This window comes from Protopterus annectens, chromosome 1.part1, assembly GCF_019279795.1.
Source record: "Protopterus annectens isolate FY-2018-M chromosome 1.part1, PAN1.0, whole genome shotgun sequence".
NCBI lineage: Eukaryota > Metazoa > Chordata > Ceratodontiformes > Protopteridae > Protopterus > Protopterus annectens.
Window position 1 is genome coordinate 1,805,572,086 of NC_056726.1, and position 144,179 is coordinate 1,805,716,264.

Here is a 144,179-nt window from a genome sequence, read left to right on the forward strand (position 1 = left end):
TCCAGAATAAGACATATGTTGGAGACCCTTGATTCTCTTGGTGAGGTACTTTGTGGTCTCTCCAGCTGTTGCAAATGCCGGGTGAGGTACATACCAAATGGGGCATTGTACTCAATCATGGGTCTGATGAGGGAGGAGTATAGGGGTACAATGACATCCTTGGATCTGGATGTGAATCCCTTCATGATAAGGTGTGCAAGGTAGAATGTTTTTCTAACCACTTTGGCGACGTGGGTGTCAAATGAGAGGTCGCTGTTGACTTGGGTCCCTAGGTCTCTGATTACTTTTTCTTTACTCAGTGGGTTGCTGTCTATGTGATAATTTGTGGGTACTTTGTTTTTCCCAAAGGGGATGACTATACATTTTTTGAAATTTAGTTTAAGGCCGTGACTCTGGCACCAGTTGTCCATTTCTGTGAGGCCTTTTTGTAGGATGTATGTGTCCGCTGGTGTATCGACTATGGTGCCTAGTTTGCAGTCATCTGCGAACTTTGTCAGCAACAACCCTCCCATGTTTGCTTTAACATTTGAGAAATAAATGCCGAACAAGAGGGGTCCCAGGACAGATCCCTGTGGGACACCACTTGTGACTGGCTTTGAGTCTGACATTGCTCCAGTGATTTTAACTTTATGGGTTCTGTCCTTTAGCCAGTTTGCAACCCATCTAGTGACCCATCTAGTGACATAAGGGTTTATGTTTAAGCTGTTGAGCTTATCTATGATGCCTGAGTGGGGTATTGTGTCGAAGGCCTTAGCCAGGTCCAGGTAGGCTGTATGGACTGCTTTGCCCTCATCAATGGCTCTAGTGACTGTTTCGAAAAAGTCAACCAGGTTCAAAAGGCAGGATCTGCCTTTTACAAAGCCGAACTGGGTGGGGTCAAGTGTCTGTAGGTCCCCTATGTCTCTGTTTATGAGTTCCATAATGATTCTTTCCATAGCTTTGCAGACCAGGCTAGTTAAGCTTATGGGGCGGTAGTTCCCAGGGTCTGTAGAGGTACCCCCTTTGTGGAGTGGGACCACTGTTGCTGTACGCTAGTGTTCAGGTACATATCCTGTAGTAAGGCTAAGGTTAAATAGCATTTTTATGTGCGGGTTTAGCTCCTCTTGGAGTTCACGTAGCATGCAACTCGGGATACCGTGTTTCTAGCTTTGCTGAGGGTGGCTCTCACCTGGACATCTGAGATGACAGGGAGATTACATTCAGCTGGGATAAGTATTTCTTCTTTTGGGGGTGAGGGAGGGGAGAAATTTGCACTGAACCTGTCAGCCAGAATGTTGGCAATATCTGTGGGTTCAGTGTATTTTTTGTTGTTGTGAACTAACTCTGAGCATATCTGAGGGTTTCCGCCCAGGTTTCTAACATAGCTGAAGAAGGCTTTGTGGTTATCTTTAGTGTCCTTAGCGATTTTTCTCTCAAAGTTGGCCTTGGATGTTTTTATGAGAGAACGTAGTTTTCTGCTAATGTTGATCAGAGATGTCTTCCCTTTATGGGATTTTGCTCTGTTGTGCAGTAGCTTCCTTCTTTTGTTGTACAATTTGTTAATGGCTGAGGTCCACCAGACAGGACGCTTGCCTTTGGTGGAGAGGGACTTGGATTTATTTGGGATTGCATGATCCATGCATTCTTGGAGATGTCCATAGAAAGCATTTGTGAAGGATTCGGCATTGTGGGATGTGGTATCCACTGGCCCAGTGAGCTTAAAGGATACCATCTCAGTCTTAAGAAGAGTGAAGTCTGCTTTTGAGAAGTTTTTCACTGTGGTCTTTTGTGCTGGGGGTGGAGGTGGGATATGTATATTAAGGGTGATTAGTTTGTGGTCAGATCTCACTAGTGAGGGGTATACCTCCGGTGTGGAGCATTTTGTCCCCATGTTTGTGATGATCAGGTCTAGTATATTATCTCCCCTAGTGGGAGAGATGACTAGTTGTTCCAGTGCATTTGAATTTATGAATTCCAGGAACCTTTGGGCTAGGGTGTTAGGGCTAGAATAATGTACCCAATCTATGTTTGGGTAGTTGAAGTCTCCCAGTATGATGGTATTTTGTGATACATTCATATCCTCCAATGTCTTCAGGAAGGCTGAGTGGGGTTCCTGAGATTGGGAGGGTGGTCTGTAACATGCTACCAGTTGTATAGCAGTTTTGCCTATGGTTAATTGCACCTGTATGGTCTCTGATGCTTCATGTGTTGCTACTAACCTGGAGGTGTTTGTGTCCTTGATGAATATGGACACTCCCCCTCCCTTTGTGGTTCGGCCCGGGTTTTGGGGCCGAAAAGCATGATACGAGGTATGGCCTGGTAGTGCTGGGGTGCTCTCAGGAGCCTTGAACCAGGTTTCAGTTACTGCCCAGATGTCGATGTTCTCCATACTGAGGAGTGCATTGAGTGCCTGCATCTTGAGATTTAGACTTCTGGCATTGAGCAGCATTACCCTTAGTTTTTTTTTCCATTTTTGTTTTCTAAGGAGGTGGGTTTGTATTTTGAGCCTTGCCTAAAAAGGCACTATGGGGGTGGCAAGAGCCTTAGCCAATATCCGGATGCCCAGTGGTGACAGGTGCAAGCCATCCCTTGTGAAGCAGCGTGGCTTGTCCAACATGTCATCCCAGGCAGACAGACATTGGATCCCCTTAGAATGACACCAGTACTTGAGCCAATTATTAAAGCTGATCATCTTGTCTTTGTATTGTGGCATCATTCTTGGTGAGGGCAAGATGCTGCTCAGGGTCAGGGTCATACCAGCCTGGGCTACATAATCAGAGAGCTCCTCTATGTCTCTTTTCATGTAGTCCAGGGAGGTACGTCTCAGGTCATTCACACCAGCATGGACAATGACTTGCTTTGGAGTGACCTGAGTGCGTGTGTTATGTGGCGGATCCTAGCTTTCGATAGGCAGCTCACAGTCACCCTCTCCTTGTTCAGCCTGGTAAGCGGGACATCAGTGTGTCTGACTATAGAGTCACCTATTACTAGTGTATTCGGCATGGTGTTTGGCCTTAAGGGCTGTGATTGGTTGACACACTGATTTATTGAAGTATGTGTTGCATGTGTTTTGTTTTGAGGTGGTGGATTTTTGGATGTCTGCTTTGGGAGCCTCTGTTATTTTGGTAAGTTTTTTTATTAGAGCCTCCGAGTATGTCTTTGTGTTTTTATGTGTTTGGTTTGCAGTTGTGGTAGGTCTATGTGGGACTGGGTTTGTTGTGTGTGTGGTTACCATCTCCTCCTGTCTGGTCATGCCAGCCCTGAGATGAGAGAGTTCAGCCTCCACTTTGGCTATATAGTTGCATCTCTCACATGAATTTGTGTTTGTTGGGAGGAGGAGAGGGTTGTCTGTGTACATGAGACAATTGTAGCATTGTCTCAAGATACCCAGATTAACCAGCTGAACTGGAGAGGACGCCAGTAATCTACCACTCGACATGCTAGAACAGTATAAGGGAGTGCTGTGCCTTTAAGGGAAGTGGATATTTACAGGGGTGGTAGGTGGATGTAGTGCTTACTTAGTACGAGAGTGCTTACTTAGTAGAGAAGTTTTGAGAACAAGTGCTAGGCTTATAATATAGCGAGTAGTCTGATTATACTAAGAGTAGAGCTTCCTTAAGGGAAAATTTGAAGAGCAGACTTGGCGGAGCCAGAAGAAGTTTAACCGGCGCACAACTGCGCAAAGCCGTGCAAACGTAGATTTTAAACAGGGAACTACAAAAGAGCTAGAAATGGTCCAAAACAACCAATTACTACAGCTCTTGTGCTGAGGTCACTTCCTACAGGGACAGGTAGGCTGCACAAGGCTCCCCACTCCCACTGGTGAGCAAAGAAACTTCCTTCTATCCAAGTAAGGTAATGGACAACACATGAACTACACCACAGCCCAGAATACATCAATGCCTGTAAACTGGTCTAAACTAGTCGAGGAGAGGCGGGAAAACAAGGATTATTTTTTTGTTTTTTTTGTTTTTAGATAGAAACATACAGAAAATGCAGAAACAGTGATAAATCAGTTACACAGGCTAGCTCACTTTAGTGGGCAGCCTCAACAGTTAAATTAAACAAACAAACTTTCGATGAAATTCGACTAAAAGTAACTTTAAGTGCAGATTTTAAAATAATGCAGCAAACAGCTAAAAAACAGTTTAAGCTTGTTTAGGGTAAGCTAGAGAAGCTATTCCAAGTAAAAAATCAGCAAAGATACTTAAATCCAGAAAGTAGTCGCTTTTCTGAGTTCTCTGTAGCTAGGACCACTCTGCAGGACCACGAGGAGCTTGTCTGAGTAGTATAGCCAGAAAAAAAACGCCCAGAGGCGGATTTTAAACAGGGAACTACAAAAGAGCTAGAAATGGTCCAAAACAACCAATTACTACAGCTGTTGTGCTGAGGTCACTTCCTACAGGCCCAAAAACAACAAGCTCCAAAAAGCAAAACTGGAATACTAGAACACAACACAAGCAGCACACACTGTTTGAATGTCTTTTAATTCTGGTACCTCGGCCTTTGCCTTCTCATGGAATACATTTTTTAATTCAAACACCCCTTTTATAACACATCTATATCATTTACATAACTAATTAATTCAATAAAACTGTTAAACATTTAACCAAAATGCTTCAATGCCATTTTCACTATGATGTTTCTAACTTCACCTTTATAATCTCATACTTCTTATCAAGTATAAGATGTGGTGCATTAAACATACACAAATTTAAATTTCAAATTTTCTTCCATGAACAAGAAATTTTTTCATTGTAAAACATTAAATATAATAAATGCACTCCATCTCATATGTATTTCAAACATGCCCTTACTTTAAATGCATATAATAATTGATTACAAATATAAAACTTGTATATAAAATTTTTTCTGTGAAAATGTATTTTATATTTCCATATTCATACCATTTGGGAAAAGAGTTTTGTAATTTAGAATGAACCTAGATTCCATTTCCAATAACCTATTGTAAAAGACTGCGTCATCACCAAAACTCCTAGGTTTCCCCAGAACACAAAAAATAAATCCTTCAGGAACCCCCTTGTGCTGTTCGCAAAAGTGCTTGGCCACCGGACTGTCCAATCTTTTGTGCCTAATGTCACCCAAATGTTCAAGAATTCTGAGTTTGACTTTTCTACTAGTTTGACCAATGTACCATTTTGGTTTGGCACAACCACACCCTATAACATAAACTACCCCAGTAGAATTGCAATCAAAATATTCCTGAGCCCTATAAAATACATTGTTAATTTTTGTTCCATCTAGACTTCTAACTCTGGAACATACTTTACAATTCCCACATCTAAAGGTCCCTTTCTTAATACTATCTTTACGTGTTTTTCTGATATTCAATATTTCTTTTAAATTAGAATATCTGCCATAAGAAAAGGTTACTTTAGTTGGAAATCATTTTCCCACCTTGTCATCTCCAGTGACAATAGGCCATAATTTCGAGACTGTCTCTCTCATAATACAAGAAAAATGTGAATATTTGGTGACAAAGAATATCTTTTCTTTTAACTGTTCCCCCTCGAATCTTTCCATCTGTGCATTTGGACATCCATTTCTATGCCATCGGCCCTTCCTAATGGTCTTCCTTAAACCCAATTCCTGTTCTACTTTGATTCTAGCTGCTTTGATTTTTTTCTTTAGAATAACTTCTTTCACTAAGTTTTCTCTCAATATTATCAAATTCCTTATCAATCTTTTCAAGTTCAGATGTATTAGAACCAATGCGTTTGAATTCCCCTAATGGTAAGGAATCTATAAGATAATCACTATGCATGCTGGAAGCATGTAAAAAATTGTCTGCTGCTGTGGCCTTGTGAAAGGGTTGATGTTGTACTCTGTTATCAGAACCTACATATATTTCATTGTCCAAATACTGGATATTCTTTCCACCAACCACATAAGTAAAATCCAAGCCACATGGATTTTCTCTCATCTCCAAAACGAATCTCTCAAACTCTTCAGGATCACCTCTGCACAAAAACAAGAGATCATCTATGAATCTCTTGTATTTTACTACCTTATTTTTGAAAAATTCCCTAGGATAAATAAAGGAATTTTCAAAATGGGCCATAAATAGGATTGCATATGAGGGCGCGAATGGTGCCCCCATAGCCGTGCCTTCCTTTTGCAGGAAAAATCTCCCTTCAAACTCAAAACAATTGTGTGTTAAACAAAACTCCAAAAGACTTAGAATATAACTAGTCCTAGGCCCTTCACCCAACATTTTGCCAACAGCTTCCAGTCCCCATTGTTTATTGATGCTAGTGTACAAAGATTTTACATCAACACTGGCCCAGTAGAAGTCTTGTTCCCAACTAATGTTCTTTATTTCCTTACAAATTTCCCTTGTGTTCTTTATATGAGACTGTACCCTATGTAAGTGACATTTCAACATAGAGTCTAGAAATATCCCAATGTTCTGCAAGTAGCCCCCCTTGCCCGAAACAATGGGACGACCTGGTGGGTTCGTGATGTCCTTATGAACCTTCGGGATGATGAAAAATCTAGCATTTCTTGGATTTTTAATGTGTAATCTTTTTATATCAGCCGACGTAAAGAAGCCCAACCGTTCACCTCTCTCTAATAGTTCCAACAGTAAAGAATTATATTCTTTACAATTATTGGAAACTAGTTCAGCATATATGTTAACATCATTTAATAATCCCAAAGCAATCAAATTGTATTTTTCCCTGGGTAAAATTACCCAATTGCCTCCTTTGTCTGCTTGGGTGAATGCATATTGCTCATTAGATTCCTTTAAGTCGGTTAAAGCTTTCCATTCTCCCTTACTTAAATTATAACTTCTCTTACCCCTGCTAAACTTTTCATATTCCTCTTCCAATTGTTTCAACAAAGTTTTCTCAAAAACACAAATGGCTACATTTTTTTTAGGTGGAATTAAAAGACATTCAAACAGTGTGTGCTGCTTGTGTTTTGTTCCAGTATTCCAGTCACTTCCTACAGGGACAGGTAGGCTGCTCAAGGCTCCCCACTCCCACTGGTGAGCAAAGAAACTTCCTTCTATCCAAGTAAGGTAATGGACAACACAGGAACTACACCACAGCCCAGAATACAGCAATGCCTGTAAGCTGGTCTAACCTAGTCGAGGAGAGGCGGGAAAACAAGGATTATTTTTTTGTTTTTTTTGTTTTTAGATAGAAACACAGAAAATGCAGAAACAGTGATAAATCAGTTACACAGGCTAGCACACTTTAGTGGGCAGCCTCAACAGTTAAATTAAACAAACAAACAAATAAACTTTCGATCAAATTCGACTAAAAAGTAACTTTAAGTGCAGATTTTAAAATAATGCAGCAAACAGCTAAAAAACAGTTTAAGCTTGTTTAGGGTAAGCTAGAGAAGCTATTCCAAGTAAAAAAACAGCAAAGATACTTAAATCCAGAAAGTAGTCACTTTTCTGAGTTCTCTGTAGCTAGGACCACTCTGCAGGACCACGAGGAGCTTGTCTGAGTAGTATAGCCAGAAAGAAATGCCCAGAGGTGGATTTTAAACAGGGAACTACAAAAGAGCTAGAAATGGTCCAAAACAACCAATTACTACAGCTCTTGTGCTGAGGTCACTTCTTACAGGGACAGGTAGGCTGCTCAAGGCTCCCCACTCCCACTGGTGAGCAAAGAAACTTCCTTCTATCCAAGTAAGTTAATGGGCAACACAGGAACTACACCACAGCCCAGAATACAGCAATGCCTGTAAACTGGTCTAACCTAGTCAAGGAGAGGCCGGAAAACAAGGATTATTTTTTTGTTTTTTTTGTTTTTTGATAGAAACACACAGAAAATGCAGAAACGGTGATAAATCAGTTACACAGGCTAGCACACTTTAGTGGGCAGCCTCAACAGTTAAATTAAACAAACAAACAAACAAACTTTCGATCAAATTCGACTAAAAAGTAACTTTAAGTGCAGATTTTAAAATAATGCAGCAAACAGCTAAAATGGTACTCAACAGCATCCACTGCAGCTATACTCAATCCCTGTTACCAACATTATACATCTCTGTGATGCATGAGTTGTGTTAGTAGGTGATGCCCCTTCCTCTGGAACACACTGCATCCATGTATATAGTATTGCTGTACACCTGTTCAGCACCCTGGCATGTACTGTGCACCACATATCACGAGTGTACACACTATTGCAGAATGTGTATATGTTTGGCAGTTATGTGTGCTCTGTTGCTCACAGCTCCTATGTGTTTGTCTGACACATACCTGGGATAATATGAGGACAGATGTCAATAGTGAATGACTGACCTCTGATTTGCAGATCTCATCATCACCAGTGCATGTATGAGCAATAAAATCCAATTACACTGACAACCTTCGAAGCTTATTGTGGCTATGAGGAGTGTACACACCCTTATTGACATGCCAGCCTCTTCCCTGATATGCAGTGGGGCCACAATACTGCATATGTTAACATTACACACACCTGATATGTGACATATGACCTGTACAATCAAATGCAGTATCAAACAAATGTGTTAGTTGTACAGATGCTGATTAAGATGCATTCAATATGTGGGTTGCATAAGTGTGCACACCCTTAACATGATGGTTTGTTGCAGCACCTAAGTGAACTACAGCAGTCACTATTATTGGAAGGGGTATACTAGCATGGCCCATCTTCACTTGCCATTATTTGGTCACTCTGCCCTACAAGTGTCCCCCAACTCTGCCGGATTGCAAGGTCAGTTCATGTGCACAGCCCTTGGAGGTCACACAGTGCCTTCACTATTGCTGTGGCATCAGGGTTATGTCTGGCACAATTCATGACCTTGACTGTGTTCAGATACAGCCATTCTTAGCAAGCTTTGGATGTATGCTTCAGTTCACTGTTGTGTTTCAGGATGACACCCCTCCCCATCCTCAGCCTTTTTGCAGATGCTTGACAACTATGGGCCACACATGAGTGTCATTTTTCAGTGTCCCAAATTCAGAACACCATGTCTGCCGGCCAAGTTCCTGCTAATGAACAGCATAACATCAAGTACGACTCAATCATTGTCCACGCTGGTGTTAACGACCTGAGACGTACCTCCTTGGACTACATGAAAAGAGACATAGAGGAGCTCTCTGATTATGTAGCCCAAGCAGGTATGACCCTGACCTTGAGCAGTATCCTACCTTCACCAAGAATGATGCCACAATACAGAGATAAGATGATCAGCTTTAACAATTGGCTTAAACTCTGGTGTCATTCAAAGGGGATCCAATGTCTGTCTGTCTGGGATGACATGCTGGACAAGCCACGCTGCTTTGCAAGGGATGGCTTGCACTTGTCACCCCTGGGATTCCGGATTTTGGCAAAGGCTCTTGCCACCCCCATAGTGCCTTTTTTAGGCAAGGCTCAAATTCTAAACCTACCACCCTAGAACACAACAAAGAAAAAAAACTAAGGGTAATGCTGCTCAATGCCAGAAGTCTCAACCTCAAGATGCATGCACTCGAGGCCCTTCTCAGTATGGAGAACATCGATGTCTCTGCTGTGACAGAAACCTGGTTCAAGGCTCCTGAGGGCACCCCAGCACTATCAGGTTTTACCTCATATCATGCGTTCCGGCCCCAAAACCCGGACAATACCAAGAAAGGAGGAGGGGTATCCATATTCATCAAGGACACCCACACCTCAAGTTTGGTGGCAACGCACGATGCATCGGAAACCATCCAGGTGCAATTAACCATAGGCAAGACTGCTCTGCAATTTGTAGCATGTTACAGGCCACCCTCGCAAACTCAGGAACCTCACATGACCTTCCTGAAAACACTGGAGGGGATAAATGTATCTCCGAACACCATCATACTAGGTGACTTCAACTACCCTAATATAGACTGGGAACACTACTCAAGCCCAAACACTCTAGCCCAAAAGTTCCTGGAATTCATAAACTCAAATGCCATGGAACAACTAGTCACCATCCCCACAAGAGGAGAAAACATACTTGATCTCATCATCACAAACATGGGAGCACAATGTTCAACGCCGGAAGTATACCCCTCACTGGTGAGATCAGATCACAAACTAATCTCGCTGGAGGTCCTCATCCTGCCCCCACCCGAAATGAAAAAGACCACAGTAAAGAACTTTTCGAAAGCCGACTTCACACTTCTAAAGACTAGTGTGGTCTCCTTTAAGGCCCCTGAGCTGGCGGTAAACATTACTCAAACCGCTGAATCACTTACAAATGCCTTCTACCAGCACCTGCAGGGCTGCATGGATCAGGCAATCCCAAGCAAAACAAAGACTCTTTGTACCAAAGGCAAGCGTCCAGTCTGGTGGACCCCAGCCATAAACAAACTCTACAACAAAAGGAGAAAGCTACTACAAGATAGAGCAAAATCCTTAAAAGGTAAGACACCGCTGATCACTATAAGTAAAAAGCTAAGAGCTCTCATAAAATCATCCAAAGCTAATTTTGAGAAAAAAATAGCTAAGGACTCTAAAGACAACCATAAGGCATTCTTTAGCTATGTCAGAAACCTAGGAGGAAACTCCCAGATATGCTCAGAATTAGTTCAAAATGATGTGAAGATTACTGATCCTACAGACATTGCCAACATACTGGCTGACAGGTTCAGTGCAAACTTCTCCCCCCCCTAAAGGAGAGATATCTATACCAAATGATTGTAGCCCCCCAAACATCTCTAACGCCCAGGTGAGAACTGCTCTCTCCAAAGCAAAGAACACAGCATCCATGGGACCTGATGGTGTCCCCGGCTGTGTGCTCCATGAACTCAACAAGGAATTAAACCCACAGTTAGGACAGCTGTTTAATCTTAGTCTCACCTCCGGATACGTACCCAGGGAGTGGCGCACAGCGAATGTGGTCCCACTCCACAAAGGCGGTGCCTCCACCGACCCTGGAAATTACCGTCCCATTAGCTTGACAAGCCTTATCTGCAAAGCCATGGAGAGCATCATAATGGATCTCATAAATAAAGACATAGGGAATTTGCAGACTTTGGATCCAACCCAGTTTGGCTTTGTCAAAGGCAGATCATACCTTTTAAACTTGGTTGACTTTTTCAAAACAGTCACCAAGGCCATTGACGAGGGAAAGGCAGTCCATACAGCCTACCTAGACCTGGCGAAGGCTTTTGATACAATACCCCACTCGGGTATCATTGAAAAACTCATCAACTTAAATGTAAACCCATACATTACAAGATGGGTTGCAAACTGGCTGAGTGACAGAACCCACAGGGTCAGAGTTGCTGGCGCCATGTCAGACTCAAAGCCTGTCACAAGTGGTGTCCCACAGGGCTCAGTCCTGGGCCCACTCTTGTTTGGCATCTACTTTTCTGAAGTACAAGCAAACACTGGAGGGTTATGGCTGACAAAGTTTGCAGATGACTGCAAACTGGGCGCCGTAGTTGAAAACACATCCGACACAGATATCCTTCAGAAGGGTCTCACAGAAACGGATAACTGGTGCCAGAGACATGGCCTAAAGTTAAATGCCAAGAAATGCATAGTCATACCCTTCGGGAAAAATAAGGTTACCCCTAGCTACCATATAGGTGGCAATCCCCTGATCACAGAAGAAGTTATCAGGGACCTGGGAACTCAGGTTGACAGTAGCCTTTCATTCGACACTCATATTGCTAAAGTAGTTAGGAAGACCTTCTACATTGCCCACCTTATCATGAAGGGATTCACATCTAGGTCAAGGGAGGTCATAGTCTCCCTGTACTCATCACTCATCAGACCAATGATTGAGTACAATGCCCCATTCGGAATGTATCTGACCCGACACTTGCAGCAGCTGGAGAGGCCACAAAAGTTCCTCACCAAAAGGATAAAGGGTCTCAAAAATCTGTCTTATGCTGCCCGACTGAAATAACTCCAGTTATATTCAGTTGCTTACCGCTTGCTCAGAGGTGACCTGTGCCTGACATACAAGGCCATGTCAAACCCAGATTTGATGAACATGCTTCATCTCAAAAAATCTAGATCCCTCAGAGCCACAAGGGCGGGAGACTTAAACCTCAACACGGTTATTAATAGGACATGCTGGAGGGATAGATTCATCACCCAAAAACTCCCTATGCTGTGGAACAAAATCCCAGTTTATGTGAGGCAGAGCACCTCGCTGGCCTTGTTCAAGAGGAATCTTGACCAATGGATGGGAGATCGCAGATACACCCCAGGGGTTACCTCAGTGTCACTGCTCAACAGAGGTACAGCAAAATAATGGGCATAGTTTCTCCAAACTAAAGGGGTGGCGTAAGTCACAAAACTATGGGCTAGGCTTATAAATGCCCTCCGGCAGATAGCCTAGTATGAACCTATGAACCTAAACCTAAAGGTGTACACTGGCACCAGCAAGGTACAGATGGGGATGGTGAGTCTGAAGTGTCGTGAGGTGTTGCTTGTGCACCACATGCATCTTTATGAATACTGTCTGTAGGGTTCAGTCTTGGTCTCGGTACATCATTACACATTGCAACACATGCCTTTGGGAGACTTGATGTTATGCTTATGCTACCTGTACAGAGCCCTGGATGATGTTTCCTGTGGAACAACTCTTCCATCTGATTACCCTAACCCATAGGCCACACTTATGCAAAGTCCAGGCAATTGTCGACACAGGTTCTGCACAGGCAGTACTTGGTAGACATTCCTGCAAGCCCCTCAGTGTTGCTGCATGTGTCTGGGCAGCCTCGGTGACCAGTTTGCAACATTTGTTGTCATCTGTCTTGGATGGACATATGTTTATTTTTACGTTAATGTCCCATAATTCATAGTCACATACATGACTGTCTGCACTGTTTGCCATGGTATATGCAATGGTGAGGTAAGGCTACGTCTCCCACTCCTGAGTGCTACCTTTAGGATATAGGATCCATTCCATGGTTTGTAAGATGTGTGCAAGCCACCGCTGCCTCTGTTGTAGGTGAGTGCGTAAATGTCATGGACATACTTCTTGGACAGCAGACCATCACTTGGTGTGACATTGAGGCCCTGTACTTGATGGAAGGTGCGTACTCAAGAAGAGTGAATGCTGTCAGTACCTCAAAAGCTGCTTCCACAATATGTTATTTGGAGTGTTTGCACACATATGCTTCCAGTGTTTTTTAAGGTATGTATTCCCCATATTTGTTGTCCTAACATAGCATTCCATATTACAGATTCATTGCTCATGTTAGGATCACATTACAGGTTGTAAAAGGTGTGGAATGTGATATTATGATATGCCAGTGTGTAGATCTGTAACAGTTGCCATTGTAATAGTGATTATACACTGTTGTAGCCACTGTATAAGGATAATGTTTCAGACATGTCCCTACTGTAGGCCATTTGTCCCACCATTATGTTCATCTCTGTCCACACATCTTGTACTGACAGGTTGTTAGGTAAACTGCAGGACTCTTACATGCCCTTCAGATCTGCCACCATGGTGACCACTGTGATGCAGTGCAGTTAACAGCAACAATAAGTGAACATGTACAGCATGCATTATGGGTAGTTGTGTTAAATATGTGCATGGCAAATACCATGGCCATAACATGGCTGGTGTATTGCAAACCTGAACAAAAAACTCCATACTCACCAGCTACAGGCTGTTGCCCCAGGTGTATACCAGAGGGACCTACATAATTGTGTGAGAGTTGTAATGTCAGTAGCCACACCTGTGGCATTAGTACAGGGTGGGAGCAGCATTTCAGTACATCAACAGTACAAACCCACAATACAAGATATTATGCACATCTGTTCATTAATACACTGCAGCAACAGACTATGTTATCTGACATATGCATGAAGATACTTTACAGATGAAGATGGATAAGCAACAGTGGTCTACTAATGTGCCCTGGGACCTTTCCTGCATGTTCCTCATCCAATGTGTGGGTAGCACCCACCTCCACAAAGCTATTGTCATGTTCCTGGCTTGGCTGGTGGACGGGTGCCCCAAGGCTGGTGAGGAGCTCTTCAGCATGTGTCAGCGGGGGCTGGATGGCATGACCCCCACCTGTGGCTAGCTGGTCCCTCCTAACTGCAGCAGCACGCTGATGGGCGTGGTGGATGAGATCATTTTAACAATGTCACACCTGCTCACAACTGCAGTTAAGCAGGCTGATATTGTTTACCCTGTGGATGAGCTCGTTCTACAGGGCAGTCCTCTCCTCCAGATCATGGCCCATACACCCAAAGAGGGTTCTGTGGTGATGCACAAGGTAGTTGATTATTATTTCATTCTCATGTGGAGTATAAGCAGGAGGATGCCCCCAGGACATGGTACCTGGAAGACATAAACAGGAAAAAAGGACTGAGGACCTCATACTGCAAGGATATAATAGTTGTTAATTGACATCTCCCCTCCCAACCATATCTGCAACAGTAACTTGAACACACAAGTCAATGGGTATGTTTACACCAAACCTACTGTTGGGACATATATCCTATTCTGCAACAAATATTGAAATGTGTTTCTATTCATGTTCCATGTTGAAAGACTATCATTGGTGGCCTAATGCTAACAAAGTAACCTGCATGCCATTGTAGTAGCCACATTCCATATATGCATGTGTTCTGTTTGCTATGCAACTGTTCCAAATCTGGTGTTTTGGGTTAATGAGAATATCTATGCATGCTGTTATAACTAATCCTGGATTGTGTTGACTATTACTACCCACATATGTTCTAAAACTGCAACACAATAGCATGTTTGGGAAGGCTGTTCCCAGCAGAACCACCTCTCCCACCATATCTGGCTGTGGCACCAGGCCACAGCATGTCAGAGACTCACTCCAGGATCTCCTCATCTGCCAGTCCTGCATTACCTTCAGGTGGAGCCACCTCAGGGGATGGTGCTCGTCCCCCACCCGGGAGCACGCTAAGACAGGATCCTGTCACCTAAAGTCAGGTCCAGGGTCTGATGCATAGGGAGCTCCATAGAAAATTGGGGGATCTGCTACTCCAGCTTGAGGCCCTCATGGCACAATTAGATGGTCACCATGCCCCTCCTGCTCAGCCCCCAGCACAGCCACCTTCAGGGACAGGTGACTGTCCATGGGTGGGGACCTCAGTCCCACTGTTTCCATTTGGGGGCTCATGGGCTTCCAATTTCCAAACACCCCTCCCCATCCAAGGTATTTACCCACCACGTGTCATATACGGCCTCTGTATGCTTTCTTGTCTGTCTTCCGACCCAGCCTACATCCTCAAATATACCTACTGTCCTTCCCCAACATCCCACTCTCACCTTAACAAAAAAGGGCAATCTGTTCCCAACACGAATTTCACACCATGCATAACTTTCCATTTTGCACCCGCTTACAACTGCTTACAGGTGCCTTAATCACTCTGTATCCAACAGCCCTTGTTCTGGCCAGCAAATAAATTATCAGCCCTTGCAAGTGTCTAACCCAGGACCCTACACACCATAGCCACAGCAATTTACCAGTAAGTGACCTGAGCTGCAGGTATGTGTGATGTTTTCTCAAACATATGCAGAACACACACACACACACACACTCACAGATATATATATATATATATATATATATATATATATATATATATATATATATATATATATATATATATACACATACATACATGTGTGTTTGTATATATGTAGACATGTATATATATATATATATATATATATATATATATATATATATATATATATATATATATATATGTATCTGTATATATGTAGACATACATGTCTATATATATGTATGGAGTGCATTCAGACATCGGATCCACACTCTGAAACTCCTTCCTCCACAGCTGCACTGTTCTGCCTTGCTACTTAACAGAGTGTCATATGTGGACCCAGCCTAAAATTAGGGGGAGATATATAGGGACAGATCGTAGATATGCCTATTACAAACCTGTGAAGTTTGTGCACGATACATTTCACATTACCATGACTGTTCTGAAGGTGGTGGGGTCTGAAACTTATGTGTCTATCATGACTTCATTAAGTCCACCTTCAGCTATTTGCCAGACTAATATACATGTTTGGAGGAACATAAACACTATGATGGCTTAAATCTTGTCATTCTGTGCAGATCTGCACAGTTGACAGGTATGGCCCACTGCCCACAGGGCCAGATGCTATGTCCATAGCAGTTGTTCAGCAAGAAATCATTACAGCAAGTTTTGATGGCACATATAAATCTTTCAACATCATATATTCCATTATTACAGACCAAGTACTACATTCAATTACATGCTGACATGTTTCACCTATCTGTTTTATTATTGTGCTCTCTTCTGTGTACCACTTGGATGTCTTCCTTGTTTTTTTTTTTTTTGTAGTACTTTTTTATTTCTCTCTCTCTCTCTCACTCTATTTCTCTGACTCTCTCTCCACTACAGGAATCAAGCTGGTTTGCATAGGTTGCAGTATGGCTTTTGTAGGTGATGCTCATGATCAGGTGATGGCCTCTGCTCCAATTGGTGTTCCTCACTTGCTAATTGCATGCATCCAACTGTGTAGTACTTCCAATAGCCAATGTCATAGCAACCCACTGCTATAAATGACTACATCATGTGGGCATTGTCCTGTTACCTTTCCTGTATGGAAGACATCCTTCCAGTGTGTGTGGGCAGCAGTGTTACAGACAACAGGTAGCAGTACCTCTTACAACAGGATTTGTGGACACAGGTCAACTACATGTTTGTATAAGGTTCCAGACCTAGGGACAGTGTGTGAGTATTGCTGTTATATGCATTGAATACTGCTAGTTTTACAGGGTTTGCGTGTACATGCTAGTTTTGCATGGAATGCAGTCTGTCTGTGTAGCTCTCAACTGTGGGCCTAGCCACATGGTACACATGATATGATCCACATTAAAGGGACAGGTTCAGCACTGCTTACCAGTGGGCAAATCCTCTTAACTGGGCTACTCATTGCTTAGCAGTCATATTTACACAATGCTTACACATGGTAAGCAGAGCTGTGCAATGCTTAGCATTGCTTATTTTTCATTTTATAGGCTATCTGCTGTATGGCATTGATTCATCATTCATTACATATTATAAATTTGTTTACTATCCCTGACATCCCCCAATATGCTTTCATTACATTTATTCATGTGTGACTATACTGTATGGTGCACTTGTGTTTATATGGAGATTTCACAACTTTATTAAACTGACACTTCACAGCTAGACTTAATGCAGTACTCTGGTTAACAAATATATGTTATTTATTAGGTAATACTACAAAAATGTTGAGCTAAGGGACTCTCTGCTTTCTTTATCCTGATGTCTCTCAAATGCTCCAATAATCTTATTTTAAACATTCTCTTTGTTTGTCCAATGTAAATCTTATTACATCCACATTTAATAGCATAAATAACTCTCTCTGTTCTACAATTATACAAACCATTAGGTCTAAAACAAACATTATTCATATGTGCAAAGAACACTCTGACCACTACCCTATTGCAATACTGCTTATGTTGGATGTCTCTTGCTATTTAACTTCTTGTGCTGTTTAAGCTGGCCTAAGCATAGCTAAGCAACGTACACACCCACAAAGCTATGGTTAAACTTTATCGTATTTATAAAAAAAAAAAAAACATTTTGTTGTGTTATTTTATCTATACCCTTCAGAATATCCCTGCTAATGCTAAACCTGTTATTTTATCAACTTTCTGCTTTGTGGAAAAATTGTCCCTTTTGGCTTTGTCCATGTTCTTTACTCTGACAGGTTGGGAGGTGCGTGTTATGTGCTTATGCTACCTGTGTTATCCTAATAACGTTTGGCTTGGTAGCATACCTCTCAACCTCTTAGAGCAAAATATCTGGACAAAGCTTAAAATGATGAGGGGACAAATAGGGACAGATTTTAAATATTGCTCTTACAAACTTAAAAAGTTGATAGAATAATAGGTTTTATATTAGCATGAATTTTCTGAAGGATGTGTGGAGTCTTAAACTCAAATGTTTTGTCATTATTTAATGACTTCAATCCTCAGCTATTTGCCAGAAAGGTACACATTTTAGGGGGAACACACCAAAAATATGAGGCAGAAATCTGGGCATTCTGCAAAAATCTGTACAGTTGGGAGGTATGCTTGGTAGAGACAACTGTCCCTTATGACTTTGACCACATATTTTTTGCTTTGCTGATGGGTTGAGGGTGTTACGAGCATTCCTGCTCATTTTTAATTGCTGAAAGGCAATTCTGGAGTGCAGGGGGTGTGTGTATTGTGAGATCTCTGCTCTCAGACACCCCCCCCTGCACTCGTACATAGGCTCATGTCTGTTTTAGAGCATGGCAGCGTACCTTCGTAAATATACATGCCGCACTGCCGTGCTGAGCAGGAATGGTCCCTGCCATGCAGGAATAACTTATTCCTGCATGGCTGCTTGCTGCATCCCAGGGATTGTTACAACTGTCCTGTGAGTAGGGTCTTTAGCAATAATCTGTCCCAGTACAAACATAGTCATAGTTCGGACTGAACCCTTGACCACTGTGTAATCTTTAGCAGGTCACTTTTCTTGTGTTCATAATAGGTTCCCAGTGTAAAGTGCTTATAATCAAGTTTTGTGCTGTAAAGTGTTGTAGTGCAGATGCATTATAATGTAGCTGAAGGTCTTCTTGTGTTGATTTATTAGTTCAGCTTATCTTGTGATAATCTACAGTGTGCATTGCAGAGAGATACATGTGCTCTCTTAAACATATTTGCCTGTCAGTGGGAACTAAGGTATAATTTAACTGTCCAAGCCAGCTATGTTTGATGGTCTACTAGTGCCCATTTCCCTCTTCGACTGGATATAAGATGATGCTAGCCAGAAGACTTTCTCCTTTGTAAAGAAGAAACACTATGTACCTGTATATGGGCTAATGTGGGGTGATCATTCACCCCATACTGCCTGGGATTAATAGCTCAAAAGTGTGTGGGGAGACTTCATGATCGAAAGCTAGTAATACTGTACAAAACAAAGTAGATATTTTTGTTTGTCTTTAACTCAGTGTGTTCTAATTTTGCCACATTATATCATTTCTGTACATTCTTTTCTTTTGTACATTATACCTTTTTATATTCCTGCTTGGTTGTCTGGGGACTGGAATATTCATTCACGATGTAATGCAAGGATTTAAAATAGTACTCAGGTCTTCTAACAGAATACTTACCTCATCAATCACTAAACAGAAGGTGTAAGATAAAACCAGTGATAGCCAACTTAATTTCAAGAAAGCCTTCTACAGCAAGTGGTAATTCTGTCCAGAGCTATCTTGGGTACTTAATAAAAAAAAAGGTTTCTGCTTTTACAGCATCATAACAGTTTTAAGTTGTGCAGAAAGTTATTGCACTACAGTTACTGGGCAAGCTCACCCCAATGGTCCCAAGTCCTTCACCCCCACCTTACCAAAGATCCATATGCAAGAAAACAGTAAACTACAAGAATGTAAAATTACAACCTTCTTCAACTTGAAAAGGAATTCCAGCACTGCTTATTGTGACAACATGATTCAGCCCTATGTAATAGGGGTGAAAGGTTGGAATTAAATACCCACTGCAGAGGGACACTTTGAAAAGCAATTGGGTTTGACAAGCAGTCAGATTTGTCCTTCAGCTTACTGCTAGTTGGTCTTCTGTAGTGGCGGCAACACACAGGATTTGAAGCAGAATCCCTAATGTTCATACATTGGGGTAAATCTGTCATGCAAAAAAAGGATGACAACACAAAATGTGAGGTAAACTATCTTCCTAAAAGATGCTTTGCTTCTTGTACAGAAGTTAGTGTTCTATTATTTTATGCAACTGTGTGCAAATGAGCAAGTGGCCATTGTACGGATTTTTGCCACAAACATATTCCTGAATTTGACACCAGAAGCAACCCCCACCCAAGTTGAATATGTTATAACTACACTTAAGGATTGAATAATTTTTTAGTGTAAAATAAGTGAGAGAGAGAGTGTGTGTGCTCACCCCTTGAGGTCACAATTGCATCTGTTTAGCTTCTCTTCCAGAAACACAAGTGATAAAACTGCTTTGTTTTCTTTTACTCATTAATCCAAACTATGGTAAAATTGTGAGTGAAACAGAACATCCAAGCTATGGAGAGCATCTAGTCCCCTATACTTAGCCACAAGAAGGAAGACAGGAAAATGAACAAACTGGCTTAGCAAACTGTGAGATGCAGCTTTGGAAGGAAATGTAAGTGGCAGTCATGAGTAAAAGCTATATGTTCTGAATTATAGAATGCAGTTATTTAAACATCAGAATCTATAGCTCAGAAATGTGGTCACAACCAAAAGGTGTGCCATCACTTTGAAGTCCACAGAATCAGGCAATTTAGAAGGCAGACAATCAGCTTATCAGTTACAAAGCACAGGTTGCAAGGAGAAGGTAGATTTTTCAGATGGGGGCTTGTGTTGAAAAACTAATTTAAAACTTAGAGCACAAATGGGAACAGAGATATTTATATCAGGTTACTGCATATTAACCAGGAACTGCAACTGACCACACACATTGCATGAGGAGGAGCTACATGTGAGCAAGGAGGGATGTATCGTCTTTACAGAGGGCAATACTTTGTTTACAAATTTCAAATTGATGTACAGGAGGTGCCATAAGATAAGAGCTGTACCCTTCAAGGAAAGGAGGACTGGAGAAAGGAATAATACTTTGACTACAGAATGCTTTGATCATTCAGATAATCACAAAAAGTCTGTTAGAAGATGTAACCGCTTATGCCATTTATTCTTACTACATTGTACATGTTAAATAGCTAAGCACATTTGAAACAAAATATTTCTGCCTTTACAGATGTGAACACTCAAAGCAACTAAAACATTTGCTCCCAGTAAGACTAGACAGTTTTTACCCAAACCAAACCAGATGCACTAACAGTGGTTATGTTAACCAGTGTGCAGCAGGTCAATTTTCCAGTCATGAGTCACTGCCCACCAGTAAATATTTTATAAATCCATGAATTCATAATTGAGGGTCAGTAATATTGCAAGAGTACAGTAGTATTAAAGGAAAACATTAAAGGTTTTTAATGTTTTCTATTCAACCTCTGATTGAAATATTATGTCAGCATTTTGTGCATGTTTTTTTTACTGGTTTGGAGTTTCGTAGTACAGTACTATAGGATACTGTTTGATTCCTCAAGTGTTTCATCAGAAATGTATTTCTGTGTCCATTTTAATGACCTGTTGTGTTGCAGTCTTTGTGTGTAGCAAGAAGTGACCAGAACGATGTCTTCAGCATTCATCAAGCAGAGCCACTTAAGTAGCAAAGGACCTACAGAAGTCTGTATTGTTTGCCAGAAATAGTTGCTCCAGCTACTAGTATCCACAGTATATAGGCCTAGATGGCAACAAATCAACCCAATTAGGTACCTACAGCTGATGTATTATCTAACTCCATTAGTAAACACTTTCCAGTTTGGTGCATCTGGAGAGTTCAGCCACCAAGAGTTCTGTTTTCTTTTAGTGCATCTATCATATTAGCAACAAATACCACTGGGCTTCTCATACGCACCCATATAGATTGGATGCTGGTACTGGCAAGGCACTTTCCTACTTCTTGTCATTCCTGGACAATTATGCCACTTTTACAAAACTTAGACCTTATGGGTATTCAGCAGCTTGGCTGCCTCCTAAAATCAATGACCTGATCTTGAAATGAGATATGGCTTAAATAGTCCACTAGAACACTTGGGGAAACACTCCCTAGCTGTTTACAAGGCTCCCAGCAATAAGTGCAAAGCTTTGAACAGAACTTCTAAAGGTAGCTCCATCCAAGGTTTATAAGAAAGAATTCTTTCCATCAGTAAATAGCTTTACAAAGAATGAAACATACTTCCAAAAGTGTAATCTAGTAGGAATATAGATCCCTCTTGCACATGCTTCAGTGATGACTTTGTCATCTTCTTTGCAACCAAGTAAACACTATCCTACTTTCCAAATACCCTCACTGCAGTTGGATCTTGAACCGGGTTACTCAATAACTTTTTCCTTCATGTAATATATAGTCTTGAAACTGTTGTTGACCATGAATGGACATGCAGCAACTTATGCCCTCCTTGATTGCTAAAGATGGTTGTCCAGCAAATTTCAGCTTAAGTGCAAATGCTCTAGATATGTTGATTTCTTTATACATGCATACATACATTTGTTAACCAGGTATGTGCAGTGGTCAAAATACTCTTTTCCCGCATGACCTGGGTCAAAAGGCAAATGTAGAACATTGAATTCACTATTCCACAGCTGTGGAAAATAAGTCAAGTCATATATTGGCAAAAAAAACTCATCTACACCCATAATGCTTTTTTGGGCAATGTCAGGCTTCCAAAGCTTCCATCATAATGAAACAGAATCTGGATAAAGTAAAGGTTTTGTTTCTTAATGCTAGAAGCTTTAACAAAAAAAAACCTCTGCTCCCTACAAGCACTCCTTACCCTGGAAGATATTGATATATGCATCATTACAGAAACCAGGTTCAAGACCAATGAGAACATTCCATCACTGCAAGATTTCACTGCCTTCCACATGTTCAGGCCCACTGCAGTAAATAAAGGCACTAAAGGTGGTGGTGTATCTGTAACCTTAAAAAAAATCACCTCCAGACTCATAAGCAAGAACAAGATAACAACCTGGAGTTTCTCCACATCCAACTTAATTTTAACAAAACCATCTATCATAGCATAGCTAAATACTGGACCCCCTGTATGCCCCCTCAGTCCTTACCTCCTACCCAACCAGAATGAAATCCCTCTACATTAAGCCAAATGCCCCTTTCATTGAATGAGAGACTTATGCATCCTCAGACATCTATGCCAAATAAAATCTAGACTTCCATCAGTACAAATTCTCTGGACGAGTTAGTCTGCACCCTATTCAAAAGCAATAAAATCCTGGACCTGGTCCTATTCAATATGGACCAGCTTTGCTTCCCACCAATTGTAACTTCCACCCTGGTCAAATTGGATTGCATTGAAGTTGGATGCATCTGCCAGTACATTGGCATTCAGAGATTATGCAGACTAGTCTTCTAAAACTGGATGATGATCTGGTTGAATTCAGTAGATGTTCTTCGTGTTTCACTGTTGCAGTCATCACATTTGGGTTATCCTGCCAGGGGTAGCCCTCAGTCGGCCCAAATACCAGAGACTTAGTATTTCTGCGTCAGTTGCTGTTGCTCCAGGACTGACATCAGGTCATCAGTGGTATAAAAACAGGCAACCGATGCCATTACATCAGTCTTTCTTGCTGAGGAGCCCGAAGCAGAAGCAGTTCAAACGATTGTCGGTCGGCCGCTACCTGAGTTTTCATTTTCTGAATTTAAATTGAAGTCTTCTGAAGCTAAGTACCCCATTGAGGATCCTTTTTTCTTGCTCTAATCAATGTCAGAAAAAGTTAACAATTGTCTCGCCTGTGAAAAGCAAATACCACACTGAGACTTTCATTCTTACTGTGTCACCTGTTTAAGCCCAGACTACAATGTCCCTCGTTGTCACTTTTGTGCTTTGTTCAACGCCAGAACTATACATCTTCGGGCCCTTATTGTAGTTAGATATTTTGGCTCTCAGTCCTCGAATTCCGATATGGCTTCGGTAACTATCCGACTGCCGTTCTTCCAAAAAAAGTAAGGATAAAGACAGAGACAGACTGCACAGGTCCAAAACAGCTGCTGATGCTTCTGTTAAGCTAGTCGTCAGTTCTCCAGTCCTCAGTAAGGCTCTTGCAGCCCCTGAAGCCTGCTTCTGTGGATTCACAGGTTGCTACTGAGACTCTTTCGGTGTCTGGTTTGCCGCGAGACTCTTCTTCAACTAAGGATCCCACAGATGTCTTTATCTTGGATCGGTCTGGAGCCGCGGAGCAGGCACTGGCTTCTGAGGAATTACTTTGCACTACTGATACTCGACACAGACTGATGACTTCTTTCGCATCTTTTTTTTTTCAAAACAGGTTTATTGTTTTAACATACAAGAGAAATATCATAACAATTTTATACAAGTAATTAAAAATAGATATGATTATAACATTCAACAAAACAACTAAAGTATTTACAAAGACATCCACTACAATCAGATCAATTAATTAAACTAAAATACCATGCTATTGAAATTAGGATTTTTTAACAAATTTTGTAAATTATCCCATACAATATAATAAGATGTTTTTCTAGTTGTTCTTGACCTAATTGTGTTTATTTCCATATGGCACACTATATTCATAACATTTTAAATTCATTGAACGAAGGAGGTGTATCTGAAATCCAATTTCTGGTTATTATTTTCCTAGCCACTGCTAGACTAGACCATAACAAGGGAAGCTTAACCTTTTTAACACTTTGAGGTACAGGTGTGTTGAATAATATAAGAGATTTAGAAATAATGAAATTATCTGTAAAAGAGCCTGCAAAATTCATTAACTGACTTCCAGTATTCTTTCAATTTTATACAGTCATAAAACATATGAGCCCAGTCAGCATTAATTTCTACATTACATCTCTTACATAGATTATCTTTATTATTTATTTTATTCATCATCAAAGGTGTATAAAAAGATCTATGTAAAAATTTCCATGTATAAAGTCTCCAGACAATGGAAGACATAGTTCTATAGGCAGATTTCAATATATATTGTTTATCTTGTTGATTTGGTGGGTCCCCATTAATAGAAGTGAAATAATTCCAGTATGAATCTACACTGTAAAACATTTCTTGTCTGATAATTTTATGTATGTATGAAAGTTTACCTTTATCAGAAACTTTATGTTGCAAATTTAATATCAAGTAATCAATCAGTGTTGGAATAGATTCTTTAACTGTTATAGACATTAGATCTATTTTATTAATGAGATGTTGTCTAAAGGTCTGAACCTCTAACCAGCAAGTTTCTCTTAGATCAAATTCTTGTTTTAAGAAATCTAGATTTTTAACTTTATTATCAGATATCAACCGATACCAGTACTTTAGATCATTATCTATAGCTAAATGAGTTCCTTCAGAAGTAGATGACAAAAGCATACCCTGAGTATACATTATAGGGAATATAATAAAATTCCATTCCCTATACTTAGGGTGCATGAATATAAAGTTACGATAGCTAATAATAATATTTAATGGGTAACAAACCATATGTTTAGGTGTAATAGGTGAAGTACAAAATTCCTTTAGTAACCATAACATGGAGTTATTTACAATCATATTTTTATGCGTTAAGGAGATTTTCATGAAGTGCATACTAATTAGCTCCCAATAATCTTTCCATTTTGCAACATATGATCTATTAATAGAGTAATAACTTTTACATTATGATCTATTAATAAAGTAATAACTTTTACAATAGAAGAGATAGTATATAAATTAAAGTCTGGAAAAGAAATACCCCCTTGAGACCAGCTATTAGTATGTTTCTTTAATGCAATCCTAGGTCTATTAGGTGCCCATAGGAAATTTAACATTAGTGTATTCAGTTTCTTGATAATTATTTTTGTAGGTGGAAGTATTATTGATTGTATTAAGATATATTATGCATTGTATTAAGTATAAAATCTTGGGGAATATTATCATTTTAATAATTGTAAGTCTCTCCTCCATAGTAAAAAACATATTATTCCAGGTATTAAAAAGGTTTTGTATATTAAGAAAACAGGTATTATAATTATTATATATAATAGATTTAATATCTTTAGATAGTATTATACCTAAATAAGTTATCTGACCTGAATTGGGTACATATTTAGTAAAATCACTAATGAGAATATTTTTTCGTGTATATATAGGTAGTATTTTAGTTTTTTCTTCACTGAATATTAAACCAGAAATACTTTTAAAATTCATCATTTTATCAAATAGAGACTGCATAGAAGAATTAGATCCTGATGATGTAATTAGAACATAATCTGCAAAAAGTTGAATTTTGGATGTTGTATTTTCATCTATTTCAAAACCCTCTATGTCAGTACTGTTTCTGATCAAATTAGCCCAAGGCTCCATTAGAACATAATCTGCAAAAAGTTGAATTTTGGATGTTGTATTTTCATCTATTTCAAAACCCTCTATGTCAGTACTGTTTCTGATCAAATTAGCCCAAGGCTCCATTACTAAAGTGAATAATAGTGGAGAAAGTGGACATCCTTGTTTTGTACCTTTAAAAATGGGTATTTTTTGTGAAACATATGTTCCTACCTTAATATAAGCCAATGTTCCTTTGTATAAATGCTCAATTAGATTTACAAATGCATCTGAGAAATTTGTGCACTTCAGTAAGGTAAACAGATAGTCCCAACTTACTGAATCAAATGCTGAACTTATATCAAGACTAATAAGTGTTAAATCTTTCTTTTTCCTATTTGCAAAATCAATTAATGTTAAAGTTCTTCTTATATTATCAAAAGTATTTCTATTTACAATGAAGCCTATCTGATCTATATCTATAATGCCGGGGATGATTGTCTTCAATCTATCAGCAAAAATACTCATAAACATTTTATAATCAACATTAAGTAATGAGATGGGCCGATATGAAGTACATCTAGTTGGATCTTTATTAGGTTTTAAAATTGGCGAAATAAATGTATATTGCCAAGATGGGGGGGTTATTAACTCAGTATGGGCAAAAATAAAAACCTTATGTATTAATGAATATGTACTTTTAGAAAGGATTTTATATATCTCTGGTATAATACCATCATTACCCGGTGCTTTGTTTGATTTAAGCTTATTTATTTGTGTAATAACCTCTGTATATGAAATACTCTTGTCCAATAGTTTAATCTGTTGTTTATTAAGCTTTTTATTCATGTTTGTGGTTATAAACTCCTTTATTTTATCTTTAGGTTCCATGTTAATGTTATTATGGTTAATTTTGTGAAAGTGATTTCTAAATTCATCTAGTATTTCTGGTATACTAGAAACATTCTTCTTTTTCCTTAGAGAAAAGATTTCTTTGATATGGTTTTGTTTATTCAACCTTTTGTTTTATTTTTAAGTCTATGTAAGTATTTGGGGCTTATTGAATAAAACAAAAACTTGTATTTCTCTAAAGTTATTTTAACTTTATGAGTTAAAATTTCTTTGTATTTCTCATTTAGTTTGTTTATTTCTTCAATAACTTTCTTGTCCATAATATTTTCTTTATTATTATGTTTATAAGAGTCTAATTTACTTTGAATATCTAACAATTCCTTATCCCAAGATTTCCTTTTATTATTATACCATCTGATACTTTGTCCATATAGATATGATTTTAAGGCATCCCAAACATAGACAATGGAGACTTCAGGAGTATTATTTATGTCTAAAAATGTTTTACTTCTGAAAGTATATATTCTTTATAGTCTTTTAGTTGAGTTAAGTATGCTGGTATCCTTTTGATCTGAACATTATGAGTATTTTTATCATGAATTCAAAAACAATTGAATTATGATCAGATATAGGACATGAAATGATTTTGGAATTAATTAAATCTGTTACCATCTGGTTAGAAATAAAGACCCTATCTATTTTTGAATAAGTTTTGTATCTGTTAGAAAAAAAGGTGTATGGTAATGATTTTGAATCTATCTGATTATTAATATCATTCAAATGATAAGAATTAGAAAAATCATTTAAATGTTTTGCATTAGATGTAATTCTTCTTTTCCTATAGTGGTAGTATCACTTTCATGTAGTATACAATTAAAGTCACCAGCTAAAATAATATCTCCTATAGAGAATGATATGATCTTATCAAGATGATGTTTCACTGTATTAATACCAATTCCAGGTATCCAATATACATTAATTAAAGTGTAAGTCTTCCCATTAATTTGTATTGTAACCATACAAAACATTCCTTTGTCATCCTGATAAGACTTAATGGTTTTAGGAATGGGCATACTTTTATTCCATAAAATAGCCACTCCTCTTTTTCTGAGTGTGCTCTGAACTAACCAATACTGTATATTTGTTTGTGGCTAGTTTATCAATATCTTTTTCAAGAGATGGGTTTCTTGCAGGAAGACTAAGTTGGCCTTATGTAAATTAATGTATCTTATTAGGCTTGCCCTTTTACACGGATTATTCAATCCATTAATGTTTAAAGAAATTCCTTTTAAAGATGTCATTTGGCATTTCTAAAACTTAAGAATCTTATGATCAAAATAACAAATAACAACATAAGTAATGTTACATCTCCTCCTTTAGGTGTACCTTTAAATATAGCTGTATTTATTGAATCTCTTATGGGATTTTGTATAGGATTCAATTTTGTTTGTAGTGACAATGAGTGTACAAAATATATTGTGGATGTCAAAACTATATACATATAACAATGAACAAGTGAAAATAATGTAAGGATTAAACCTTGCATCCAGCCTGGAGTTAAAACTCCAACTTAGAGTAGTATTTACCACTCAAGTTAACCCCTACCCTAAGCAGCAGTACCTCAGCTACCACCTTATCAATTTAATACTGGTTATATTTAACTTAAATTAACAGCTTTCAATTCAATTATCTAGCAAGACAAGACTACACATTTGGTAAAACAGCATCATATAAACTAAAATAAACTTTTTTTTTTTTTTTAAACTATTCATACTACTATATACATCTATGTAATACAATACACTTGTATTCAAATAGCATTCAAATAATCTTGATATTAGGAACCAAGAGGAGAGAGAGAAATAAAAGACGTGAAAGAGGGGGAGAGAGTGAAAGAAAGAGAGAGAAAAAAAAAAGGAAGGCATATTTACATATTAATTTATTCAAAGTATGTAAAAATAAGTTCTAACATTCATTTAAATCAAAAACTTTGGCTAATATAGTTCAGACATTACATATATTAAGATGCATCTATTTTCTGTCATGTAAATGCAGTCAACAGCTTCCAAAAAAACCCTTGAATTGCTTGTATATGAGCATTTTACTCATACTCATTATTGTCAATAGAATAAAATATTATATTTATAGAAATTGTTATAAATCATACTGCATAGTTATGCAAATTCTCAGAAACACTTGCATTATTGTAAAAAAGCCATCTGTATTTTGTATGTCTATATTACTGCTTTAAAATATATCACATGACAATTTCTTCCAGAATAGAGTTATAAAGTTATTTATGCTTGTCAATCAGATGAATTAAATGAGTTATAGTAATGTATATGTTTGGAACATAAGTTTTAACACAGATTAGTATGCTGCAGTCAAGTAGATTTTCAAAAACACTTGAATAAATGTTTCATTTTCTATGCCTTCTAAAATAAGACATTTACTTACTACAAGAAACTGCATCATTTAAAATCATTATAACTGACATATTTTATGAATTATAACATAGATATTTAAGTAATTATATAAAATAACTCACATTTAGATGTTAAAGAGTTCATTTTCCTTCACATAGTCGCATTTGCATCAGTTCTACTTCCTGGTAGAGTGTTCTTCCTGAATCTGCAATGTGTCAGTGTGATATCTGGGTCAAAGGTCAGATTGACTGCTTTCAGCTTCTCTGTGAGAATTCTGAGAGTTGAAGCTTTTAAAACAACTCGAGGACACTGTTCATGAGGTAGCCCACATCCCAGATTGTCTCCCTTAACATTTTGTCGGCAGACTTGTTAAAAACTAGTGACAAACATTCATTTAGCAGTGTAAATGTATCTAAACATGACAAAACCTTTGCGATGTATTTTACAGGTTATTACAGCCTCTATGTAAGTGAAATTAAGCCCAAAGTTATTAATAAGTAATAAAACTCAATATTTTTGTCCCAACTCAATTTTTATGCAAATCGTATTATTTACTGTGTCTATATGATCAAAAGCATTTCTATATATTAATATGAAAAAAAAAAATAAAGAGAAAGAATAAAGAAAAGAAAAGAGAGTAGAAAATAAAAGAGTGTAAGGCAGAAATAAAAAAAATGTAAGAGAAAGCTATAAGAAGTATATACAATGGAATATTACTTACTGTTTATATTAATAAAGTTAAAAATAAAACATATTATTTACTATTATTTAGTTCTAATTATTATTAGTTAAAGCATGACAGATTATTTACAAACAAGCATAAGCAGTATAATCAAGAAAGTATAATTAGGAATAGCATTTGAAGAATATATAAACTTTTTACAAGGAGTAAATATGTTATTATTCTATTAATCATATTTTCATTACTCTTCTCTCCCTGCCCTCCCCCACCCTTTACCCACTACATAATCTAAATAGAATGTCATTGTTTAAACAAAGAAAAGAAGAAAAGGAGAAAAAAAAGAGAGAAAAAAAAATGTATCAAATTACTGACCTTACTTCTCTTTTTCAGAAAGAGAAACAAATTGAATAATAGCTTGTTATTAGTTCCTCAGATATTTTGACTGGTTATGAAACAAAACATTTCTTTGCACACAGAGAATAACTTTGATTAAATCTTTTTCAGAATATTTGTGGCTTTCTGGAAATGCAGGAACTATATTTAAAAAGATTAATAATGAAGTAAAATGATGAGAGAAAAAAAGAAAAAAAAACATAGAACAAATCATTTGTTTTTTAGTCTCTTCTTCTTCTCCTCTGAAGTCTTCCACGAAGTTTCAGTTGCCAGTCTCTTTAATGAAGGACTAGCCCATTCCATTTCCTCTATTTTATCCAAAATCTTATTTTTTTTGATAAACAGTAAAGCAGAGTCTAAGTCATCAAAAATTTTAGGACCATCAGGAAGGAAGATTTTTAGCTTGGCAGGAAACAGAAGGTATGTTTTAAACTGTGCTTTTTTAAGCTCCCTTATTAGTGGCAGAAAAACTTTTCTTTTAGCTATTACCAAGGAAGAATAGTCATTGTCAAAATGCACAGTTGTCTCATTAATCTTGACAGGAGCTTTAGCCCAAGCAGATTTAAGAACCATCTCTTTATCAAAAGATGATAGAAATCTAACTATAACTGATCTAGGATAGTTTTTGTTAGAGTTAGTATTAGCTATAGATCTATGTGCTCTTTCAATACCAAAAGAGAATGCTTCTGGTAAGTCTAAAGTTTTAGGGAGCCATGTTGTTAAAAAAGAAGTAATATTGTTACCTTCAATATTTTCTGGCAGTCCAAAAATCCTAATGTTATTGCACCTAGATCTATTTTCCAGGTCATCCAGCTTTGTTTGTAAATCTGTATTTTGTTTCAGCAGAAACTCAATGTTGATTTCCTCTTCTTGGATTCTATTTTCCATGTCATTCACAGCTTCTTCTATGCCTGTCATCTGGACCTTCTGTTGTTGCAGGTCTATATGTAACAAGTCTATTTGTTTTGTAGTTTTTTCTATGAAGGTATCTATTTTAGTATCCATTTTATCCATCTTAGCAGTAAGTTGCTGGATTATAGTTATCAGAGACTGAAGTTCTTTCTTGATGCTGGAGTCTTGAGAATTTGTCTTACTGGAACTCATTTCAGACTGATAAACTGACAGGAAAATTTCCAAAGTGATTTCTGACAGGAATATTGTTAAAATTTCCTTTCTTTTTTAGATATAGTTCAAGAACTATATAAAACAAACATATTTAGAAAGAAAATTACTTCAAAAATTAATTTTTTAAGTAATTAATTCCTGTCAGTGTAATGAAATTGGTGGAGCTGAAGAAATCTGCTGCTATCCTGTGTTCATCCTTGGCCACGCCCCCACTTCTTTCGCATCTTGAGTTCTAAGGCTACTGAGTTTCTAAGGCCCAGGGTACGAACCATCCCCAAAAAGCCGACGACCAAAGCTCAGGAACCTGCTTCCTTGCCCCAGTCTTAAATGCTTAAAATGGCACAAGACCTTATTATGCTTATTAGGGGAAGCAAGGCTACCCCTTCCCAAACAAAAGAGACTTGTCCCCAGTAGTTTTGTCTGAACAAGAGTCTGATGACTCTGATGCATCTGAATATGAAGACATGCAACCCCTCTCTGCTTATGAAGATTCTGATGCAGAGGAATCCATTCCTTCTGCCTCTCCACCCAAAGAATTTTATTTTGGGGAAACTGTACATACTTTAAGGGAGCATTTCCAATGGGAATGTCAGGACTACCCTCAGTCAAAAAAAGAGACTTAGGGAATTCTTAGATCTTCCACAGCACAGACCTTTGGCCATTTCTCCTATCCTGGATGTTGTGGATGATGTTTTTATGGAATCTAGTCTGACTCCTGACACCCTTCCTCCTGCTCCCAGGAAACCTGACAGGTATTACAGAGTCCTTGACTCTCACAAATTTCTTTTCAAAAATCCTACTGCTCACCCCAAGGTCATTTCTCAAGGACCTAAGGGAATCAAAGCAACTTCAGCTTTGAATCCCACCCCCTCCAATAGGGATTCCCTAGCATTAGACAGATGGGGTAAAAAAGTATACACCTCTGCTACTCTTGCTATTAGAGCATTAAGTTGTGAGTTCCACATGCTGAAATATCAGCAACATACCATGGAACTCCTCAAACAAAAACTATTTTCTTTTCCTGCTTGTGCAGAAAATAAAGAATTATAAGAGTTAATGCATTCTGCAAGTCAAGTAACTAAGCACACCTTACAATGTGGTTTTGATGCCCAAGAAGCATCTTGCAGGGCAGCAGTCACTGGTTCTGTCCTTAGAAGGCATGCTTGGCTTAAGGAGCAGACCTTGCCAGACCATGTCAAATCCAAATTACTGGACGCCCCCTTGAACAAAGGCAACTTATTTGGCACCAAAGCAGAAGAGGTCTTAAAAATAGATGGAAGAAAAAGCTAAATCTATGCAGACAGTTAAAGACTTCTTACAGGTCCAGCTACCAAGGTTCAGTAGGCATTACCCCTCCAAGCATTGGTCCTTTCCTGCCCCCTCCAGGCCAGCTCAGCCCAGATCTATGGGAAGCAGAGCCCCAAGACAACAGCCCCAGGGAATGCAGATAGCTAAGCAATGGAGTTCCTCCTCTTCAAAAATAGGGACTGCAAAACCACCCCCTTAAGGTAAGAACTCACAATGACTTTACACTTCCACCCCCTACCTCTGCCCACCTGCTTGTGCCTCTAGGAGGAAAACTCTCCTTCCACGCAAGCAACTGGGCCACCATTACCAATGACCGATGGGTCCTCAACACAGTGTCCCAGGGATTCAAATTTTACTTCTACACTCTACCAACCCCAAAAGGGTTCCCAGATCTTCCTCCAAACCAGTGGGCAGAGGCCAAAAAGCAAGTCCTTTCCCTGCTCTCTTTGAGGGCAATAGAGCACGTTCATGTAGAAAAGATAGGCCAAGGTTTCTACTCCAGACTCTTCTTGGTTCCCAGAAAAGAGGGCACATGGCACCCCATCCTTGATCTATCCATTCTAAACACTTTTCTGGATATATCAAAATTCAAAATGCTCACCCTCCAGCAGCTTTTACCAATGCTTTCCAAGGATGCTTGGTTAGCCACCTAGACCTAAAAGAGGCCTACCTACATATCCCGATCAGGGAGTCATGCAGAAAATACCTATGTTTCAGGGCAGGATCTATGCAGTTTCAGTTCTCTGTGCTTCCCTTTGGCTTATCCACTGCTCCCAGAGTTTTCACAAAATGTCTGGCTCCAGCCATTGCTTTTTGCAGACAAAGAAATATTCAAATTTACCCATACTTAGATGACTGCCTGATTCAGGCAAACAGTCAGGAAGCTGCTACAGCACCTGACTTTTGTAAAGGACCTACCGACCTCCCTGGGGCATACTATCAATGAAAAGAAATCAAAACTAGTCCCCACACAAAAAAATGTATTCCTGGGAGCAAGCCTGAACACAGCATCCCAGATGGCATTCCTTACTCCAGAAAAACAAGCCTACCTGACTGTCTAATTCTCTCAACTAGCCACCAGAACCCAGTTATCCACAAGGAAAATCCTGCAAGCTCTAGGGTTCATGGCCTCCTGCATTCTACTCATTCCATATGCCAGACTGCATATGAGGAAACAATGAAATATAAAAAGTCTTTGGTGTCAACTTTCTCAAGACCTGGAAACTCTCATTCCAATTATACCTTGTCTAAGAAAAGATTTTCTTTGGTGGGCAGCAGCATGCAACCACAACAAGGGACTTCCTTCTCACAACCCCATGCCACCCAGACCCTCACCACAGATGCATCAGACTATGCCTGGGGTGCACACCTGGATGGCAGGTGCATTCAGGGCCATTGGAGCCAAAATCAAATACATCTGCACATCGACCAAAAAGAGATGCTAGCTGTTCAGTATACCCTGACAGCTTTCAAACCCCTACTCTCCTCAGAGCCTCTACTGATCAAAACATACAACACCACAGTGATGTGGTATATCAACAAGCAGGGAAGGTCTCACTCTTATCCTCTCTGCAGGCTCGACCTGACCCTTTGGCACACGGCCTCAGCCATGCAATTATACCTGATAGCACAATTCCTACCAAACTCCCTCAACTCTCTGGCAGACAACTTAAGCTGAAACCTGCTAGACCCACATGAGTGGCAGCTAGACCACAGAACCTTCACCCTTGTAACCCAGAAATGGGGTAACCTGAAGGTGGACCTCTTTGCCTCCCACTCCAATCATCAGCTCATCAATGTCTGCACCAGGGAACATCACAGCAAGGCCTGGAAAGTGGATGCTCTATCCTTCCTGTGGGTGAACCTCTCTGTCAATGGATTTCCCCCTCTACCACTCATTTCGAGGGTACTGCTAAAAATAATGGAGGAAAAACCAAGGGCAATCCTGATTGCCCCAGACTGGCCACTCCAGCACTGGTATACACTACTGCACAGCCTGTCACCTCTGCCACCATGGCACCTGTCTCAGATCCCAACACTCCTGACCCAGAGGAATGGAGAATTCATGCATCCCCAATTGCAGACCCTCAACCTGGCAGCCTGGCTTATTCCTTGACCTCTCCTCAAGCTGCCAGCCTAAGCAAACAAGTCCTAGATGTTATGCATGAGGCAAGACACCCCAGCACTAGAAAATCCTATGTGGACAAGTAGAAAAGGTATTGCACCTGGATCCAGGCTAAGGGAGTCAGAACAGCACAGCCCTCCCTACTTCTCATCCTGGATTACCTAGCAGACCTACTACACAGGGGTCTATCCTTCTCTTCTATTAAAATTCATGCCTCTGCCATCTCTGCTCATTGTAGCACAGAGCCACCTCTCTTCTCACACCCTCTCATCAAACAGTTCCTAAGAGGGGCTAACAACTTAAGGCCACCCAGAAGAGCTCCTACCCCAGCTTGGGACCTTAACTTTGTGTTGGAAAAGCTCACCCTACCCCCTTTGAACCTGTAGCTTCAGCAGAGTTAAAAATCCTCTCTTGGAAGACAGCCTTGCTTTTGGCCATCACTTCAGCTAGAAGAGCATCAGAGCTACAAGCACTCATGGCTGTAGAGCCATTCATCATTTTCCATGCTGACAGGGTCTCCCTCAGGACTAACCAATCCTTCATGCCTAAAGTGGTGTCCAGTGTGGCTCTCAACCAATCCATTCACTTGCCCACCTTTTTCCCTAACCCACAAACCAAGTGGGAAAGGATTCTGCACTCTCTAGATGTGCACAGACAGCTTAGATTCTATCTGGACAGGACTAAATCTTTTAGAAAAAAAATGATCAATTGCTTGTCAGCTTCACAGCAGGGGGAGAGGGCAAGGCCATATCCAAACAACAATCTCCAAATGGATAGCACACTGCATCCATTAATGCTATAAACAGCACAGGAAACCGCCCCTAAAGGGGTTAGGACACGTTCCACCAGGGCAACCTCCACATGTGCTGCTTTTCTCAGAGGGATCCCCACCAGGGACATCCTGGAAGCTACAACATGGACATCTGTTCATACCTTCACCAAGCATTACCACCTGCCTATCTTCTCCAAATCCAGGGCAGGCTTTGCAACCACAGACTTTCAGGGCATCCTAGCCAGCCCCCAGTCTTCTTGACTGCCTCCGCCCTTTTCTTCAGTTTTGGAATCAACCCAAATGTGATGACTGCAACAGTGAAACATGAAGAACATAGTACAGTTGTGTACACTTACCATAAATGTAGATGTTTGAGTGTATTCACTGTTGCATTCCTGGTTTCCCTCCCTTCCATCCCCCTTGTCTCTCTGTCTCTCTCTTCCTCTCTCTCCTTACAGGGAATTTTTGGTATTTACTTTCTACTGGTGGTGTTTTTCCACCATAACCTAGCTCCCTATTTGGGGGCTCCTGACAGTTAGGGCAAGAAAAACTGATGAAATAGCATTGGCTGCCTGTTCTTATGCCACTGATGACCTGATGTCAGTCCTGCAGGGACAGCAACCAATGCAGAAATACTAAGTCTCTGGTATTTGGGCCGACTGAGGGCTACCCCTGGCAGGATAACCCAAATGTGATGACTGCAACAGTAAATAAACTTGAATATCTACATTTATGGTAAGTGTACACAGCTGTACTTTCCTTTAATCTTGATCCCACTGCTTATTCAGAATATTTGACTACCAAATTCTATGCACTTGTAAATAGTTGTATGTCTGTCCTCCTCAGAAGTAAATACAAAGCAAAAATAAAAAGAAAACCTCTGTGGTGGAATCCTAATACAACATGCTGTATATAAAAGAAAAAAAAACTCACTGCATACAAATATAAATTTTACTATCAATATGCCAAGAACAAGCCATCAAGGCACTATCCAAGGCAAAGAATATTTCTGTTGAACCAGACAACCTGCCAGCCTACCTATTCAGTATTGTAATAAAACCACAAAATAAAAGGCCACCAGTCTTCATACAAGAAAAAGTTTATTCACTTCTCTCTCTCTATGCCTTGGCAGAAAGAGAAGTGAATAAACTTTTTTCTGTTTGAAGACTGTCGGCCTTTCCTTTTGTGGTTTTATTATATTTTGCCTGGCTTTCTTATAGAGGTTACTTACCTATTCAGTAATGGCCTCCAAACTGGCTTCTTGCTGGATGAATAGAGGATAGCAAAAGCAGTCATTCCCTTGCAAAAATGTGAGGTATCAGGGAACCTGAGTAATTATAGACCCATAAGCCTGAACAGCACAAGCTATAAGGCTGTGAAAAGGACCATTATGGAATTAATAAATAAGGATATAGGTAACCTATAAACACTCAACCCAAGCCAGTTTGGACTCATCAAGGGCAGATCCTGCCTACTAAACCTGGTCACTTTCTTTGAGAAGGTTATTGAAGCAATGGATGAAAGCAAATCAATGCACACCTGATACCTAGGCCTAGCAAAGTCATTCAGCAACATCTCACATTTGGGCATTGTAGATTAATGTTTGCAGTTAAATGTAAATTGTTATGTAACTCATTGTATAGCAAATTGTCTCATAAATGGAACCTGGGAAATTAAGGTGGATGGATCCACCTCCTCTAGAAGACCTACCACTAGTGGTGTACCCCCTTATTGGCATTTGTTTCTGGGAAGGAAAAGCAAATATTAAAGATTTATGAAAGACTGTGTTTTCAAATGATTGTAAACTTGGTGCTATCATAAATTCCTGTATAATCATATCGTTTAGCACGCATGACTTTCCTTGTATCTATGACATTGACAACACAACTCTGAAAGCTGATCCCGCAATTAAGGATCTGGGAACCTATTTTGAGAATGAACTCTCTTTTGATTACCACATATCCACTTTTGTAAGGAAGCCCTTTTTTCCATTGCACAGTTTATATGTAAAGGTATCATGCCCAGGTACAGGGATGTAATCAATCCACTGTACTCAGTTCTCATCAGGATGAGCATTAAATATAATGACTCATTTGGCTTTTGCCTGTCCAAACATTTGTACAACTGGTGCAATCACAACACTTTCTCACTAAAAATGTCTAGGAGCTAAGTCACAAAAATTATGCAGACCATCTCAAAACTTTGTCCCCTCTACCTGGTGTCATACAGGCTACTAAGAGGCACCCACTGCCTCATGTAACGTAACTCATTACAACCTAGTGACATATACATGCATTTCTGCAGTCACATCTTACTGGCACCTCTAAGCATGAAATATTGTTTTTTTCATATTTAGGTTCATAGGTTCATAGGTTCATACTAGGCTATCTGCCCTAGGGCATTTATAAGCCTAGCCAGAGTGTGTGTGGCTTTCACCACCCCTTAGGATGAGAATACTATACCCATTAGTTTGCTGTGCCTCTGTCCAGCAGTGATACAGAGATGATTCCTGGGGTAAACCTACGATCTCCCATCCACTCGTCAAGATTTCTCTTGAACAGAGTCAGTGAGGGGCTCTGCCTCACATGGACTGGGATTCTGTTCCATAGTGTAGGGAGTCTCTGGGTGATGAATCTGTCCCTCCAGCACGTCCTATTTATATCCGTGTTGAGGTTTAAGTCTCTTGCTCTCGTGGCTCTGGTGGATTTGGATTTTTGAGGTGGAGCATGTCCATTAATTCCGGGTTGGACATGGCCTTGTATGTCAGGCACAGATCACCTCTGAGCAGGCGGTATGCACTGAATAGAGCTGGAGTTTCTTCAGTCGGGCATCGTATGGCATATGTTTGAGCCCCTTTATCCTTTTGGTGAGGAACTTTTGGGGTCTTTCCAACTGCTGCAGGTGTCGGGTAAGGTACATTCGAATGGGGCGTTGTACTCAATCATTGGTCTGATAAGTGAAGAGTACAGGGTACAATGACCTCTCCTGATCTGGATGTGAATCCCTTCATGATCAGGTGGGCAATGTAGAAGGTCTTCCTAACCACTTTGGCAATGTGAGTGTCAAAGAGAGGTTACTGTCAACTTGGGTCCCCAGGTCCCTGATAACTTCTTCCGTGTTTAATGGATTACCACCTATGTGGTAATTAGGGTTACCTTGTTTTTCCCAAAGGGTATGACTATACATTTTTGGCATTTAGCTTAAGGCCATGGCTCTGGCACCAGTTATCCATTTCTATGAGACCTTTCTGGAGGATGTCTGTGTCTGATGGAGTGTCAATTATGGTGCCCAGTTTGCAGTCATCTGCAAATTTTGTCAGCCACCATCCCCCTATGTTTGCCTGCACTTCAGAAAAATAAATGCCGAACAAGAGGGGGCCCAGGACTGAGCCCTGTGGGACACCACTCGTGACCGGCTTAGAGTCTGACATGGCACCAGCAACTCTAACCCTGTGTGTTCTGTCCTTGAGCCAGTTTGCAACCCATCTTGTGACATATGGGTTTACATCTAAGCTGGTGAGCTTTTCTATGATGCCCGAGTGGGGTATTGTGTCGAAAGCTTTTGCTAGGTCAAGGTAGGCTGTGTGAACTGCCTTACCCTCATCAATGGCCTTAGTGACTGTTTCGAAAAAGTCGACCAAGTTCAAGAGGCAGGATCTGCCCTTGACAAAGCCAAATTGGGTAGGATCCAGTGTCTGTAGGTCCCCAATGTCTTTATTTATGAGTTCCATTATGATCCTCTCCATAGCTTTGCAGACAAGGCTCGTCAACCTTATGGGGCGGTAATTTCCAGGGTCCGTAGAAGCACCGCCTTTGTGGAGTGGGAACACAGTTGCCGTACGCCATTCTTTGGGTACGTATCCTGTAGTAAGGCTAAGATTAAACAGCAGCCTTATGTGTGGGTTTAGTTCCTCATTGAGTTCGTGTAGCACACAGCCGGGGACACCGTCCGGTCCCATTGAGCTCTCACCTGGGCATCTGAGATGTTTGGGAGGCTAGACTCTGGTGGGATAGATATTTCTCCTTTTGGAGAAATTTGCACTGAACCTGTCTGCCAGTATGTTGGCAATGTCTGTGGGTTCAGTGATTTTTTTATCATTTTGGACTAATTCTGAGCATATCTGGGAGTTTCCACCCAGGTTTCTAACATAGCTAAAGAAGGCTTTATGATTGTCTTTTGTGTCATTAGCGATTTTTCTCTCAAAGTTGGCCTTGGATGATTTTATGAGTGATCGTAGTTTTTTGCTAGTATTGATCAGAGATGCCTTCCCATTTAGGGATTTTGCTCTGTCATGTAGTATTGCATTAGTAATTGCAAAACCATGCTACATACAAGGTATTCAAAGATTTCATCTTTCCCAGGCTGTAACTGCAAATGGTCCATCGACATCAGTACCTTCCCCTGGTAAACAAATAGAAATAAATAAATAAATCTTAAAGCTTACACAATGACAAATGCAGCTGCATTGATATTTGACTTCTATCTAGTGTGCATGTCACCTCAAAGCACTTTACTCAGTATATTACAGATTTATGAGAGGTGATCTTTGCCTGGCATACAAGACACCACTGGACCCTGCTTTGATTAACCTTCTGTGCATCTGCAAAACAAACAGCATCAGAGCTACTAGACTAAAAGACCTCAATTTTGCTTGCAACATAAATAAGACATGTTGGAGAGATAGATATGTCTCTTAGAGAATTCCCATTGTCTGGAACAGACTCCAAATCCACGTGAAGCAGAGTTCCTCTCTATCCCTATGTGAGCGCAACTTGGACCGATGGATGGGTAATCAGAAATTCACCCCTGGTGTGGCACCTATGTCACTGGGGTCTATATTATAACATCGAATCTTACAAAGATTGAATGTTATAATATCGAACCTGTAATGTTGAATGCTGAAAACAGCGAAGGTACAGGACACCAAATTCTTTCCCAGGGAAAGAATTTGGTGGGCTGTTGCTGTGGCTTCGTTGTTTTCAGCGTTCAATATGTTGGAGCATTACGGGTCGGGTTCAGATAAGTGTGCGATTGTGTGCAGGTTAGGGGGTGGGTTAGGTGAGTTAAGGTTAGGGAGCGGGTCAGGTAAGTGTGCAGTTGTGTGGACGTTAGTGTTAGGGCGTGGGTCAGGTAAGTGTGCGATTGTGTGTAGGTTAGGGTTAGGGGGCAGATTAGGTGAGTTAGGGTTAGGGTGTGGATCAGGTACGTGTGTGGTTGTGTGTAGGTTAGGGTTAGGGGGCAGGTTAGTTGAGTTAGGGTTAGGGCGCGGGTGAGGTGAGTGTGTGATAGTGATGGACCTTAAGGTTAGGGTCGGGTTAAGGTAAGTGGATAGCTAGTAGTGCATGTAAAGTTTAGTTTAGGTTTAGGGGTAGGATTTTAAGTGTATGTGTGTGGATTGCTGTTTTTTTGTGTGTGTTTGTGTTGTGTGTATGTTTCTCGGAATAGTGATTTTTTTCCCTGGGAAAAAAATCGCTATTCTGACTGTTCGATGTTTACGGATTTCAGTGTTTAGGGTTCGATATTATAACATTCGATCTTTGTAGATTTCAATGTTATAATATAGACCCTGTCTATGATGGACAGAGGCATTTAGTAAATCACCCCATATATAAATCAAATTTGTGGGTCACATTTGGGTTGCATGGCTAGGCTTATAAGGCACTAGTGGTCATTAGTCTAGTATATATCTATGAACCTTAGCAGCAACTAGACTAAAAACTTCTTTGAGGCCAATTATATCCTCTTATGTGATAGCATAAATAGCTTCATAGCCCCCCCACTGATTAAACAGACACCTATGCTGAGTTATACACCGTTGCTTTATATGAGCACTTGTACAATTGTTATTGACTCTGCTGTAGCTGAAAGAAACCAAAACAAGATCTTCAAGAAAAACAAACCTGCCTGGTGGACAACTGCTATTAATAGGCTGTACAACAGGAGAAAGAAATTGCTGTCTAAGAATAGGAAGAAACGGTCTCAAAACTGGAAACACTCCCTCCCCAACTTAAACAAGCAAATAAGACTCTTAGTGAAGTCCTCCTAAGCTAACTATGAATCCAAATTGTCTTCCCTAACTAAGGCTAACCACAAGGTGTCCTTTAGGTACATCCGTAACCTCACAGGTAAGGCCCAGATTTGTGCTGAACTCGTTAATGGTACTACACACACAGAACCTGTGGATGTAGCAAACCTGCTGGCAGGTTCAGTGAAAACGTCACTCGCCTGTCCCCACCACATATACCGCAAAGCATCTCTAACACCTGCTCCCCACCTAGTATCTCTGAGGAGCAGGTCTTAAATGCTCTTTCCAAGACCAAAAGGGCAGCGTCTATGGGACCAGACAACATCCCAGGCTGTGCTCTACATGTGCTAAAACTGGAATTAGCATCACCATTAGGCACGCTTTTCAATCACAGCCTAAGAACTGGCCTCATCCCAGTGGAATGGAAACCAACTACTTGTCATCCCTTTGCACAAAGAGAGTTTATCCATGGACCCTGGAAACTATAGACCCATTAGCCTGACCCATGTTATGTGCAAGGCCATGGAATGAGTCATCATCGACCTTACTAACAAAGATATAGGAAATCTCCAAATGCTTGACACCACTGAGCATGGCTTTGTCAAGGGGAGGTCATACCTGTTGAATGGGTCTATATCACATCTTCAAACTATTTAGCGAGTACCTATTTGTCAAACTCTATTTGTCGAAAACTGTACCCATTGAACAATGTTTTAACCAAAAGTTTTCCCAGGGAAAATAACCAGTAGACCAAACACCTATCACCACAAAAATAACCAATTTTAAAAACCCACTCAGGTGGGGGGCTATGCTCCCACATCCCTAATGTGGGAGGCTGTGCCCTCACATCCCCCTAACTAAACATACCAACTCCAAGATTGCACTACAGTGGGAAAAAGGGCAAATTCCCAATGATGGCCCACTATTTTTTCCCCATAGGAAATAATTGACTAAAGCAACCATTTGTTGGATAGAGCTTTCAACAAATAGAGTTCGATGAGTAGTTATTCACTAAATAGTTAATTCAACAATGTAATATAGACCCCTATTAAAGTTGGTGGACTTCTTCAAGGCAGTCACCAAAACCCTAGATGAGGGCAAATCTGTACATATGGCCTACCAAGATTTAGCCAAGGCCTTTGACACACTCTACCACACAGGCATCATTGATAAACTCACCCAGCTGGGCATCAACCCATATATTGTCAGGTGGGTTGCAAACTGGCTCACTGATAGAATTTATACAGTCAAAATAGGGGACTCCACCTCCTTCAGCAGACCTGTAGTTAGTGGTGTTCTACAGGGATCAGTTCTGTGACCCCTACTGTTCGAAATCTACTTCTCCAAAGTACAGGCAGAAACTAAAGGACTGTAGCTGACAATGTTTACTGATTACTGCACATTGGGAGTGACCATTGAAACCCCTTGCAATGTCAACATCCTGCAAGAAGGTCTTATGCAGACTAATAACGGGTGCCAAAGTCATGGTCTTAAATTTAATGCAGAAAAATACATTATTATCCCCTTTGGGTGATGTTCCTGCAAACTGCCACATCAATAGCAATTCCCTAAGCACACGGTCAGTGGTGAGAGATCTGGACACACAGGTCTCACCATGTCTCCAAAGTAGTAAGAAGTGCATTTTATATTAATAAGTAAGGGGAAATTGCCTTCAGAAAAAAAGATGTTATAACTTTCCTGTCTGTACTCTCCCCTCATCAGGCCAATAATGGAGTACATTATAAACACCTGCAGCAGCTGGAGAGATCACAAAGGTTCCTTACAAAGAAAATTCAGGGTCTTCAAGATCAGTCTTATGTCGACAGACCAAAATCATTTGTCACTTTACTCTGTATTGTACAAACTGCTCAGAGGTGACTAGTGCCTTGCATATAGAGAAATCTCTGACCCATCTTTAATGGAAATGCTGCACATTCACAAGTCAAATGGCACACGGATCACTCACTCAAAAGACCATAAGCTGGTATGTGACATCAGTAGAACCTGCTTGAGAGACAGATTTATCTCACAGAGGTTTCTCCACTTTTGGAACAGGCTTCCTATTCCTGTTAAATAAAGCCCCTCATTGGCCCTATTTAAGCATAGTTTGGACGATTGGATGGGTAAGCGAAAATTCTTCCCAGGGGTTCCACCTGTGGCCCTCTTTGACAGGATCAATAGGTGCTGCTTTTAGTGTCTAGCTCTTGGGAACATGGGTTGAACTTGGCTAGGCTTGTAAGGGCCCTAGTGTCATTGGCCTAGTAACTTCCTATGATCCTATGATGAGTGAACCTCTATAAAGAGATATTTAATATTATTTGTAGGCTATTCATTTGTATTGTAATTGTGTACATATTTCTCTATGCATCTCTGTATTCAAGTGCCACAGACAGAATGGCTTAGCTTTATAATGATAGCTCATAGATGTGTGAAGCAAATGTTGTTGCCAGTATGTGTATTGTTGAATGGCTACTGAAATATTTAAGCTGTTTATCTAACGTTACATAATTCATATTTACTGTGGTTGTTATGACTTCTAAAATCCATTGTAAGACCGAGCATTTCATTAAAGCTACCACTATAAAAGCTACTTTGTGCTGAATAATTTGCTATTTACAATTTTCTAGTAACACTTATGGTTCTAGAGATATGAACATTTGTTTGAACTGTGAGACAATAACTTCATTTTTTGAAAAGGCTGAGGCCACGCCAACTGGGAGTTAAGAGTTGAAACTCAAAAGAGCTCCAGTGGAAGGAATGAGTTAACAGACCCTATCATGTCAGCCCTACTGCACATTCATAAGTCCAGTGATAACATGAACACAAGCTCAAGGGATCTCAATTTCTTTTACAACATAAATAGAACATGTTGGGGGGATAACTATGCATCACAGAATACCTTTTCTATGGGCCCATCTTCTGCTCCATGTAAGGCAAAGTATTCTTACTATATTCAAATGCACTTTGGATGAATGGATGGGAAACAGCAAATTCACCCCTGGCTTAACCCCAATGTGCCTCATGGATAGAGTCAACAAGTAAATGTCCCAACATTTCATTGTTTTGCCTGCCTCAAAATTATTTGTGCCCAAACATTAAAGGCTAAACATATCATGGGAATGCAAGGCTAGACTTCTTAATCACCTCATGGATCAATAGCCTAGTTAGTACCTTTAAACCTGTGAATGTATGAGTAATCTATGCCCCATGTAATTGTACTAGTCATAAAATTATGTGGCTGCAGAGAATGGTGGTGAGTAGAGAATGCATTCTGGACAGAGTTAAAAGGACTAACATCAATTAAATGGTGCTAAGCCCAATGGCAAAGAGGGATAAAGCCCTTACTGCACTCCTAACAACTCATGCTTGGTTAGTGAAACTAACACTGGAGATGCCACAGAGGGAGGATGGGGTGAGCAGCTGACATTGCCTTATCCATCCCAAGGGGCTCAATGCAATAAGCAGCATTAAAATCCTGGCATGTTCTGTGTGGGGTAAGTGATGTACTGTTTAATCTGAGGTTGTGTGTATGCAGAAGCAAATATGTGCCTTCAGAAGGCAGTGATTGTGGAGCCTGCAAGGTTGCCACAGGCTGGTAGGATTTAGTGCATGCTCCCCAGTAGCAGCATGAGTCTCTTCACTTGAGTTGGTTGAGTCCAGGGAGGCTAAGATGGGTCCAGTAGACCCACTGAAAGAGGAGAGGAGCAGTTGGTAACAAATGGTAAGCTACAGGGAAGTAACAAAATATCAATGAATTGGCATACACACTTTCAAATTGCATGTGCTTTATGGCTGTGTAGAGACAGTGAATTTATGTCCTTTTTCCTACATGATTTTGCCCTTGCCTGTCAAACATTAAGCCCTGCCCGACTTTGGACAAAGCCCATTCATTTCCTTACACAGGAGATTCACTCAAGATCAAGGACTGTCTAGAGAGGGCCATCATTAAGGCCACAAATGAGTGTGCTTTATCTCCTCACTGGCATATTCGTGATGAGGGCATTTTGTAATGGCGTAACCCCACTCCTTGATGGGGAAATAGGTGATCTGATTCAGTGCAGAGGCCACAATGCCATTCCCATGAGTGTGCACGTTTCTGTACACCTGTGCTTAAAGTTGCCATCTAGTGGTAGCTTGTAAACCTACTATCTGTAGATCATTGTGTATGATATACCTTTAATAAGGATTCCAGTGAGTCAGCACATGCGTATAAATACTGAGCCTGTGCAAGCAATAGTACCATTTTGTGTAAGCAGCCAGAGTGTGAGCATGCAAGTATGCAGTCATTCAGTTTTAAGTTTAATGTTCCTGCCATCCATCCTGATGTATTTGTATACAATAAACTACTTAAATGAACACCCAAGCCTCAACATCTTCTTAATGCACATAAGAAGAGTGACACAGTGTCAGAATGGGATCCAGAGTTACAGCGATGAGGCAACTGGTTAAAGTTGGAAGAATATATAGGAGTGGATCATCCCTACTGCTCAAATGACTTGCAAAACAGGTCAGAAATAAATTCCAAGTACTAAACTTGCCTAAATGATTTATTTTGCTATAAATATAAAACAAAGCACTCAGAATGCTCAAAACAAATTTCTTAATAAATGAAATGTCCAAAACTGCGACATATTGATAAAATATTTGAAATAATTACAAAAATGTTTGAAACAGTATCCAAATTGCATACAATGTACAAAAAAAGAGAAAATGACCATATTTTTCACTATGTCCTACTTTTTCTTATTGGCTAAAGCTATTCAAAGTATCTGAAGTATGCAAAGTGTTTGCTCTGTTACAGTGCAGTTATTTCACAAAGTATTTGCAGAGTACAGTCTTTCGAAGAGCTTATTGTGCATTTGAATATTATTACAAGTACCTGGTGTGTGTGAATATTCATACATAATTACAAGGGCCATTTTGCATTATGTTTTACTATAATCTGTGGGCATGGCAGAAGGTTTTTGCAGACCCTCACCACTTGTGTTTGATAACATTGCAGAACATTGGAGAGTGTTTGAGTACAAATATGATATTTTCATACAGGCTGCTTTTTCTGACAGAGACATGTACAAATGCATCTATTCTGCTTAATTTAGCTGGTTCAGATGCCATTGAAGAGAGCATTCATTCGTGTATGCTGTGTTTGCAGGGGAGGGGGATGACCACCATATAGCAGTATCGGCTGAAACAAAGGAAGACCCAGAATGCTTAAAATGTAAATTTAGAGAAATGTGTTACCCCCAAATGAATATTACAATGAACAGGCACTTATTATACACAAGGGATTAAAAGCCTGGTGAAACTTTTGAATCATATACAATAGCCTTATTTCTCAAGGCTAAAATGTGCAGATTTGGTGATTTGAGAGATGAGTTGATAAAGGACAGATTTGTGTGTAGTATTAATAATGACACAGTGAGAAAGATTTTGCTTTGAGACAGTGATATGACATTAAATAAGACCATTTAGATTTGTCAGATATGTGAGCTTACAGAAAAGCGCACAAGTATGCTTACAAATGAGAATAGCTGTGGAAGGCACAGTGACAAGTCCCATGTTGATAGTATGCAGCACTTGGTTAAAAGAAACAAGCCCAAGAACATGGCAGCTACTGCAGGTCCTGTAACAGTCCCTGGGAAACCTTGAGTCTTTTCAGCAAATTCCAGAGCATGCTCAGTGAAGCATAAGGGTGAGTCAGCAAAGTCACAACATGTGCCCCCAACCAGCTTCATAGTTAACTGTAGTAACTGTGGTGGAAATCAAGAACCCAAAAGAGAAAAGTGCTTAGGTTTTGGTCAGTAGTGTTATTCTTGCAATAAGTGGAATCATTTAAAAAGATCTTGTAAATCAAATAAGGCACATTTTTTTATTAAAAGAGGGCATTCCAAGAGGCAAGTTCCACAATTAGAAAGCTGTGACCCTACTTTTTATGTTGATGGTGTGTCTGTGCTTGGTGAAGCAGTCAATGCAGTACATTTGTGGGCAAAAAATGAGGTCTTTTGTAATGTTTGGATTAATGGGAGTCCCATAGACCTCAAAGTAGCTACTGGCTCAAAGTGCAATGTTATGTCACCAGAAATGTTTGCTAGAGTAAAACCTGCAGAACTTAATAAAGAAGTTCACCATGTAAGCCTGCTTGGCAACAACTCAAATTTCACCCAAACTATTTTTCTGAGTATGCTGATATTTTTGCAAACAAACTAGGCAAACTACCAGTTGTATACTGTATGAATTTAGTCCCAGAGGTCAGCCCAGTTGTCAGACCAGTATGGAAAGTTCCAGTAGTTATGCAGAGCAGAGTCAAAGCCAAGCTAGAGAAAATGGTGCAGCTAGGAGTAATTTGTCCAGTAGAAGAACCTACTGAATGAGTATCCTCCATGGTAGTAGCTCATAAGAAAAGGTCAGATGATATTAGAATATGTATTAATCCAAGAGATCTGAACAAAGCATTAAAACATCCTCATCATCCAATGTGCACAGTTGAAGAAGTTGTTGCTGTCATGCCAAACACCACTTTTTTTCTGTCTTAGATGATGCAAAGAGTTCATTTTGACAGATTTTGCTTGACTGTAAATCTTCATTGTTAACCACATTTGGTATGCCATTCAGAAGATACAGATTTCTGAGAATGTCATTTGGAATAAATTCTGCCAGTGAAGTCTTTCAGCGTGTGCTGGAGTAAATTTCTTTGGGTTATTCATGTGCTATTATAGTAGATGATATTCTAATAGGAGGCAGTGGTGAAGCCGAACATGACAGAAACCTCAATAAATGTCTGGAAAGAGCATGTGAAATGAATCTTAAGCTGAAGCCTCAGAAGTGCAAATTTAGGCTACGAGAAGATACTTAATGTTGGTCACTTGTTTACCAGTAAAGGCTTACAACCAGATCTTTCCAAGCAATCAGCAGTTCTCAAGATGCCAACTCCAGACAATGTCCAAGCCCTACAATGTTTTCTTAATATGGTCAGCTATCTAGGCAAGTTCATTCCAGACTTAAGCCAACTTTCAGCACCATTATGAGAACTGACATGCAAAGATGTAATCTGGTCATGGTCAAAACAGCACCAAAGGTATTGCTAACCCACTAACTCTCGGCTACTCTAATGTTCACAAACCAGTTACTCTTTCCTGTGATGCTTCTAAGTTTGGTCTAGGTGCAGTCATTCTACAAATGCCTATTGCTTATGCATTGAGAACTCTTAACCAAACCAAGATGCAGTATGCCCAGATTGAGAAAGAACTTTTGGCAGTTATGTTTGCATGTTCAAAGTTCCATGATTATAGTTATGGTTGATCTATCCAGATCAAAACTGATCACTAACCTCTAGTTACTATTTTGAGAAAGCCTATGCATACAGCTCCAGCTAGACTGCAATGCATGATGCTCAAATTGTAAAAGTACAATTTCATTCTTGTTTACATAAAAGGCAAACTTCTTTATCTTGCTGATACCTTATCCAGATTGCTCAGAAAATCTACAGAACAGCATAACAATGAGCAACTTGATTTTGAGGTCATGGAAGTGAGAAATTGTTCTTCCACATGTATTGATATGTTCAGAACTCACACAGCTTCAGCTCCAATTCTCCAAAAGTTACACCTCTTTATTAGTCAAGGATGGCCTTCAAGGCAATCTTGTTTACCAATAGTAGTGCAACCATATTTTCCATACAGAGATGAGATTTTGTCAGACAATGTTATTATCATGAAAGGTCCTAAAGTGATTGTTCCAAAATAGTTGCAACAAGAGTATATTAAGTTCTTGCATCATGGCCAGCCAGGAACTGATTCAGTCTAGTATTTTGGTCTTCTATGTCAAGAGATATTGAGAAAGTACTTTCATCTTGTTCAGTATGTAATAGTACAAAGCCGCATCAACAAAAAGAACCACTTCAGTTAAGCCAGATTCCTGAACTACAATGGTTGACAGTAGCCACAGATATCTTTGAGTGGAATGGTCAACATTACTTGATGTTAGTAGACTCATTCAAATTGGTTCAAGATTGACCTACTTCTCAACCTAACTTTCAGTACTGTCATTATTAAGTTGAAGAAACATTCTTCTATCCATGGTAGTCCACACAGAGTTATTTTTGACAATGATGTACAGTTTACCAGTCAGCAATTCAAAAGATTTGCAGAAGAGTGAAACTTTGTTCATATTAAGAGTAGTCCTGAATACCCTTAGTCCAACGGTTTGGCTGAACATGCAGTTCAAAGTGCAAAACAGGTGTTAGAGAAATACAGACATGATAATACCAATGTTTTTCTCAATTTGTTAAATCTCAGAAACATTCCTTATGATAAACATCTTGTCACCTGCCCAGAGACTTATGTCAAGACAAACCAGAACCACACTACCAATCAACAGTAATTTATTGGTTCCATGAGCTAAGAACAACAAAGTAGTAAAAGCCCAACTGCTGAAGAAGCATTTGTCCCAGAAGTCTTATTATGATAAAACCAGCAGACTGCTCTGTTCTATACAAAACAGAGAGATAGTGAGGATACAGATGTCAAAAGGTTTTGATTGCATTGGATTTGTGAAAAGTTTGTTTCAAGAGCTAAGATCGTACATTGTGGAATCACAAGGAATGAAATTTAGATAAAATCGGAAGCATTTGTTACCAGTGTTTGAACCAGTGTTACAGCATCTTGCCTGTGACAAAGACTCTCGTTCTCAGAGTGATTTGTCCAATGTTCTTGTTCCATAGGAGATTTCGTCAGCAATCCCCGTTCCTTAGAAAATCAATGAAACTCCTCAAGTAGAACATTCCCCAGTGACTGTTCCTGTTGCTAATTATTATGTCATGAGATCAGGTCACATCTCAAAAATCTACTTCCAGATGCATGGCAGCCTGGACGTGACTGTTGTTTTTCTTTATTAGTGTCTGTATAATTGAATGCCTACTGAAATGTCATTGTTTATATGAGACAGCTCAGTAAAGAAGAAGGATGTAGATCGGTATGTGTGTGTGATATACCTTTAAGAAGCTTTCCAGTGAGTCAGCACATTTGTATAAGTACTGAGCATGTGCAAGCAACAATGCCATTTCGAGTAAGCAGCCAGAGTGTGAGCATGCAAGTATGTAGTCAGTCAGTTAGTTAGTTCGTTTAAGTTTAATGTTCCTGCTATCCATCCTGATGTATTTGTGTACAATAAACTACTTAAACAAACACCCAATCCTCAATGTTTTCTTAATGCACATAAGAAGAGCGACACTATCTAACCCTGTCTGCCCATTTGCACTGTTGCCCCTTTATGAAGGAATTCTGGCATGCATAACTAACTCCACACCACTTCCCTTCCCAGGACCATCAGGTACCTGAGTCAGTAATTGAACTCAGGTTGCCTCAACTATACTCAGGTATTTTGCTCTCTATGTCACTGAACTGTCTACATGAAAATATGTTTTTAATTTTATACATTTTACATTTAATTTGTTACTTCTCTAATGAATCTAAGATTCCTGCTGTGGAGAATGTCTATATGTTATGTTCCTGCAGTTTTCTTCTTGGTTTTTGGGCACTAGTAAGGCCCTGGTAATCAGTCACATTTGTCTAACTTCCAACCCTGGAATGAGTGACCCTTCACTAGAAACTTATTTCCATGCTTCCATGGCTAGCCGCTCAGGTGCCCAACTCATGACTCAAAGCTAGCTGGATATGCCTGGTTAGATACATACCAAAGGGGGCATTGTACTCAATGATAGATCTGATGAATGCCAAACACAGTGGAACAATGACTTCCTTGGACTTAGATGCCATACCTTTGTTTATAAGTTGTGCAACAGAGAATGATTTCCTCACCACTGTAGACACATGATGATCAAAGGCTAGATTACCATGTATGTGTATTCCTAAGTCCCTGACTACTGGGTCAACTCTAAGGGGTGTGTTGTTAATATGATAGTTACCAGGGATGTATGACTTCCCAAAGGATACTGTTATGCATTTCTTAGCATTTAGTTTTAGTCCATGGCTCTGACACCAGTTGTTTGTCTGTGTCAGCCCCTCCTGGAGAACATTTGTGTCAGAATGAGATTCAATGACTACTCCTAATTTGCAATCATCTGCAAATGTCGTCAGCCAGAGACCACTGACATTGACTTCTGAGAAGTAAATGCCAAAAAGGAGCGGTCTAAGAACTGATCCCTGAGGGACTCCACTTGTGACTGGCCTCTTTGTAGAGGTGGATTCCCCAATTCTAACTTCCTGGGTCTTGTCTTTGTGCCGGTTGGCTATCCACTGGGTGACATATGGGTTTGTACCTAACCTCTTTAGTTTGTCAACAATGCCTGAATGAAGTATTGTGTCAACTGCCTTGTCCAGGTCAAAGTAGGCAGTGTGAATGATTTTGCCCTCATCCATTGCTTTGGTGACCTTCTCAAAGAAGTCCAACAGGTTGCGTAGGCATGATCTGCCCTTGACGAAACCAAACTCGGTTGGGTCCAGTGTCTGGAAGTTTACTACATCTCAGTTGATCATCTCCATGATAAGTCTTTCCATGGCTTTACATACAAGGCTAGTGAGACTTATGGGTCTGTAGTTTCCAGGATCTAATGATGGACCACCTTTGTGCAGAGGGATGACTGTTGCCTTTCTCCATTCATGAGGCATGTAGCCTTTGAAGGCTACAGTTACTGACAGGTCATATTTCATGCTATTTTGAAGGCATCATGGGATATTGTTTGGGCTCATTGATGCAGTGTTCTTGGTCTTAGAGAGAGTTTTAAGGACCTGTTCCCCAGTGATAGTAGCGGGAGTTATATTTGATGATATTTCCTGAGGGAAGGCTGAGGGGGAGAGAGGAGTAATGTTGGAGCTGAATTTATCAGCCGGGAGGTTTTCTGTATCTTCTGGCTCAGTATAGGTGGCTCCATTTACAATGAGCTCTGCGCACAATTGTGTATTTCCTTTGAGGTTGTAGACATAGGTAAAGAATGCGTTGTGGTTGTCCTTGGTCTGGGAGGCCAAACTTACCTCAAAATTGGCTTTGGCAGACTTTATTTGTCCTCTGAGTTGATTGTTTAGTTTGATGAGAGGGTTTTTATCCTGCTGGGTGCTGCACCTCCTAATTTTTGCCATGATTTTCTTCCTCCTGTTATACATCCGATTGATTTTGTGATTCTACCAGGGTGGCTTGTTTTTTGAGTTAGTTCTGTACTTCTATTGGGTATAGCTGCCTCTATGCAGCTATTAACATGCTTGTACAGGGATTCTGTGAACAGTTCTGCATATGCAGAAGTGTTCTCATGGTTTGTAGGGGCTTGAAATGTTGTCAGGTTCTCACTTAATAACAGGAGGTTAGCCTTAGAATAGTATCTGAATATTCCCAGTTTTGTTTGGGGATCCAGGTTTTATTTTTTTCTTCAAAGGAGATTATTTTGTGGTCTGACCTTACCAGGGAAGGCATTACAGTAGGGGATGTGCAGCATTTTCCCATATTAGTGAGGACCAGATCCAGTATGGTTGCACCCCTGGTTGGTGTAATGATTATCTGGCCCAGGGAGTTTGTATTTACAAAATCCAGGAATCTCTGTGCATATCCATTTGATGTCATATAGGATTCCCACTTAATAGTGGGGTAATTAAAGTCACCCATGAATATGGTATTGGGTTGGATGGTTAGTGTTTCTAATAAATTATATACATGGTATGGGTTTCCTGGGTCATAGAGGGGACCTATACCTTGCAAGGAAATGGTATTGGATTTTACCTATACTGATTTGAACATGGAGCAGCTCAAGTGTATTGCCCTGTTTGACCAGCCTTGAAGTATATTTATTTTTGATGCAAATAGAGGCACCTCCACCTTTAGTCCCTGCCTGTAAAGTAGCTGGTTTAAATGTGTGGGAAGACATTATAACCTTGCACTGTTGGTGTGCTGTCCGTGGCTTTAAACTATGTCTCAGAGACCGCACACGCACAGACATCAGCATTCTCTAGGGTAAAGAGAGCTTCCAGGGAGTGGAGTTTTTTGTTTAGGCTCCTAGAATTAAGTAGTAATACCTTTAGATTTTCGTGGTTTTGATTTGCTATGTCAGAAGTACTTTCAGTTTGGCATTGCCTAAGAAAGGCACTATGGGGGAAGACAATGTTTTTAGCTAATATTCAAAAGCCTAGAGGGGAGAGGTGCAGACCATCCCTGGCAAAGTATCTTGGTCTGTTGACCATCTCCTTCCATGCTGACAAATATTGCACTCCCTTAGAATGATACCAGAAACTAAGACAATTATTAAAATCAGTCATCTTTTGTTCATATTGTTGCATCATCCTTGCTCAGTGCTAGGCTCATACCAGCCTGAGACATATATTCCGAGAGCTCTATGATGTCTCTCTTCATATAATCCAGGGAGGTACGTCTCAGGTCATTTACTCCCACATGGACTATGACTGAGTCATATTGGTAATTGGGGTCCAATGACCAGAGTGCATGCATAATGTGGCAGATCCTAGCCCCTGTTAAGCAACTGACCGTAACCTTCTCCTTGCTCGGTCTGGTGAGAGGGACATCAGTGTGTCTCACAATGGAGTCTCCAATGACTAGAATGTTGGATTGTGTGGTGACTCGCCTTATGGGCTTAAAGGTTGAGGCTCTATGAGATGTAGCTCTGTGTTGATGTGGAAGTTGTTTTGAAAGAGTGCGTTTGTGGTTGCTGAGAGTATTTCTTATGTGTACTTTGTCTAGGAGGACTTTGTCATTTAGAAAAGTTAAATGTAAATGCCTCAGTATATGTGAGTATATATGTCTGCTTTGAATTGTGCGTGATGGGTGCAGCATGTGTGCTACTGACAACCTTATTGACATTAAGAGTACTTTCATGTGGGAGCTTTGCCTCCAGTGATGTTATGTAAATACATCTCTCACATACCATATCAGTTTGTCTGAGAATTAACTGGTTGTCGGTAAATATGAGGCAATTTCTACATTGCCTCAGGATGCCCATATCTACCTAGCTGTTAACAGAGACAGTAGAAAAGTTCATATCCATGGCAACAGACCTTTTTTATTGATTAGACTGTTGGAGTGAGAATATCAATCACTCTCAGGAGTATCCGGTTTGCAACTATGTGGACAGTGCTTGTCACTGCAAACTAGTTGTCCTGTGTGCAACTAGATATTGGAGAAATTTCAATTGTACTTTTCCAGGAAAAATGTCACTCAAGGTGTCCGAGTCTGTACAGAGCACTGCCAAACACTTGAGGGGAAACTGATATGTAGACCCTGAAAATTTAAGGATGAAGTATTTAGGCAGATATTCTGAAGTTAGAAACAAATCAAGCAGTACTTACACAAACAATTAGCTTGTCAAGAATGATGAAGAGGGGAGTCACATGAATGGATACTGCCTGGCTACTACTAATGCTGGTCTCACCACAGCTTCACTCTATTGGAATACAATACTCCTTTGCTTCTTCTCTCACCAGAAGCAAAATGTTAGCACCAATCCCAAGAAGAGAAGCAGGCCACAGCCTGTTTGGTGATCCACAGTCTTGTCCCAGATGGTGCAAGGGTCTGTAGGTCTGTAGCCTTTTTCTGGTATATGCCTCAAATAGCAACCATACCAATCAGGTACATTAAGCACAGACACTCACTCTCTAACCAGAAGAAGTCAGGAATCAATGCACTCTGCTCCTACTCTCAGCAGGATCAGAATATGAGCACAGATTCCAAGCTGTCACCTATAAAGCAGTTATTAGACTTTCTGGTGATCGGCAGTTTCCAGGAAATAATGTCACTGTATTCCTTCTCTCACCAGGAGAAAGAGAAGCACTAATCCCAAGATGACTCCCGAGAGGCTGAATGAGGGCTCTCCAATAATTGGTGGTCTTGCAGTAGGTGCTTAAAGGTAAGATGAAAAAAAAATGGTTTATCCTAAACACTGCAGTATGCACTAAGCAGTTAAATATGAAAGTGGGTAACAAGTTTTAGATGTCTAAAAAGTTAAGTTTTTATGAAGAAATGTTTAGGTGTATGAATGTGCAGAAATCAAGAATTATGCCAGATAGAATGAGCCTGTTTTGTGAACTATCCAGTAACGACTAAGACAAAACAGCCAAGACTGATCTTTGTAAAATTTTCCTCCTGTGGTCAAAACGAAGATATTTTGACTGTATTATGGGAGAAGGGTATGGTTTACAAAGTGGATGACACCAGAGTGTTTGTCAGTAATGACTTCTCACAATATACATATACAAAACACAATGCTTTTCTCCCAGTGAGCACAATATGTAAAGAGTATTTCAAGCATCTTCACCCAGTGATCCTCTGAGTGTTTTATCCCACTGGACTATGAACTTCTCTAGCTCCTAAACAAGCAATGGAGGTTTTAAACCAGAGAAGGATAGAACAAGGGAAGACCATCACCCAGCACAAGGAATTATAGACCAATAAGCCTGAGTGACTAGCATTATCTGCAAGCCAATGGAAAGAATCATCATGGACCTTATCAACAAGAATGTATGTAATCTCCCAACCGTGTAACTAATCCATTTTTGATTCATTAAGGCTAGATCATGTCTGGTAAATATGGGAGACTTCTTTGAGAAGGTTACTAATGCCATGGATGAGGGAAAGAATTTGAATGCCGCATAACTTGACTAGGCTAAGGAGTTTGACACAATTCCACACTCAAGTATTACAGAGAAACTTTCTTAACTGGCCATAAACTACTACATCGCCAAGTGTATAACCCAATGGATCACCAAAAGGACACATGCTGTCAAAGTGTTTTGAATTAACCTCTAGTAAGAGACCAGTGACTAGTGTAGTTCCACAGGGTTCTACAGTAGGCCTTTTCCTGTTTGGTATTTAATTCACAGAAGTTAAAGCAAACTAAGACAACCTTTGTCCAACCAGCTTTGTAGATGACTGCAAATTGTGGACAATTCTTGAATCCAATAACTGTATTGATATACTGCAGAAAGTATTAACACACACAAATGAATGGGGCCACAGCCATGGGGACACAGTAAATGTCCACACAATTATTTCCTTTTGCAAAGCAAATGCCAAAGCTAAATACAATATAGACAACACACCCCAATAAGTAGACCCAGTGGTATATGATCTGGGTGCTCAGGTAGGTAGCAGTCTGACCACCATGTGTCTACAGTGATGACAAATCCCTTATATGTGGCACAATTCTTGAGTATGGGCATGTCATCCAGCTCAAAGGATGTTATAAATCCATTGTACTCAGCCCTCATCAAAACAATAATTGAGAGCAATGCACCCTTTTGCATGTAACTCACCACATCTTCAACAACTGGAGCAACACTAGAGATTTTACACAAGGAAAATACACAGTGTAAAAGACAAGTTCTACGTGGAAAGATTGAAACCCATATCACTTTATACTGTTCCCTACAGACTACTAAGGGCCATTTTGTGTCTGGCCTATGGGGCAGTGTAAAATCCTGCCCTGATTTAAATGTTATACATTGGAAAAGCAAACTACATGAGTGTCATTCTTTCCAAGGATGTTAACCTAGCCTCTGACATAATAAACCATGTTGGAGAGATAGAAAAGTCTCCCAGATGCTACCCCTTCTCTGGAACAAGCTTCCCATTCACGTAAAGCAAAGGCCTTTCCTAATCCTCTTTAAGTGCAACCTACATCAATGGAGGATTAATGGAATTGTATTCCTGATGCTGCGCTTATGTCCCACATAGATAGAGGCAGTTGGTCTTAGATAACATAGCATGGGCTCATAACTATGTGAACTTTGTTCACGTAGCTATTTAAAACTGTGAGACTTGTGTTAAATATGGCTAGGCTTTTATTTCTTCTTAGAACATTATCTTTGTACTCTCCTATGAACTTGGGAACTCTGATTGTATCCTACGTACGGCTGTAGTGTGGCTGCACAACATCACAGACATAACAGTACATCACATCAGTATTACCACTTGATAGTTTGCATGAACATATATGCATGTATGTCAGGATTTCATTTCAGTATAACATTTTCACTGGCAATATCAGGGGGGCAGTGATGGTGTGGCATGTGTCTTGAAGTTTGACATGTACTTATAGAGTGTGCTCCATGCATTGTTTGGTATGTGAACAAAATATTACAGTAACAGCTTTCTCGATCATTGACACTAGACTTTGCACTGCTGTAGTTTCTGTGCACATGTGCATATTTGATGCATTGCCATCAGTCTCACATACTGCAGTACTATTCATTATAACACACCAGTTCTTAATTCACACATCAGTTGCAGATGCTTCAAACAATATTCTTTGCTATTGCATGTGGAAGATGCATACAATACACAATTGTGTTTAGGGAATCCACTCATAATAGTGTGCTATTTGTAAGTGGTGTTATCCTTATGGCCAATACCTGTGTCAGCCAGGGATGCTTTAGACAAGTGTATTGCATTTGGCACAGTGAGCTTGCACACATGTTGTTGCCCATACAGAACTATTCTTTGGTATGCATACCTATTAGGAATTGACAGTGCAGACTTCCCTTCAAGGTGCTGTACAAGATGCATATATGATACGTCTTTCTGTGTTGTACCTAGTAAATACAGGGATCATTGACAACACTGATGGCATGGATTTGATTCTTGCACATGTGGCGTCTGGCTTATGTGTCATGCAAACCTCTTAAATGGTCAGGACTGCCCCTGAATTCAACTCCAGGTTTAACATTATCCCACTTAACTCCTCCAAAGACAGCTTATTTTTGGAAAAGGTGAGGACAATTCCTCTTATAGAATTCTGGCAGTCATTATACTTGCATCTGTTCCTCCAAAACATGTATAATAACCTAAACTCACATTTTCTGGTGATGTCGCAGATTAATGTTGTTCATATTTTTAAATTGTTTCTGATTGTGCCTGTTTCTGTCAGCAGTTGTCTGTGAGTCTGTTGCTGTGTCTCCATGATTGGTTGTGAGGTATGCTGACATTTCAGTAATATTCAAGCAAGTCATTTTGAAAATCTTCACAACATGTACATTCCCCCTATTATATATACCATTCTTGCTAAATGTCCTTTCCAGTGATCATGCCAGTGATGTTTATATCACAGCCATTCATCTCCTTTGACATGTAACCTTGTGTGACAGTCACATATGTACTATCATGTGTGGTGATATACATATACTTAGACAGGAGGCGTAAACAGCAGTACGCACTGTGCTATCTACATATGTATTTAATATGCTACTGACGTGTCTTGGAAGTGCACATAAATTAACATATTCTATCTTGGTACATTGCCACATTGTACATGCCCTCTTCTTTCCTCATTCCTATCATTCATGTCTGTGACCATTGTAATCAGCACACTTTTCCTGCCTAGTGTACTAATGTTGCATTTTATTTGCCCTTGCTGGTCACCCCAGCATCTATTGTTTCAGTCTGCAAATACTTTTTGTAGTGTACATTGTAATGAGTATACTTTTGTATAATGTGTTAATACTGCTGTTTTTGCAGTGTTTTCATCCCTGGTAGTCACAGTGGCTCTCTGAGCAATCTTGCAGAGCAGGTTTACCTGAGAACAAAATTGTATGCATGTTATCTCTGTGTTCTTGCTGCTCCGCACAGTTTCCTGGCCATGAAATGCTGCTTGTATTCTTTTAAGTAAGATCTGTGGCATGCATATGCAATTAGCACTGCTGCTCATCGAGCAAACACATAAACATCATGGAGGTTTCACACAAAGCCTACATGGAGTTTATTGAATCCCCAGGATGATGTCTAAGTATTGTGAGAAGAGAGTTATATTGAATGCAGTAAAACAGTAAGACCACGCTATGTAAAGTATGAGTAATATATATTACAGAGAGATGGAATTTGTGAAATAGAGCTTTCATTGATGTATGAAGCTCATTGGTGAGGTTATTTATGTGGATATATTAGAGTTTAAGGAGAATTAGGGGAAATATGAACAAAATAAACTGCTTATAGAGATATTAAGAGGAATTTGATAGGAATGTTTTTATGGATACTGGGTCAAAAGTAGATATTAGCTTTAATTAGGACAGTAGATAGTTATTCTGGTATGGAGCAGGAGCAGAACCCTTCCTTTCTAAGTGGTCTTTTAGACAGAGTTTGAAAGATTGATAAGAGGCAGCTGTTCTAATGGAAGTAGGGAGGGAATTCCAGGCTTTGGCGATTGTGTCCTGCTGATTTGTTTGGTCTATAGCTAGTAAGTTGCTTTTGGTCATTTGATTGCAGAGGGCTACTGGATCAGGATTTTTTCAGGGCAGCATTTAGAACAGTACGCATGTCTGGATAGTTAGTGATCTTATATGCAGCGAGTAATTGAATATATTTTAGGTAGTTAGGTAGTTCTAGCCAGTTAAGGGTTTTTAGTGTAGCACAGTGATGGGTACTGTATTGAGCAGAAGTAGCAAATTTTATAATTTTATTATAACATTGTTCTAGTTTATGAATATTTGATTTTTAGAGATTTGTTAGAATGGGGGTAGATGTATTTTATGAGTCTCTTTTAGATGAAGAATAAATTGCTATAGGCCTTTGCATAGTAGTACAGTAAGTTCATAAACTTGATAAGCAAAATATGTCCAAAGTCCTTGTTTAATTAAAATAAAAAGATATTGCTATACTTAAACTACAACAGAAATCCTTATTATCTTTGCCTTAAAATGATTTTTTAGACAGTGATATAAGTTCAGCAACATTAACAGAAAAAAAACATGGTAACATGCAGTGCACATGCATATTTTGTGTTTTAACAATTATCATTCACTCCAGCAGAGCCTTCTCTTAAATCTCGCTTTTCTTCCTGAACATTAAGCATAGGCATGACAAGAAGTAATTATAAGTAATGTTAAAGCTCCATCTAGTGCTGAATGTATTTGCTTGCAATAAATTCTCATTACTGACTGTAAAAGGCATGATATGACATATATATATCCCTTTATAAAACACATTTTTGAAATGCATCGTGCTGGTGTTGCCATTGTAGCATTTATTAATAAAGGATGTTGATGTCCTGTATTTAATTGAAATATAAGCAGTGTAAAATATTTTATTAAACTATATTTATGTATATATGATGTGTTATTGAATTACTCAGTTTAAACCAAGACATATGATGTAAAATTATATACTTATATTCATTTCTGTTTATCTGGGAGACATTCTATCACTTTAACAAATATTGTACAAGCATAACAGCTACATTGAACAAATTCATAATTTAGGATAAAAAGTTAACCATATCTAAGTCAGATGACAGCCTGTGCAGTTCCCTCAACCAGTGCCCCCCCAGCACAAAGATAAAGACCAAAAAAGGTCTTCTCTAAGTTGAAGATAAAAAAGGGCTTTAAAACTGCAGCTGTAGCAAGCTACTTCCTTCAAATGTAACAAGTAGCTTGTTGTTGTGAAATCAACACACACACACAGAGTGGTTCAGGATGTCAGCTATGAATGTAGATACATTCATAGCTGACTGCATTTGCATTCATAGCTGACATCCTGAAGCACTCTATGTGTGTGTGTGTGTGTGTGTGTGTGTGTGTGTGTGTGTGTGTGTGTGTGTGTGTGAGTGTGTGTTGATTTAACAACAGGATGTCAGCTATGAATGCAAATGCAGTAATAGCATTTTTAAATAAATGCTGATACTACACTCCTGTACCATAATCACCTGCCAATCATGCCCCATAACACCTTACACCTCAGGGATCTGCTGACTTTAACCTGACTCAGTTACAGCTCTGGTTATAAAATTCAGCTTTAACATGTCATCTTCTGATATTGCTTTCCACTACAAGTACATTATGCATGGGGTGAATTGTACTGGCTGTTGGACTATAGTCCCTCAATAAAAAAAAAAAAAAAGAAAAAAAGAAATAGTAGTTCATTGGCTTTATTTAAAATCAGAAAGTCAACTATTGTTTTCAAATTAAAAATAATATCCCATTTCCTGGGATTCAGGAAGCTGATTTTTCCATGCAGGAACAGTGTAGCTGCTCCTGCACGGAAAATGGCCGCCAAGCGATTCAGGATAGTGCTGTTATCACTTGCACAAGCGGCCCTACACTGTTCTAGTATAGAAAACCATGCGGCATGCAAATCACCTCATTTGCAGGTGAAAACCATGCAAATGAGGTGATTTAGTGATTCACTAAGCTGCCTGGACTCAGTGTTAGAACAGTGTCAGTGCAGAAATGTATTCGGTTAATAACCGACTACATTTCTGCAAATGACAAAACGGAGACATGACAGCTCGTGATAAAGCATGTATTATGTTCATTATTCAAATATAAGGCCATTGGCATGAAAAAATTGTTTCATTTTTATGAAAATTAAACTTTTTTTTGGGCCGATCTCAGCCGTTTAAGCAAAGGGCAGTGGAGCGCAAACACGATCGTGCCGAAATAAGAAAAAAAAAAAAAAAGGGAAAACTCAGTTTTAAGGTAAAGCTGAATTTTACCATTATAGTCTATTGCATGCAGAATGTAAACAATACCAGGGAACACTGATTGTCAAGGGAAAAGGGTCCATTTTAGTGCAGTAACTAACAACCGACATGCGGGGGTGTGCAAATGAGGGGAATGTTACTGAATCACAAAATATTCTAAGTCCACACACTGCACCTAACCGTGTAGGTACTAAAACAAGATCATATAGGCAGGGGGAGCAACTATCAGGAAAAGGGTGTGTGTAATGCCTGCTGTAAGCAAATTGGAGCTCAGTGGCCCGTGTTTGCCCTTAGCTAAGCACAGCTAAGGAAGTGGATGTGTTAGCACTGTTTAGAGTGCGCACCGGATTTTAAACTAAAAATAAAACAGGAAACAGCAGCAGTGTTTACATTTGAGCACTGTTAATCCACTGCGCACCTCAGGGCTTAAACTAGGAGGAAACTGGTAAGGGGAAATAGCAGTAGGAAAGTAATCAAGGAGAAATAGCATAGCTGGCAGGTGGAATGCATCAGAATCAGCCAATTACACAGGCAAGAGCCCAGAACACCACTATAAGTTATGCAAACAGCTTTCAGACTGTTTTTTTCTCACAAACTCTACACCACCGGTGTACACAGATGGGGGAGTTTTAACTGGTAAAACTAACTAAAAATGCTAGAGGCTGCTGCCGTTTTACTCTATCAATATGTGCAAGAGGTTGAGGGTGGTGAGGAGGAGAATGCTGACAACCGACCCACAGTGAGGAGGAGGAGAAGAGTGTACAGACCCAGGGTAACCTACCAGAGCCTACATGAGCTGGAGATAGTGGAGTGCTATAGGGTGGACAGGGACATTCTACAGCAAATCATCGAGCTGTGCTGGCCACGCCTCACACACAGAACTAACAGAGGAGAACCCATCCCAGTGGATACCAAGGTATGTGTAGGCTTAGGAATACTAGCCACAGGTACCTTCCAAAGGCCAAGTGGGGATATCATAGGGGTCTCACAGGCATCAGCATACAGGGTACTTCACTAGTTCCTGGATGCCATGACACCACATGCCAATGAGCACATATATTTTCTCAATACCTGTGAGGTGTTGACCAGAAGTATGCGTCTCTTCCACTGTATAGCAGAATACCCTGAGTTAGTTGGTGCTATAGAATGCACACACATCTGCATCACAAGCACCACCCAGCAAGCAGGGTAGGGTCTACATAAACCACAAGGGCTTTTCCTCCATCAACTCGAGGTTGTGTGTGATGTCCAGGGCATTATCATGCAAGTGTATGCTGGCAGCTCTGGAAGCTATCACGACTCCCACATCTGGCATTACTCATAGCTGTATCAGAGGTTTGCCAGGGGGGACATCCCATATGGCCATCTAATGGGGATTGATGGCTATGCACTGGAACCATGGCTGATGAAACCCATCAGAAATGCACACACACACACATGAACAAGAATGCCATAATCGAACACAAGCACAAACCAGGATCATTGTAGAGTGTGTGTTTGGGATGCTCAAGTCATGGTTCCGCTGCCTTGACATATCTGGTGGAGCCTTGCAGTACTCCCCAGCTACATGTGGACAAATGTTCATAGTATGTGCCATACTGCACAGTATAATCCTGCAGAAACAGCTGCAGCAGGAACAGCATGGGGAGGGGCCACGCAGTCACACACCATTGCCAAGACCACCACAGGCACAGAGGGACTTGGAGGAGGAACTTCCTGAGCCTGTCCCTGTAGGCAGACAGAGGCATGCCCAGTATGCCCTGTCCTTGGCAAGGAGGTAATGCATAGCACACACACTGACACTGTAGGGTACCAGGGACTGACAGCTCTCTCTGACTCACACATACAGTAAAATGGATGCTAAACATGAGACTACCTGTGCTTTACCATGTATAGGGAGTGTACTACATGCATCTGACATAGTCAGCCCTCCAGCAATATCCTCAATACTGGCCCAGCAACAAGGTAAGTCACTCTTCCACTCAATTAGTGAATGGAGCAGTATGTTCTGATAGTTGTATGTATGGTATGGATGCAAGCATGCAAGGGAATTGGCTGGCTAAATGGGATAGCAGCAGACAGCTGACAGCTATATGGGACAGCAGGAAATCCATAACAAATACTGGTGTCAACATAATAGACAGCACTACGCAAGGTGACAACTCCCACCGCAGTACATGTGGTGGCCCAAATAACTGTGGGTGTCCATAAGTCACACACATGGATGTCAATGAGGGTTACATACCCACCACCAGCCTCACCCAGCAGAACAGGTGTAGACCATAATGAAAGGCTGGGCTAAGGCCTCCAAATGATGGCAATGATGAACAGCCCCCCTCCAGACCTACACAGACATACTACAACAGGTCTGGCAGTTGCATTTTAATTCTGAAGGGTAAGAAGTCTGAAACTGAAATTTATGCCATTAAAATCTAACATGTGTACTCTACTGAATGCCTCCTTTCTGCATGATAGGTCACAATACAATATGAAATGTAAGCCAACAGAGTAACTGAAATACCAGTACAGTCATTGCAAATGTTTAAAGTCTTCAGGTGTGCACCCCCTCAGTCTCATGTTTAAATGCAGTAACATGTAAGTTTGAGGAGTAATATCACTGGAGTACAGATTGCCAGTACTGTCCCAATCTGCATGATAGATTGTTGCATGTGTACAATATGGAGGGGTCAGTGTGGTAAGTTTTCTGTGTGTTTAATATTGTCTGGAAGCAATCAGCATATAGGCCTGGATGGTTGTGTCTCAGTGGCCTAGGTACAGTACTGTGGTCAGCATGTAGGCCTGGATGGCTGTGTCTCAGTGGCCTAGGTACAGTACTATGGTCGACAGGGCCATGTTCCAGCTACAGTGCCAACCACATTACTTCTCAGCTACACCCATGTTAGCAGTTGTACATGCTCAATGTCCAGATGTCAATATCTGTCACCGTCGGAAAGCTGGACATGCCATGAACGGGGGCCCATACATAGAAACAGTACACAGGTGGAAGTACCCTACACAGAGTGCATATAAAATAACTGTCAACTGCACACAACTTTGGAATTATACATAGTTGCCCCTCTAGTGTTGAATACTGGTAGTCTGGCTAATCACTGGCAGACCACAAAAGGCACAGTTATAAAGTAATGACAGGCTGCCCATGTCCACACACAAGGCAGCATAAGGGGAATGTCCCAGGTATATCTGTGAGTCAGGTGCCAGTAGATTCCATATCGCACATGCAGTCAGCTCACCCCACCATCAGCCACAGGTTTATCACAGGTCATATCCTTGCTGTAGGGAATGAGTACAGCATGAACCCATCTCTGTATGGGAATACATACATGATGCTGCATGCTGCATAGGTGCCCCATGGAGGTGTGTCCCTAGCTGTAAGCAGCAACCTGCCCACATCCAGACTTGTGGATCAGTATGAACAGGAAGGATTGACAGGAAAACCTCAACCGCTTACCACTGTCACCCCAGGGTAATCCACTGGCTTGCAGCCTGGGAACATATGAGTGACAGAATGCACTGGGCTGCTACAGATGCCCTGCAGCACTCTCAAGTGGCCTACCAGTCCTCTGGCAAAGGCCCATGCCTCACCCATAGTGCCAATGTATGGAATGTCAGGGGGTCCTAACTAACAGCCTAACACAGTAAACAGTAAACAAATGCAAGGCCATGCTGACAAATGCTAGTAGCATGCCTCCCCATGTCCTACTGCAAGAACTGTGGACCAGGCCATAAATACTACTGGGATAAAAGCCCAACTGTAGGGATACCTCTGAGATATTTCTTTCATAATGTTAGGAAGATGAGAGAATAACAGGGGGGTGTAGAAGCATGGATGTCATGGACTGTGTGAAGTCTGAAACTCTAATGTCTGCCATACTACCCTCTGACTGCAAACCCATGAATGAATAGCCGCAAAACTGCTTGTAAACCACAATGTGAAGGTAAACTGACCAGATATACGAGTCCTGCCTTTGGATAACCTGGATGTATCTGTACAGCTGAGAGGTATGGCCCCAGCAGGATATGGCCATTCCATTAAGTTGAGAAAAGTACAAGGAGGGGATCCCCAGCCAGCATACTAGCAAGGTGCTGGACCATTTACACAGAACCAGCAGTCTATTGTCTGTAGCTACCCCTCCACAATGGCAGGAGTGTGCCAGAATGTGTAGTCTATGCCTCCGAATATTGGTCTTAGCTTCATTCATCTTATATTTCACTGGTAAATAACTGTGCACAAAGAATGATATCTGCCAGCAGTTGATGACATGATACATCACAGTGTAAAACAGTACATATGTCAGAAAATCTATGCTATAACCAGCCATGTTACACAAGCAGCACAGACAGCAATAGTTAGTATCCCCCGTATGTTACGTCCATTATGTCTCCATATTGGCAACCTACCTATAGATATCCTGCAGAAACAGGTTGCTAGGTGTAGCTGTAGTGCACAAAACCCTGGACTGGAGTACAACTCTCCCTGGAATGGATTCACACACTCAGTATAGAAGGTCATACTGGGCATGCTCCTACACTTAGAGAAATGAAGCCCATGTCTGACAACATAGTTGACTATAGATATCTGTTATTCGCAGATGTCTGTGCACACACACCAAATTGTACACCATTTATACTACACACACACACACACACACACACACACACACACACACACACACACTAGGATTACACACACATATCTAAGGCCAACATAATATAATATGTCAAACATACACACACAGAGATGTGGAGAAGAGAGAAACAGACAGCGACAGAGAGAATCCCATTATGAGGCCTTTCCCACCCAGTACACATCCCATTGGCCTATATCACATGATGTGCTGATATCATTCACTGTAGAAATTCCTTTTGTTAGCGCTCAGCCCTATAGTCTTAGTGGTGCTTGTGATAACTGTGTAACACTATAGTACAAATAAGTATTCATGTAGCATTTTAATCTCAGTCCTGTCAAATGTAAAGTTGTGTGTGTGTGTGTATGTTTCTAAATGAATGGGTTTGAGGCCATTCACACTAATTACACTTCCCATTGCCCTACTTTAGCACTCCTGATGATGTGAGTCACCTTGAAATAACCCTTTGGGCAGCTTGCAGCTCCATATGCTCTGTGGTGCTCGCAATAACTGTGTAATATTATAGTGTAGTAAACTAGGTTGGTAGGAGTTATAATCTTGGTCCTGGCAACTGTGGAAATGTGTGTGTTTGTATGAGAGAGTGTGTGTGCTTCTCTAGAGACATGATTTTGAAACCATTTACACTCACTACACTTCCCTTACCCCTCCTTTAGCACTGCTGCTGATGTGACCCACCTTCAAAGATACCCTTGGACAGCACTCCAACATTTAAGCTCTGTGGCGCTTGTGATAACTGTGTAATACTGTAGTGTAACAAACTAGTTAGATAGGAGTTCTAATCCTGATCCTGGCAACTGTGAAAATGTGTATGCTTGTGTGAGAGAGTGTGTGTCTTTGTAGAGACGTGATTTTGAGATCATTCACACTCACTACACTTCCCTTAGCCCTCCTTTAGCACTGCTACTGATGTCACTTGCCTTCAACGATACCTTTGGACAGCTCTCTAGCAATTAAGCTCCATGGCGCTTGTGATAACTTCATAATATTATAGTGTAACAAACTAGTTTGGTAGGAGTTCTAATCCCTGTCCTGGCAACTGTGAAAATATGTGTGCTTGTGTGAGAGAGTGCATGTTTCTTTGTAGAGACATGATTTTGAGGCCATTCACACTCACTACCCTTCCCTTACCCCTCCGTTAGCGCTGCTGCAGATGTCACTCACCTTCAAAGATACCTTTGGACAACTCTCCAACATTTAAGCTCTGTGGTGCTTGTGATAACTGTGTAATACTGTAGTGTAACAAACTAGTTAGATAGGAGTTCTAATCCTGATCCTGGCAACTGTGAAAATGTGTATGCTTTTGTGAGAGAGTGTGTGTGTGTCTTTGTGGAGACATAATTTTAAGGTAATTCAGACTCACTACACTTCCCTTCACCCTCCTTTAGCACTGCTGCTGATGTCATTCACCTTTAAAGATACCTTTGAGCAGTTCTCCAATACATAATCTCCGTGGCACTTGCGATAACTGTGCAATACTATAGTGTAGTAAACTAGTTAAGTAAGAATTTTAATCCCAGTCTTGGTAACTGTGAAAATCTGTGTGTTTGTGTGAGAGAGAGTGTGTCTTTGTAGAGACATGGTTTTGAGATCATTCACACTCACTACCCTTCCCTTAGCCCTCCTTTAGCACTGCTGCTGATGTCACTCACCTTTTTATTTATTTTTTTTATTTATTTTACATTTGTTGACTGGGCTAGTCTGGCTGGATACATGTCCATTTTCAGCAGAGGCCCGAGGAGAAAAGCTCCACTATGTACTAGTAAACACATTCAAAAAGGACAATAAAAGAAAACAAATGAAACAAAAATTATAAGAATGTAAAGAACAAATTCAATGTAGTGTAGTTACATTTACAGTAGCACGTTAAGATAGGTAAACAAAACAAAGGAGAAATACAAGAGGGGATCCATGATCCCATATTTTTCATAACAACTATAAGAATCAAAAATATTTACAATATTAAGAATTATGATAAACAATTAGTGCCTGGGCACTAGTTCTAGGAAACAGAAATTGCACAGCAGGGAAGATTAATAGGTTTAAAAACAAGGTGAGATGACATGTTGCAGTAATATATCTTATAAAAGGAGAAAGTGACCTTGTAGAGAAAAAAGAAAGTCCATTTGAGAGATAGGCGAGCTACAGAGGAGTGACATCTGTAGCAGTGTTAAAGGATGGGTAAGGGAAGTGTAGTGAGTGTGACTGGCCTCAAAATCATGTCCCTATAAAGACACACACACTCTCTCACACAAACACACATATTTGCTAGATATCTTTGGACAGCTCTCTAGCAATTAAGCTCCATGGCGCTTGTGATAACTTCATAATATTACACCCAATACACTTCTCAGTGCCCTACTTTAGCAGTCCTGCAGATATCATTCACCTTAGAAGTACCTGTTGGCACCCCTAAACCATGTAAGCTCAGTGGTGCATGTGGTAAATGCATAACATAAAAGTCTGAAACCATAGTTAAATAGAGGTTCGAACCTCACTCCTGGCAAATGTGTGTGTACAGTAATGTATTTAATAAAATCTCTCACCCAATGCCATTATTTTCAAGGGCTGGTGATGTTCCTCACCTTAGAAGTACCTTGGGACAACATCCACCATATAAGCTCTGCAGCACGTGTGATAAATGTGTAACACTGTAGTAGCAATGCATAGATAGGTAGGGGCTTGAAACTCAGTACTAGCGAGTGTGTGTCATTAGTATCCTGTGTGGGTGTTGGTGTGATTGTGTAATAACAGGATCCATTATGGGCTGGGTTTTGCTGAATTATTATATTGATGACCAAATATATCTCCCAATGTCCACATTACAAGGACAACAGTTGTCAAACACCATAGAGGTTGGTGTAGACAATCCACAGCCCTAAATGTGTAGTGCCATGTGCAGTGACTATGTGACAGTATGGAATAGTTAACAATATAGGCAACCCTTCTAATACTCAGAGACCACTCTCCACCCAGGAATCATACACAAACACACTTGGCTAGGCATCAGCCACTATATCAGTAGTTCTCTTGCAAACTGCCTCACAGATAGTACCCACAGAGTGATTGCAGTGGACCCCATGTCAAGCCGATGACCAGACATGACTGGTGTCACACAGTGTAAGGACCCATGTCCTCTCATGTTTGGGATCTACCCTTCTGAGGTGCAGGAGAACACAAAGGCACCCTGGCTGAAAATGTTTGCATTCAACAGTAAGGTGGGTGGTAGCATTCCCAATCCATGTGATGTTGACATCATGTACAAAGGCTACTCTGACACCTATGACTGTTGTCAGAACCCTGGACATTACCTCAATGCCAAGAGGTGTGCCACCATTACCTTTGGGAACACTATGGCTCACACGAAGTAATACATTGATGGTAGTCCACTGAACATCATCATCATCATCAGCCCCCTTTTTCCCATTTTTCTATATGGGGTTGGGGTATTGTGTTAACTGTTGCCAACTCTCTCGATTCAGTGCCACCCTCCTGCCTCCTTCAACATTCATGACTGAGTGTCACAGATCTTTTTCACACAATCCATCCACCTCTTTGCTGAACATCTTTACTTCCTCTTACCTTCTTCCTGTCTGTCCCAAATCTTCCTCACCAGATTGTCTTATGCTTTTCTACACATGTTCCCAAGCCACCATAATCTGTTCTCTTTGATCTTTTCTATAATCAGAGCTACTTTTGCTTCTGCTCTTACGTCCTCATTTCTTTGTCTGTCCCACAGTGTGCATGCTATCACTTTTCTCAGGCACTTCATTTCCATCACCTCTAGCTTCTTCAACCGTTCTGCCTTTACTGCCCAGGTTTCTGTACTATACAGTAGTTCTGGTCACACCACTGTCTTGTACACCTTACTTTTCAGCTTCTTTGGCATTCTTCTGACATAGACTACACCTGATACTCTATGACAGTTGGCTGCAGCCCCTCTGATTCTAGCTTTGACCTCTTCGTTCAGACTACCCTTTTCATCAACTACTCCTCCCAGATATGTGAAGCTGTTTACTTGTTCCACTATTTTCCCTTCTATCTCTATTCTCCACTTCTTCTGATTTCCCTAATTTGCTGCCATTGCCACCGTCTTATCTGTGCTTAGTTTCATCTCATGTGGCTTCAGATTTGCATTCCATTCTCCTATCCCTGCTGAAGTTCTAGCTCAGAGTCTGCCTGTACTGCCACATCATCTGCATACAGCAGCTTTGTTGATCTGACCCCTCCTACTGTTTGCTAATGTAGTCCATCACCAGTATGTACAGCAGTGGGCTCAGAACTGAACCCTGATGTACATGGGAACCCCTCTGTGAGGCTGAACGTTGTTCGCACTTGAGTCATTGGGTCCTTGTACATAGCCTGCACTAATTCTACCAATGTTTCTGGGACTTCAAACCACCGCAGTACTGCCCAGATCAGCTTTCTTGGGACCTTGTCATATGCTTTCTCCAAGTCTAGGAATGCCCAGTTGGACTCTTTCCTCATCTCTAGCTTCTTCTCAACTGTCTGTCATAATGCAAGCTTTGGGTTAATTGTGCTGCATCCTGATCTGAATCCAAACTGCTCATCTCCCATCTTGCATTTTACTACTCTGTGTATCCATTTATCAATCACCCTCTCCAGAACTTTCATGCAATGTGATAGGAGTTTGATGCCTCTGTACTGCCCACAGTTGTGGATGTCCCCTTTGTTCTTGTACACTGGCATGAGTATGCTTATTCTCAAGTCATCTGGGATACGCCCTTCTCTCCACAATGCTATTAGTACCATCAGGAGCCTTTTCTTCCCAATCTCACCCGGCATCTTTATCATATCTGCTGTGACCTCATCTGAGCCTGCTGCTTTCCCTGACTTCATCTTCCTTAGTGCTGTTCTTACTTCTTCTAGGGTGGGCTCCTTTTCTTCACTCATTGTAGGCTGTTTCTGGGGCAGTACATTGTCTGTGGGGGTTTCTTCATTCAGAAGCTGCTGGAAATACTCCTTTCATCTGCCTTTGATGTCCTCTGGACTGGTGAGCAGGTTTTTGCTGGCATCCCTTATGAGAGGTGCCTGGCTATCTTCTTTATCTTTCTATCATTGCCTTGCAACCTGACATAGTTTCTTTGTGCTCCTTACTGAGTCACTTTCCAGAAATTGGTAGAGTGCCTCCAATGCCCTATTCTTTGCTATTATAACTTATTTCTTAGCTTCTTTGTTAGCCAACCAGTAGTCCTTCCTAGCCTGGTCAGTCTTTTCTGTCTCCCGCTTCTTCCTGCACTCCTTTTTTCATTTGATGATTTCCTGGACTTCTGCTTTCCACCACCTGCTTTCCTTATCTACCTTATTTCCATACCTGGCTTAACCACATATCTTTTCTGTAGTCCTAACACATGCTGTTTTTAGGTGCTGCCATTCTTCTTCAACTCCACCAATTTCCTCCTCTTCTCGGGGTGCTAAAGCCCTTAGTAATTCCTTGAACTGTTGTACTTTCTCTCCAGTCACCTTCCAGGTCTTCAGTCTGGTCTCTGTTGATCTTAGAGCCTTCTCTGACCACTGCTTGCAGCTGATTGTGGCAACTAGTGGTTTATGCTGTGGCCCAACTGTTTCACTGAGAATGACTTTGTAATCATGGATTCTGCCCCAGTGCCTTTTCCATACTAGGAGGAAGTCTATCTGAGTTGCATGTTGACTACTCTTGTATGTGATCTTGTGACTGTCTCTCCTTCCGAACTATGTGTTGGCTACTATCAAGCCATTTGCCAGACAGAAGTCTAGAATGGCTTCTCCTTTATTCCTGTTGCCCCACCCATGCGGACCCAGGCAGTCCTCATATCCTGTTCTGTGATATGAGTATTCAAGTTACCCATTATCAACACCAATTCATGTTGTCCTGCTTCATCTTGTAGGTCCTGCAACTGTTGTCTGAATGCATTCTTTTCCTTAATATCACAACCCTGCTGTGGGGCATAGGCTGGGATTATGAATACTGCCCTATCATTACACTGGAATCTGACTGTCATGAGTCTGTCATTAATTCTGATAATATCCCTTACTGCCTTCTGAAGCCTCTCTCTCACCACAATTCCTACACCATTTCTAGCCTGCCCTCCACCTGAGTAGTAGACTCTGGATCCCAAGCCAAGTGGTTTTGCTGCACTGCCCTTCCATCTAGCCATCTGTGTATCATTATGTCATCCACTTCCAAGCTGCATCCTGTCAATGAACTTACATTAAGTGTAGCAATTCTCATTTCATGTTTGGCAGGTTGGTTGGTTTTACGTCCAGCTTTTCCTCAACAGAGCTATCCCAGGTAACCCAGGCTGGAAAACTAGACACTGGCCAACCAGTAGCTTATTGACCCAGGGCTTGCTGGGCTTTATGCCAGGCACACACTGGCCAATAGGGGCACATATACCCCTCCCACCATTAGCACAGGTCCCCGGCATGGGTCAGAGTAGGCCAGGTCCTCAACCCACTTATCACCAGTAACAGCTCATGTCCATTTTTGGCAACATTATTCAACATGACCAAATCACTTAGAGCCATATTTTACACCATTGAGTGGCTAGCCCTGCCACTGCATGCAGTCTGTGATCCATGTTCTCCTATCTTGAGGATACTGCGCACCACAGTAGATGCCCAAAGCGGTTGGTCTGTACAACTCTTCCCCCTATAGGGCACCATGTAGACTCTGTGCTGCTGCCCACAGCTCCATTCATTGGTGAGTTTGAGATGGAAACACTCAGCATGTTGTTCAGACATGGAGGAACTCAACGGAGACACAGGGAGAACATGCAAACTCCAAACAGGAATTGGTCAGAGGTCAGGATCATACCTTGTACCTTGTGCATGGAAAGTTATAACCACTGAACAGTGACGTTGTTATAAGAAAATGGGGAACACAGGTTGACAGTCAGCTGTCTGTTGACCACGACAGTGCCACTGACATCAGAAAGTACTTTGATGTGTTACATCTCCTGACTAAGTATGTGTTATCCAGCAAGTAAAAGGACATGGTCACCCTGTACCTTCCCCTCAGTAGCCCAGTCAATGTGTACAGTGGCCCTTTTGCCATGTACTCTACTGGACACCTGCAACAACTGTAGAGTCTGCAAATGTACCCCACAAAGAGAATACCATGCCTTATACACATGCCCTGTATGAACAGACTCCAATAATTCCGATGAATCCCCGTATCACAATGTATAGGTGCAATCACTACCTCAGTTACACAGCCATGTCTCACCAAACTAGGTCAGGAATGCTACATCTGAAGATACCAATCTGTCTACAAAACATGCCCCACAGACCTCAAGCACACTTCCACATTTCAAAGGACATGCTTGTAGGACAGGTTCACAACCCAGACACTGTCCATGTTATGGAATATAAATCACAAACATGTGAAGCAGTGCACATCACTGGCCACTCACAATAGAAATCTGGATGAGTGGCTGGGGAATACAATACCCAGCTCTGGGGACAACTCCAGTGACTATACTCATGAGCCACACTGGAGACTATTGTCATGTGTAATATAACCAAAAATACACCAAGGTACCACACAATAGCGTCTTTATTATACAAAAAAAAAGAACAGTGGTGAGCGCTTTCGCAAAACTAATTGCTTCATCAGACAAGAAAATAAAACACTCCATTGCTTATATACAGATGGAACCATTGACTCAATCACTGATGTCATAGGTCAATTAAGGCATTAAAGCTATATAAAACTTATAAATGTATAAATGTAGAAAAGGCTACATATAGAGAAAACTGCATATAAAAGACACATACAAAAACTGCATGTAAATGCATATAAAAACTGCATACAAAAACTATATACAAAACTGTTGGTAAAAGACCTAAGTAATGTGCATAGATATAAACTCCATAAATACTGTAGCTATGAAAAAATAAAAGGATAAAAATCTAGATCTAGTTATAAAATCTATCTACAATATGTATGTATAACTAAAAGTAGTCTATGTCTCTAAAATATGAAAAAAATAAGGTGTAATGGGTGGGTGTATGATACACCCATTACACCTTATTTTTTTTATTTTTTCATATTTTTTTCTTATTTTTACCAACAGTTTTGTATATAGTTTTTGTATGCAGTTTTTATATGCATTTACATGCAGTTTTTTATGTGTGTCTTTTATATGCAGTTTTCTCTATATGTAGCCTTTTCTACATTTATACATTTATAAGTTTTATATAGCTTTAATGCCTTAATTGACCTATGACATCAGTGATTGAGTCAATGGTTCCATCTGTATATAAGCAATGGAGTGTTTTATTTTCTTGTCTGATGAAGCAATTAGTTTTGCGAAAGCGCTCACCACTGTTCTCTTTTTTTGTGTAATAAAGACGCTATTGTGTGGTACCTCGGTGTATTTTTGGTTATATATAGTTCTGGTTTTGTGCACCTGGGTTTTACCTGAAGCCGTTTCATTTTTTATACATACTATTGTCATGTGGCCTGATGCTAGGGTATTCCCTTGGGCTAGCCTTGTAGATCCTTCAGGCCCATCCTCCTACTACACACCTATGAAGCAATGAAACTATGGATCTCAGTACCGGCAAGCGTGTGTGTGTGTGTGTGCGTGTTTGTGTGTGTGTGTGTGTGTGTGTGTGTGTGTGTATGTGTGTGTGTGTGTAAATAGTAATCTCACTGTGTTTGGTTGATGAATATCTTCTGTGGCTGTGGTTATTAACAATTAGAGGTGTGTCCAAACCACAACATGTACCATTCTCCACTCTACAACAGATGTTGTAAATTGACATATACCTATGTACAACCCTCATCACTATAATCTGTGAGGCATATGCAGTCACTGTGTTACAGACCTGGAAAATCCATGCAGATACAGCTGTACCCTGCCTAAGACATGTTTGATGTGTTACCACACTGCCATATACCTTGGTCTTTCTACAGGGCCACATACTGGTGACACACAGATGCATAGAACAGAAACAGGATACAGCATGTGAGAACACATTCACTCAGCATTAAGAATAGCAGTAATGCATCATGGCTAACACTGTACACACACTATGATGTGTACCCCTTATAAATGCTAGATGACAGCAACTTACACAACATTACATGTCTACAATTTAGTAAGTTCACCCTGTGCATCAGACCCATATATGCATGTCCCTGCATCAATGGTTTTGATGTCAGGGATCTGACACAGGTTTCATCATATGCACAGAGTGTGGTGTGGGTTTGCCAGAGGCCTAGGCTGTGCCATTTGGTTGAGAGTATGGGTGTGTGGTTGGGGTGTGGGAATGGCATGGCCTGTGCAGGTGTGGTGAATGTATGTGGAGGTGACCTTTTACTGATTGCAATGTGTGTGTGTGTGTGTGTGTGTGTGTGTGTGTGTGTGTGTGTGTGTGTGTGTGTGTGTCTGCATGCACACAGGCATAGCATGTGGCTGCCCTACACTGATGTTTTTGGACAGCTGTGGCCCAGTCCTGCCAGGGGTATCACGGGCACAACCAGGGACAAGGCCGGACATAGTATTGCCAGACAGACCTGATGATGATGGTTGCCCGCCGGATCTGCATCCCTGTTGGGACCAGCCAGAACCAAGTGCCGATGGCCTGCCTCATCTTGGCATGGACATCACACCACCCTCAGTATTGCTGGTGTTACTGCCTGTATGAGAGCATGATGGTGCATGGCCACATGCACACCCAGCTGATTGTGGTGCTGAGCTACTTCCATGTGGCTGCTGCCTCCCATCCACCAAACATTCAAACACAGATACTCTGTGGTGGAGGAGTGCTACTACCTGACCCCACCGTTTATTGGGGATCTCATTGCACTCACACAGAACCCCAATGAGTTCATGAAAATTGTTACATGCACCAGGGAGATGTCCTTCAACCAGCCTGTGCATTTGTCTGGGGTTACATTCATTACGTGCCTGTGCATCCATTACAGACCAAAACATGTGCCTGGTTACTGCAGCAGTGGCACTCTCAACATGGGTTGGATGGTCAGCCATTCTCATCTGAGCACCCCTGCCCACAGATTTAGTCTAAGGTCACTTTGTATGTCATGTAGGACACAGCCATGGATATGGTGGTGTCCCATGGAAGCTGTATTTTTGCCTGTGGACAATGCAGGTCTAACTTGGCCTGCAGTACTGATGGGTGCTTGCCATTCATCTGCCATTGTGATTGTACACTTGTGGTTGGAGAGAGAGGTAAAGCTGGCACTGAATGTGTTGCCAAGACTGTGGCCAATATATGTTGTCTCAGGATAGGTATTAGCATTGTGCAGTAACTTGAAGCACTTGTGTTTAATGCTGTGGAGGTTGTTGATGTAACTATCAAAGGCTTTTGTGATTGTTGTCAGTGTCTGCTGCATGTCTGCCTTCATATATGCCTGTAGGGGATTCCATGAGGGATTCCAATTTGTGTTTGAGGCTAAGGGAGTTCAACAGTCATGGAACACCATCTTTCTCTGCAACAGTGTCCTCCTTTTGTTGTACACTTTAGTAATGGCAGAGAACCATCACATTGTCTCCCAGTGTTTGGAGGATAGTGTCTGGGTTCTGTTGGCTTTGACTAGTACCATGCATTCATGTACCTGTTTGTACAGTGCATATGTGTATGATTCGACAATTATGCAGCTATTTCCCATTGTCATTGGTGCAGTGAAGTCATCCACCCCTGTTTTTATGGCGGCAAAGTCAGCTTTGGAGAGGTTTTGCAAGGTGGTTACCTTTGTGGGGAATATGAATGACATGTTGAGTTCCATGTTGATTACAGCCTGTGTGTATCTCACCAGGTAGGGACTGACAACTGTGGATGAGCAACAGTCCCATATTTAAGTAGTCAACACAGGTCAAGGTTGTTGCATCCTCTACCGGGGGTCACTATGAGCCAGTCCAGGGCATTGGCAATGATGAATCCCAGGAAGTGTTGAGCGACTGTACTGGTGCTTGGCTACTTTCCCCAGGTGATGGAGGGGTAGTTGAAGTCTCATACTATGTCAGTGTTGCATTGGACTGTCATAGATGGCAGGGTGTTGAGGAATGTGCATTGACAGTCTAGGGACAAAGATGTGGACCCATAGCAGGCTATGGTCTGGATTACACTATTACCCCAAGGCAGATGTACTGGAAGTATCTCCAATGCATTATGCTGGGATACTAGTCTGGAGGTGTTCATATCCATAATGAATATGGAGACAACACCTGTGGAGGTGTGGTGTGGTCAGTGTTTGGGGGCTGACATCTATGGAATGTGTTATAGCCTGATACTGCAGGGCTGCTGTCTGCTGCTGTGAACCACCTCTCCATTACAGCAGAAATGTTAATGTCCTCCTCTCCAAATGTTTTGATTGACTGCATCCTGACAGTTAGATGTCTACTGTTGAGCAACATGACCCTCAGATTGCATACATGTCTAGCTGTTATGGTGGTAATTACATTAGGAGCACTGCTTAATAAGGAATTATAGGGGTGGCAATACACTTAGCCAGTACCTGGAAACCCAGTACTGAGAGATGTAGGACATCTGTGGCAACTCATTGAGTTCTGTCCATCATGTCATCCCAAGCAGTGAAATACTAGATCCTCTGAGAATGACACAAAACACATAAGTCAATGTTGCAGCCAATCATCTCTTGATAGTGCCACAGCATCATTTTGTGTGATGGCAGTATACTGCTCAGGGCTACTGTCACACCTGCCTGGACCCCATAATCAGAGAGTTCAACCATGTCTCTTGTCATGTAGCACAGGGAGGTGTGTCCCAGGTCATTCACACCCACATGGATACAGAGTGACACTCATACTTGTTGCGGAGTGCCATGATTGGCTGTTTCATGTACTGGATGCTGGCATGTGATAGATATTTGGCTGTTACCTCCTCCATATTCAACTTAGTGAGTGGGATATGTATGTGCCTCAGTATTGAGTTACCCATGATCACTGTGTTGTGCAAGGTGGTTAGGCTTAGGAGCTTAGGTTGAGGGGGGGGCACTGTGTAGGTTAAATATGTGTCCCTTGGCATGTAACATGTCATGGTGTCTGAGTGGTTGTCTGTCTTGCTGGTCTGTGCTGTTTGGGTAAATGCCCACTGAGTGCCTCTGTGAAAGTGGGTGTGTGGCTTTTCACTGTATGTCATGGCTGTCAAAGTGGATCTCATGGTGAGCTATGTGTTCCACATGGTGTGGTGCAGATATTGATCTTATCCTCTTGAACTGCTAGGTCAGTCTTTGCTGGAGAGTGCATATGTCCACATTGGTTGATATATGGGTAACTCTCATAGGTCTGAGTGTCTGGATTTTAGAGGGGAGGGTTGTCTGTGTACATGAGGCTGTTGCAACAGTGCCTCAGAATAGACAAGTGCACCAGGTTAATGGGTGAAAGCACAGAAAACTGCCCTTCAATCATGCCAGGAGGGGTGAACATAACTAGTAAGTACTGGGGCTACATCTGTGATGAACGAGTACTGATGATGGCTCCCAGGTATGCCACACTTATTGATACAATAACCTGGTGAATTGCCAAACCATAATGTTATTTGAAGTGGAAGAAAGAAAGAATTAGCAAGATATAATGGTGGAACTATAGGCAGACTTTCTGCCACCTATAATACTTTACCTCAGCTGTGCAGTCATCAGCAGCTTTGGCCATGTGAAACTCAGTAAGCTGTGTGGCATGCGTGGTAACAGCATAACACTATAGTAGACATAACTAGATAGGCAGGAGCTCTAATCCCAATGCTGGTATATATGTGTGTGTGTGTGTGTGTGTGTGTGTGTGTGTGTGTGTGTGTGTGTGTGTGTGTGTGTGTGTGTATTTGTGTACTACACTTCCCCCTCACACCAATATAGTAGTCTTGTTGATGTCATCCACCTTAGACGTACCTTTGGACTAGGTGAAAATGTATAAGCTCTTTGGTGTATCTGATAACTGTGTAGCACTATAGTAGAAATAACTAGACAGGCAGGAGTTCTAATCTCTCTACTAGCCACTGTTTGGATGTTTGTGTGAGAATCATGTACTGTGTGGGTTACACCATTTTTGACCTGTGTACTACCCTTTACACTTCCCCTCACTCCAATTTAGTAGCCCTGTTGATGTCATCCATCTTAGAAGTATATTTGCACTAGATAGAAGTATATAAGCTCTGTGGTGCATCTGATAACTGCATTACACTGTAGTAGAAATAACTAGATAGGCAGGAGTTCTAATCCCAATACTGGCAAGTGTTTGTGTGTGTGAGGATTATATCTTGTGTGGCTTATACCATTTTGATGTGTGCACCATACACAGCTGGTGACTATCTCCCACTGCCATTACTTTATATAGTGTGGTAACAGCATCTGCCTCACATGCAGCAAGTTAAACCATTGCACAGTTCTCTGTACAGATGTGTCTAGAATATCCAGATGTTTGCAACCTTTAAGTTGTCAGAAGTGGTCTATGTGTCTTAACAATGGCCATGTATGTGATATTGTAGTCAAATAGGCCACAGTAAGTGTACTGACACATATGGCAGCATGAGGTATCATACCTGACTGAAGCATCATGCTGATTAGACATCTGCGACCCTCACAGGTGGCCAGCCTTTTAGGTGCAATACATGAGTCCAAATGCTTGGTTTTACAAGTGAATTGTTCATGTTATGGGTCAAAACCAAATGTAGAACCACAGACCAAGAAGCAAATAAGATATCCGCCACGGAATCCAGACACAAAACAGAAGTTGTTTCAAAATGTAAAAATCTTTTATTCCAAACGAAAACAAGAAGAGTATCCACAAGCACTTTCACTTGGATGTTCCAAGCTTTATCAAGTAGTTTTAATGTTCCAGAACAACTGTTTAAATAGTTGGTAGGCTCTAATTAAGCCAAAAAACTTGTACTTAATTAATCAATTGTCATTAATGATTAAAACTCTTGTAAACCAATTTTAAGCACTAAAATTCAGCTACCATTGTTGTTTACTATATGCTGCATACAAATTCTGTAGTTTGTCATTTGTTTAAACTACAAATCAGTGCATATAGATGTCATTACAAAACACAATGTTTCTTTAAACTGTATTTTGAATTTAAACCTATTCAGTGCCTTTTAGGTGTATTTGTCTTAAAAACATAAATAAAACAAGTGTTACACATTGTGTGTTTTCTAACCCTCCCAACCCCCCCCCCTTTTTCTTTTATATGTAATTTTCTCTTGTTACCATTAATTTATCTTACCAAATAAAATGTAAAATGTAAAAATGTAGAATGTATGTCACCATTCTAATAAATTTTCTACAAACTTGTGTTGTAGCAGGTAGGTTATAGTCTGGCCCTTCTCATTTTTAAAACTGGCTTGATACTGATAGTGTCATTTAAACCGGGCCAGTTACTGGCATCTAATCTTAACTGCCATGTTAGCTCTTTGTACTCGAGAGTGGACTCCCAGTCCCCCCCTCGAGGCTGTTGTTCTACCTGCTCAACTACCATAAATTTAAAATTGTGGTTTGGACATATAAGGGAATGTTTATATAGTGCATTAGTTTCTTTGTTCTTTGCTATTTCGTAAAAATGCTCGTACATTCTTTTTCTAAGTTCCCTTTCCGTCTTACCAACATAAAAACTTTTGCAGAACATGCACACCACTAAATATACAACCCCCTTAGAATTACATGTGAAATGTTTGGGGGATTTGATCCTCATTTTTCTAGAAGGTAAATATACCCCTGTATCATCCATAATTGCATGACATTGGTGACAAGCTCCGCATTTAAAAGTACCCAATTTCTTTGTTACACTTCTGTCTCTTCCTTTCCTTTCAAACATCTCTTTGAGATTTGTTCCCTTCTTTTTAATGAATGTTGGTTTATGAGGTAATATGTTCTTTAATTCTTCGTTGGACATAAGTACTGGTCAACATTTACTAATAATCCTTTCAATTTCAAGGGCTTGGTCACAGTGTGTATAAATGAATTTGGGACCAGCAAATTCATTCTGTTTAGTAACTGTGATTTCACTGTTTGTGTCCCCCTTCCCCACCAATGGGTAATATGTTATATTCCTTTTGTCCATTACTTCTTTCAGTAATACCTTGAATAAATCCAGAGGGTAACCTCTTTCTGAAAACATGTTTTGTAATGTTTTAACCTCATTAGAAAAATCCAACTCTGTACTGCATATTCTGGACGCTCTAATTAGTTGTCCCTTAAGAATGCCCTTTTTCTGTGAAAAAGGGTGTGCACTATGAAAGTGCAAAAATGAGCTTGAAAAGGAGTCTTTTCTGTAAATTTTTGATTGAAAAGTTTTCTTAGTGTAATCTTTGTAAAGATTGACATCCAGATAGTGCAATTCATTTGTTGTTACTGTATGCGTAAACTTGAGAAAAGATGTGGAACTGTTGATATGTCCCAAAAATTCTGACAATAGATCTTGTGTTCCTTTCCACAAAATGCAAATGTCATCCAAAAATCTCCTATAAAAAATTATATGGCCATCCCAAGGTGGGGTAAATACAAATTCTGACTCCCATCTATGGAGTATTACATTTGCATAAATGCTGGCACATGGTGCCCCCATTGCCACTCCTTTAAGTTGTTTAAAGATTTCTCCATTGAAAAACACCAAGTTGTTCTCAAGTATAATGGTCATAAATTATGTCATCAGATTTATTAAGTTGCCATTCAGATCAGTTTCTTGAATGAAAAAATCACTGAACCACTGCAATCCAATTTCATGTGGTATACTTGGGAACAAATCCTTGATGTCAATCATTACCATTAAAAGATCTGGGTCAAAACTATCACAAGGTACATCTCTCAAAAACTCCCATGAGTCTTTGCACACGTTTTTCAGTAGATGTATGTACTTTTTAGTCACATAGTCTACAAATTTAGCTAGTGGTTCTGTAATACCACCACTACCAGATACTATTGGTCTGAATGACAATGGGTCTATCCCCTTGTGTGTCTTTGGGATTCCAAATATTATTGGAAGCTTAGGTTTAGGAACATACAAAAAGTTGAAAGATTTTTCACTTATAACGCCCTGAAGTAAATAATCATTCAAAGCATATTTAATTTTGGCCCAGGATATGTTAACTTCATTTTTGGACACCATCATATATTGTTCATCATTGTGGAGCATTTGGTGGAGGTGTTCCTCATAATTACTATCGTACATGAGAACAATACCCCCACCCTTGTCCGGTTTCATTACCCTTATGTTGTCCCTTTTCAATTTTTGAATGTAATCCTTTTCCACTTGGTTCAAATTTTCTTTCCCTGTTCTTGTGTGCGTTAAAGCCCTAAGTTCAGTTTCCACTAACTGTTCAAACAGTTTAATCAACAAATGCATTGGAGGATTAAATAAGCTTTTCCTGCATAATCCAGAATTGTTCTGTGTTTGCTGCTTGAACAGATACTGTAAATTAAGGCTTCTCGTAAAGAGTTTTAAATCAATTAAAGTGGATGGTAAGTTGCATTTTCTGTTTGGGATAAAATGTAACCCCTTAGTGAACACATTAAAGGCAATATCATCTGGACTTGTTTCTGTGTAATTATAAATAGTAAATTTGGACCTTACATGTAACTTACATGCTCCATGAGAAGTATTAACAATGGTTCCTCCCTTCTTCCCTTTATTTCTAGAACTTTCGGTGTCCATTTCTTCCTCCCTGGTACCTAGTGAACAATGAGTTCCTTTTTGACCTAAGTATCCCAACTGCGGGCTTGATTTTGTCTCCACCCCATTGGTCTCCCGGGGTGCTGATAAAAATCCTGTGTGTATCAACTACTTGATAAAGCTTGGAACATCCAAGTGAAAGCGCTTGTGGATACTCTTCTTGTTTTCGTTTGGAATAAAAGATTTTTACATCTCATGTTATGGGTCACATTAAAGGCTAGAATAGGTGTGAACTCACATATTGTGGTCCTAATTTGTATGTAACAGGAACACCTTGCATCTTAACAGGGGTGTGTACACAATTTATATACACTGTATACCACTAATGTGTCACACATGTCCCTACCTTAGGCCATTAGTCCAGCCCATTTTGCTGGCATCTGTCCAGACATCTTGGCACTGACAAGTTGTGAGGTATGCTATAGGAATGTTGAATTCATGTCAGATAGGCCCCAGTGGTGACCATTGTGATGCAATGCAGGTAATACCACAAGTGAACATGCACATAAAGCAATATAGCTGTTACATAAAGCAATATAGCTATTACTGATAGTTGAGTGCATGGTAAATTGCATGCCCTTCACATGCCTGGGGTATTGCCAGGCAACAACAGAACAATGTCATACTCACCAGCTTGAGGCTGCTGTTCCATATGCAGACCAGAGGATCCTAGGTAGTTGTGAGGGGGAGGTATTGTCAGCAGACTCACATGTGGCCTTGGTACAGGATGGATGCAGCATGTCTATACATTTACAGGGGTCTATATTAGGTCATTGAAACAGCAGAATTTTGAATGATCTAATATTGAACCCAATATCGTGAACACTGAAAACAGTGAAGCTGCACAAAACTGAATTCTTTCCTAGGGAAAGAATTTGGTTGGCCATTGTTGTGGCTTCACTGTTTTCAGCGATGCGGTGGAAAGTTATGGGTTGGGTTAAGGTAAGTGTGTGATTGTGCAGATGTTTGGGTTAGGGCATGGGTTGGGTGAGTTTGGGTTAGGGCGTGGGTCAGGTAAGTTTGTGATTGTGACAGAATTTGGGGTTAGGGCACGGGTGTGGTGAGTGTGCGATAGTGAGAATTTGGGGTTGGGGTGGGTTAAGTGAGTTAGGGTTAGGGTGCAGGTGAGGTGAGTGTGCGATAGTGAGAATTTGGGGTTAGGAGCGGGTTAAGTGAGTTAGGGTTAGAGCGCAGGTAAGGTGAGTGTGCGATAGTGATGGACCTTAGGGTTAGGGTCTGGGTTAAGGTAAGTGGATAGATAGTAGTGTATGTGCAGTGTAGTGTAGGGTTAGATGTAACTTTTAAATGTATGTGTGTGGATTGCTGATTTTTAGTGTGCTTGTGGTGTGTGTGTTTCTCTGAACAGTGAATTTTTTCCCTGAGGAAAAAAAATCCACTGTTTTGAGGTTTCGATATTGTTAGGGTTCGAGTTTTGCAGTTCAACGTTATGGCATCGATAATGACCTGTTTCGATGATCTGATATAGACCTCATTTACAGTACTAACTCCAATAATACACAATGTTCTGTCCTTACCATAGATGTGCATCTCTGTGCATTAGAAACCCCATCCACAACTGCAATCAGACCTGACACATGGATGTAGATACAATACAGATACATGTATGTCTGATACAATAGTGTACTAATTTCCACTGGGCCCTTATTTGCATGCTCCCTGTCCATTGTGTGGGTGCCACCCACCTCCAGCATGTTGACCTCTGTACCCTGGTGTTGTACTGGGGTGTGTGCTCCAAGGTTGGCAGGGGTTCATGTGCTACACAACTTGGTTGTGTGATGGATGACAAAGAGAAATGTGAAGTAATTTGTATAATGCGGTGATGATCGTACCCAAGGGTGACGAGTGGTCATTGCAGCAGATGTCAATGGGCATGTTAGTGAAGGGATCAGAGGATCTGTGGAAGCGTGATGAGTATGCATGGTGTTAAAAGGAATGCAGACGGTGAGATGGTAGTGGAGTGTGCAAAACAGATAGACATGGCCGTGGTGAATATGTACTATAACACGAGGGAGGAGCATAGGGTGAGTTAGACTATAGTATGATGCACACAGGTGGAATATATCCAGTGCAGGAGGGCCAGTTTGAAGGAGACTGGAGACTGTAAAGTGTGAAGTGGAAAGTGTATTTAGGCAGCATAAAATGTTGGTCTGCAGGATAATGTTGGTGATCAAGAAGAGGGGGAAATGTGAGTTCATCAGCTAGGATCACATGGTGTGAATTAGAAACAGGTGATTGTGAGGTGGAGTTCAAGGAAGGATTAAGACAGACACTGGGTGGCACTGTCAATTTACCACATATCTGGTGAAGTACAGCAGAGCTACTAAGGGAGATGGCTAGAAAGGTGCTTGGTGTGACATGTGGATGGACGAAGTAGCACAAGGACACCTGGTGGTGGACTGAGGAAGTACAAGACAATATACAGAGGAAGAGGATGGGTAAGAAGGAGTGGGACTGTCAGAGAGATGTGGAAATGTAGAGAGGAGTGTGAGGAGATGAGGTGCGTGGCAAAGAGAGATGTGGCAAAGGCTAAGGATGAGGCATATGAAGAGTTGTATAACAGTTTGTGAATTACTGGATGGTTGTATTTCTCTTTGCCATGTTCAGTCATTTTAGTTGTTTTGCTAAGAGGTTGTTTTATGTCTGGCCATTGTGTGTGGCCTATCATGATGTTGTAGCAGTGTACTGTTCACTTATTTATTTTGACTGTGGGGAGGGCAGATGTGAGTGTCATGGATCCTTTTGTATGCAAATGTGCATGCTGCGCCAGTTATGTGTGGTCTATCAGCAGCATATGTTTATATGAGGTATATTCTGAGACATGTATGCATATTTATATATATATATATATATATATATATATATATATATATATATATATATATATATATATATATATGCATAAATTTGTATACATATATATATATATATATATATATATATAAAAATATATGGGTCCCCTTCACATTGTCGACACTGCAAAACGCCGACATTCATATGGCCAAGGCCATATGATCAACATTTGCAATGCCAACAATGCAGAACCGGCATCTCAGTACAGTGAGGAATGGAAATATTTTGGATGTCTGAAATTCCGAAAGTCGATGATATGGTCTTAGCCATATGAATGTCGACATTCCAGTGTTTCAATCATCCAGTGGTAACCCATATATATATATATATATATATATATATATATATATATATATATATATATATACACACACACACACACACACACACACACACACACACACACACACACACACACACACACACACACACACACACACCTCAGTATTTATTGGTACTGTATCAATATATTATTATACACATATATGTATCTCCATACATATCTATCTCTCTCTCTATGTATATGTTTCTCAGATATATATATTTGTAGATGCCAATCCTTCCTACTTGCACAGTGTCTCTTCCATTTTGTAAATTGGCTGTAAAGAAGGGTATGTTTGAGAAAACATCCTAAGACCATGCATCTAAGGTGGCTTACTGGTAAATTGCTTTGGCTCTAGTGTGCATGGTCCTGCGTTCAAGATCTGCAAGGGCTATTTATTTTGTTGCTATGCAGAGCACGGACTGTTGGATACAGTGATTAAGGCAGTTTTGGGCAGCTTTAAGCATGTTTGTGCGGGTTTACATAACAATAAGCGGTGCTAACGTATGGTTAAATGAATAGGCACTTACACCATGTAGGCTTCACTTACCAGTACGCAGATCTGCTTAGCATTTACATTTAAGCAATGCTTAAATCTACTAATCATAGCTCAGCCCTGGTAACCATTGGTCACATTCCAGCCTGATAAAATAGCAGGGTAATGACATCTTTAATAAGTGTATTTAACTTCCTGTACATAACATGTTTCTGTGTGCTGTCATTACAGTAGCAAGGGGTGTGACTATACTGTAAGGGACACCTGGGTATACATGGGTAGTATCACAATCTTTTTTCTTTGCATTTGTTTTATACATGGGGTAGAATCCCAGGTTATATGCAGTCACACATGCATGTTGCACCAGCTACAGTGCACTGGTTGACAAAAATAGTTTAACATATATTGTATTATTACGTTAGTACTTTTAACAGTGCTTTTCCAAGTAAAAGTAGATTGTATATTGTAGTACTAGAATCATACACCCCTGCATATAAAGCTGGGACTCTGAGTACTGACTATCTTGTTCTTGGTGTTTGAGCTGTATGTTTTTATGTGTCTCCTATTGGATATTTATGTGATATTATCATATTAACTGTAGACTATTATGTTTTTTCAATATGTCATTGAGTACTGCTGTCATGTAGTAATGCCATACCTTTCAGTTTCAGACTTCTATCTTTCAAAACATTCATCCTAATGCATAACCTGTTGGCTATCTACTTTCTCTCTGTCCTCTGTACAGATGTGTAGATGTCAGGTATTGCTAGGTCCATACCACTATGTAAGTACCCACATAGTATTGTGCTGTGGGCCTGGACACAGCTGCTAGTTCTGACATATGGGACATTCCTTAATGTGGGTCTTGCCCCTTTTCCTTGCCTGTGTGAGTGACATTACAGAGGTGGTGGGCTACAGATTCACATTCAGTAGGTGGCAATATGTCACAGGACAGGACATGTGGAGACAGCCAAACAACAAGGGGGCATATTCCCAGATTTATGAATAGATTCTATGTCATCAATGCTGGTATACACATGGTGGATTGATAGATTGACAGGGTTTGTGTGGACATGCATTTAGTGAGTGACTTCACGACTAACAGTGATATGTCTCTGACCTACCTCTCCACTGGCACACTGTCCATAGACTGGCCACATGTTTGCCTGTTATGTTTTGACTGTTCTGCAGACAGTTGGTGCCCTTGGTAAATCAGTTGTGGACTCTGGGGAATGCAGTCAGTAAATAAATCTATTGGTATTACTGACGTCATATTCCTCATAAAGGATGTTACAACAAACACAGTAACACCTGCATCTGCAACTGTCTCAATTTATGACAGCAATATGTCCAATCTACCCCTGTGTTTGTGCCTCTGTCCCCAGCTGATGTCAGGCTTTGTCCAGATGTCAGTACGGCTCAGATGTATTTATTATCATTATTTCTTGCCTTCATTCCTGCTACCATCCCAGTGGTGTAGTAGACCCACAGACATGTCAGGGAAGAGGCCATAGATATGAGTCCTGAGCCTGTCCATTGTGAGGTGAACTGAACATGTGAGAGGCCTGTGTATGTCTGGTCATTGTTAACAGACTGTCATGATTGTGTACACTTGTCATGTGTACATGTTATTTGGGCTGTGTATGGAGGGGGTGGATGTAAGTGTTATGGCTCCTTCTTTATCTGACTGTGCATGCTGCTCCAGTTTCTGCTGATCTATTGGTTGTATGTGTTTGTAGGGGCAGACTGCGATATGTCCTGCACCAAGGTCAAGAGGTCATGATTCAGACTACTCTGAGAATTGGGACTTTATATGCAGGGCTAGTGTGTGAGTGGCAAACAATGATGTATTTGTTCACACAGTCCGTATACTCTACTGTTCACATGACTTACTGGTATGCGACTGTGACTGTAGTGATATTGGTTGTGGGTATGCACTTTCACATTGGTGTGTGTTTGTCAGTGCTGTTACATCCCTGTAGTGCCTGATATATTTGCAAATACATGTGTAATTACCCATAGTAGATTCCCTAATTCAATTACTTCTGATATTTCACTAAATATATGTTAGAGCACACAGGAGGGTGTTACTACAGCAACTGTGTTAGCTTATCTATGCCAGTACTGCAGATGTATCCCCATTTTCATTGCTTCCACCCACCACTTTGTCAGCCTTGGTCCAGATTCATTGCTGTAAGGGGTTCTGAGCATACCTGTCAACTGGCTGGATTGTTTCAGGATGTCCCGGTTTATTGCTCATATTTCTGGTCTGTTTTACAGATTATTCTCATTTCTCTGGTAAATCACTGTGATGATATGATTGCTGTCAGAAAATGAGAACTTGCATTTCATTTACCTACCTCACATCCATCAGAATATGTATGCTGAAACAAACTGTGTCCCTCTGTCAAGAAGAGTACAGGGGGACAATGACCTCTTCCTTCATGGATGATAATGTGTTAGTACTGAGATGTGCCACATAGAAGGACTTTCTGACCACAGTGGCAATGTGGTGGTCAAAATAGACATTGCTGTCAACCTGCGTACCCAGATCTATTATAACACCTTCTTTGTTCAGGGGACTGGGAACAGGGTTTTTCCCAAAGGAGATGACAACACATTTTCTGACATTGAGCTGAATGAAGGCCATGGTTCTGACACCAGCCATTGGTCTCAGTGAGGCCTTTCAGTAGGATGCCAATATCACTTGGGTACTTAATAATAGCTCCAAACTTGCAATTGTCTATAACCATTGTCAGCTAGAGTCCCTTCATGTTGGCATGGACTTCAGAGAGGTTGATACCAAACATGAAAGGACCAGGACAAAACCCTGTGGCACTCCACTTATGACAGTTCAGCAGTCTGACTTGGAGTCAGCTATTTCCACACTGTGAGTCCTATCTGTGACCCATTTTGCAACCCACCTAGTGATATAGGGGTTGATGCCTAGCTTAGTGAGTTTTTGCATGAAGGAAGTTATCAAAGGCTTTGGCCAGATCAGGGTAGGCTGTATGTGCCACCTTGCCTTCATCCACAGCTCAGGTGACTGACTCCAAGAAGATGACCAGGTTGATTGAGCAGGTATGACCTACCCTTCACAAAACTAAACTGCATGGTATCCTAAGTCTGTGGATTCCCATATCCCTGTTTATTAGGTGCATGATGATGCATTCCATAGCTTTCCATAACAGACATGTCAGGCAGTTGGGGCAGTAGTCCCCAGGGTCTGTAGTTGCACATTCTTTGTGGAGAGGAGTGACTGTAGCAATGCATAATTCAGTAGGGACAAAGCCTGAGGCGAGGCTGTGCTTGAACAGGGCACACAGGTGAGGTGCCAGGTCACTGTGTAGTTCATGTAAAACACAGCCAGGGATATTGTCAGGTCCCATAGAAGCTGTATTCTTGGCCTTGGCCAGTGGTGTTTTAACCTGTGCAGCAGTAATACTGGGTGCCTGGCAGTGTACTGGTATTGTGAGTGGTCCTTTAGGGGGGAGGGTTAAAGTTTGCACTCAATATGTCAGCCAGTATATTGGCAATATTTGTTGGCTCAGTCTAGGAGGTGACATTGTCTAGTAGCTCACAGCAAATCTTGGTATCGCCATGGAGATTATTTCCATAACTGTATGAGGCCTTGTGGTTGTCTTTACTATGTGCTCCAATTCTATTTTCACAGCTAACTTTGCAGTATTTGATGAGAGATCTCAACTTTTAATTGAGGCTGATAAGGGTGTTTTCCAGTCTTGGGACTTCACCTTATTCCATATCAGTTCCCTCCTTCTGTTGTACATTTTCTTTATGGGTGGGGACCACCAGATTGGCTTCCTTTTTAGGAGGTGAGGGTCTTGGTTCTATTGGGTATGATGGTATCCATGCATTTCTGTACGTGTTCATAGTGCTTTGTTGTTTGATTCAGCAGTCATGCAACTAGTCTCCATTTGCATGGCTGCCATGAGGCTAGCCATCTCTGTTTTTAGGAGACCATATTTAGCTTTAGAAAAGCTTTTCATGGTGGTTACCTGTGCAGGGGGGTGGGAGGACTGTGACTTTCCAAAGGTGATTATTTTGTGGTCAGAGTGGACAAGGGAGGAGTTGACTATTGGTGTACAGCAACAGTCGCCCATGTTAGTAAGGACCAGGTCGATGTGATGGGCATGTGCATTGATACATGATTAGCTTTCCCAGTTAATGGTGGAATAGTTGAAGTCAACCAGTATGAGAGTGTTAGGTTGGACACTAATATTCTCCAGAGTGTTTAGGGACATGGGGTGTGAGTCTTGGGACATGTTTGGGGACCTATAGCAGTCTACAGCCTGGACCACTGTCTTACACAATGTTAGCTACACCTGCAGGTTCTGTAATGCATAATGTTGGTCTACTACTCTGGAGGTGTGTGCATCCTTTATGAATATGAAATACCACCACTTTTGGAGCTTCAGTCCACGTTCTGCAGCCAAAAGGTGTGGAATGAATTATAGGTTGGTAGTGCAAGGATGCTTCCTGCTGCCTTTAAGCAGGTCTCTGTTACAGCACATATGTCATTGTTCCCCATTTTAAGGAATACTTCCAGTGAGTGCATTTTCAGATTTAGACTTTTAGGGTGAAACAGCGTAACCCTCATATTGCATGTGTTTGTAACTGTTATATATTTATGTATATTTATGTATACATGTATCTATATCTATCTATATATATATATATATATATATATATATATATATATATATATATATATTTATATGTATGTATTATATATATATATATATATATATATATATTATGGATAGATTTGTCCACATATATGCATCTCCATACATATATACATGTATATATAGAGAACCTGACTGATTCTACAGACTCATTTCCCTACTGTTGCATGACTGTACTAACTGATATGTTTGGAAAATGAAAACCATTTTTTAGAGCTCAGATGGTGTAATGGTACATAGCTTTGATTGTAGTCTAAAGATCCCTCGGTCCAAGACTTGGCAGGACTTATTATTTTGCTGCAAGGCAGAACAATTGCTGCTGGGGAGGAAAGGATAAGGGCAATAATTAAAAGAGGTCCCTAGTTTGGGCCCATTGACCCCCATTTTGACAGCCTTTGGACAGATTTGTTGCAGTAAGAGGTTCAGAGTATGGAACTGATGTCCGACTGCACTACACACACACACACACACACACACACACACACACACACACACACACACACACACACACACACACACACACACACACACACACACACACACATATATATATATATATATATATATATATCATATGTGTATATTTTATGTATATCTCTACATATATTACATATTAATGTTTATATATATATATATATATATATATATATATATATATATATATATGCATCTCCATACACATATACATTTATATATATACAAAGCTTGACTAATGTTAACAAATCGTTTCCGCACTGTTGAATGACTCTACTGAATGATATGCTTGAAAAATGTCAAACATATCTTCAGCTCTGATGGCTTAATGGTAAATTGTTGTTGCTATGTTATGCAGGATCCTTGGTTCAAGACTTTCAAGGGGTGATTATTTTGTTGCTGAGAAGAACAAGGGCTGTTGGATACAGAGTGATTAAGGCACTTTTAAGCAGGTGGTAAGCAATGCTAACTTCTGGTTAACTATGCTGACAGACAGCCTTAAAAGTGCTTAATCTGTGTAGGCATTACTTAGCACCATGCAAACAGGCTTACTCCCACTAACTACTGCTTAATCCCACTTACCCCCACCCTAATTTCTTTAAAAGAAAAGAAAAAATGGGGTGATTGAAAAGTGGTGAAAAAGGGGGCATGAAGAGAGAAAAACAATATAAAAGATAGCTAGGGATGTGTAGAATGGGTGTAGGGAAGGTCCATAGCTGTCCATTTCTTCTTCAGCAACAGCTGTGCATATATACTGAATTTTGAGGTAAATTTGGACACTCAAACCCCTGAGAGAGGGGTGAGAACAACAGTAATATATTGTGAAGACAATTAGACCAGATTACATATGTCCAGTGGATACGTCTGCAAAATGGACAGCTATGTATGGAGTGACATTTTTTTGGGAACAGATTGCCCTTTTTTTCTAAGGTGAGAGTGAGGTTTTGGAGAAGGATAGTAGGCATATTTGGGGAGGTAGGTTGGGTAGGAAGACATACAAGACAGACAAGACAGCATACAGGGGTGGTATATGACACATGTGGGGGTAAACACCTGTAACAGGGGGTGTTTGGTAATCAGAAGCACAAGAGCCCCCCAAATTTATACAGTAGGACTGAGGTCCCCACCCATGGGCAGTCACCACAGCACCTTCACAGCCCCAAAGGTGGCTATGCTGGGGGCTTAGCAGGAGGGGCAGGCTGACCATCTAAATGTGCTATGTGGCCCTCAAGCTGGCATAGCAGACCTCCCAATTCTTTGCTGAGCTCACTATGCACCAGACCCCGGACCTGGCTTTGGGTGACAGGATCCTGTCCGCGCCCACACCCGGGGGGGTATGAGTCCCATGCCCTGAGGCAGTTCCACCTGAAGGAGGTGCAGGAACAGTGGACAAGAAGGTCCAAGGGTGGGTCCCAGATGTGCCGGGGCCTGGTGCCATGGCCAGATGAGGCTGGAGAGGTGGATCCACTGGGATCAGCCTTCCCAGACATGTTATGGTGTTGCAGTTTTAGAACATATGTTGGTTAGTAATTGTAAACACATTCCAGGATTAGTTATAACAGCATGCATGAGTATTCCCATTAACCCAAAACAACAGATTTGGAACATTTGCATAGCAAACAGAACACATGCATATATGGAACCACAGTGGGCATTACACTGGCATGCAGGTTACATTGATAGCAACAGGCCACCAATGATAGTATTTGAACAGGGAACATTAACTGGAAAACATTTCAACATTTATAGAACAATAGGACGCATGTCCCTTTGGTAGGTTTGGTGGAAAACATACCCATTCATTCATGTGTTTAGATTATTGGTGAAGATAAGTTGGGAGAGAGAGAGAGAGAAAGAGGGATGTTAATTAACAAATGTAGATTCTTGCAGTGATCACAGCTTTAATGATCATTGCTCTAATCATTACTCTATAGGTATTATTACAACATCCTATGGCCCTGGGCTGGGCAGTGGTATGTTTGTACACAGTGTATAATTACAGCCTTCTTATAGCTACTTTACACCTTCTCTTACCTGGACAACCTGTGAAGGAAATTTCTGTTTACACCACCCGACTGTTTCTACCCATATTCACATAGTCAGGGTTACATATGTGCACTCACAGTGTTTGTGTGTGTGTGTGTGTGTGTGTGTGTGTGTGTGTGTGTGTGTGTGTGTGTGTGTGTGTGTGTGTGTATGTGTGTGTGTATGGTCCTACCATACTTTGCCTTGATTTCTATCGGTCACCCTGGTTGTTGGCAGCAGGGACCAGTATCTGTGATAGCATGACACTTTTAAACATTTGGTGGGGAAGACCACTTGGTGTATGTACTTATCTTGATGTCATTTGCAGCCTTCGGGTTAGACCATGGGTGTTGGACACAGTATAACTACAGCCTTCTTATAGCTACTTTATACCTTCTCTTACCTGTATGACCTGTGGAGGAAATTTCTGTTAACACTACCTGACTGTTTCTACACATATTCACAAAATCCTAGTTGAAATTATGCATACAGCTTACTACCACTCCTGTGATTTGAACTGTGTCTGTTTCTGCAAAAGATACAACAAGTTTGTGTTTCATCAGAATGAGCTGTTGGAAAACTACTGTTTTTTTCTTTGAATGTATTCTATCTGATTCTCTCTTGGTTGTACAATCTGACCTTGTAATTATGACATTCTTATATATACATTCCTATACATACCTTTTGACATAGCACAGTATAGAAAACAGTGGTTAACACAACATTACTATTCAGATATCAGATCTTGGTGCATGAAACATTGCATATCAGTTAATCTCATGTCTTACAGAGGCACTAACTTTGTCAGATGAGACTTGATTGTTTAATGCTTTCAGAGCTATAGTTGCTGTGCATAACCTGTACACATTTCAATTCATATAATACCAGAGTAAACACAACCAGTTCAGGGTTTGTATTTTATTGACAGGCAGTTACAGTTTTATTTATATATAACCTATATGAGACTTACTGTAATATTGTCTGGTTTATTCAGTACAAACCATACCCATTTTTAATACTGCAAGGTGGCATTCTACTCCTTTATAATTATTTGGTATGAATACTACAAGCTAGATTGTTACTCTCAAGCCTCGCGATGCAGCCTTTGCAACCTGCTAGCATGTGCTTCTTGGTTCGAAGCATGCTCAGCTGGAGCTGTAAAGAAGATAAAGAAACATTTATGCATACCTATCCATCACATACACAGGCTGGACTTTGGTAATCAGTTATTGATATGAATACTTACACATGCCTGGGACATCATTCCTCTGCCGTATGTCTTGAACCCACTGGTCCAAGAGCTCCCTCTTCCTTTGCTTCAAGTCGGCATAGTAGTGTTGGACCTGCTCACCAGTCTGAGGGATGCCAGTGGCACTGGTGAGATCATGGGCAAGACTTTCCCAGGCCTCTGCTTTGTATTGGGAGCCCTGGTACTGGTCCTGCAGCAGTCTCACATCATGGTTTTTAATAAGGAGACCTACCATGACCTTAGACTCCTGTATGCCCCAGCACCGCGCCCGAAAGCACATACCCTCTCCAACACCAGACATACTGCCTACACTGGGGAGCTACAACTGGTTATGAGCTACATTCCCACCTGTGCTGTTTAAATATGGCCAATTTCCTGCCCTTTGCCATGCTTGGATGGTTTTAAATATGCTAAGCTAAGCACCGGGCAAGCCCACTTAGCTGGTTTGAGTACTGCTTAGAGGGTAGATGCTAAGCACTGCTTAGCAGAGTGCATATTCGCTTAACTACGCTAGTTCTTGCTTAGAATTTATGTATAAGCAATGCTTATTCTGGCTAAGCATAGCTGAGCACAAGTTAGCATTGTTCAGCTTTCCTTTTATAGACTATCAGCATTGAGGGGTTGATTCCTCATAAATGACATATTATGATATGTATGTTTACCTTCCATTACATCCCCCTATGTGCTTTCATTACAATACATTCTTTTGTGGCTATGCTGTATGGGACACTTGTATTTATATGCAGGTTTCACATCTGTACTGTACTAACACCTCAAATTTGGACCTGCTACACTACCCTGGTTAACAAATATATATGTTATTCACTACCTACCACTAACAAAATATATTTTTGTGCTTTTTTAACAGATAAAAATGAATAGACTGAATGGGGACTCAAACCACGAATACTTGCTTGTTAAGCAACAGCTCTAACCACTATGCTATTTCACTTTACATTGTTTTGGCTGTATATTTCTATTTAGCTCATTGGGATATGTAAGCTGTTCTGAGCATAGCTGCACAATGCGTACTCCTGCTCAGCTATGCTTAAACTTTATTACGGACAGAAAAAAAAAATAAACATATGTGTTTTATTTTTATTTACTGTTGGGATTCGCACATTGCTTTCTGCACCATTATCTGTGTATTGCTCTTACAAACTTAGAAAGTTGATAGACTAACAGGCTTTGATGTAGCATGACTTTTCTGAAGGGTATGATGTCTGGAACTCAAATGTCTCTCATTATTTTCCACTTCACTGTTAATGCTTTTCCACTAGTTTGCCAGATCACCATCATTTTCTCGACTGTGGACCATGTATTTGGGGCACAGATCTGCATACCTCTAAATTGTATAGATTTTCACAGAATGTCCAGATGTTTGGCTCATATTTTTGGCCTTTTCCTCTTTTTTTCCAGGCAAGTCACTGGGATGATCTCAAGATTGAAGTCAATATATAATGACATAACATTTGAGTTTCAGACTTCAAATCATTCAGAATGTTAAAATGAGCCCTGTTACTCTCTAGCAACTTAGTTTATAAGAGCAGTATTTAAAATATGCCCCTATTTGTCCCCCCATTTTGTCAAGCTTTGTCCCGATTTCTGGCATTAAAAGGTTGAGAGGTATGCAGATCTGGACATTCTGCGAAAATCTATACCGTTGACAGGTACAGTGTGCATTTGCACACATTTCCTGCTTCTGCAGAATGCCTATGCACCATATGGCACATTAGCAGTATAGGGTGTGTGTCACAGAAGCTGTGACACACCCTCTGTATTGCTTTCCTGTTTGTCGGTTTTATTTCAGTGTCCACGAACACTGAAATTATTTATTTTACATTTCAGTGTATATTAGAGCTACACTCTAATATTATGCCAGTATGGCTTAGAAAGTGCCATATGGCACTTTCTGAGTGCAGGGGGTGTGTTTAGTGTCCATCCACTGCACAGATATGCCCCCTGCACTCGTACACAGAACCATGTCCATATTAGGGCACGGTGGCGTGCCTTCAGGAATATGCATGGCAAGCTGCCGTGCTGCACGGGTACAGTCCCTTTCCATGTAAGAATAAGCTATTCTTGCACAGAAGTTTGCTGAATCTGGGGTTTGACTTTCTAAGTTTATGAAACTTGGAACTCTAGAGATCTGAGGAAATCTAAGATATTAAAAAAAGGCTTACTTCACTTACTGGGTTGTTTTCAAAAGAGTCTGACATGATGCTGATTATGTCTTATTACAGGGCTCCATGCCAGTTTGAGAAAAGCAAAAATATTGAGGAAAAAGTGGTTTACTGGGCTGCTCTATAAAGCTGACGGCTTAGGCTACCTCATGTGACAGACAGTCTGAAATTAACAATGAATGAAGGAATTAGTGGATGGCTGCAGATGCACACTCAGGGGAGCAAGAATTTATTTTTCTTTTAAGTATACTTTTATTTACAAGTACTATTTCTGCCACTGAAAACATGTAGGAAATGAAGTATTTAATTTGTTTAACTTTGTTGGTATCTATCTATCTATCTATCTATCTATCTATCTATCTATCTATCTATCTATCTATCTCTACTTACCTATCTACCTATAGATTTATCTCTCTTTCTGTCTCTCTCCATCTCTCTCTCTCTGTTTCTCTGCATACACACACCCACACACACACACACACACACACACACACACACACACACACACACACACATATATATATATATATATATATATATATATATATATATATATATAGAGAGAGAGAGAGAGAGAGACACACACGTATACCGAAAGGTGGGGAGTCCCATATATCTATATCTGTATCTATATCTATATCTATAGCTATATCTATATCTATAGATAGATAGATAGATAGACAGACATAGATATAGATATAGATATAGATACAGATGTATATATGTATATATATATATATATATATATATATATATATATATATATATATATATATATATATATACACCAGTTGTGCAACTTAACTATATTCGTCTGTAAACTCATTTTCTGGAACTGTTTTCCCCAGGACTGCCTTGTAAAAGGGTCAAAGACTCAGACTGACCATGCTTGGTAATAAAATGCAGAGAAAGAAAGAAAGAAAAAGAAAGAAAGAAAAAAGAAAGAAAAAGAAAGAAGGGAAGGAAGAGAGGTGTCAGCATTACACAATGCCCAACATCAGTCTTCATATGTTAATAAACTTATGAGACAGTTTGAGCTAGCCTGAGAAAGTCATCAAATTATTAATTGTCAGTATAACATGAAATTTTATTGTTTGAGGAAGTCACACTAGCAGTGGAATAATGATTAATAGTATAACTGCTGCAAGAGATTATACATATGATTTGGAACTAAACAGTAGCTGAACCTTAGATTTCTGAGATATTTCCAACAATTAGGCATCTATGGCATTATGAAGTTCCAGTCTTGCACTGTAGAAGTTAGAGTGTAACCTAGATATAAAACAGAGTTCATCATGCACATTTCTTTGTTTTCTTTTGGTGCCCAATAAAAGGCAGGGAGACTGCATAAAGAAATGTGCCTATGGCAGGCTAAAGATCTCACAAAGACATCAAGAAAAAAATACTGTTTATCTTTATAGATTTGTTATTACTTTATGTTGTTTTCTTATCTTTCTGTTTATTCTTGGAAAGAGAGAAGAGAGATTGTTTTAATAATTTTGTTATACTTTTATTTGTATTATTTATTTAAGATGTGGTTTGTAATGTATTGTTTGCTTTCCTTGTTTAGTGTAAATCACTTCCCCATTGTAAATCTGAGAACATGATTTAAACTGAACAAATTAGGCAAAAATGCTACTTTCGTTGCTCAGTTTAAAAGATTTTGGCTGGTAGTCTTTGACCTGAACTTCACATTTTCGCAGCAGTAATTCACAAAGAGCAGTGCTACTTGGTTATTCAAATCACAAACATTCAGGATGACTACAGAAATGTGGAGGCCTTTTTATAAACACACCTCCCTATAGTAAAAGTGTAATATACTTAACGCAAAAGCAACAGGAGGACAGCTAATATGCAGATAAGGGGCATTACATGTTTGCGTTATCAATAGGATTCATAGATATGAATCCAAAATTAGCTAATTTGCATACCAAATGAGTAAATGGTCCTGAAATGACACCAGGAAGGAGCAATTTAACAGGAAAATATGGAGTTGTGAGGGGAATGGCATAAAAAAACTGTTTAATTTTGGTACTTGGTCATACCTGGACAAACTCCTGAAGGGATCGGTGGAGGAAATGTTTAATTTTGGTTCTTGTGCATACTTTTGCAAACTGCTGAAGGGATCAATGAGAGAATTGTTTCATTTTAGTGCTTGTGCATACATTGACAAACTGCTGAAGGGATCAGTGGGGAAATGTTTTATTTTGGTGCTGTGCATACTTGGACATACTGCTGAAGTGATCAGTAGGGGTAATGTTTCATTTTGGTGCTTGTATATTTTTAGACAAAACTGCTGAAGGGATGGGTGGGGAAAATGTTTTATTTTGGTGCTTGTGTATAGTTGGACATACCGGTGAAGGGATTAGTTGTAGAAATGCTTCATTTTAGTGCTTGAGCATACTTAAACTACTGAAAGGGTTGCTGGAGGAAATAATTAATTCATCTGTCACTGAAGTGCTTGTGCATAAATGGTCAGACTGGTGACCATGTATGCTTAAGCACAAATGGTCAGACTGCTGAAGTGATCACTGGACAAAATAATTTATTTTGCATCAGTTTAGTGCTAGTGTATACTTAGACAAACTACTAAAGGGGTTGCTGGGGAAAATAGTTTGTTAGGGAAGTGCTTGTGCATACGTAATTGGACAAACTACTAAAGGGAAAGGTGGGGACAAATTCTTGGAATGCAACTCAGATGTCAAAGGGGAATTATAGCTTTCAACAACAGATATGTGTACCATTTGAATATTGGACTATGAGTCAAAAGAACACTTCATCAGCATATACTGCTTTACAATTTTTCTTATTTGCATATCATATTTAAAGCATTTCACATTAGTGTAAATGACCTGTATGAATCTTGCCTTTGAAATGCTCATGCATAAGCATCAGGAATACCCCTATTACATTTTAGCAAATCACTATGAATACTGGCCTTTGTCTCATGTGTCAATTTTGCTGTGAGTCAGTTATATAGGTAGTTGCTGTCCAGCATAACTGAGTACTGGCAAGTCAATACACCCAGATGAGGAGATGTAAATATTAGTAGCGGAGTGCTTCACAAGCATGTGTAAGGGTTTCTGGGTAACACAGCCTCAAAACTTTCACAATAGTAAACTGGATAGGAAATTCAAGAACTGAAAGGCACATATGCGCATGCAGTAATGTCCCCACATAATTTTTCATCAGTAGGTTTAGTCACAGGGGTATTCATTTTAGTGGCAGGGATCAAGAACTGAAAAAAAACCCACATATATATATATATATATATATATATATATATATATATATATATATATATATATATATATATTTAACATTTGTTAACCGGGAAAGTCCGACTTGGAATGAAGCCAATTTTCAGCAGAAGCCTGGGGAGAAATGCTCTATATGCATGTCTTTATAACACTATAGGAAACCGGAGCACACAGAGGAAACAAACACAGGGAGGACATGCAGACTCCGCAGAGAAGGTATATATATATATATATATATATATATATATATATATATATATATATATATATATATATACATATATATATATATATATATATATATATATATATATATATATATATAAAAGCAATGATGCTTAATGGGCTTTCTGTGATAATTTTCACTTTACATGTGTACTTCATTGCGTATATATAAAAGATCTCTGGCATCTATCAAAAAGAGTAGAGGTTGCTATATTTTATAAACACTTTTCCATCTTTCTTTCATTATGTATATCTTCATTATACCTACACTTTATATCATACTTTATACATCACAGTAAAGCACTTTACATATTTATCTTCTTAAGTACATGAAAAACTCATTTCACTCCTCCATAATTATTTCTTTAGATCACATATTACTTTCTCAACATCTTTTCTTTTGTTATACTTGTTTTTATTTGTTATATATTCATCATCCCTTCTTAGTTTGAATCTTCAGGGGAGAGTGTGCACTTTTGTAAGGATGATCTCATCATTGTGTTCCAGAGGGAATGTTTCGGTTAAAAGTGGGATAAGGGAACTGTGTGTAAAGTGAAATGATTTCCTCTCAGAGGAATTGAATACAGTACAAAGTGTATTACACACACACACACACACACACACACACACACACACACACACACACACACACACACACACACACACACACACACATTGAACATCAAACCTCCTACCTATTTACACAATCTATATAGCTCAGTATTAGTCAAAAGTGCTACAGGAGATGTCTGAATCTAAAGGGAAGAGCATGCACTTTTAACAGAATGACTTCATCAGCTTGTGGCAGAGAAGATGTTTCTGTTAAAAGTGGGATAAGGGAGCTGTGTGCAAGGTCAAACATATTTTCCTCAGGGGTAGTAGATACAGCACAAAACAGTATTACATACACACATAAGTTTCCAACAATTATCATAAAACTTCCTGCCTATTTACACAGTCTAGAGAGAGCAGTATTAGTCTCAAGCACCACAGGAGAAGTCTGAATATTATGGGGATAGAATATGCTTTGACAGGATGACCTCATCAGTGTGTCATAGAGAAGATGCTCCTGTTGAAAGTGAGGTAAGGGAGCTGTGTGCAAAGTTAGGTGTATTCTCCTCAGGGTAAGTGGATAAAGCAACAAGTGTTATATACACACAAGTTTTCCAGTTTTCCAGTTTTCCATATTGAGCATAGAACCTCATATCTATCTATTTATACAGTATAGAGAACCCAATATTAGTTGGAAACACATCAGGAGAAGTCTGAATTTAAGGATGTGAGAAAACATATTTGCATTTGTTGAAAATCCACAGTTTGTAACAGATGGTACTATGCCTCGCAGGTTTTAGAACAAATCCAAATGTGAGCGCAGGACAAAGTATCAACACTGTGACTGTCCAATGTAATTACATACTTCTCTAATAAGATTTAGATACTATCCTTTATGTACATTATGTTACTGTGAGGGACATGGTTCTGTTTTACAGTATGGGATGCCAAAGAAATTCACAGTCATAAGCCAGTGGATTATTAATCAAACATTCCTGCCACTTTATTCTGGGATGATTGCACACTTCTCTTTTCTCATACTTCACAATGTACACTGACAAAACAAACATAACTCCTACATAGGTTAGTGCACTGCAGAGTAACAATAATGGCTTATGTGTGAAAAGGTTAACCAAAACTGTAACACAGTTGCAAGTACAGGTGTAACCACTGAAGGGCAGGCATACATTAACGGAATCATCATCACTCTGAAATCAAGATAAGCTGTTCAGAAAATTAATACAGACACACAAACTTAGTGCAACTTAGACAAATAATTATGTTTATTTTTTTTACTGTCTACCAGAAACAAAGTGCTGATAAACTGAACTGTGCAGCTGATGATAAGGTATTATCGCATTCATTATCATATCTTTAAGTTAGAATGTAAATTAGCAGAAGGCTATGCTGCTCTGGCCCAACGTCATGCAAAGAAGCGTTATACACATACAACCATGTATGAATCTGATGGACTAGAGAAACCATATGTGTTGTGGTCACGTGTAGGTGTAATTATTCATACATTTGTCATGGCAGTTGCATTATTAAATCCTTATATGTATGCTACAGGTGTATTATGAAACATATGAGGGACCAAGCATATTGCTTGGAGAAACACATCGTATGGAAACAGTTTTGAATCACAGAGGTTTAGTGGATGACACAGTGTTGGTGGGAAGAGTTAGACAGTTGGAGAACAGGAATACACAATACAGACATAGTAAAACTTTAGTGCATGTTTTACTCCTGCACATATTTGCATTGTGTTATTTTTTGATTTATCAGCATAATTATTCAGGCAGGATCTGTTCAAGATAGGCTTCACACTAGGGAGCAAGTACATTAATACAGCAGTAGGATTATGGTGGGTTAAGAAAAGGTGAAGCTAACATTTATAGCCACAGGAGTCATACAAACAAACATTCTAAAAAAAATGTTTCATCGATCTGCATTTGAACCTTTAGAGCATTTCATGAAAAAACATTTATACTTGAGTATTATCTAAGCATGCAATATAGGAAGTCATAATTCAGAAAGTTCACATGTGAAAACAGATTTCAGAAAACAAGAATGTACAGTATATATTCATCTTCATTACCTTACTGACCACTGTACTCTATACATCCAGCTTTTCACCTTGTTATAATGTATATTAAACTGAGTAAACACAGTGGAACAAAGTGCAACAGAGTAACATGGCTGAAGGCAAACAATCATAAAGATATTCCATATGTTGTGTACTTCCATTTAGCCTTAGATGCATTTGATGCTCAATACCAGGCATTGTGCAAATGCAGAAAGGGAATACTAATGATACAAAATGGAGAAGATACATTGGCAGGGTGAGATGGAGGCAGGGACAAAGTAGCTTATGACAGAAGAAGGATAATGTTGGCTCATAACGATATGTAGCCAACAGGTACACATAAAATAGTGTAACAGAACAGTCAGTGGCACTTAGTTAATGCCGGGATCAGAACACTTGATAGCAGTAAAAATATATATTTATATATGTGTGCATTATCTCATCACACCACAAAGGAATTACTAATTTGGACCACTTAAATGACATGATTGAAGTACAGTGACAACTTATTAAAGCAGAAGGGCTGAACAGAGAGAGATGGCAACAGATGCATAGAGGAATAGCAGCGATATGTTTTGTGGTACATGTAGGAACATCTGTATGGTGTGTTCATTTTACTTTTTAAATAATCATTCATCTGTCATGCGCCATATAATAACTTGCTTGCTATAGGGAGAAATAAGGAGGAAAGAAAGTACAACAAATATGAAGGTATAAACAGGATAAGGTTGGTTTAGTAAGTCTCCCAGTTGGAGGTGCAGTGTTTTGGCAAATAGTGTCTTGATGCACTATTCAAATGAAATGTTAATGAAAAGATGTATATGGAAAGAAATACAGACATTTGCAGTTAAATATATGTTAGGAATATGAAATGTTATGAAATAATAATTTGACCTATAGCTGTAATTGAAATAATGGCACTATGCAAAAAATGTCAGTCTACACACAGAGTAATATCTCAACAAGTATCATAGGAACTTCTACTTTATTATATCCAGCAGCCTAAGAGCTGTTATGATAACTCTCTCACAGTAGTGTCTTTTATCTACCTTTACTCTGTATGCCCACTTGTGTGAAAGTAACTGGACCACTATTGCTGAAATTGCAATATTCAGCTTTGGCAATAAGAAGTTAAACAGCATTCATATTGCTTAGTGCTATGCTGACTTTCGTGCAAATGCTGAGGACATTAAGTAAAGGCTTTTCCACAGGCCACAGGCCATTTCTAGCCATGCTTTAGATATGAATCTATATTTTGTCTAGATTAAAACATATAAAAGTGGGGTGGATAGGACATTCTGAAAATGGGGATGGCAGGCAGAGGGTGGGACACTGGGGAAAGAATACAGGAATTTGTAGGATGGTGTTGGGAGAGCACCATAGCTATCTACTTCTTCACAATATAAATGTGCATCTATACACACAATGTCATGACTCTGGAGATGCACTACAACAGTGATGGGTGACAACAGAAGAAATTCTGTATGGCCAACTGATCCAAATCAAGTATGCCAAGATGACACATAGATTAAGTGGATAGCTATATAAGGGGCATACATTTTTATTGTTCTCATGTGTCTTTAGTTTTATATTCCTAATCAAACTTTTGAGAGAACTTTGATTCTGACACCCTTTGAAAAAGTGTCTTTCAGCTGAAATGGAACCCTTAATCACCTCTGTTTTTTATATAATTCACTTCACTTATACCTTATAGATTCATAGGTTGATAGGTGTTTACTAGGCTAATGACCCCAGGGGGCTTTTTAAGCCTAGTCATGCATCCCAAATCTCTGAAAAGTTTTGTTACCCTTAATAAGTGTAAGCAGGGACTTGGGAGATGAAACATTTACAAACAGGGGCCTAGGAGATGAGACATTTGCATAGGTATCAAACCAGGGATGATTTTTCTGTTCCCCATCCAGTTGTCCAAGTTACACTTGAATTGGGTTAGGGAGGAGCTCTGCTTCATATGGATGGGGAGCCTGTTCCATAGATGGGGTAGTTTCTAGGATACATACTTATTTCTCCAGCAGGTCCTATTTATATCAGAGGCAAGGTTTAAGTCTTTAGAATGGATAATTCTGGTGCTGTTTATTTTGCGGATATGCAGGAGGCCCATCAGAGTGGGGACTGACAATGTCCTGTATGACAGGCATAGATCTCCCTTCAACAGCCTGTAGGAGACAAAATACAGGGTAGGGACTTGAGGCAGTTACAACCTGTATTCCTAAATGAGAAACCTCCATGGATGTTCCAATTGTTAGATATGCCTGGTTATGTACATACCAAAGGGTGGAATGTACTCAATGATAGGTTTGATGAATGCTGAATACAGTGGAACGATGACTTCATTGGACTTAGATGCTATACCTTTGTTTATATGTTGCAGAGCATAGAATGATTTCCTCACTATCGTATACACATGATGGTCAAAGGCTAGATAATTATATATGTGTGTCCATAAATTCCTGACTACTTGGTCAACTCTAAGGGGTGTGTTGGCAATATGTTAGGAAACATGGGTGGATGATTTCCTGAAAGATATCATTATGCATTTCTTGGCATTTAGTTTTAGTCCATGGCTCTGACACCAGCTGTTTGTCTGTGTCAGCCCTTCCTGGAGAAAATTTGTGTCAGTATGGGATTCAATGACAACTCCTAATTTGAAATCATCTGCAAATGTACTTAACCAGAGGCCACTGACATTGGCCTTGACTTCAGAGAATTAAATGCAAAAAAGAAGCAGTTCCAGGATTGATCACTGAGGGACTGCATTTCTGCCACAGAGATAGGTAAGAGACAGATGAAATTTCTCCATTCTGTACTGTCCAGAGGGATGATGAAAGTGCACCAGTGCCAGGTGTGTTTGCACTACAGAAGGCAACCTAAATTAAAATTTTCACTTTTTTCCTTAACCAGCAAACTATGTTTTAATGATGATGAGAATAAAGCAAATGCAAAAGAAATTGGAAAAATATATATGAGAATAAAATAAGCTGATAGTAAAATGAAATCAGTTAGTGGGTATATCTAGCAATGATCACAGTAGGATGTGCATTCAAGCGACACATTAATCCTTCTAACATCTTGACACATGTGAAGTTTAATTTCTGGTACACATTATCAGGATTGTAGATACTGGCAAATAATGTTGAAGGGGACATACAACATCTGTCTCGCAGTCATGACCTGGAAGTTGACTGGAGAGAATGTGCAACATTTAAAGGAATTCCTCGGGGCTGTAGCACTTCAAGAAGATGAGGAAGTGGGTGGAAATGAAGATGAATGGCAGCACCTCTAACAACATATGTGAGGACTACAGAACAGATATGTGTCTGAGGCAGGTATGGAAGTAAGGTAAATAAAGAAAGCTGGTGGTGGAATGCAGAAGGCCAGGAATTCATCAAAAGAAATAAGGTATACAGGAAAAAAGTAGGAAATAGAAAAAAAACAGATTAGGCTAGGAAGGAATAACTGGTGGGCTAACAAAGAAGCTAAGAAAGGAGAAAGGAGTTGCAATAGCAAAAAAGAAAAAAAAAAAAAAAAAAAAAGAAAGAAAGAAAGAAAAAAACAAGGCATCAAAGGCACTCAACCAGCTTGTGGAAAGTAACTTTTTTTGATGGCTCAAAGAAACTATATCAGGATGCAAGGCAAAGAAAGATAGATAAAGAAGATAGTCAGACACCCTCCATAAGGGATGCCAACAATGACCTGCTCACCAGTTCACAGGGCATCAAAGGAAAATGGAGGGAATACTTCCAGCAGCTTCTGAATGAAAAAAAAATAGAAGCTGAACTGCCCCAGACACTGGACTACAATGAGAGAAAAGGAGGAGCCTGTCATAAAAGAAGCAAGAGCAGCACTATGGAAAAGGAAATCAGGGAAAGCAGTAGACTCAGATGAGGTCACAACAGATATGATAAAGATGCTGGGTGAAATAGGGGTGAAATGGTTCCTGTGGGTACTCATAGCAGTGTGGAGAGAAAGGTATATCCCAGATGACTGGAGAATAAGCTTACTAGTGCCAGTGTTCAAGAACAAAGGTGACGTTCACAATTCTGGGCAGTACAGAGGTATCAAATGCCTGTCACATTGCATGAAAGTTCTGGAGAGGATGATTGATAAATTAATACATGCAGTAGTAGAAAGTAAGATGGGAGATGGGCAGTTCAAATTGTGACCAGGATGCAAGCAGAACTGACCCAATGTTTGCAGTGAGACAGAAAGTTGCAAATAATCAAGATATGAGGAAAGAGTCCAAATGGGCATTCCTAGACATGAAGATAAGATATGACAAGGTCCCGAGAAAGCTGATTTGTGCAGTCCTGTGTTGGTTCAAAGTCCCAGAAACACTGGGTAAACTAGTGCATCTATGTACAAGGACCCAATGACTCAAGTACAAATAGTGTTTGGCCTCACAGAGGGGTTTCCAGTAGAAGTGTGTGTGCACCAGGGTTCACCTATGAGCTTACATATGTTCTTACTGGTGATGGACTACTTTAACAAACAAATTGGAGGGGACAGATCAATAAGGATGCTGTATGTAGACAATGTGACATTACAGGCAGATTCTGAGCAAGAACTTCAGCAAAGGATATGGGAATGGAATGTAAAACTGAAGGCACATGGGATTAAACTGAGTATAGATAAAAGAGTTGTAATAGCAACAAATGATGGAGTTTAGAAGGTACTTTTCCATTAAACCCCTACCATGCGTTTTCGGTCCTACATCAGCATGTCTGTAGTGTACTTTGAAATGTTGTTGTTTACTGCAGTGTTTGCAATACAGCATATCTATCTGGCTAGTCATCTTATTTGTATTTATTTATCTGTTTCATGTATTCATTTATTTGTTTATTTATGCATTTTACTCAACACTTGATTTGTATCAAGTCATTTTAAGTAAAGTGCGGCTCTGGTCTTATTCACATCCTCCACGAGGTATTGGTGCCTGAAATCAAAATCACTCTTAAAAATTAGATTTATATCATTAAAGTACAACCACAGACGTCTACTACACTGAACAGTATATTTTAACATTTCAGTAACACATACATGTAGTAGTCATTAACTGGTAGTCACAGCAGTGCTCTGAGGAAATTAGTGCTAAGATTGTGTTACATAGGAAGTGGAAACCTGTAAATATCACAGGTGCAAAGTAAGTGAGCTACACTCCACACTTTGTAGATCTTGACCTGGTTGATAAACATGAAGGATGTAGGAGGTACTACCATAGTTCTCAACCTACTGGCCTTGCGTCTATCTGCAGGTTGTTGCGATCTGTGCAGCGGGGTCTTGCCTGTCTTCCAGCATTCTCCCCTTCCCACTGCATATGTGTGTGTGGGTGATTTCTTTCTCTATATTTAGGAGCGTGGCTTTCTGTTTTCATGGACCTTGCAGTCTGACCCAACCTTCTTCTTCTTGGGGATCTCTGTTTTCTGAAGGGGGTAGGTCAGGGATGACACTGACACCTACATTGAGAAGAAGGAATCACCCGCACGAAGCCCTGGGAAAGGAACAGGGTGAGACACCTGTTTTACTTCAGAAAAAAATTGCTTACCTCGTACCTGTGATACTTGGATATTAATTCACAACTTCTGTTTGTATTAAATGTGTAAGTTGAAAATATGTCCCTGATCTGGGGCCTTTTTATTATTTTCCATTTGTCCTTACTTCTGGATATATGTAAACAGACAAACTATGTGGGTCCAAAAATGGGTGGTAGGGGTTTAATGGAAAAGTACCGTTTAGAAGAATCTGTGAATTGAGATGGAATTGAAAATAACAAAACAGGTTAACAGGTTAAAGTATCTTGGAGGGGTGTTTGAGGAGAAGGGAAGTCTGAAATGAGGAAGCCAAAGCTAGAATCAGAGGGGCTGCAAGAAAGTGACACAGTGTGTCGGGTGTAGTGTATGACAGAAGAGTGCCAAATAAACTTAAAAGTAATTTGTACAAAACAGTGGTATGATAGTACTACTGTATGGCAAGGAATCCTGGACAGTAAAGGTAGAACAGCTGAGGGAGCTAAACATGTTGGAGTTGAAGTGCATGAGATGGGTGACAGGGTGCACAGTGTGGGACATAAGAAGATATGAGGATTAAGAGCAGAAGCCAAAGTGCCTCAAGTCACAGAAAGGGTAAAGAGAGCAGATTACAGTGTTGTGGGCACATGTGCAGAAAAGCAGAAGACAATCTAATGAAGAAAACTTGGATTTGGGACAGTCAGGAAGAAGGCAAGAGGAAACAAGGGCGTCCAGCAAAGAGGTGGATGGATTGTGTGAGAGAATAGAGAGAGATGCCAACAGTTGACACAACACCACAACTCCATGTAGAAAATGGGAAAAAGTGGGTTGATGATGAGGATGATGATACAACAGCTCACATATTAGCAATACTGGGAATAACTGATTTACAGACAGCAACACAAGAATATCTGAAAATGTGTGTAAATATTATTCAACCCCCCCCCCCCCCTTAAAATTACCACTTCACTGGATTCCAACCTGGTGTCATCTGTTTTATTTCTCTAAGCTGACTTCACTTACCTCTTCTGCTACAGAAAAAGTTACCTGGCAGGTGTATTTTCTTCACTGAGTACTATCCAGTGTGCTGATGGCTTTGCAATGCCATCACACTTGTTTGTGTTACATAAGGCAGACTAAACTAAATGTTTCACTTTTTTCCTTAGGTAGTGAATTGTTTTTATGTGCTGCTGAATGGACAGCAAATGGATAAGGCATTAGGAAATAACTCTATGAGAGAGAATAAAGTTAACAGTAAAATGAATTCAATCAATGAATATATGTAACAATGACCAGAGCAAGGAGTGCATTCAAATGACAGATTCATCCTTTTCACATCTCCTTGTAACATCTATCAGACATGTAGTTAATGAGAAATGATATGAAAATGGGCAGACAACTGCTGCTAGCAATAGTGAAAAAGGTGGAAGACAGTAATACAAAAATTGTGTAAATATGTGTCCTTACCACTCTCTCTAAAATTAATAATTAACTGTTATCAAACCCTACATCACCTTTGTTATTTGTATCAATTCACTTCAAATACATATTGTTTCACAGGAATAGTTATCTGAGATGTGGAATTTGATCACTTACTCTTATCCAGACCGATAATGAAAGAACACTATTACCATGTGTGTGTTTGCACTACATAAGGCAGCCTAAACTAAAATTCATACTTTTTTTCCTTAGGTAGTAAATCCTGCCTGCATACTGCCAAGTGGTGCACAAATGCAGATTAAAAAATACATATCGAGAACTCAATGAGAACTCTAAACAGAATTCAGACAATTTTTCATGTGCCTTATTTCTCTCAATTCACTTAATTTACACCTTGTGTCTCAGAGTTAGATATCTGTCAGATGCATTCTCTGCAGTCATTGTTATTCAGGGTGCCTAGGGCCACGTTCTGATGTCAGGCTTTTTTGTGCTAATGAAGGTAAGTGAAACTAAATTTTTCATTTTTTTTCCTTAAGTTGTGAAAGTTCATTTTGTGCTGCCAAGTGGCACGCAAATGCAGAAGGCCATATTTAGTTAAAACATTTACAACTGTTTTGGATAACAATTTAAAAAGAGCATGAACTAAATCAAGTGTATATCTGGCAATGAGCAGACCTACTACTGCATTATGATGACACATTTAGCCTTCTCACATCTCCTTGCCACATCACTACTTTCATTTATGTCTTACAGTATCAGGACTTTAGGTAATGCTATGGGAATGGAAAAGGGGACAGGGGACAGCAGAAATGCTTTCATTTTTGCACAGCACACATAATTAACATTGACTTAACATATTTTTAAATGATGCATTAGTTTGTTACTTTTAGGCAATGCTACCTTACTTGAGTTTCCTACGTCAACACATTCATACACTAAAATGAGTGTGAAGGGTATCCTGAGGCAATGTTACAACTGCCTCATGTACACAGACAACCCTCTCCTCCTACCGCAAAACATTAACATATGTGAGAGATGCAATTATATAACTAAATTGGAGGCTAAGCTCTCTCCACTCAAGACTGGAACAGGCAGTCATGAGAAGAAGGTTAACACTTGCACCACACCTCCAGCCTCACAGAGATATACTAAACCAGCACTGGCAAAAAATACACATAAATACACTAAATCATACTCGGAGGCCCTAAATAAAAACCTGCAAAAGCATCACAGACCTCCAAAGCAGACACCCAAAAAACCTGCACCTCCTGTCACAAACCAGACAACATATAAAACACAAAATCAGTGTGCCGCACAATCACAGCCCTTAAGGCAAAATAACATAACTAACAGACTAGTAATAGGCAACTCTATAGTTAGACACACTGATGTCCCACTCACTAAGCTGGACAAGGAGAAGGTTACTGTTAGCTGCTTGTCGGGAGCCAGAATCCGCCACATAACACAAGCACTTAGGTCACTCCAGAACAAGTACAAATATGACTGTTATTGTTCATGTTGGTGTGAATGACTTGAGATGTACCTCCCTGGACTACATGAAAAGAGACATGGAAGAGCTCTCTGATCATGTAGCCTAGGCGGGTATGACCCTGACTCTGAGTAGCATCCTGCCCTCACCAAGAATGATACCTCAGTATAAAGAAAAAAATGATCAATTTCAACAATTTGCTAAGCTTCTGGTGTCATTCAAGGGGGATCCAGTGTCAGTCAGCCTGGGATGACATGCTCGACAAGCCTCGTTGCTTCAAAAGAGATGGCTTGCACCTGTCACCCCTAGGCTTTCGAATACTGGCCAAGGCTCTTGCTGCCCCCATAGTGCCTTTTTTAGGCAAGGCTCAAAAGTCAAACCCACCTCCGTAAACAGCACAAATAAAAAAATGAGGGTTATGCTACTCAACTCCAGGAGTTTAAATCTCAAAATGCCCGTGCTCGAAGCACTCCTCAGTATAGAGAACGTCGACATCTGTGCAGTAACTGAAACCTGGTTCAAGGCTCCACAGCGCACCCCAGCACTACCAGGCTACAACTCATACCACACATTTCGGCCACAGAACATGGACCGAAACACAAAAGGATGGGGTGTATCCATATTCATCAAGGATATCGACATCTCCAGGTTAGTGGCTTAGCATGATACCTCTGAGATCATCCATGTGCAACTAACATCAGGCAAATCTGCAGTGCAAATTGTGCCCTGCTACAGATCACCCTCCATGACCCAGGACCACCACTCTGCCTTTCTGGAGACACTGGAAAACATGAAGGTCCTACCGAACACCCTGATATTGGGCAATTTCAATTACCCTACCATTAACTGGGAAAACTACTCAAGTACAAACTTCCAGGTCCAGCGCTTCCTGGAATTTATCAACTCAAATGCCCTGGATCAGCTGGTAAACTCCCCTACCAGAGGTGAAAACATATTGGACCTGGTCATTACCAACATGGGCGACAAGTGTTTCACACCAGAGGTCATCCCATCACTGGTTAGATCAGACCATAAACTAATCACTCTGGATGTCCACACCACACCACCAGCTCCAACCAAGGAAACCACAGTGAAAAACTTTTCTATAGCAAACTTCACCTTACTTAAGACAGAAGTGATAAGTTTCACAGCCCCCACGCTAAAGGATAACAGTGTCCAAGATGCAGAAACCTTTACAAATGCACTCTATGAGCACCTACAAGGATGCATGGATCATGCCATCCCTAGCAAAACCAAGACTCGCTCCCCTAAGAGAAGGAAACCAGTCTGGTGGACCCCTGCCATAAACAGGCTATACAATAGAAGGAGGAAACTAGTTCAGAAAAAAAGCAAATACCAAGAAGGAAAGACATCCCTGATCTGTATCAGTAAGAAACTAAGGTCCCTCATAAAATCCTCCAAGGCTAACTTCAAAAGAAAAATAGCCAAGGATTCAAAAGATAACCTCAAAGCCTTCTTTAGCTATGTCAAGAATCTAAGTGGCAACTCATAGATATGCTCTGAGCTAGTGCAAAATAGCACAAAATATACTGAACCCACTGATATTGCCAACATCCTGGCAGATAGATTCAGTGCAAACTTCACCCCCCTCTCACCCCCAAAAGCGCCCACAACAATACTGGAAAAGTGTAGTGTCCTAGAAATCACAGATGCACAGGTGAAAACAGCCCTTTCAAAAGCCAAAAGCACAGCGTCAATGGGGCCAGATGGTGCCCCAGGCTGCGTCTTGCATGAACTACAGAACAAACTAACCCCCCACCTAAACACACTGTTCAACCTCTGCCTCTCCACAGGCTACATGCCCACAGAATGATGCACAGCAACGGTTATTCCACTCCACAAAGGAGGGGCCATAACTGACCCTGGTAACTATCGCCCCATAAGCCTGACTAGCCTGGTCTACAAGGCTATGGAGTGCATCATCATGGAACTCATTAACAAAGACATTGGGAACCTCCAAACACTTGACCCAACCCAGTTCGGCTTTGTTAAGGGCAGATCATGCCTACTAAACCTGGTTGACTTCTTCGAGACAGTCACCAAGGCCATAGATGAGGGGAAGGTAGTTCACACAGCCTACCTTGACCTTGCCAAGGCTTTTGACACCATTCCCCACTCGGGAATTATAGGAAAACTCACCAGGCTGAGCATAAACCCCTACGTCATGAGATGGGTTGCCAACTGGCTTACAGACAGAACTCACACAGTAAGAAAAGTGGTCTCCAGGTCCGACTCTAAACCAGTCACAAGTGGTGTCCCACAAGGCTCAGTCCTGGGACCCCTACTGTTCAGCATATACTTCTCAGAAGTACAGGCAAACACATGAGGACTATGGCTAACCAGGTGCGCCGATGACTGCAAACTGGGAGCCATAACTGACTCTCCGGCTGACATGGACATTCTCCAAAAGGGCCTTACTGAAACGGACACCTGGTGTCAAAGTCATGGTCTCAAGCTAAATGCCAAAAAATACATAATCATCCCATTTGGGAAAAGCAAAAGACCCATGAATTACCACATAGCTGGCAGCCCCCTTAATACAGAAGAGGTAATAAGAGATCTGGGGACCCAGGTAGATAGTAATCTCTCCTTTGACAATAATATTGCCAAAGTAGTTAGGAAATCCTTCTATGTAGCCCATCTAATTAATAAAAGGTTCGCATCTAGAAATAAAGAGTTTATAGTGCCCCTCTACTCGTCATTCATCAGACCCATCATAGAGTACAATGCCCCATTTGGGATGTACCTCACAAGACACTTCCAACAGCTGGAAAGACCACAAAAGTACCTCACCAAGAGGATTACTGGCCTCAGACATATATCCTATGCAGCCCGAATGGAAAAACTCCAGCTTTACTCAGTCGCATATCGCTTACTCAGAGGTGATCTCTGCCTGACTTACAAAGCCATGTCCAACTCAGAATTGATGGACATGCTCCACCTAAAGAAATCCAAGTCACTGCGAGCCACTCGCTCTAGTGAGCTAAACCTCACCACAACAATAAATAGAACATGCTGGAGGGATAGATTCCTGTCACAGAGACTCCCCATGCTTTGGAACAAAATCCCTAATTACATTAGGTAGAGCCCCTTACTAACACTCTTCAAGAGAAACCTTGACGAGTGGATGGGTAACACAAAATATACCCCTGGGATCACTTCATTGGCTCTTCTTGACAGAGGCTCAGTTAATTAATCAATGGGGCGGCGAAAGCTGACACACTCTGGCTAGGCTTATAAATGCCCTCAGGCAGATAGCCTATTACCTACCTATGAACCTAAGATTTATTATGATCTCCCTCAGTAAAATGATCTGTGAACAGGTTTCAAACCCTGCATTACCTGTACAGTTTCTCTAAGCTAAATACATTTCCACATTATATCACAGAGATGTGTGTGACAGCTTGAATTTCTTCACACAGTGCTCTTCAGAGTGCTATGTGAAGTGCACCAATGTGAGTCTCAAATGCGATATTCATGGCATTCCAAAGTAAATTTGTCAAACTTGGGAAGTGAACTCCTAGTGACTCATGGTGACCACTGCTAATCAATGAAGCACAGTGCCAAGTGGCATGCAATCAAGAAAAAAAAATGACACATCTTGAAACATGCAGTTTGAATGTAAATTCTGATGTTTCCTCAACTCTGTTGTCTTGCAACAGGAAACTGTATTGATGTGACCATCAAACCATGATATTAAGAACAATCATTTAAGATAATTTCTCATATTTGCCACAGGCGATTATGTATTAGTAAGAAAAACAGGTGTTTAGTTGCACTCAGAGGGAGACATTGTATCAAGTCACATGGAAAATTCAACAGAAATAAGTTATGAAAGTTGTCATTTCTCAATTATCAGTAAATGTTTGGCTGAGTGGAATATTGGCAACAGTTAGGATAGCCATGTACTCACTCAAATGATGTGGATATTCTACAAAAGGGCCTTACAGAAACTGATGCCTGGTGCCAGAGCCATGGGCTCAAGCTTAATGCCAAGAAATGTATAGTTATCCCCTTTGGAAAAAAAACATGTACCCATGAATTACCACATAGGCGGCAGGACACTAAACATCAAAAGTGTAATGAGAGACTTAGGGACATAGGTGGACAGTGGTCTCACTTTCGATAACCACATTGCCACAACAGTCAGAAAATCCTTCTATGTGGCACACCTCATCACTAAGGGCTTTTCATCCAGAAAAAAGGAGGTCATTGTCCCACTGTACTCATCCCTCATTAGACCCATTATAGAGTATAATGCCCCGTTTGGTATGTATCTCAGAAGACATCTGCAACATCTGGAAAGGCCACCGAAATACCTCACTAAAAGAATCACAGGCCTAAAGCAGATGCTATATGCTGACCTTCTAAAAAAAACTACAGCTATACTCTGTGGCATATCATCTACTCAGAGGCAATCTCTGCTTAACATACAAGGCCGTCAAACCCTGAGCTGTTGGACATGTTCTACTTAAAGAAATCCCAATCCCTCAGAGCCACATGCTCCAGGGATCTGAACCTTATCATCACAATGAACAAAACATGCTGGAGGGATAGGTTCCTGACCCAGAGACTTCCCATACTCTGGAATAGACTGCCTATACATGTCAAGCAGAGCGCCTCATTGGCCCTCTTCAAAAGGAACCTTGATGATTGGATGGGAGATAGGAAATTCACCCCGGGGATCATGTCAGTCACCCTGCTAGACAAGGGCCCAGAGAAGTAAATATTGTGGGAAGAAATATCCAGGGAATTGTTATGGCTAGGCTTGCATAGGCCTTAGGGTCGATAGCCTAGTACCAGCCTATGAACCTATGAACACAATATTAAGCAAAGACTGTAAACAATGCAAGTATATTCCTCTCTTTCTTTATGGTGCTGCATTCCTTTTTTATGTTTTCCTAACAGCAATGCTACCTGACTTTAACTGCATATGGTATCTGTATCAATGTTTAATGTTCTCCCTTGGATAGACACAGTATTTCTTAATAAGAGGCAGTAACTGTGGTAATTAAAACAGCATTTGAATGTTATGAATGTTTATCTCTTATCTCTGTCAATGTAATTTTAGACTTTTTGGTAAGTCTCTTCTCCCTAAAACACCCTCAGTAGGTTACATCAAAGAGAGCAGATTGCAAAACCCTGATTGTTCCTGCAGTTACAGTAATCAGACACTTGTAAATCATTAACAGGTAACACTTCTCCATGGTCATCCTTTGAGTGCTAGGGTGTGTGCATGAACATGTTTACCTTCATTGTACTTAGTGCAGATTGTGGTATTCAAGAATGTTAATGATTTAACACCTCATGTCCATACTCACAGTGCTCCCAGGGCTGTCCAGGGATGACTCTGCACTATATAAAGGTAATTGTCTAGCTAATGCACTTCTATTATAGTGGGGAGACTGTTTGTATCCAGAGAGCTCAATATTGCTAAATACACACCACATTTGGAGATTTATCTTTCTACACTGCTTTCTTGTCAAGGAATGTTACTATTTCTTACATAATACTTTTAGTGTAACATTAAGGATGACTTGCAATACCCAATATAAACATTTATTTATCTTTCTGTGTTGATTTTGTCCTTTACTGTTGGCATTGCCCATGTACATCAGTTATTTGTCTGCATTACAAAGTTTGGTATGGAATGCTCCCTGACATGTGTTTTGTAGTTTTTACTTCTTGGAATTTTAACAGTTATTGCAGACGTGTGTAGTATAACTTCATGCCAAGGTCAGATATTTATATATATATATGTTAGCACAAAGAAGGTGCTAAATTGGTGATACCTACTTGGCTGCTCTCTATAATAGTGAAGATGGCCCTCTAATAGTTTTCTACATTTCTACTTGTACATTGTGAATTAGTATTGTCAATGTTGCAATGCTTTACACGGTTGCACAACCTGTTATCTGCATTACATAACTGTTATACTTGTTATTTTATTAATATATATTTTTGAAGGGGGCTGTCCTACATTGTGTGTAGTCATAGGGAACATTACCTTTTAAATTGCTGTGTGCATGGTGGCTTGATACCTTTATACATGACTGAGTTCACAGCCATTCTGTCTGTATATTATAAATTTAAATTTGTATCTCTTTTCTGTTTCATCTCATACATGGATATGGCACCCTAGAAGAAATTTGCACCCTGCAAACCACTATTCACTTATGCAGAAAATTAGGTCAATGTCCAGGCTTTATGTTGCCATGGAGCTTTTTTTCTTAGGCAGAGGTACAGGCAACCAATCTGCCCAAAACAGGATATAGCAGCCAGTAGGTAATTACACCAATGTTGTTGGAGGGCATGGGAGAAGTTACTGCAAGGTATGACACAAGGCAAGTGATATGATAACCTTTGCACATTACAAAATGGCTGCAGTTGCCAGGGAAAGGGTGGGTATGTGAGGTGGTCCTGCTACAGAACCACCACTAACTGAAACTGAGAGGTTTTTGTTCGCTGTCAGAGATCCAGATAGCTCAGTAGAGGGTTCACACAGAATCCTTGATGTTGGTGCTGATGTAGATGACAGTGTCTCAAGCAGAACTTCTAGTGCCAGTGATGTGTCAGTCAGATGGCACAGTAATATATATATATATATATATATATATATATATATATATATATATCTGTGGGTCTATGTTGCTTGCTCAAAACCCCAAAATCTCAAACAAGCAACATCGACACCCATAAGAGCGAAACTGCACTACCGTGAAAGTGCATTATTGCAAAAGCGGGTTTTCCAAACCAGTCAAAAACAAAAGAAATACTGATTTTGCAGCGGGCCTTCCACCCATGTGGGGGGGCTGCACCCCCCCACCCCCCTACTTAAATATACCAACTCCGAGATGGCACTACATTGCAGTAACGGGAAATATTCCCCTTTATGCGCTGTATGCAAATCTCCATGCAGTCCGGTCGAGCTTTCACAAACTCGATCATATGGGGTCGGCCATATGAAGTTTGAGATTGTGGGAATTCGACCATTTGAAGTAGACCCATATATATATATATATATATATATATATATATATATATATATATATATATATATATATATATCTTGTGGACTTCATCTAGTGTATCTTTTTCTATATTTTTATTTTTCACTTTCTCACCTTCACCCTCATTCCCATCCCCCATGCTTTCATCATTCATTTCCATCCTTTCTTGTGTAAAATATGTTCCTTTTCCCCATTTCCCTTGCTTTGTTTGTCTTCATTAATTTAAAGGCAATCAAACCAAAAATTCTCCGTACTTTCACATTTCCTATGGCAATGTTTATATTTGTTTCTAGAATGCCCAAACTCCCCAAACTATCCACACCTTCTTTTTGTACAATGCTTGATAAAATGAGATTCAACCCCACAGGGAAAAAAACATGCTTTTGTCTGCCCCAATACTTATTAGTCCCTTTTCCCAATTTATAACTTTCACATAGGCACATGTTGTAACTTTTTGTTTTGTTTTTAAAGTTACACACATTTCCCATCACCCAGTCTATACTTCTCTATCATCCACAACTTTTTAAATATCATGCACATCGTAACATAAGCTTAGAAAAGAAAAACATTTTTAATTCATTCTCTTCTATCTCTGTTATTCTAAATTGAAGGAATGGTTTTCTTTTTAACTGTACAGTTACAGTTTGATAAATACAGTCATTCCAAGAAGATATGCTATTTCTTTCATATTCATTAACATTTTTTCTGCTAATGTGGATGTCTTAAAATTTAATTCACAGAAAGGTTCAGTTCCTATATGTATTAATGCCCTAATGTCAGACAAACAGATTTCTAAGGGCATAACAACATTCCCTCGGATTCAATATCCTTCCGTGCAGGACTAGCTTAGTCCTGCATGGAAGCAGCCATTTAGGAGCAGGATGGCAGCATGCCATGCATATCAATGAAGGTGCGCTTCCTGAGCTCCTAAACGGACATGGAACATTTACGAGTGCAGGGGGCATGTCTCAGAGCAGAGCTCTCGGAATATACATGCCCCTGCAATGAAGAACAGCAGTGTATGGATAAGAATAACTGAGACCACTCATAGGAGTTCGCATATCCTCCCAAGTTTACAAGAGCAATAGTTATAGCATTAAATGTAAAGAAGATTTTTTTTTATAAAACAGATTAAATTTAACCATAGGTGCACAGGTTTGCCCATCACTTAGCTAGGGTTAATGCAACTTAAATGGCACAAGAGGATAAAAAGCAAGATATATGCAAATGAAGCAGTGCAGCAATAGTGTAGTGGGCAGAGCATTCGCCTTATGAGCAGTCATTCCCTGTTCAAGTCCCACTCCAGTACAATACATTTTCCATGTCAAATCACTTTATGATCAACTTATTTTGTTGCATAACCTACGACATAACATATATTTGTGAACTGGAGTACTGCATGAAATGCAGATGTGAGGTGTCATTGTCATAACATTGTAAAGTCCACAGATAATCACAAGTGCCCCATACAGTATATGTACACAGGAATCAGGGATACAAATGGAAAGTAAAATGTGTGATGAATGATAAAGCCATACAGTTTCCAAATCTAGCACCTTCCAAAGAACCATTAGACATTACTGTCTAAATTAGTGTGGTGGTAAGTGGGAGTATGCAGTAGTAAGCGGGAGTAAACACATTTAAGCAGTAGTAAGCAGGTTTAAGCCCGTTTGTGTGGGGGTAAGCAATGCGCACACAAGTTAAGCAATATTGAAGCTAACACTCTGTAATCATATTTAACTGGAGGTTAGCATTACTTACCTTTGTGCAAACCCACGTAAACCTGCTTACAATTGCTTAAAAGTGCCTTAATTAATCTGTATGCATTAGCCGCTGTTCTGGTCAGAAATAAAATAAACAGCCTTTGCAGGGCTTGAACCCAGGACCCTGTACACTACTGTCACAGTAGTTAACCACTAAGCCATCACAGCAGTACATAAGATTGAGGTATTACCAAACAGATCTTCACTGTATAAAATACAAACTGAATATGCAAAAAGAATCTATATACAATTTTATAGTATATAGCCTACTACAGGACATAAATATGTGAACTAGAGTACTGCATTAAGCCCTGATGTGAGGTGTCATTGTAATAAAGTGTTGAAATCCCCTAATAGACACAAGGACCCCATACAGTGTACATACACATGAATCATGGATTCCAAACCATATATAACATCAAATATAATGCAAATTAAATATTAAGCAATGCTAAGCATTGCACAGCCCAGCCTAGTAGGGGTAAGCAATGTGTAGGCCAGCTAACTCAGTCTGCCCATTGGTATACCCCTTTAAGCAATGCCAACCTTAGGTAAGCAGGTTTGCTCAGCGCTTAGCATTTTCAAAACTGTCTAATCGTGGCAAAGTGCAGGAAACCAGCCCTATTTAAACCCAACAGGCAGAAAAACATCTCATAACTGGTTGTAGCTTCCTCTTGTAGGCACTATGTCTGGAATGGGAGAGGGTGTGTGCCTTCGTGCGCAGCGCTGAGGCATCCAGGAGTCCAGAGTCATGGCGGGACTTTTTCTGAAAGACCATGACCAAAGATTGCTGCAGGGCCAGTACCAGGGTTCCCAATACAAAGTGGAAGCCTGGGACTATCTCACCCATGACCTCACCAGTGCCACTGGCATACCCCAAACTGGTGAGCAGGTCAGGCATCACTATGTTGACCTAAAGTGTAGAAAGGGGGATTGGCTAGGAGGACAGGGGATGTCCCAGCCGTGTGTAAGTATCAGTCCACTACCTGTTTAATAATTGCCAGCTCGTGTATATTATGGATATGTATGGCTAAATACTCCTCTTATGTCTTTCACAGTGGCAGGTGTGAGGGCTGCGAACCAGGAAGCCCATGGCTGGAGACTGCAGAGGTTGCGATGCGAGGCAGGTTAGTAATACTCTTGCATGTACTGTCATAGGAAATAAATCTAAAAGTAGTAGTAAGTTAATTGCCTGTATAAAACATGTATCGTTTAAGGCATGTACTGCATACACCAGAGAATAAGGCAGGAAGAGTCTCATATAGGTTATATGTAAATAAAAGCATAATAGCCTGACAGTAAAGGTCTAACTGCTGGACTGCATGTGTTCACTCTGGTATCATATAGTAATGTAGAGTTGCAATCACTTAATAGTACTGTTGTAGTAAGCACTGTTACCCACACTATGCTACATAAATAAAATGTGTAGGAATGTCTGTATATGACTGTTGTAACCCCAAGAGGTCAAATAGTACAACTGAGAGAAACGTAGACAAAAAACACTGAAAAGACAGACAGCAAATCAGTGTTGTGACGTGGACTGTTGTATTTTTTGCACACACAGCCATGGTTCGAATCCTGGGAGTGGTAGTAGGCTGTATGCAGAATCATACCCCACAAGTGTACAGAAATGTCTAGAATGTCCAATAAATCGGCCCATAGCTGCTGCCTGTCACCCTGTCCCCCTGGCAAATCAGTGGGATGATCACAGATGTTTAGACAGCAAACAAGACATACAACTGATTGTCAGACATCTATAACAACAAACCTATCACCCAAAATGTTATGAGAGTAGTCAAAATGTTATGAAGTAGCCAAGTATGTCCCATCTCCACCCCCATGTTGTCAAGCTGTGACCAGAGTGTGTACAATAACAGAGTGAGATGTATGTGCATAATACTAATGCGGATACTGGTAATTTGTGTGGCAAAATGCAGGTAGTGCTAACAAACATTGCTCCCACAGGTTTGTCAGAAATTAACACTGTGCCTATAAATAAAAGATTGATATCCTGTACAGGTACTGTTTACTCTGGTATTGCATGGCATTGTTAGTGTTGCAGTTGCTCAGAATAATAAGGTATTACTCATCACTGTCACCCACACTGTACTACATAATACAACTGTCTAGGAAATCCTGTATAAGTGTTGTAATTACAAGGTCAGAATGTAAAACCACAGGAGAATTATAGACAGAAATCAGATAAGAGATACACAACAATATCTATATAGCACACTCAACTGTGATGGACAGTGTTTTATTTTTAGCAGACACAGCCATGGTTTGAATCCTGGGAGTGGTAGTAAGCTGTATGCAGAATCATACCCCACAAGTATACAGAAATGTCCAGAATATCCAGTTATTTGGCCCATATCTGCTGGTTGTTACCCTGTCCCTCTGCCATATCAGTATGCTACTTTCTGACATGTAGGCAGCATTTCATGTCATATAACTGACTGTCAGACCTGTACATATTTGGAAAATGTCAAATAAAACAAACATGTCATTGTACATGTCACTAAAGGTTTAAGAGGGCAATAGTCGAAATATGTCCCGGTTCACCTGCATATGGTGAAGACATGCCCAGAATATGTGCAAAAAGAGATGGACAGGTATGTGCATAATATCAACCTGGAATCTGGGAGTATGTGTAGAAACAGTTAGGTAGTGTTAACAAACAATACCTCCACAGGTATACCAGGTAAGAGGTGTATACTGCAGGTAAAACTCAGTTCATGTATGTAGTTGCTGACAGCCATACCACTGTCCAAACTAAGGCAATAGGGTATTGTACTAATACCTGTAAGGTACAGATCACAGCACTGACTAGGAACGTAATGCAAACTACAGGAATATACTAGTTGTTAATTGACATCTTTCTCCCCCTCACCATATCTGCAACAACAAACTAAATACAAAACTCAATTGATATGTGCTGAATATACTCTACTGTTGGGACATATGTCCTATTGTTTGATAATTATTTATATTTGTTTATATGCATGTGCTATGTTGAAATACTCCCACATTGGTGGCATGCTGCCATCGATGTACCTGCATGCTGTTGTAATGACCACTCTGGTCCCATATATGCATGCGTTCTGTTTGCTATGCAACTGTTCCATATCTGGTGTTTGGGTTAATGGGAATATCTGTGCATGCTGTTATACCTAATCCTGGAATGTGTTGACTATTACTAACCCACATATGTTGATAACATTAAAATACCTTAGCATGTTTGGGAAGGCCGGTTATGGCAGACCCATCTGTCCCACCTCAGCTGGCCATGGCACTGGGCATCAGCACATCTGGGGCCCAACCAGGGACCTTCTCACCCATTGGTCCTGCATCACCATCAAGTGAAACCACCTCAGTGGATGGGGCTTGCCCCCCCCCCCCAGGAGCGAGTGCAGACAGGAACCTGTCACCCATCACCAGATCCGGGTTGTGGTGCGTAGTGAGCTCCGCACGAAGGTCGGAGATCTGCTATGCCAGCTTGAGGGCCATGTGTCACAACTAGAGTGTCGGCCTGGCCCTCCTACTCCACCCCAGCACAGCCACCTTCGAGGCTGTGAAGGTGCAGTGGTGACTGACCATGAGTGGGGGCCTCAGTCCCACTGTTTTCACTAGGGGGCTCATGGGCTTCCGATTACCCAACACCCCTCCCCATCAAGATGTTTGCCCCCTACATGTGTCATATACCACCCCATTATGCATCTTGTCTGGTCTGTTAACCTACCCAACCTACCTCCCCAAATATACCTACTATCCCTCCCCAACATCCCACTCTTACCTGAAAAAACAAGGGCAATCTGTTCCCCAAAAATAATCTCGCCCCATACATAGCTGTCAATTTCACACACATGTCCACTGGACACATGTAATCTGGTCTAATTGGCTTTACAACATATTATTGTTGTCCTCACCCCTCTCTCAGGGGTATGAGTGTCCAAATCTATCTCCAAATTCAGTGTATATGCATAGCTGTTGCTGTGGAAGAAATGGGTAGCTGTGGACCTTGCCTACACCCTTCCTGCACATCCCTAGCTATTTTTCCTACTGTCTTTCCCTCTATGTGCCCCTTTGTCACCACTTTCCTATCAACCCTTTTTCATTTCTTTTAAAGAAATTAGCGGGGTAAGCGGGAGTAAGCACATTTAAGCAGCAGTAAGTGGGTTTCAGCCTGTTTGCGTGGGGGTAAGCAATGCCTACATAGGTTAAGCAATTGAGAAGCTAAATCAGTATAAGAAATTGTATCCGGAAGTTAGCAGTGCTTACCTCCGCGCAAACCCGAGCAAACCTACTTAAAAGTGCCTTAATTACTCTGTATCCAACGGCACTTGTTCTGCCCAGCAACAAAATAAGCAGCCTCTGCAAGTACTGGACCCAGGAACACGCACAACAAAGCCAAAGTGATTTGCCATTAAGCCATGTCAGATTTACACAACCCTGCTGTTTTCACAAACATATCATCCAACACAGTCATTCAACAGTACAGGAAATGTATTTAAACATGTAGATGTATATATTTATTCATGTATTTATTTATTCTACATGTGTTAACCATGTTAGTCTGACTGAGCTTTTGGCTGATTTTCAGCAGAGACCCAGTGAGAAAAGCTCCTCAATGAATAAAATGTACCAAAGTCCCATTACAGTCAGCAAAAATGTTACTATCAGGTTACAATAGCACATGTGTGTGTATATATATTTCTATCACAATAGATATATAAATATCTATTTATCTATCTTCTTCTGGCTTTTTCCCGGTTAGGGGTTGACACAGCAGATAACCCGTCTGCTCATGATTGGCAGTGGAGTTTTATGGTGCTGACGTGCCAGCCCGGCGCCCAACCTTCCACATAAGGCACACGCACGCACACACTCTCACCTAGGGCCAATTTAGAGTGTTCAATCCACCTACTGCATGTCTTTGGGATGTGGGAGGAAACCGGAGCACCCGGAGGAAACCCACGTGACCACAGGGAGGACATGCAGACTCCACACAGAAGGCACCCCAGCCGAGAATCGAACCAGAGAACCTCTTTCTGTGAGGCGGCAATGCTAACCGCTGCACCACCGTGGCCGCCCATCTATTTATCTATCTATCTATCTATATATATATATATATATATATATATATATATATATATATATATATATATATATATATATATATATATATATATATGTACATATATATATATATATATATATATATATATATATATATATATATATATATATATATATGTATATACAGATATATAGCTATAGATATAAATGAGAACATAAATACATTTATGACCACAGGCACCATTAATGGGGGTGAGGGGGCCCAAGCTACATACGTCTTGTACATATTGATATTACCCCCCCCCCCCACAGCCAAACAATTCTGCCCTGCAATACAATACCAACTGTTGCAAGTCCCATAATCAGGACCCGACACAACACGTGCACAAGATGTTAACAGTAATCCATCCCACCTGTATGATGTCAGGCTGGTATCAATAACATATCATGCCGTACAGTCTGGCTACCATAGTGAATGTACAATGTGGAAGCAATAAACATTCCTAGGATACATACACACACACACATATATGCAGATACACACACACACACACACACACACACACACACACATATATATATATATATATATATATATATATATATATATATATATATATATATATATATATATACATATATATGTAACTACACATACACACACAGAGATATTTATAGGAAGATACATATTTAGAGGGTGCACAGCATACAGAACAGCCAGTATTCCTACAGTTGCCACCTTATCAAATGGACACTGTGTGAGTCACCCACACAAAAGTCAATTGTTGCCTGAAAAAATACCCACGGAGAGGTCAAAGGATATAAGACCACACACAGGTCTGCATACATGAGAATGCTTTATTTGTGTACTATTACAGTTGTATATGCCATGTCATATAGCTGTTTAGACTTTGAAATACATATAAACAGAGAGTAATGCAACTCTCAAACAGATCAATTAATACAGTATTCCGGAAAGCATAACACATGTTGCTGTCCAGGCCAAGGCCTTCAAGTAGTACAATAGTAAAGACAGTCTGGGCCACAGGATAACAATCAATCAACAGTAAGTAATGCTGACATATAGTCCAGCAGCCTCTAACTACACTCTGTATGCCATTCCTAGGGGGAAAAGACTTCAGTTGCCACAATGGGATGTATCTGTTACATAACAAGGCATAACTGAAACCATCACAATCACACTGACAAACCGAACAGTCTGTATGGCAGGAAGCAGTAGGCCTGCATTTTCCCAAGCTGAATTGTATGGTAATGTACATCCGGATACCTTAAGGCAGCTTACTCCTGCAGTCCCTTACATGTTGTTACAGCCTAGGTTAGTTATGGTGTATCCCCCCATAGGGTGACATACAAGGGCATATACCACTGTTACATGCACTGGTCTCTGGACTGCATAAGGGCACACATGTATTGTGCAGATGAAGCCCACACATATATGAACCTAACCCCACAATATGTGTGGGAGCCACAACAGCAGTGGAATGATGGCAGGAATGGCAGCATGACATACTCACAGGCCACTACATAACCCCTGACAACATTTCATATGGACAAAGCATGGTATGTAGGTGGAGGACAGAGGCCGTAACACAGGCCCATATGTGAGATAGTCTTGTCATACACTAGGCAAGTTGCTGGTGTTACATGATAGTCTGTAAATATACCTTTAGTCAGGAATATGAAGACAGAAACACAAGTGGATGTAGCCATGTACTGATAGCACTCAACACACACACTGCCAGTGATATATCTGACACAAGACCTGTGTGGTGGACAGACAAAACATAATAGGCGCACCTCTGGCCATCAAGTGGATAGGCCCACAGTTGAGAGCTATGCAGACAGATTGCATACCATGTTACACTAGTATGTACACACAATCTCTGTAACACTGGTGCTATACGATGCATACAACAACACTACTCACACTCTGTAGTTCTGGAACCTTATACAAATATGTAGCTGGCCTGAGTGTGCAAGTTCACTTGTAAGGGGTATTGCTACCTGATGTCTGTACCACTGCTGCCCACACACAGGAAGGATGTCCACCATACAGGAAAAGTAAAGGGGCCACGCCCACATGATGTGGGGATTTATATTAGTGGCTTGCCATGATAGTGGTAATTGGAAGTACTACACAGCATGCTGTATGCAGGTAGCAAGTGGAGGACACTGATTGGTGCAAAGGCCATCACCTGATCATGTGCATCACCTACAAAAGCCATGCTGCAATCTATTCCAAGCAGCTCAATCCATTTACTGGAGAGAGGGAGAGAGAGAGAGAGAGAGAAACCAGAACCACAACTAAAACCAAAAACAAAAACAAAACAGAAACAAAGAAAGCATGCTAAGGCCAAAGGCAAGGAGAAAAAAAACTCCTACAAGGAAGCCATCCAAAACAGTCCTCATTTCCACAACAGGTATGTGAAGTATATATGCATGTAATTGCCTGTAGTACTTGGTCCGTACTACTGGGATAGATGATGTGGAATGATATATATGTGCCATCAGGTGTTGTAATGATGTTCAGCTGAACAAATGGTATGGACAATAGAGTCTGTTCCTGTGGGTAGTGGGCCATACCTGTCAACTGTGCAGAGCAGCACTGTCTGACAAGATGCAAGCCAACATAGTGTGTGTTGTGTAATGGAAAGGATGTATATTACTGTGGCCAATAGCTGTTGGTGGAAGTAATGCCATAATGATGGACAAGTGAGTTCAGGAGTCCACCACTTGCAGGGCACTCAGGTTAACAAGTATTGTAGCATGCAGAAATGCCATAGGAGTGTAATAGGCTTACCTGCAATCTGGCCCTATATATACCCCCCTAATGTTAGGCTGTGTCCATATGTGGCACATGTCTGTGTTGTAGCAAGGCAGAACAGTGCAGCTGTGCAGGGAGGAGAGTTAGAGATTGTGGTCCTGATGTTTGAATGAACCCAATATATAGGTATGTATCATCATCATCATCTTTTGTCTGTTCCCGTTCGGGGTCACCACAGTGGATCATCTGTTTCCATTTCTTCCTGTCTGTCACACCAACCACCTGCATGTCTTCTCTCACCACATTCATAAACCTTATCTTAGGCCTTCCTGTTTTCCGGTTATCTGGTAGTTTCATTCTTAGCATACTTTTCCCAATATACTCAGCATCCCTCCTCAGCACATGTCCAAACCAATGTAATCTTGCCTCTCTGGCTTTGTCTCCAAGCATTCCAACCTGGGCTGACCCTCTAATATACTTATTCCTAATCCTGTCACACCCAGTGCAAATCTTAACATCTTTAACTCTGCCACATCCAGCTCTAACTTCTGCCTTTTTGTCAATGCCACTGTCTCCAACCCATATAACATAGCTGGTCTCACTACCCTCTTGTAGGCCTTCCCTTTCACTCTTACTGGTACTTGTCTGTCACAAATCACTCCTAACACTCTTCTCCACCCACTCCATCCTGCCTGTACTCTCTTCTTCACCTCTCTTCCACACTCACCATTACTCTGAACTATTGATCCCAAGTATTTAAACTCATCCACATTTGCCACCTCTACTCCTTGCATCCTCACCATTCCTCTATCCTCCCTCTCATTCACACACATATAGTTTGCCTTAGTCCTGCTGACCTTCATTCCTCATCTCTCTAGAGCATATCTCCATCTCTCCAGGGTCTCATCCACCTGTTCCCTACTCTCACTACAGATCACAATGTCATCTGCAAACATCATAGTCCACAGGGACTCCTTTCTGATCTCGTCTGTCAACCTGTCCATCACCATTGCAAATAAGAAAGGGCTCAGAGCTAATCCTTGATGTAATCCCACCTCCACCTTAAACACATCTGTCACTCCCACTGCAGACCTCACCGCTGTCACACTACCCTTGTACATATCCTGTACCACTCTTATATACTTCTCTGACACTCCCGACTTCCTCATACAATACCACAACTCCTCTCTAGGCACCCTGTCATATGCTTTCTCTAAGTCTACAAAAACACAATGCAACTCCTTCTGACCTTCTCTGTACTTCTCCATCAACACTCTCAGAGCAAACATCATATTTGTAGTGCTCTTTCCCGGAATGAAATCATACTGCTGATAACTAATCATTATGTCCCTTCTTAACCTAGATTCCACTACTCTTTCCCATAACTTCATGCTGTGACTGCTCAGTTTAATCCCTCTGTAGTTATTACAGCTCTGCACATCACCCTTAGTCTTAAAAATCGGTACCAAAACACTTTTTCTCCATTCCTTAGGCATCCTCTCACTTTCCAAAATTTCATTAAACAATCTGGTTAAAAACTCCACTGCCATTTCACCTAAACACCTCCATGCTTCCACAGGTATGTCATCTGGACCATCATCCTTTCCATTCTTCATCCTCTTCATAGCTATCCTTACTTCTTCCTTGCTAATCAATTGCACTTCATGATTCACTATCCCCACATCATCCAACCTTCTCTCCCTCTCATTCTCTTCATTCAGCAAACCCTCAAAGTACTCTTTCCATCTGCTCAACACACTCTCCTCATTTGTGAGTATGTTTCCCTCATTATCCTTTATCACCTTTACCTGCTGCACATCTTTCCTAGCTCAGTCCCTCTGTCTAGCCAATCAGTACAGGTCCTTTTCTCCCTCCTTAGTGTCCAACCTTTCATACAACTCTTCATATGCCTTATCCTTAGCCTTCACCACCTCTCTCTTTGCCATGCACCTTATCTCCTTATACTACTTTCTTCATCTCTCTGACAATCCCACTTCTTCTTTGCAAACCTATTTCTCTGTATACTCCCCTGTACTTCCTCATTCCACCACCATGTCTCCTTGTCGTCCATCCTCTGTCCAGATGTCATACCAAGCACCTTTCTAGCCATCTCCCTTAATAGCTCTGCTGTAGTTACCCAGCTATTTGGTAACGCTTCACTGCCACCTAGTGCCTGTCTTAACTCTTCCCTGAACTCCACCTCACAATTACCCTTTTTCAATTTCCACCATTTGATCCTTGGTGCTGCCCTCACACTCCTCCTCCTCTTCTTCATCAGCAACGTCATCTTACAAACCACCATCCTATGCTGCCTAACTACACTTTCCTAGGTCATCACTTTACAGTCTCCAATCTCCTTCAAACTGGCCCTCCTACATAAGCTATAATCCACCTGTGTGCATCTTCCTCCACTCTTGTATGTTACTTTATGCTCCTCCCTCTTTTTAAAATATGTATTCACCACAGCCATGTCCATCCTTTTCACAAAATCCACTACCATCTGATCTTCTGCATTCCTTTGTTTAACACCATACCTACCCATCACTTCCTCATCCCCTCTGTTCCCTTCATCAACATGCCCATTGAAATTTGCTCCAATCACCACTCTCTCACCTTTGGGTACAGTCATCATGACTTCATCCAACTCACTCCAAAATTTTTCTTTCTCATCCATATCACACCCAACTTGTGGAGCATATGCACTAACAGCATTCATCATTACAAAACCAATTTCCAGCTACATAAACATCACTCTATCTGACACTCTTTTCACCTCCAAAACATTCTTAGCATACTGTTCCTTCAGGATAACTCCTATGCCATTTCTCTTCCCATCCACACCATGATAAAACAATTGGAACCTACCTCCGATACACCTAGTCTTACTCTCCTTCCATCTGGTCTCTTGCACACACAATATGCCAACCTTCCTTTTGTCCATCATATCGGCTAGCTCTCTCCCTATACCAGTCATACTGTTAACATTCATAGTTCTGACCCTCACTGCCACAGTCCTAGCCTTTCTCCTTTCTTCCTGCCTTTGGCCATGCCTTCCACCTCCTTATATGTACATATATATATATATATATATATATGGGTCTGTATGATTGGGCAACATTTCATATGACTGACTGTTTATTTGGTCGACAGTTCATTTGATCGACAAGCATTTGCCCCCTACCCCAATGTTGTGCGACCCTGGAGTTGATATATATAGTTAGGGGGTGTGTGGGGGGCACAGCCCCCCACATTGGGGGGTGTGGTGGGTGAAGCCCCCCACCTAAAATGCTTGTCGATCAAATGAACTGTCAACCAAATAAACAGTCAGTCATATGAAATGTCGACCAAGTCATATAGACCCATATATATATATATATATATATATATATATATATATATATATATATATATATATATGTATACACACATACATGTATGTGTACAGATATACAGATACCCATATGTGTATATATATATATATATATATATATATATATATATATCTACTTTAAAACACCAACACGCAAAACACCGAAGACGAGAACACCAACACCGGAAGATCGACAACTGAGATGACCGACAGTTTAAAAGCATGAAACTTTACATGCCCGACAAACCACAACCCCTTCAATCAGCAAAACAAAACAAATACCTTTTCCGAAAAACACACACACAACACAAATGCAACAAAAACCTTACAAACCTACACTAAACCTTACATACACAACTATCTATGCACTAACCTTAACCCTAACCCTAAGGTCCGTCACTATCGCACACTCACCTAACCAGCGCCCTAACCCTAATTCACTTAACCCGCCCCTAACCCTAAAGTCTGTCACTGTCACACACTTTCCTTACCTGCACCCTAACCCTAACTCACTTAACCCACCCCTAACCCTAAAGTCTGTCACTATCGCACACTTACCTTAACATGTCGGTGTTCTCAGCATCGGGCTTTTGAACTGTCGGACATCTCAGTTGTCGATCTTCTGGTCTCTGTGTTCTCGGTGTCAGTGTTTTGAGTGTCGATATTTTCAAGTAGACCCGTGTATATATATATATATATATATATATATATATATATATATATACATATATATATATATATAAACATATACATACAACATAAATATATATCTACATGCACACACACACACACACACACACACACACACACACACACACACATAAGCATACACGCACACGCACACATGCACACACACACGTGCCCACACACACATGCACGCACACACACATACGCACACACATGCGCATGCGCGCATGCACACACGTACACACGAGCACATGCACATGCACACACACACGCACACCTGCACACGCACACACACATACACGCGCACACACACACACGTGCACATGCACACCCACACGCGCGCGCGCGCACACACACACACACACACACACACACACACACGTGCACATGCATCAATACAAAATAAAAATGAATAAGCTGACTATAGCAACTAATTTGCAGGAAGGTAGAACAAAATTTGATATGATGGGTCATGATACTTAATTGATTACCTCTCTTTGTAGTTGAATAGTTGAATGATCTTTCTCAGCACATCAATCCAAACAGCTGCAGGACAAAACTACTTATCTTATGTAGTAGGGTCAGGGTCATTTTCAATTCCTTATCCAGAATGTGTCCTTCAGTAGACATTGGTCAGGTAGCACACCAACATCTAGCCAAAGTCATTGGACAACCAATACAGCTCCTGGCAGAGACAGCTCCTGTGGATGGGAGCATGCACTGGAAGATGAACCCACTGTCATGGATGCCCTAGACCTTTTCAGTAGGCCAAGGTGCAGTGCCACATCATGTGCTGATGCTGTGTCCCTGCAGTCACACACACACACACACACACACACACACCACCACCACCACCACCACCACAGACCCCAGCACATCTCACAAACCTACTGTACCCGGCCTTCCTACACAGTAAACTCTCCCAAACAAATTCTGACACTAACAATAAAGGCACTTTTTCTTTTGCTACACCTCATCACTCACACTCACACATTTCCTAGTGAAAGACATGCACTACTGTACTCCTCTTTCCACCTGTGCAGATGATAATTGTGCCCTATAGATTTCTACTTGGCTTGCCTATGTCTGATATACAGGATGACCAGCCTATGCATGGGTAAGCACAGCCTATCTGTTTTTTTTTTTGCAAACATCACTTCTACTATTGTGTATCTGCTTAGCTCCTGTATAGTTATGTCATAGAGCTATGTGCAATGCTCTGCCTCTTTGCTAGTGCCATGGCATACTGTGTCTGCCTCCAAATGGAATGGTCATCCCCTGCTGCTGACTCCTCATCTGTTTCAGATGATGATGCTTTCAGTACTGGAAACTATGGCACATGCAAGAGACCACCATGCTGAAACTGCTTCCTAACTATTATATTGTGTAATATAGCACATGCAGTCAGTATTTTTGGTGAGGTCATACTGCAGGGTACCACCAGATGTATACAGCCAGAGAAAGCATGACTTCAGCAGCCTGATCATATGCTCTAGAATATTAAGCTTTATAATGTTTTGTGTTTGCGATAGTGCACAGTTGTACCCCTGGTCAGTTTGAGTATGTGGTTTTCTGATGTGTGTCATGAAGGCCATATCCAGCATCAACCACCATATGCCCCTGTGGGAATCCACCCCTTGCAAACTGCTGATAAATGTCACAGGTGTGCTATATGTGGAAGTTGTGAAAACTGCCTGAGTGGCCTGTACACACACTGTAGATGATGTGCTGTACGTTACAGAGCACCCGCCAGTTGAAGAATGAATACCCTTTTCAGTTCATGTATCTCCTTCTTAGCTCACAGGGTGAGGCCTTTATTTCAGTGGGGGTATAGTCTATGCCCCTTGAATCTCATGAAGATTGGCTATTTCATAGACATCCTGCATGATGTTTGCTCTCTCTCATCTGTAGTACATGGAAAATGCATATGCTCCCCCTACATGCTGAAGCATGATGTCGAGAAACTGATGGAGTATTCTCAAAAAAGATGTCTGAGGTACCTCCATTGTTTCCAAAGTAGGTCACTGGAAGGTCTCTGTAGCTAATATATATATAAAGCCACACATATGTTAGTATCTACTGGGATAGATTCTGTACGACTTTCATGGGGCTGCAGATGAGGCCAACACATGTTCAAAATTTCCTGCATGCATCCTGGTCCAGTATGTTGGTGTCATGGAGATCATGAAATATTAAGAATGGTCAGATGACCAGATGGATGTGGCAGTGATGGTGCACTGTATTGGCTGGAATGGCTCCTGTAAGAGTCTCTTGCAGATACAAATTTATAATAGTTGTGACAATTCCTAACAGTGTACACTATTTTACTCTGTCTAAATGCAAGCATATGGCCATTTGTAAATTTACTGCATTTGCAGCATTGCTTCACGGTGTTTAAATGTTTCTGAATCACTATGCCATGTTGTTTTGCCTCATTATCACATGTGGCACTTCATTATGCAGTCATTCTCATACAACAGACCTGCCAGGTTATTTCAGCTGGCTGCTTCATCCTGCATGTCTTTTTGGAATTGTACAAACCCTGCTTGTTGCTGCTTGTAGAGCAAATTCATTTAGTGTGATGATGTAACATTTTCTGAATCTGACCCAATATTTTGCATTATTATTTAGGCTTCATGAAGGAGTATTTCTTTACATTCCACTCTACTCATATATTGACAAATTTCTCTTAGTTTCCAATTTTTATTTCTTCCCTGATTATTGTTTAAAAGTTTCAGTATAAAACATTGCACTATGGTCTGTTAGCAACTCATTAATAAGGTCATTAATAAGGTCAGTAAGGATATTTTCTTGTAGTATCCTCTTCTTAACTTATTGGAAGCATCATACACTTACAAATCCATATTTCTAACCAAACATCTGTTTCTTTGTGCACACAGAATCATGTCTCTGCTATTTATCCCTCCTATCATTTAGTTTACACATGCAAAGAATCTCCAATACTATTTTTTCCTAGCAATAAAATCCAATATCTATTTAACATATTGCTATCTAATATGCTGATATATGTTGATACATGAAAGAAAAGAACATCGAAAATGTTCCTGATCCTTCTGTTGAATCTTCTGCTTTTCTGGTCATTAATTTTTCTGTGTGAAGGTCGATGTAACTGGGACTGTACCTGCCCCCCCCCCCCCCCCCCAGACACCTTTAGGGCTTTGAATGTCTGAGCTGCTGTCGTCTTGGTGAAAATTAACTCCCTTCTGTTTGGCATTCTACACAAAATCAATAGAGTTAAACAGCTGCATTCACAATGTGGGCTGGGTCTGCAAGGCACATACCATAATCTGATCTCACTGTTATGTTTACGTTTGTAGTGTGTTGCAGACAAATGTGTTTGCTGGTTCCTTTAACTCCCTAATACCAGAATCTTTTACTGACAGCTCAGTTAACATCATCTAATGGTAATGCTTATCCACTCTCCTGAATTGTAACTCTCTACCTAGCCTGTCCTGTATAACTTCTTATCAGCAGACATTTTGTGTTTGCTACAGACATATTTTTGCTTTTCAGCTGTTTTCAGTTACATGCTGTTTGCACGCAGGGGCAGTTTCTCATAGAGTTATTGTCCATGTGCAGACTGATTGGCCCTCAAGCAAATTCTAGAACTATGACAGTCATCTGGACCTATACTTAAAGTTATAGATAAAGGACACCTAACTGCTGCAAACATCATATCTTGCCAAGGTGTATAACACTATAACCATCCCCTCCTCAATGAGGCCACTCAGTGGTTCATCAGTGGTCTTTCTGACTAATCTTTTCAAGTAAACTTAGACTCCACCCACTCAGCCAAAGCTCTCCCTTCTCAAAGGTGTTCTCCAAGGTTTGGGTCTTTCTTCCCTGCTATTTTCGAATGCATCAATAAACTGCCCACTTCCAAACCAAATTTACCAATCGTTGTTTTACACTGGTAACATGGTCATCTAGAGATCAGACTCTTCCTGAAGAAACCTTAAATCACTGCAATAATAAGACCTCTTTGCCCTTACAAATTGGCTGGAATTGAGGCAGCTTCTCTTTTATCCCAAACTCTATATGGCTTAAAGATCAAGTGCAAAGATTTTCTTACCAGTTCTTTTTGTGGCAGTTATGCCCTAATCATGTAAAGAAGACTTTCTGATTTTGAAATATGTAGTTTGTACTTTAGTTACATCAGTGGAATTATATTTATTACATTTAGAAACATGTGTGCCTTTATGTAGTATATGCTGAGCTTCTGTCCAAGTACTTTCTGATACTGTGTCATCTATTGGCACGTTCTGATGATGTCATAAGTGAAGCAAAATGTGTGCAGTTCAATACCTCAAGGTATTGAATTGAAGAGTCTATATACAAAAACAGTTTGTATGATTCTATAAATATTTATGCCACTGACCCTCATTATCTATTCTGAGCATAGCCAAAACATACTCAAGGACTGGGTAAGGCAACGGAGTTCAATCCATATTCTCCAGTGCAGCAGCTCCACCTGTATGTCATATGGGATATTGCTGTCAGGGAACCAGGTATGGCATACAGGTGGATTACACGGCCATGAAGTTGACTAGCGCAGGAGTTCCAAATGTAAGGTGTCATGCCTATCATAATTACATACTGTCTGCCCAAAAAGGAGAAACAGGTTTGCTAGTAGTCCTTCAGGGAATTAAATCTATTTTTTGAAAACAGAACATTGGGAGACATACTCTGGGGAGTTTGAGAATGGCTCACAGTACACCAAACTATGCATGCACCTAAGCCACTGCTTCCTACAACTTTAAACACCTGTAGTACAGCTCCATCTGTATATAGAGCTTGGTACTCCTGGAAGTCTGGCTTATCAAGAGGTTCTCTGTGCAGTACCTAATCACAAATAGGATGCAGCATCTGTCTTTCTGAGAAGCTCATTCAGTTCAATGAACATTTTTAATTCCAACACTTATCCAATTAGGTTCATAGGTTCATAGGTAGGTACTAGGCTATCTGCCCGAGGGCATTTATAAGCCTAGCCAGAGTGTGTTGGCTTTCCATGCCCCATTGATTAATTAACTGATCCTCTGTCAAGCAGAGCCAATGAAGTAATCCCAAGGGTGTATTTTCTGTTACCCGTCCACTCGTCAAGGTTTCTCTTGAAGAGTGTTAGTGAGGGGCACTGCCTGATGTAATTTGGAATTTTGTTCCAAAGCATGGGGAGTCTCTGTGACAGGAATCTTTCCCTCCAGCATGTTCTGTTTATTGTTGTGGCGAGGTTTAGCTCACTAGAGCATGTGGCTCACAGTGACTTGGATTTCTTTAGGTGGAGCATGTCCATCAATTCTGAGTTGGACATGGCTTTGTAAGTCAGGCAGAGATCACCTCTGAGTAAGCGATATGCCACTGAGTACAGCCGGAGTTTTTTCAGTCGAGCTGCATAGGACACATGTTTGAGACCAGTAATCCTCTTGGTGAGGTACTTTTGTGGTCTTTCCAGCTGTTGGAAGTGTCTTGTGAAATACATCCCAAATGGGGCATTGTACTCTATGATGGGTCTTATGAGTGACGAGTAGAGGGGCACTATAACCTCTTTATTTCTAGATGCAAACCCTTTAGTAATTAGATGGGCCACATTGAAGGATTTCCTAACTACTTTGGCAATATGATTGTCAAAGGAGAGATTACTATCTACCTGGGTGCTCAGATCTCTTATTACCTCCTCTGTATTAAGGGGCTGCCACCTATGTGGTAATTCGTAGGTGTTTTGTTTTTCCCAAATGGGATGACTATGCAATTTTTGGCATTTAGCTTGAGGTCATGACTTTGACACCAGGTGTCCGTCTCAGTGAAGCCCTTTTGGAGGATGTCCGTGTCAGCCAGAGAATCAATTATGGCTCCAGTTTGTAGTCATCGGTAACTTGATTAGCCATAATCCTCCTGTGTTTGCCTGTACTTCTGAGAAGTATATGCAGAACAGTAGGGGTCACAGGACCGAGCCTTGCAGGACACCACTTGTGACTGGTTTAGAGTCGGACCTGGAGCCCACTATTGTTACCGTGTGAGTTCTGTCTGTAAGCCAGTTGGCAACCCATCTCATAACATAGAGGTTTATGTTCAGGCTGGTGAGTTTTTCTGTAATACCCGAGTGGGGAATGGTGTTGAAAGACTTGGCGAGGTCAAGGTAGGCTGTGTGAACCACCTTTCCCTCATCTATGGCCTTGGTGACTGTCTAGGAGAAACCAACCAGGTTTGGTAGGCATGATCTGCCCTTAACAAAGCCGAACTGGGTCGGGTCAAGTGTTTGGAGGTTCCCAATGTCTTTGTTAATGAGTTCCATGATGATGCGCTCCATAGCCTTGCAGACCAGGCTATTCAGGTGATAGTTACCAGGGTCAGTTGTGGCCCCTTCTTTGTGGAGAGGAATAACCGTTGCTGTGTGCCATTCTGTGGGCACGTAGTCTGTGGAGAGGCTGAGGTTGAACAGCGTGTTTAGGTGGGGGGTTAGTTCGTTCTGTAGTTCATGCAAGACACAGCCTGGGACACCATCTGGTCCCATTGACGCTGTGTTTTTGGCTTTTGAACAGGCTGTTTTCACCTGTGCATCTGTGATTTTTGGGACACTATACTTTTCCAGTATTGTTGTGGGCCCTTTTGGAGGTGAGAGGGGGGTGAAGTTTGCATTGAATCTAATTGCCAGGATGATGGCAATATCAGTAGGTTCAGTATGTTTTGTGCTATTTTGCACTAGTTCAGTGCATATCTGCGAGTTGCCACTTAGATTCTTAACATAGCTAAAGAAGGCTTTGTGGTTATCTTTTGAATACTTGGCTATTTTTCTTTCGAAGTTAGCCTTGGATGATTTCATGAGGGACCACAGTTTCTTACTGATACTGATCGTTGATGTCTTTCCTTCTTGGAATTTGCTTTATTTCTGAAATAGCTTCCTCCTTCTATTGTATAGCCTGTTTATGGCAGGGGCCCACCAAACTGGTTTCCTTCTCTTAGAGGAATGAGTCTTGGTTTTGCCTGGGATGGCATGATCTGTGCATCCTTGAAGGTGCTCATAGAGTGCATTTGTAAAGGTTTCTGCATCTTGGGCAGCGTTATCCTTTAGTGTGGGGGCTGTGAAACTTACCACCTCTGTCTTAAGTAAGGTGAAGTTTGCTTTAGAAAAGTTTTTTACTGTGGTTTCCTTAGTTGGGGGTGGTGGTGGGGTGTGGACATCCAGAGTAATTAGTTTATGGTCTGATCTAACCAGTGACGGGTTGACCTCCGGTGTGGAACACCTGTCGCCCATGTTGGTGATGACCAGGTCCAATATGTTTTGACCTCTGGTAGGGGAGTTTACCAGCTGATCCGGGGTATTTGAGTTGAGGAAGCTATTTCAGAAATAAAGCAAATCCCAGCCATTAACAAACTTTACAATAAGAGGAGAAAGCTATTACATGATAGAACAAAATCCATAAAAGGGAAGTCACCCCTGATCATTATTAGTAAAAAAATACGAGCACTCATAAAATCAACTAAGGCCAATTTTGAGAGAAAAATTGCCATGGATTCAAAGGACAATCATAAGGCCTTTTTCAGCTATGTTAGGAACCTGGGTGGAAACTCCCAGATATGCTCAGAATTAGTCCAAAATGATACAAAAATCACTGAACCCACAGACGTTGCCAACATACTGGCAGACAGGTTCAGTGCAAACTTCACCCCCCTCTCCCCCCCAAAGGAGAGATAACTATCCCAGCGGAGTGTAGCCTCCCAGACATCTCAAATGCGCAGGTGAAAGCTGCTCTCTCTAAAGCTAAAAACACAGCATCAATGGGACCAGATGGTGTCCCCGGCTGTGTGCTACACGAGCTAAATGAGGAATTAAACCCGCACATAAGGCAGCTGTTTAATCTCAGTCTTAACACAGGATACGTGCCCAAGGAGTGGCGTACGGCAACTGCGGTCCCACTCCACAAAGGCGGTGCCTCTACGGACCCTGGTAATTACCGCCCCATAAGCTTAACAAGTCTAGTCTGCAAAGCTATGGAGAGGATCATAATGGAGCTCATAAACAAAGATTTAGGGGACTTGCAGACATTGGACCCGACCCAGTTTGGCTTCGTCAAGAGAAGATCATGCCTTTTGAACTTGGTCAACTTCTTCGAAACAGTCACCAAGGCCATTGATGAGGGAAAGGCAGTCCATACAGCCTACCTTGACCTTGCAAAGGCTTTCGACACAATACCCCACTCGGGTATTGTAGAAAAACTTACCAGCTTAAATGTAAACCCATATGTCACAAGATGGGTTGCAAACTGGCTTAAGGACAGAACCCACAGGGTTAGAGTTGCGGGCGCTATGTCAGACTCCAAGCCGGTCACAAGTGGTGTCCCACAGGGCTCGGTCCTTGGCCCCCTATTGTTCGGCATCTACTTCTCAGAAGTACAGGCCAACATGGGAGGTCTTTGGTTGACAAAGTTTGCAGACGACTGCAAACTGGGTGCCATAGTGGAAAGTGCATCGGACACGGATATCCTTCAGAAGGGACTCACGGAAACAGATAGCTGGTGCCAGAGCCATGGCCTGAAGTTAAACGCCAAAAAATGTATAGTCATATCCTTCGGGAAAAACAAGGTAACCCCAAGCTACCATATAGGTGGCAATCCACTAAGCACAGAAGAGGTTATCAGGGACCTGGGGACCCAGGTTGACAGTGGCCTTTCTTTTGACACTCACGTTGCTAAAGTGGTTAGAAAGACCTTCTACATTGCCCACCTGATCATGAAGGGATTCACATCCAGATCTAGTGAGGTCATTGTTCCCCTGTACTCTTCACTTATCAGACCAATGATCGAGTACAATGCCCCATTCGGGATGTATCTCGCCCGACATCTGCAGCAATTGGAGAGACCCCAAAAGTTTCTCACCAAAAGGATAAAGGGACTCCAAAATCTGTCATATGCTGCCAGATTGAAGAAACTCCAGCTCTATTCAGTCGCATACCGTCTGCTCAGAGGTGACATGTGCCTGACATACAAGGCCATGTCCAACCCGGAATTAATGGACATGCTCCACCTCAAAAAATCCAAATCCACCAAAACCACTAGAGCAAGTGACTTAAACCTTAGCACAGATATAAATAGGACGTGCTGGAAGGATAGATTTATCACTCAGAGACTCCCTATGCTGTGGAATAGAGTCCCAGTCCATGTGAGGCAGAGCACCTCGCTGGCTCTGTTCAAGAGAAATCTTGACCTGTGGATGGGAGATCGTAGGTTTACCCCGGGAATCATCTCTGTGTCACTGCTGGACAGAGGCACAACAAACTAATGGGTACAGTATTTTTTCATATAAGGGGTGGCGTAAGCCTCAAAAATTCGGGCTAGGCTTATAAATGCCTTGGGGCAGATAGCCTAGTATAAACCTATGAACCTATGAACCTATGAATTCCAGGAAGCACTGGGCCTGGGAATTTGTACTCGAGTAGTTTTCCCAGTGAATGGTAGGGTGATTGAAATTGCCCAATATCAGGCTGTTTGGTAGGACCTTCATGTTTTCCAGTGTCTCCAGAAAGGTGGAGTGGTGGTCCTGGGTCATGGAGGGTGATCTGTAGCAGGCCACAATTTGCATTGCAGATTTGCCCAATGTTAGTTGCACATGGATGATCTCAGAGGTATCATGCTGTGCCACTAACCTGGAGGTGTAGGTATCCTTGATGAATATGGATACACCCCCTCCTTTTGTATATCAGTCCGTGTTCTGTCGCCAAAACGTGTGGTATGAGTTGTAGCCTGGTAGTGCTGGGGTGCTCTCTGGAGCCTTGTACCAGGTTTCAGTTACTGCACAGATTTCGACGTTCTCCATACTGAGGAGTGCTTTGAGCACATGCATTTTGAGATTTAAACTCCTAGCATTGAGTAGCATAACCCTCAGTTTTTTGTTAATTGTGCTGTTTACGGAGGTGGGTTTGACTTTTGAGCCTTGCCTAAAAAAAGGCACTATGGGGGCAGCAAGAGCCTTGGCCAGTATTCAAAAGCCTAGGAGTGACAGGTGCAAGCATCTCTTATGAAGCAATGTGGCTTGTCAAGCATGTCGTCCCAGGCTGACAGACACTGGATCCCCTTTGAATGACACCAGAAGTTTAGCCAGTTGTTGAAATTGATCATTTTTTTCTTTATACTGAGGTAACATTCTTTGTGAGGGCAGGATGCTACTCAGGGTCTGGGTCATACCAGCCTGGGCTACATGATCAATGAGCTCTTTCATGTCTCTTTTCATGTAGTCCAGGGAGGTACATCTCAGGTCATTCACACCAACATGAACAATGACAGAGTCATATTTGTACTTGTTCTGGAGTGACCTGAGTGCTTGTGTTATGTGGTGGATTCTGGCTCCTGACAGGCAGCTAACAGTAACCTTCTGCTTGTCCAGCCTAGTGAGTGGGACGTCAGTGTGCCTGACTATAGAGTCACCTATTACTAGTGTGTCATGTATGTTATTTCACCTTAAGGACTGTGATTGTGCGGCACACTGATTTTGTGTTTTATGTGTCTGGTTTGTGACGGGAAGTACAGATTGTTTGGGTGTCTGCTTTGAAGGTCTCTGATGCTTTTGCAGGTTTTTAGTTAGAGCCTCTAAGTATGATTTTGTGTATTTATGTGTATTTTTTGCCAGTGCTGTTTTAGTAGGTCTGTGTGCAGCTGAAGTTGTGGTGCAAGTGTTAACCTTCTCCTCTTGACTGTCTGTTCCAATCTTGGGTGGAGACAGCTTAGCTTCCAGTTTGGTTGTATAATTGTATCTCTCGCATATGTTAGTGTTTTGTGTTAGGAGGAGAGGGTTGTCTGTGTACATGAGGCAGTTGTAACATTGCCTCAGGATACCCAGATTCACCAGCTGGACTGGAGAGTGCACCTGAAGTTGATGTACAAAACACAGACATACTTTACTGTTGGCTATCTTTGAAGTGATTCACATAGCTATAGTTTTCCTCTGTAAGAGAAAGACCATGCCATAGGTCCATAGGTTTATAAGCAAGTACAAGGGTATTGGCCCAAAGGTCTAAGTAAGTCTAGCCAACAAAGATCCCTGGCTTATGCCACCCAAGAAAGTTATTTTCCTGTGCCCCTGTTGAGCAGAGCCACAGAAGTCATCCCCAGGGTGTATTTCCTATTTCCCATCCACTCATCAAGATTTTTCTTGAAGAGTGCTAATGAAGAACTTTGCTTGACATAGATGGGTAGCTTGTTCCAGAGTATGGGAAGT